This window comes from Thermobia domestica, chromosome 2 (assembly GCF_964235325.1).
Source record: "Thermobia domestica chromosome 2, izTheDome1.hap1.1, whole genome shotgun sequence".
NCBI classification, from domain to species: domain Eukaryota; kingdom Metazoa; phylum Arthropoda; class Insecta; order Zygentoma; family Lepismatidae; genus Thermobia; species Thermobia domestica.
This window is the reverse complement of record NC_137455.1, coordinates 71,293,842-71,438,020: the sequence shown is the minus strand read 5'-3', so window position 1 is coordinate 71,438,020 and position 144,179 is coordinate 71,293,842. Positions and strand designations below refer to the sequence as shown.

The window sequence follows — 144,179 nt, the reverse complement described above, 5'->3', positions numbered from 1 at the left end:
CAAAAGTCGTGGTACTAGGTCGAAAGCTCGAAAAGATACAAAATGGCGGACAATGTTTACGTGCCGTAAGTGGTTGCATAACCAGCAGGAAATGAGAGAGGCAATCGAAGTGTGGTGATGTACGTTGTAAATGGCTCCAGGAAGAATTCCGACAACTAATGCATACGTACAAGTGTGGCAGCACTTAGGTAAATCAAACGGTATTCAAGGCATTGATGAAGCATTATGTGCTAAGCAGTTAACATAACAAATATCCGCAAACTGGATTGCAATGGGAAAAGCATGACAACATTCGAGTATGTGGGAGGCGAATCTCAAACATTCCGCATGTTGAACGCGTAAGAGTTTTACAACAAACAAAAAATGATGGACATGTCGTGTTTGTCCATATCAACAAACAGAAATCGTCATGTTGGTAATGTGTACAGTATTAATCATAAGGTAAACAGTAAATACCCAGATGTGTAACCACAGAAGAGATTATGAAAAATTAACTTACCTCTATCGTTAAAGTAAATGTTTGGAAGTGTCGTCCATTCATGCGAATGCATGCTCGTACCCGTCTTTGCAAAGATCCACATACTCGTGATAACATGTCGGCATCCTGTTGAATATGTCCGCAACATTGTTCCACCCTTTCTCGAAGGTCTTCTAATGTTGCAACAAGGGTAGAATAAACTTGCGATTTCACATGGCCCCAGAGAAAGAAATCTAAAGGATTTAAGTCCGGGGAGCGCGGTGGCCCAGCAATAGGACCCGCACGTACACTTTCGTCCGAATCGGGCATGTAAATGTTCTATGACACGGTTAAAGAAATGTGCTGGCGCTCCATCATGCATAAACCACAGTCGCTGACGTCTATCGAGATGTATATCTTCGAGTAGACGCGGCAAATCGTGTTGGAGAAATCGCAAATATGAGATCCCAGTTAATGCATTAGGAAGAAAGAATGGTCCTTCGACCTGATCACCTAAGAGTCCTACCCACACATTTAAGGAAAACCTAAGCTGATGTCCTACCTCCACTATTGCATGTAGATTCTCAGGGGCCCATACATGAGAATTGTGAACATTTACAATGCCATCCCGGGTGAATTGTGCTTCATCAGTAAATAGGATGTCATGAGTAAAATGAAGATTGCCAGTAATTTGTCTGCGAAGCCACTGCCAAAACTGCATTCTCGCCTGAAAGACTGTGGGGGTCAGAGGTTGGACACGTTGCAGATTGTATGGGTACAACTGCTGTTCATGGAGAATGTGCCATACGAGAGCATTGGATACGCGTTCGGCAAGTCCCACACGTCTTGTGCTCGTTCCTGGGTTTTCGTCCACTGGCTGTATCACGCGTTCTTCTAATTCAGTGGTACGTACTGCCCTTGGCCTTCCCGGCCTGGAACAATGTGTAAAGCTCCCATGTTCTCGTAGCCGCTGATGTATTCTGATGAATGTTCTTCTTTCTGGTTGCTGTCTCGTAGGGAAAGTCTCGCGATATAACTTAGCGGCCTCTACCGCATTCCCGTTTGCTTTGCCGTACATAAAGTGCATGTCAGCATACTCAATATTACTGTACATTGTATCAATAGCAAGGTAAACAATAATTTAGCAACACACTAATAGCACTAATTAACACTGTACAAATAGTATCCCCGTGGCTTTGCAACACTACTGAAACTATTGCACTGTTCCCCGCAATACGGTGAAGTAAGTACATCCACAACACTGTAAAGGCACGCGCATTTGACACCTCATCAACACACAGAATTACTACATTCACTGTAGACGAACAAGACAAGTGAAGACAAGTGAAGACAAGTGAAGACAACGAATCTCTACACTATGAATCATTCTCCCAAGCGACTACTCCGGTACGACGAAATCATGTAGACCAGTAGCAGAACCCTTCAGGCAACATAATAAACAAACGTGGAAAGGCAAGCGTGTTTCCAATTCACGTCTGTAATCGAAACAATGTACTGTTCTTCCATTCCATATTTCCTGGCTTACCAGCTGATTGAGAAGAACTGCGTGCACAGTTTTTTTTTTTTTTTACGTATACGTACAGGGGATGAACCAAATAATGAGCAATCTACAGGCGCTCGATTGATTAAGTTATTGTTGCTTTAAACGAGCTTAGGAGCTTCGAAGGACGGAACCTACGATTTGGAAAATCTGGGATTAGAACCACTGCATTCAGTGGGCATTTCAGTGGATTTGAACCCGCAACATCATATACCCAAGGTGAGCTCAACGTTTGTTGCAACCCCGATTCAGTATTTCCAGCTGGCTTGCATGTTCTACCAGTGTTCCTTTCGACCGCTCAATTCATTTTCACGTATCGTTTGTTTTACCTTGGTATTGGTACAGTAAAGGACTACTCCGTACTTGTGGATTCGTCGTAGAATTGTGCTCTGAAGTAGTTCACAACATGCACCACCACCTTTCTTCGACTGTCCTGTCATTTCCTGCTGGTTATGCAACCACATACGGCACGTAAACATTGTCCGCCATTTTGTATCTTTTCGAGCTTTCGACCTGGTACCACGACTTATGAATTACTGGTGGATAGACTCGCCCTCGATGTTCATCTTGAGCCCCTTTCCTTGGACAATTTTCCGGGAATCTCTCCGCTTCTTTGGGGAATCCCTTGCGCGCATTGCAGAGTTCTCAACCATGCATTTCTGCATAGCGCAGGTCTGACTTCGATAGTCATTCATTGGACCGCCCTCTCTCCGATTTATACTTTTTGAGATATTCGTCTCTAAACTTGATTTTCCCACACTTTCGACAGCCGCTATCTCCGTTACGAAGCGTTTGCGGACACATGTTTACTAAGACTTTTATGTTAGTTTTGGCGTGTACTATCCACGGTTTAATTTATGACCATTACTTATTAAACACCCTATATATATATATATATATATATATATATATGTGTGTGTGTGTGTGTGTGTGTGTGTGTATGAAACCGCCGGCAGCGTGTGACCTTGGGCCTGCTACACTAGCACAGCACGTGGCAGTCACGAAATATTATTCATTGTGGAGTTACAGGTTGAAGAGTGCGGTCGTGTGCTGGACCCTCTTAACAACAATGGAAGCACGCAATATTGAGCAGCGCTACGCAACCTCCTTCTCTGTGAAACTTGGCGAGACTGTCGCAGTAACGTACCGGAAGCTTCAGCAGACTTTTGAAAATGAAGTGTTATCAATGACACAGGTGTATCGATGGCACAAAATGTTTGCGGAAGGGAGAACACAAATCGAATATGAACACCGCAATGGGCGACCCACAATAACACGAACGGAAGAGAAAATAGACAAGGTGAGGGAAAATTTGCGAGCGGATAGACGATTAACCGTGACAATGATTGCGAATGAAGTGAACATGACTCGAGAAACAGAGCGTCTAATATTAACTGAAAATTTGGGAATGCGAAAAGTGTGTGCGAAACTGGTTCCGAAAAATCTCACACAGTAATAAAAATATGACCGGAGGACTGTGGTGGCTGATTTGTTGGACCAAGTGGAATTTACTGAACAGAATTATTACTGGTAATAAAAGTTGGTGTTTTCAATATGACCCAGAAATGAAACGTTAAAGTGCGCAATGGTGTTCGAAAGATTCGCCACGACCAAAGAAAGCCCGCATGTCGAAGTACAAGGTGAAATGCATGCTTGTGTGCATGTTTGACTCCAAAGGAATTGTCCATAAAGAGTGCGTACCTTCAGGGCAGACAGTAAATCAACATTTCTACATAGAAATTCTCGAAAGACTTCGAAAATGCGTCCGTTGTGTTTGCCAGAGATTGCTGACAACTGGATCCTCCGTCACGATAATGCATCAGCCCATATTGCATTGTCTGTTCGGCAGGATTTGGCATCAAAATTCATTACAGTGCTACCACACCTTCCTTATTCACGCCCAGTGTGATATTTCTGTTTCCAAAGGTGAAACGACACCATTTTGAATCAGAAACAGACGTTCAAACAGCAGTAACACGGGCTTCGGCAGGCATCCCAAAAGATGACTTTCAGAAATGCTACCAATAATGGGAACACCGATGGAGTAAGTGTGTGCAGGCACAAGGGGAGTACTTTCAAGTTGATGACATTGTGGTTGGTTAGAAATGTAAGTAAAGTTATTTTTTCCAACAATTCTCATTACTTTGTTGTCAGCCCTCGTATGCAGTATATATATATATATATATATATATATATATATATATATATATATATATATATATATATATATATATATATATATGTATATGTATGTTTGTATGTATATCTATCACACAAATTGAAAGGGGTAAATTTATTCACAGAGAGAAAAAACGTATGTGACATACGTGAAAATGTAGGTTACATGCGTAAATCCTGTAGTTTCTGGACTTAACGTACACCTATAGGTAACATCCTGCAGAAAACGTGTAACTGAAAACATGTGTTTTATAATACTTTCCGTATAAACATTAATCAACGTACTTTCCTAACGAAAGAAAAAACTATATATATATATAGGCAGTCAGGATCTCATATACAGATGGGCGTATATAACATAGCTGACGTAAGTAACATACATATACGTATGTAATATACGTAAAACTGTTAGATGTCAGACATCCTGCAGTGGCATACCATCTATGCGGGAAAAAGGCAGTACGTATGTAGCATATGGATAACGTATGCTCGTATAGATTTCCGTAGTAAACTTATGAATTCCGTATATTTGTACAATATACCGCTGTCGGATAACGGATTTTTATCAGTACATTTTCTATGTTCAGAACGGGCCGTTTAATCCTTCTGTACAATAGAATAAATTCCGTGCTTTTTCGAAAATGAACTTCTATTTATATCGTAAACCTTCATCTTTAATTGTTTCTAGACACTTACACAAATGACACGTGTAACCCTTCGATTTGTGTTTGTAATTTGGCGTTAAATTCTGTTTTAACGCAGAATTATAAAATATGGATCTACAGCTTAACGTAGGACCCAAATTAAATGGGCTTCAATCAATTCCGAGTTTATTAAAACTGATAGGCTATTACGTATGAAGATATTAACTTGTTTCACTGCAATTGGTACGGAGGAATGACAATCTTTCTAAGAAAAGATTTTTTTTTTTTTAAAAAAAAACGTTATTTCAGGATATCTTAATTCGTGTAGTTTTTCTGTTTCCTCACAATGAGTCAAAAGCGAGGTAGCCAAGACAGTTCTGTTGCTTTTTCACCCACCACCTTCGAACATCGATGTGTCACCTAAGACGTACCTGGAAGATCAAAAATAGTCCCCATCAGCATCGCCGACCTCCTGCCAACGTTCTGGAAGGCCATCGCGGTAGGACAAGGTGAGCCGTAATGCGAAGATTATCAAGTCCATTTTGCACCTTTACAAGGAATTTGAACTGGCGTCCTCTAAGGTAATTGTTCAAGGAATGGAACAGGCGATAATCGAAAGGTGCAAAGTCCGGGGAGTATGGTGGATGCAATAATGTTTTTCACCCAAGGTGTAGAATGGCGTCCTGCGTCATAATAGCCAGGAGGGATTAGTATTGTCCTGTAACAGAAGGACCGCTTTGCGATTCAGAAGTGCTGGCTCCAGAATTTTGAGTTTTTCTTGAACACAGCTCAACTGCTGACAGTACATAGTTGCATTGATGCTCTGATCAGCAGGTAGCAGTTTCCGATGCACGATGCCGCGAGCAGTCCACCAAATATGCAGGAGGACTTTCTGGTGCAGTGCTGGTTTCGGCTGTTTTGTACCAGATCATGGGATGCTAACCAATGACGACGGTTCCACGGAGCTTCGTACAGGACCCACTTCTCAACACATGTCAACACCCCGTCCAGAAATGTCTCCTTCCTCAGACGAGACAGCAAAGAAACACAGGTGTTTGCTCGTGTTGCCTTCTGACCCGGAGTCAAATCATGTGGGATCCATTGATCCAACTTGTAGTGCTTCCCAAGTTGATGGAGGTGCTGCCGAATGGTTTCTCCACTCACACAGAGAATGAATTGTAGTTCCAGTTCCTCACTGTCTGGGCACTGTTCGCCTCAATTGTCGCCTGAAGGTTAGTCTTCCGGCACGTGGTGCGTCTTCGAGTATTTCGTCACCATCTTTAAACTTGTTAAACCACTGCTTCACTGTCAGCGTAGTCACAACACCCTCACCAAAGGCCTAACATATCGTCCGCCCCGCTGCAGCGGCACTTGACCCCAATTTGAACTCGTACATCATACACGCCCTTACGACGCCCTGTGGAGGTCGCATTTTTATTCTGTCCTTACGTAAATTCACGGTGTAACTTAACTGCCAGAACCAGGCAGTATGTTGGATATACCCACACCAACAACTGACCATCGCCTTATCTCCATTCGCATTCAACTCACGGCGTGAAGGCCAATTTAACACAGACCTCCACACAAAGCAACAGAACTTCCTTAGTTACCATTATACATTTCAACAGTGATGTATACTGGTTTCGCGGTTTGGTCTAACACTGATCTTGAAAATACATTAAAATAATAATAATAATAATACAGAAAATGTGCGTAACAATGGATAAATAGTAGTTGGAATATTTTTGTTGAACTTGAGTTTTCAGATCATTGTTTCTCGTCATAACTGAAGCTCCATCATACTTTTGCACAGTTCACTTGTACCTTTTAGCGATTATTTTATTTATTATTATTATTATTATTATTATTATTATTATTATTATTATTATTATTATTATTATTATTATTATTATTATTATTATTATTATTTTATCAACATGACTTCCTCAAGGGTTGCCTCTGTGCTTGACGTTCATGCAACCAATAGTTATTTCAACTGCCCCCGAGAGAAAACTTTCAATACACAGAGAGTGTTGCGAAAATACTGGTAATTAAGTTAGGCAGGATCGGAGGTATGCCCTGGGGAATACTTTGTAGCTTCGAGGGCCAGCCCTGGAAATTATCACTGCAGGCAACATTTTCACAGTATTGAAACAAATTAGTTTCAGTTATCTTTCTATCAGTTTGCAACACTGGAAAAAAATTTCGATTGTTATTTAATCTTAAATGTACAGTTTTACACTGGTACGTGTACAAACAAACCTTCTATGAGTATAATCTGTACTCTGTAACAAAAATACTCACCAAAATAAAAATCGATACTTTTCTTCCTAGTATTTAAATTTCCCGCATTACATCGGTCACTGGAGTAAATGGAAGTTGTGAGTAATGACAACTCATTCTTCAATCCATTCTCAAGTACCCCTAAAATGGTTTTATAAAGTAATATTTAGAATTTTTAATGCGCTGCTTGTGTCGGTCATTAACCTTATCATGACAAGAACAAATAGCCTCGCTGCTGATATCCCCACTAAATCATTTTCATTCTCAAAAATGGTTGCTGTTTTTATTCATATCACTTTCATTTAGTGTTTACCTCAGACCAAAAGCAAATATGAATACGTGCAAGTGATACGGTCCTTGTGAAGACACTAAGCAGCGGTTTCCACAGTGCTGCCACGTCGCAGTTCTTATAAGTAATGTGTATAAAACTGAAATGACTGTATTTCAGTATACATATTCATGTTTGCGAAATATTTAGATAATTTTTTACTCTTAAAAGAAGGTAATAAACTGTAAAGTTAATGAGTTACCTGTGCTATATTATGTTAGTTGTAGAATGTTCTAGGGCTATTGCTGGTAGCCTAGGTAACCTACAAACTACGTCAATCCGCTTTTGACAGTAAATTGAATCGTGTACCAAGCTCACCAAAGGCACTTGCTAAACTAGCAAGAAGTGATCAATTCCAACATAAAATAAATATATAACACTTATAAGTGGAGTTAGGAATTATTTGCTGGGAGGCAGACCTTTTGGTTGGTCTCAGACCTTTCATTTAAGGAATAAAGATGGTCATGCAGTCAGGAATAAAGATAATGAAGTTGTCAAAAAGTTGGGGGAGAGGGAAGCCCCATAGCTCCACCCATGATGACACTGTACGTGTATACTTCTTATTTCAATAAAAAAAAAGTACCTAGAATGTTGACAATAGTAACATCTTAATGTTAAATAAGTAATTGACGTCATCACTAAATTTATACACTGTACATACAAACCATGCAAATTTACCCTTGATAATTCTTACAGAAAATCCCCTAAGATGTACAAGATACCCACAATGACAGTAATACGGTTTTGAAATGCCTTGTATAAAATATGTTAAAAACAGACCTCTTTGGACTTACAAACGTGTCTGCATATACATAATTCTGCACATTAGTGTAGCGAACATCTTTCTTAGAATGTACATAGATGCAATTTGGTTTATATATCTTACATTATTTACATTTATGGCGTACAATAACTTTATGGACACCCTATATCTGTGAACTTAAAAGACAGAAATGGAGTATTGCTATTTGGTACATCAATTTTATTGCTTATGAAATCGACTTTAAATCTACACACCAAGAAACTCAAAGTTTTATATAAATGTTCACTGTATACGTATAGGGCCATTATTTTTTTTCTAAAATCTAAAAATAACTGCTTCTCCTGTGAGATTTATATTGACAAGGGTTTTTAAAATGTAGCCTAGTATCTTGCATTAGATGGGATCACGGGAAAAGGAATTCTTTCATAAAGCGATAACTTTCGTCTCATTGGCTATGAGATATATGGGGGGTCAGATAAGTCTGTTCATCTTTTGTGCTAACCTACCAGGTGCGTGGATCTTATATTGATAAAAGACTTGCTTTAATTTTTTTCCTTAAAAAAAAAAAAAAAAAAAAAGATTCGTGAAGGGAAATTCCCCTATCTATAAATTCTTGTCCAACTGAAAGTTTATATAATCACGCTTAAGTACGGTTCAGTTTACCTTTATACACTGAGAAAAAAGGGACTAGGATTTCCGTGTGGATACATCGTATTTATGCGGGTGCGCTCCTTAAGTAATGTAATTTCATGTATAAAAGTACAGCAGGTGGGAACACTATGCCAAGTCTGGAGTTCGGCGTCGAACTAGACTCTCTGTGATTGGATAATTTTATTCACATGATTGATTTCGTGTTAAAAACTATTACTCTCGTAAGGTAGGGAGTCACAGATTTAGAAAGAACCTAGATGGGACACTCGTAGGAAGGTAGTAACAACATTATATACGTAGGTTACCACCGTCGGAATGGGTATGGCGTTAATTCTAGATTTGAAATGGTGGTCCCACAATACGAAATTTTCGCTGGACGGTGGTGTAGATCGTACTACTGATGAAACAACATTACTTAATGTGGTGACGCGCGTAACCTGGTAAAAACAGCATTTACATGCCGACTGGAGTATGCATTTTTCTCCGTGTAGCTACGTTAAGCTGAACCTACACTTAAAAACTCACATTACATCAGGAGCTAAGCCTTTCACACCTATTCACATTAAACTATTTTAAACAAGCAACAAATAGTATATTCGCTTCATTTGAAGCAGAACTTGGATTCGATTCCTTGTGTCATTCATCCTGAATTACATTATCCGCACTTTTTCCTTCAGCGTGCATAGATCTCCGGATTCAACGGTAGAGAGAAAACTCAACTGAACGGAGTCCTCTCTGGATTACGTTTTTAGAATACTCACCTTCGTCATGGAAGGTTCAGGTTCAATTTAATGACCGAATTATCTTTTTTTAAAAGGGTGTTGAATCTCTTAAAACTGTGTGCTGCTCAATAATATTCAGTAATTATCAAAACACTTCCACACCACGTTTGTTTCTCCTGCACACCATGTCTGTTTTCTCTTCAGAAGTTTCAAATGAATATAGATACTAAAACGACACCTACAAATAAAATTGGAGCTTGCTTTACCACACTTATTTTTTCTATCCAAACTATCTATGAGGGTTATAATAACGATAAAATAGCCAAAGCAGGGCGTCATTTGGGGATCTAGGGGGAACAACTGGCCCCCTGCCCGCCCCGAGTTTGACATTTACATACATTTTTATTCATAAGGTAATAAAAAACGGGAAACTCTATTGACATCTAGGATTTTGCTCCTCCTCAAGTAAAATCTAAAATAACGATATTGAGTGAAGTTACAAAAACAATACATTCCCAGTTCTAGAGATTCTACTCGTATATTCACACTTGTTTGATCATATACCAGTTACTAAAAAATTACTTTATTATCACCTGGAGCATATTAACATTTATACAGGACAGAGCCGGATTAAGGGTGTACAAAGCCCTTGGGCCAATTCTTCAGCTTGCACAATGAAAACTCAGGAGAAGATATTGACTCATATCACAAGTGCGTCATAATTAATTATAATTAAGACAGTACACCTTACTGTAAGATCAATTAGAGAAGTGTGACTTTAAGGTTTTCTACCTCACCGAATGCATCAATTAAATCTGTCATGCCAATTTAATTTCATAAACTGCGCTCGATAGAAATTATTGGTAAACTGCATACACTGAACAATGACCTCAACAAACAAAACGATGACAATTATTAGTGTCATATTGAAATCATGAGAAAACGACAATCGACAAATGTGATCATGGCTATCACAATGGATTCTCATTGATTTAGTTGGAAAGACTTTTCTAAAATCGATTCTTAATTCGTATGATGATGATACAGCAAATAATTGCTAATTTAAGGAAAATACAATTATCTATAATCGTAATCTAGCTCAAAATCTAAGCAAAATCTAGTCATTCTCGCTGTTACTGGAGCCTTATAAACTCACAAGTTTCCGAATACCAAATAGAGATAGACTCTATTATTGATGTGACTAAAGAAGGCAAAAAACAGAAATGAGAATTAATTTTGCAAAACTTATCTCAGTTTATATAACAATTTTCTTCTATTGGATTTGTGTAGATCTAAATCTTGTTTTCATGATCCTGATAAATAAACAGATCCTATTCTTTATTCTAAGATTTTTTTCTTGTTTGAGGAGGAGTTCGTTATTTACTGTTTTTCACTCTTAAAATTATATACTTGCTTCAATTGTTTTGCTGTGAGAGCAGGCTTTCAAAACAATAGTTTTTTTTTCACCTATGTAATAATTTCTCCTTAAAATAATATCTTACTTCCTGCGAAGACAGACTTTGAAATTTAAAGTTCTACCTGTGTAATAATTTTATAATCCTCATTCAAAATTAAGACTTTTCTTTCTTGACAATTTATCACAATAAATAGCTATAGCATATGTTGAGAAGGCCGAAAAGCTTAAAACAATCACTCGCGGTGGCTCAGTGGTAAAGCTTTCATTTCTGGTGTGTGGGATACCTAGTTCAAACTTAGCTCGCGGCAAATGGGTTTTCTGGTGGACAACTACCCACAAACACTGTGTACGTAGGTTTTCTCAGGGCTATTCTCTTTCTTCGCACTTTATTAGTTCCATTATTTCATTTATCATCACCGTCTCCCTTGCCTTAGGTACATAATCAGGAACGCAAAAGTAGAACTTCGATTTCATGTCTTTTCCAACGAATTAAACCAAACCCTACTGGAATAATCCTAAGAAACGCTCTGCTCACATCTTAGCTCCTCTCACGGTTAGAGTTTCTAATGTTATCCTTCAAATTAGTATTCTAATCTAATTTCATCAAACCTATACACAGATTTGCGATAGGTATATGTAGAGAGCATTTTAAGAAAGTTTATGCTTATTTATGTATAAAAAATATAACGGTAACTATCAAAACAGCCAATTTTCTGATTAATCACCTCTATTTCATAAAATATTTAAAACAAATTTAATAAAATAATACGAATACAACTGCAGTATATAAGTATATCTTACATGTAAATATATATATATATATATATATATATATATATATATATATATATATATATATATATATATATATATATATATATATATAGTTAATTTATTTCTTCACTCGGATGATGATGCATATTAATTAAACGTATACATTTGATACAACCGACAGATAAATACCGTAACCGTCAACAGATATACACCGTAAAAAGTCATTACACTATCAATGATACGCCATAAATGAATAAAGGTAGGAATTCAATACTAAATCATTAAAGATTCAAATGATGTAACTGACAATCTCTTGCTGTTCTGTATGATTTACAAATACAGACAACATAAACCAAACAAGCAATATTACAACTAAGCTACATTATCTGTCAATATATAAATACGAAAAACTGGTCAAAATCTTTCACTTAACATGGAAAAAGCTACTATCTTCGAAGCAGATGTGAGTCATAATCGAACATTCAAAGTGGGTGGTCGAGTTTTAGCGCAATGAGTATAGTGCGTGCCCGGTCTCGTTACACCAGAATTTTCAGATATCGCTCTATCCGCCTGGTCATATGAGTGTAGTTCTTATTACCTGTCAAATTTTTTCCCTCTTATTTTCGTATCAATAATAATTGTATACTTCCTCAAGTAAGAACTAGAGCAAACATGGTGGAAGGGGCGTAGCCAGGAAGTATTTCCTGAGGTCCAAAAAGAAAGTACATATCTGTATTTATGTGGCCCTTAGCAAAGTTGAAATTCTTAACGAACTCGGAACCGCACGCAGCGAAGGTGTGAGTGTTAGCAACCAGTTTTTACATTCAGATAACGTTTTGGGAAGATTATTTAGTCTTTCATTTAGCATTGAAACGCAGTCAAAACTTAACATGAGATTCGAATAACATAATATCGTTTCTTAACAGTGGGAAGAATACTTACATCTTAATATGACTATTTTGGGGGAGTTGCCTGTGAACATAGTATTCTAGGTGATCATATTTGATTAGGATTATGTTGGAGTTAGGAAAACAACTTAATTGGATATATTTGTGAGTTTTGTCTTATTAGAATGCATACTCATTTTCTTTCTTTTTCAGTAAGAAAATGATAAGAAAATATCTGCATACCAAGTGTAGGATACAAATTCATAGAAGAAAAAGTGAAATGTAAGTAATCATCATAATTTTTATTTTAAAATTTACATGTATTATATGCACTTTTTGGTGTTAGCATCAGAACATAAGAGCTATTGAAGTTGCCTCTTAGATTGCTTTAGCTAGATGGTTTCTACTTGTCAGATTCTATTGAAAGAGCATAGGAAACGAAAAGTGGGAATTATTTCACGTAGGCAGTGGTGAATAACGACCAGTTTATCAAATGAAAACTGGCGTTTATGTCACATATGAATGTTGTATAGACTAATTAGCAAATGAACACAAGGTTATATTGACCCTAGGAAGATGTACGAGCCAATCCAAAAGAACTAATCTTAGGTATGGGAGTGAATGGTTGACATCGGTGGAAGAATCAGCATTTCTTTACCATGTTCGGAAGGAGGGACCTGTTTACTGAAGGAAATCTTTTTCATTGCATTTTGAGGGTTGTCAATAAAATTGTATTATGGTATGGCGTGGCTAAAATTTCGCCCCAAATTTTTGCGGTGGTTTTGCAAACACCTTGTACATCCACGACAAGTTCTCATCTACATACGTCTCTAAAAATTACTCAATGCAGTTGTTACACGAATTCTATCAAGACATTCCAAATTTTCCTCCTCTTACGATTTCTGTGAAATAACTATTTCTTTTAAAAAAAATTAGAAAGAACATAGACGATAAGAAGTGTCTCGCTCCCTTTCGTTTCAGACATTCTCTTAAACTCTTACAACCAACTATAACATAAGATTTTTATTCCTTCTTTTAAAGAGAATTCTCTGTTTTACTATGACCTATCTCGCCATGTATAGTCGTTGGTACGACCTCCTAACCTTAACACTTGGTTTAGTTCATTTCCTATATGTAACTATTACTCATCAGATCCTATAGCAATGTTCCCAAGCTCTCTTAGTCTTATACCTAGCATTAAACAATAATCTATATTTAACGCTGACCCAACTCGCTTGTACAGCTGATTAGTCTGACATTTGAATTGAACATTGGTGGTGAATATGCGTCATCCCCTCTGGTGTAATGTTGTGCAATATCCACTGGTTGTAGTTGGAACAAGTGTATGTATTTTTTTTTACTTTACTATATGTTATCTTTATGAGGGTGTGAGTGTTGGAAATATCAGTTACTGACAAGTAAACCTTACGTTTGGGTGAATCGAGTTGCTGACTGAGACACATATGAGAAAGTAGTACTAAATGTGATCAGTATTTCAGTGAAGTTGTAGGTGCGAAGCTCCAGGGGTTTAGGAGATACAGCTACCAGAACATCACATGGAAGTACAGAATAGTATTCATACACTTGGAGGTAAAAGCTCTGTAAGACCTCTTCTAACGACAAGAGGTGAATAACAAATATATGGGTACATATTAGGACTAGGGGGAAGTCATATAGTAAGGGTATACCTGACAGCGACCATCTTGAAATCCGCCATTTTGAATTAAGGTTAAGTTTTTAAAATAGGAATAGGGTCATGTGATACATGATTTAAGGCGCAAATTTAATCAGAAGAGCAATGGTCACGTTAATTTTGAGTTACGCACAATTGGTAAAAAGTTACAGGGAAATTAAATATTGTTGCATCATATGTATTAGTCCTTTACCCCACCTTGTAAATTTTGTTTTAATGATAATAATTAAATAAAAAGCAGGTGGATAAATATTAGGTGTATGGTAAGAGTTGCCTTGATGGCGGCCATGTTCAAATCCGCCATTTTGAAGCTGACAAAGTTTTTGAAGTTTTAAACAAAACGCATAACAGTGATACCTTATTAATAGCAAATTTTACCATAAATCCAACGGTATAACCATTTTTGCTTTATCATTAACCATCATTTGTTATCGCATAAACAAGTTGCTAATTTAAGGAAAAATGACCAAAGAGGAATTGAGTCATAATTGAACTTGGGTCTTTCTTCCAGAAAAGTCCTCAATTAGTACAATCAATATGTAGTTCAGAAAAGAGTGCACGACTTGCACAAATGCTCTGCTCACAGTGAGCACACCTGACAAAGGCAATGGAGTTACACATGACACATCTGTCGTTAACAATTCCGTCAAAGCAGTAGTCGTAAGGAGCGATCCATTTAATTTTGTGCTGGTTAATGATAAAGCAAAAATGGTTATACCGTTGGAGTTATGGTAAAATTTGCTATTAATAAGGTATCATTGTTATGCGTTTTGTTTAAAATTTTGTCTGCTTCAAAATGGCGGATTTGAACATGGCCGCCATCAAGGCAACTCTTACCATACACCTAATATTTATCCACCTGCTTTTTATTTAATTATTATCATTAAAACAAAATTTACAAGGTGGGGTAAAGGACTAATACATATGATGCAACAATATTTAATTTTCCTGTAACTTTTTACCAATTGTGCGTAATTCAAAATTAACGTGACCATTGCTCTTCTGATTAAATTTGCGCCTTAAATCATGTATCACATGACCCTATTCCTATTTTAAAAACTTAACCTTAATTCAAAATGGCGGATTTCAAGATGGCCGCCGTCAGGTATACCCTTACTATATGACTTCCCCCTAGTCCTAATATGTACCCATATATTTGTTATTCACCTTTTGTCGTTACAAGAGGTCTTACAGAGCTTTTACCTCCAAGTGTATGAATACTATTCTGTACTTCCATGTGATGTTCTGGTAGCTGTATCTCCTAAACCCCTGGAGCTTCGCACCTACAACTTCACTGAAATACTGACCACATTTAGTACTACTTTCTCATATGTGTCTCAGTCAGCAACTCGATTCACCCAAACGTAAGGTTTACTTGTGAGTTGACGCGTGCCTATCCTGTGACTTCTGAGATCATCCACAATCAGACCTCACTAAATGGCCAAAACTATTACTTCATCGGCAGCCAATCAAATAGTACCGAGTCATTCCAAAGTATTGCACCATCTGATGCAATACAACCACACCTTAATTCGATCCACATGAAATATCGAGGCTGACATCTCTCTGGGTTAATTCTGTTCCAGGCGACCATGTGCATGTAGTGCACATCTTAGAGCTCCCCACGCAGGAGGCTGGGCTCAGCAACCTTCGCAGAGTTAAGATACTTTATTTTATTTAGACGGAGAAGTGAAACTTATGTCTCTTGTGGGACCTGTGTATATAGTGATTTATTTGTTAATTCCTGGATTTCTCTCGCCTCGCCACGGATGAACTTATTGAATAGTCGACGGGCCAGTAACTGTGAAATATTTCGTGAATACTAGAGAATTGTATAGTGCATCTACCATGTCAATACATGATCAGTAGAGCCTTATTATTTTTCTTGGCAGTAAGTACTGTCTCACCTCTGGTCCACTCAGAGGACCGTTTTCCTCTGTCAACTGTCGTCCTACACTCTTTGAGCTAGTTTAAAAATTAAGTAATTTATTTCCGCACTGTTTCCTTGTGTGCGTCTATTAATCTTCACTATGTCGACTTTGATTTCTACCCGAATGCCACACCTACATCTAAATTATTTCATTTCTGAAAACCTGTAGATTGTAACCTTATTTTCGACTTAACAGTAGTTCTTGGACACTCCTGTTATTACGGTCTGTAAAAATTGAACTCTTTAATAAATCTTTCTGCAACACATTCGCTCCGTTGCTAATATCATCATTGCTCATACAGACCGCTTTTCAAATCCCAAATCTCACCTTGATTAATTCCTAGGTGACGCCTCTATCTTGTACTACACGCTGCGAACTTCTTCTGGCGTGCCGTCCCTGAGAGTCGCCTCTGCAAGCTGTCGAATGTTTTCAGAGTCCTGTTGATTTCCGGAAATCTTTCTTCATAGAGGGACATCTTATTGATAAGTTAACGCCATTATTCTGTCTCGACTTTTCGGCAGTTGACGTCTCCTCCGCATCCATCTAAGGTAAGAAACTAATCATCCTTTAGCCAATCCGCTTGGGCTACGAATTATCACAGCCGGTCTCCTTTCTTGAAGAACTGACTGCTAGTGTGTGAGTTAATTCCTTCTACGATAATAGTGTTGTGATTTGATCCGCAGTTTGTGTCGTGTGGTACCAGTGACGACTTCGGTAGGAAAGTACGTCTTAACGTGAACCATGTGTTTCATAATAGTGATTTCCACCTTACATAATCGCCATCTTACCCTTGGTTTTCTTTCAACCTTACTATTGCGTTCTAAACTTTTGTAAATTACTAAGGGGAGTCGATTCCTCAATTGGCCTATTACTTGATATGTAAATGAATTACATTTTAGGCCTTTTAACTTTAATGAAGTACATTGATAATGTTCTTTTGTAGCTTAATTACCGTACATTCTCATTTGCTAACCCTCTTATGGCGAAGGCGCACTCATACATTGTTGTTCCGTCCGCCCTTTTGATGTGACTACTGATAGCGGGATTTGTTTGAAATCCCCTCCTTTGTTTTGTTCGAAACCTGTATGGTGTCTCCTATTGCCGCCTGAGTGGCCTGCTTTAATTATATCAATTTATTGTGTTTAATTTACTTTGAATGTGTATGTGATAATATGGCGGGCAAGTAATTTCTAAGTGTTCTATTGTCGTCGTCTTGTACTATGACTTCCGCCCGGGTTCGATGCTTTATTGCACCACCCTCAAACTGATCGACTGAGCTATTGTCTAGGCATTAGCCTCTAACCTTGTAAGCATAAATCACACCGCTCCTTTGTTCAGATCCAATCTTATCGGTGTGACTCTTAGAGAATTCATCTAAATCATTTTTATTGTATTTAACACGTTTGAACTGCCTTGTGGACCTCGTAGTTAATTGTGAGATTGAGGAAGCGACCTTCAACGCAAGTGATTGAAGTAATGTTCTTAATATCAAATACTAAAATTCCTACCAGTGGCACTGCTCCAGGTCCATTCCCCTGAGGGCCTGACCAGCTCGGTACAGGTACTTCTAGCGGCCAGGCTTTGTTTCACCCCTCATAAATTTTCATTCTTTCTTGTTCAGGTAACTTGTGAAAGAACTTGTTTTTCATTGAATAGAATGATCTTGAGAATGATACTAGTATATTATTTGCATAAATTTCTTTTATTTAAAAATATTTGCGAATTTAAATATTCATGGGTAATGAACTGGTTAGAAAAAAGACTTGATTAATTTCACGTTCACTACCAGTGCGGGAGAGACATTCACAGTGCTAGATTACTATATTGTACAAAACATATATCGGATCTGCTAAAATGCGGGAGGAAATGAAACCTGAGTTTAACGTTCCAAGTTTATGACTTCGGCTAAGGAAGACGTATGATTTAAACAAGTTGGACCAATTGGTGGTATGAGAATGTAGGAAGAAACAATAGGTCTACTCGTGAGAAAACTAGGTAACGTATTGTTTGTGGTGTTTGGGCCAACTACTTCGTGGTTACGCCTTACAATACATGTTAAATGTACATGACAGTTTTTTATCTATGCATTGCATTGTTTTATCCTGTCAATGGATATTGCCTTTTAACTGTCCGCGAACTTTATCTTTGCGTGCAGAAAGAAAATTTTCACTTTCTTCCGTTTCACCAAATGTCGAATCCCTTATGCTTCACTATCACTACGTATTTCACGTTACGGGAACTGTTAGTATTGTTAGCGGCAACTGTACACGTTGTTTCCGAATAAAAGGTTAGGGATACCCAGGCAAAAACACTTGAAAGTAGTTTGACTACTCACACTACAATGTTTACATGCGTAAGAGATATGTGCAACTGACTTCTGTGTACTCACATGAATTGCAAACGATAAACAAACATGGCGGCTTTCATCTTGAATTGGTCTCACTTCCGCAAACTATCATGGGAAATATGGTTGACCAACAAACGGAAAACTTGAATGGAAAAAGCGGGCGCGTAGCAGGCGCCATTATTTCGGTCGGCTATCACCTCGCATATATTTTCGTGGTCTGGATGCCATCTCATGTCAGCAGGAATCAACAGTACTCGGGAGGTATGCGCAGTACATTTTCTGTGTACAATCTTACCGTTTTTACAGTGAACGCAAATTACCCCCACCATGAACACGCGACCGTCGAGACAATTTTCCCCAGGCGCGAATTGGAAAACGGGTGTGGGTGAGAGTTGCGCGCCAATGGAAAACAAACATGGCATCAACGTGTGGGGCTAATACCTTTCGTGTGTAGTGTACATGATTGTGAGCAGATATGCACTGTGATGCACAGAAGATGCACACTGCTTGGCAAAGAGCGGATGCGACTCTCCATCAACCTAAACGTGTCTTGTGTAACGTATATAGCAATGCATATAGATGCGCAACGAATGGCATGCAGGAGAGATGCGCACCGCTCACAAACAGCGGATGCGAGCCTTCATCACGCTAAACAGTTATTACCTGTTGTAACGTACACAACAATGCATATAGATGCGCAATAAGCAATGGTTCTTTATAATGCTCTAATAGCTTTTCTTTCAGTCTTTTAGGGGAATAAACGTTTGTATGTCCCACTATTTCACACATCTATACGTGAAGATCACTTGTAGTCATATTGTGCCACTCAGTATCACTTCCCACCCAATCACACAGAGCTTCAAAGGCACTAATCATTTCTGAATCTTTAGGACGACCTGGAGCTTATTTTCCTGCTTCGAGTTACTACATGTTGACCACGTTGACGGTGCCATTTTATGGGTCCCTATTTCAGTTTGTGGTTGTAGCTTTGCAAGGAATCTTTCATGAAAACTTTTGTGATACACAGTATCAACGATTATGAAATCTACACATTGATTGACTCTTCCTGCAACTTCGGTTCCCCATTTGTCTCTCCTTTCTGTACATTCTTCAAATATAACGAAAGGGGTTGGATTGAGCTTGGCGAAATTTTACACGATTTTGATTCCGAGGATCAACACAAGATTCACAATAAAAGAAGCGGTCAGTTTCCCAGTTGAATGGTTCACCTGAGCACAATTTTTTCAATTTCAATTATCTTCGTACCACACTATACAATGTTCACCAAGATGTATTCGGTTACTATACGTTTCAATATGTTATCCAGCATAATAGAAATTCTAAAATTAAATCACCTCTAGCGTTTAACGATTTATCTCTAAATTATTCATTCCATTTTGTCAGCGCGAGTGTAAATAATATTTTTCTGATTTCACAAAATTTTGAATCACCCTGTACATTTTTTTCCAAGATGGATTTTGATGGAATTTTAATATGTTATTTAGCGAAGTAATATAAATCGAATGGCGCTATTTCCAGCATTTTAGGATTTGTTTCGGGGTTTTGGGAGTATTGTTTTTTGCTCAGCGACTATGTAGTTACATTTGATAATATCAACAATTTTTGAACCACTCTGTAGAAGTTTCGCCATGGTGGATTTCGATAGGGATTTACTATATTATTTAGTACTATAAAATGAATCAAATGACCCCTTTTCCATCTTTCTATGATATGTCTATAGGCTGTGAAAATATTTTCATCCAGCGTCCGTGTAAAACAAATTTGTCATTATCTGACTTTTGAACCACCCTGTAGAAGTTTCCCCAGGGTGGATTTCGGTAGGGTTTAGTATGTTATTCAGCACATTACATAGCGTTCAATGACACCATTTCCAGCTTGGTAGGATTTTCTTCTAGGCTGGGCCTCTTTTTCTCGTTAAATGACTAGACTACTCAGCTCCTGTACACTTCTTTATATTTCGCAGCATGGTATCGGTTACAATCAGTCTGAATGCATTTGCACAAGTATCATTCATATTACGCGTAGGTGTGGTTTGGTATGGACTATATTATATTTTTGTAATCTTCCGCATGTCTTATTTACATCCACTACCGTCCGCACAACCTGATCCGGAGACACCTCATTACCACTAATTTGAGTAGAATTCACTTGTATCATTATCACTGGAATCAGAATCAGTATATTCGACATCTTCGTCAGCACTACTGGAAAGATCTAAAGAAGGACAAGGTCTGTAACATTTTCCTTTTCAGTCCAGCTGTCACTGCCATCATCACCAGAAACACTGTCGTCACTATCCTGCAACTGTGCTATAATCTCGGCTGCTATAAGTCGTTCTCTATAGACTTCATCATTAACAAACACTAAAAAACAACTTGCTTCAAAACAATCACAACAAATTAATGAACTTACCAATGTGATAGATTTTATCGTCTCATCCGAAATATTCAATTTTTAATTGTCATTATCCAACCACCTACACACTCTGTACATTATAACGACACCTAGTGTTGTAAAAAACTGTTTTTTTTTCTGTGTTTTTTTTCAATAAAAAACATGATTCTTTTTCATGTTTTTTTTTCCGGAAACTATTATTTATTGATTTAGGTTGCAGATTATTGAAATAATCAACAGAACTTGAGTCGAAGCCCTCGTAAATTACAAATCGTTTGTTTCTTTGTACCTAATTAACTAACTAACTCTATGGCTTATGGAACCCTGAGGTTCAATGCTACGTTCACAAAAGCTCCCCACTGACTTCTATCCTTAGCTAACTGCATCCAAATTCTACTTTGTATTCCTATCTCTGCGAGATCCATCTTAATATTGTCCTCCCATCTGCGCCTAGGTCTTCCTAATGGTCGTTTTCCGATTGGTCTTCCAGTCAAGACTTTGAAAGCGTTTCTACTTTCTTCCATTCTAGCTACGTGACCCGCCCACCTAAGCCTCTTACGAGGAAGGTCCATAAACCGTGAGAGTTGAATTTTGATGAAAATTTGTGACAAGATTCAGTTCGAGTTGCTAAATAACGTAGTAACAGTCACTCGATGCGCAAATGCTTCGTTGAGCTGCTACACTGACGCCATCTTGAAATCCATTAGGCAATGTCCAAGAATACCCTTTTGGTACAAAAATGAAAAAGCTTTTGATAGATCTGACTTCAGTATTGTAAACCAAGGTAGAGCATCTATATGTGGGAGTGCTTCCAGTGCATGATCGCCATTTTGAAAGGCGCCATATTGAATCGCGGTCACATATGATAAATGGCAAGGGGGTCATGTTGGGTATCAAATAGCACTGGAATTTACTCCTGAATCCATTTCCGTAATCAAAGTTTACATATCTGTTTTCACTTCAGAGTTAAGAGCTCTCTCGCTCACATGAACACATAAAAACTGTACAAGTAAAATTTGTGTTATGAAACACGGTCGTGCGAGCTCTTGCAGGGTTTTAACTAATGCAGTAGTAGTCACTTGATCTACAATAGCCACTATACCAATCAGAACTTGAGACTAGTGAGAGAAATCGTTAATTAAAGTGAAATGCCTGTAGTGAAAAATGGAGTAGCAGCACTGTAACAAATTATACCTATTTCAAACTGTGCTCTCTCTCTCTCTCTCTCTCTCTCTCTCTATATATATATATATATATATATATATATATATATATATATATATATATATATATATATATATATATATATATATATATATATATATATATATATATGTAGGAGTCTATGTGTGTTCCGATTATGCATAGGATTTAAACGCTATAATATAAGTTAAGTGCAACGGCACATATGACTACAAGAATATGTCTTGAAGTTATTAGAAAATTAATAAAATAAATATTAGAAAAATAATATAAACTGATGCGCATAAGCAAATATTAACCTACTATCCTTTTGCTCTTCAGTTGTGATAATGGAGATCCAAAACAAAGTGATTAGCACACAGTATCGTGGAGCAGTACAAACACTTAACAAATGCACTTTCGTCACAATCTTCATGACCATAGACACTGTTTTCTATTAGTCTCCAGAACAGACCTGGATTTAGGTTTGGTGGGGCCCTAATCTACTGAAGATAATGGGGCCCTTTATGCGTCCAGACGAACGTTGGACCCTATATACAGAAATGAAACCAGTGATATTTTACGAAGCAGACTAGCAGAAGGGGCCCCATTACTTACATCATAGTGGCCTACACAAACGAAGCACTATTGCTATATGTAGATATTACTTTATTTATTGTTTTTCTTATATTTTGAAAATGTACATTCAATTTTTTCCTTGAATTTTTTGGGCCCCCAAGAGTATGGGGCCATAAGCTATAGCTTGTTTAGCTTATACTAAATCCGGCACTGCTCCAGAACATTTGTAAATGAACCAACTACTGCTCCTGTGACGTACCCACATTTCTGCCATGCCTATGCAAGCATGTCCTTTAGGACTGTCGCACAAAATTGATGATACACAACATAATGCAGTTTCATTATGAAAATTCTGCCATATAACTTGTACACCGAACAAGTGAACACCTGCTACAATTAGTTATTTATCACAGTTTTGATATGAAAACTAGTCTTGCCCTTATTATAAGCAAGTGTTTTATCGTTAAAAGTGGAAAGTTGCAGATATTTAATTATTTAATATTGAAGGAAAAAGCAAGAAAGATGCTTCTTTTATGGATTGCAACTTGGTATTGAATCTTCTAATAATCTTTATTGTCATTTATTCTTAGCAGGTGTGTACGCATTCTCTTATCACTAACAGCAGAACAGATACAATAAAAGTGAATTCTAAGTTTCCAGGTGTATCTTCTTCTAAGAAAGGCTGTGAACTGATAATTTGAATCCCCTTAATTGTTCAATGCGTCAGCAATAAATTGATTGTATTTAGACAAACTGGCAAAAAATACATTAAAGTATTTTAACTTCGTAATATGCACGGTAAATTATAGGTTGTAAAGTATGAGTATTGGAAAAGAACGTAATATTCTGCAACAATGATGGTCTTTGCCTAAGGTTGGAGAAGAAAACTATAACTGACCACGTAAAATTGCCTCGTCCCACACTTATGCCTGCTACGCTAAAGGAGACGTGGACCTACTGATTATAGTGAAATCCGAACCATTTTGGTCGTTCAACTAATATTCACCAGTTTATATCATTTTTCTAATATATATCCGAACAATCCCTTTGGTATTCTCTGCTCGTAAGTACTATTAGGCATGTGTTTCATCGAGGAGCAGTCTATTCCATCGCACTTTGAAATAGGTATAACTTGTAGCATGCTGCTATTTCATTTTTCACTACAGGGATTTCAATTTAATTAACGATTTCTCTTACTAGACGCAAGATCTGATTAATATAGTGGCTATTGTACTGCATTAACTACTGCATTAGTTAAAAACCTGCAAGTGGTCGCACGACCGTGTTTCATAACACAACAAGTCTAACGCACACAGCTTTTATATGTTCCTGTGGGTAAGAGAGCTCTTAACTCTAAAGTGAAAACAGATATGTAAACGTTGGTTACGGAAATGGATTCAGGAGTAAATTCCAGTACTATTTGATACCCCACATGTCCCCCTTGCCATTTATCATATGTGACCGCGATTCAATATGGCGCCTTTGAAAATGGCGATCATGCGCTGGAAGCACTCCCACATATAAATGCTCTACCTTGGTTTACAATACTGAAGTCAGATCTATCAAAAGCTTTTTCATTTTTGTACCAAAAGGGTATTCTTGGACATTGCCTAATGGATTTCAAGATGGCGTCGGTGTAGCAGCTCAACGAAGCATTTGCGCATCGAGTGACTATTACTACGTTACTTAGCAACTCGAACTGAATCTTGTCACAAATTATCATCAAAATTCAACTCTCACGGTTTATGGACCTTCCTCGTTAGACTTGACGACCCTAACAATGTTGGGTAAACCGTATAAATTATGTAGTTCCTCGTTATGAAGTTTCCGCCATTCCCCATTCCCGTTCCTCTTGGGTCCGAATATTCGTCTCAGGATCTTGTTCTCAATTTGTTTGTACCTATTCATTTTATAGTACTAAATTCGATTCATTCTATAGTACTAAATAATATAGTAAAACCCTATCGAAATCCACCTTGGGGAAACTTCTACAGGGTGGTTCAAAAATTGTTGATATTATCAAATGTAACTACATAGTCGCTGAGCAAAAAACAATACTTCCAAAACCCAGAAACAAATCCTAAAATGCTGGAAATAGCGCCATTCGATTTATATTATTTCGCTAAATAACATATTAAAATTCCATCAAAATCCATTTTGGAAAAAAATGTACAGGGTGATTCAAAATTTTGTGAAATCAGAAAAATATTATTTACACTCGCGCTGACAAAATGGAATGAATAATTTAGAGATAAATCGTTAAACGCTAGAGGTGATTTAATTTTAGAATTTCTATTATGCTGGATAACATATTGAAACGTATAGTAACCAAATCCATTTTGGTGAACATTGTATAGTGTGGTACGAAAATAATTGAAATTGAAAAAAATGTGCTCAGAAGGTGAACCATTCAACTGGAAAACTGACCGCTTCTTTTGTTGTGAATCTTGTGTTGATCCTCGGAATCAAAATCGTGTAAAATTTCGCAAAGCTCAAACCAAACCCTTTCGTGATCATATATTTGAAGTATGTACAAAAAGGAGAGACAAATGGGGAACCGAAGTTGCAGGAAGAGTCAATCAATGTGTAGATTCCATAACCGTTGATACTGTGTATTACAAAAGTTGTCATGAAAGATTCCTTGAGAAGCTACAACCACAAACTGAAATATGTACCCATAAAGTGGCACCGTCAACATGGTCAACATGTACTAACTCGAAGCAGGAAAATAAACTTCCAGGTCGTCCTGAAGATTCAGAAATGATTAGTGCCTTTGAAGATCTGTGTGGTTGGGTGGAAAGTGATACTGAATGGCACAATATGACTGCAAGTGATCTTCACGTATAGATGTGTAAAATAGTGGGACATACAAACGTTTATTTCCCTAAAAAAAACTGAAAGAAAAGCTGTTAGAGCATTATAAAGAACATATTCTACTCAGACCCAGTCATGGAAAGCCAGACGTAGTATGCTTGCGAGATATGGCAACGTTTATCATAAATGAAATGTAGCATAAGAGAAAACAAGATAGCCATGAAGACGATACTACACTATAATAATCACGGCAGCAACAATCATTAACGCTGACATCCGGAAAGTGAAATTTGACCTATCCATGCACCCAACTAATGAAGATATTAGAAAAACGAAAAAGGAACTCAGTACGTACCCCAATCATTGCATACCTTTCTGAAGTGCTTCACATCATCAAAAGTGAAAGAAGAGTCGATTGGCCAAGCCATAGTGTACGCAAGCAGACCACGTTCTGTAATACCGCCAATAATGTTTGACTTGGGTGTGGAGGCCAATAATGTTTTGGGGTCAAAGTGGCTTATCAACGAATTGAATAAGCTGGGATTCTCTGTTCCTTATTCTGAAGTTGTGAAATACAAGCAGTGAGTGTTGGCATCTATTAGTGAGGAGAGCAGTGTGAATGAGTTCTTTCCTTCAGATTATGTGCAGTGATCAACAGATAACATAGACCACAATATCCAAACACTTGATGGGAAAAACACCTTTCATCGGATGGGTATAGTCGCAGCCTCAATTCCATCTGCCACTTGCTTCAGAAAACGTGAAACAGCAGTAAAAAGATTCTAAGGGCGCTTTCCAGTTCAAGAATTAAGTAAAACTTTGGGAATTCCAATAGAACAGTATTCAGCCTGTGAAGTGTCTTCACTGCAGTCCTTAAGCTAGTTCCAGTCGTTACTCTTAATTTGGCCAAAACGCTACCTGCATCAACAAATCTTGACATCATATGGCATACCAGCGGAATAATTCGCAGTCCTTCACACCAAAGGCCTAGTTGGTCTGGATACATGCAATATCTTTATGCAACAAAACGAGCTCCTAAAGCTGATATCCATCTTTCGCCCATAATTGATTTAGCACCTTCTAATGAGACCTGCATATACTCGACACTTGTTTATGTAGAAAAGCAAGCAGGTATGCTCAATATTGACACACCATGCATTACTTTCAACCAGCCTTTATGGCTGAAAGCATTCGAAATTATAAAGGAAAATAACATGAATATTGTATGTCGGCTGGGAGGATTTCATACACTAGTGAGCTTTATGGGAAGCATAGGTGCGGGTTTACAAGAAGCTTTTCAGTTCAATTATGGAGAAAACGCAGTGATCCACAAGCTGAGTGGGAAATCTTTCTCCCGAGCGTTGAGAGCACATTTTCTGACAGAAGGCACTCCGATGAACATACTGATTTGTAAGATATTGCCTCCATCACCTCAGATTCCTGATATCAGTGAACATACTGTGACTCAACAGGCAGCTCACAATTCTCAAAGCAACCTAACAGAAATATTTCAACGCGAACCAACTCCAACAGAGACAGTATTTCCCGAATCCATGCCTGTATCAATATCACCAAGAATATCCTTATCAGTCTCCCAGCTCACGGCTCTCTCCATCCACATCCACATCGGACCACTTACTGTGCCTAACAGATGAAGATGTGAACTATCTTTCTTCATTGTGTGCCTTGATCGGATCCAAGGAAGTCATCATTGAAGATGCATACCAAAGTCCGTCTTTAAAAAAAAGTAAATGAGGCATTGAATGTGCTTATGCATTATGTCGTATAAGTAAATGAGGACAGCTAAGCTCTGGATCTAGTATCTTGACTATGTTCAAATGATGAAAGTGCTCATCAGAGCTGAACGAACTAGTGACTGGAACCTCCGTGTTTATGCAATATCACGAATGCTAAATCTTTTCGCTGCCACTGGGCATAATAATTATGCTAAATGCTGTCGACTGTGCTTACAAACAATGAAGCAGTTACAGGAGGAACATCTATGGCTTCATAATTGGTTCACAGTCAATGGGTATCATGCAGTTCGCCGATCCGACCGGTTTTGGGGTGGTCTGTGGACAGATCTCATCATTGAACAATGCCTAATGAGGGTCATCAAAGGAAGAGGTGGGCTAACACTTGGGCGTGGTAAGAGAGTCAACACGATGTACATGGGTTCACAACATGCACAAGTGCGCAGCTGTGTATCATGCAATGACTAATATGACTGGCACATATCATGTGTCGTCCGAACAGCATGTAGAAATGGGTCACTCTCGTTTGCAAAGTGATCACAACGATATGGAAAAAGTAATAAGCTGGTTTGAAAGTCACGATCCCTTTAATGAGGACAATCAAGAATTAAGAAGCATCGCCTCCGGATTATCAGTAGGTAAGGAGTCATGTGTGAACTGTGATGACGCTGAATCAGCTGGGTTCATGATCTAGCAACAATTAGATAACGTTCCCTTGCCTCAAATGTCTTTCAAGAAGAAGAATCAGGTGCGCAAATTAGCACATACTCAAAATGAAGTGAAAGTTGATACGAAAATGATTAACTTCAACCCAACTGTTCTTTTTGGTAGTATAACCATTATAGAAAGAACGGAAAACATTGAGCATTACTTCTCCTACGAGGTATCGCCTTTTCCGACATCCTTGTTCAAAGATACTTTTATGAGGAAAGCAAATAAGGCAAGCTTGGCAATAACAATTACTAAAGACATACCTCCGCTGAACCTAATGCTTGGCAATGATAATGTTTACATTTTAGATGGAGCCTCCTTTCTGTACAAAATTGGACGGAAAACAAAATCAACATTCGTGGAAGTGATCCACCAGTACCAGTCTTACATACACCGTCAATATTCTGGAACTGTTTCGATTGTCTTTGATGGGTACATTAAGCCATCCACTAAAGACCATGAACATCTCCGACGAAAAAAATACAGCTGTCCTGATGTCATCATCGATGTTAAAAACTGCATCAATATGAAACAAGACATTTTCCTTTTTAATTCTAAGAATAAACATGCATTCATTGCCATTCTGTCCCACTACCTTAAAGAAGACGGACATGATATTTATCAGTGGGAAAGTGAGGATGATTATATTATAGTGCGTCGTGCTATCGCTTCTTCAGGTGCATGTTCTAGTGTTACGGTAGCTGCTGAGGATACAGACATTTTAGTGTTACTTGTCTACCATTACCAGCCCGGTATGTCTGATATATATTGCCAGAGAAAGCGAAACCCTGCTCAGTGTAACATTCATTCCCTTTTCAGTGTGCGCAATATTTGAGTCTTTAATTGAGGATGTATCAGCTCACTTGCTTACAATTCATACACTCAGTGGCTGTGATACAACATCCGCTCCATTTGGTATTAGAAAGTCTGGTACGATTCGAAAAATAACCCATTCCTAAGAAACAAGAGACTTATCCTCCAGATTCTCTCAAATGACATCAGCAAAGAGGAAGTGATCGAAACAGGATTGCGTCTTCTATCTGTAATGTATGGAGGGTCTACATCCAAAGCATTGAACATTCTGCGGTTTCTAATGTATTGGAGGATAGAAGCTTCATCATCAATAACTGTGACTCCGGAAAAACTCCCTCCAACCGAGAATGCTGCAAGTTTCCACATTCTCAGATCTTATCTGCAAATTATTCAGTGGAAAACACTCCAGTACGATGTACTCAGTCCAGAAAAATGGTGATGGCAGATGGACAACGATACTCTAAAGATTGTGCGATGCAAATGTAAACCGACATCAAAGAATCCATGCTCAACAATGGTATGTAGCTGCCGAAAACATGGCTTGATATGTGTTACATCCTGTGGAGACTGCAGCAATGGAAACTGTCATAATCGAGATTGTATCTTCAAAAACAGTGAATGTCCTAGAGACAGTAAGAACAGTGGTGATGAAATGGAAATATATGAGGTATCGTGATGTGTAGTGTGTTCAAAATGAAGAAACGGAGGAAAGCTAATTGGTGATATGACGATTTAAGTTTTTGGAATTCTTTCTTCGTTCAGAGCTCCTTCGTGGCTAAGCGGTTAGCGTACGCGCCTTTGGCGTGGGAGATCAGGGTTCGATTCCTGGCGGGAGCTCATGTGGTTCGGATTCCACGCTAATCAGTAGGTCCACGTGTCATATAGCCTCCCTGCTGAACGGGACGTTCAACTCAAAATCAACTCAACTCAACTCTTTCTTCGTTCCACCTGATTTTTCTAATATCAGTGACTTTTGAACCACCCTGTAAAGTTTCCCCAAGGTGGATTTCGGTGGGGTTTTACTATATTATTATTATAGAGAATCAAATGATTTCCACCTTTCTATAATGTGTGTGTAGGCTGTGAAAATATTTTCATCCAGCGTCCGTGTAAAACAAATTTGTCATTATCAGTGACTTTTGAATCACACTGTAGAAGTTTCCCCCAAGGTGGATTTCGGTGGGGTTTTAGTATGTTATTCAGCACATTACATAGAATCGAATGGCACAATTTCCAGCTTGGGAGGAATTTTTTGCTAGGTCAAAGTGTAAATTTCCCCACACTAGAGGTCCGCTGAGTTTTAGATTATTCTAACTGGTCAATTTCTCTCGATGGGCTTGATGCATTTATTTCTGCGGAGCAATGAGGAGAAATAGTATAAGTGTAAAGTGTCTCTGGTCTGAAACCTTGGGCTGCAGATTCTTTTGGAATGTCATGCCCAGAAAAAGCTTTGAAAAAAATAATGCGATTTATAAGGTTTGATCTCTAATGTACAAAACGCGAAAGACGTAAAACTGGCAGGTTTTGCTTGTTTTCTGATGTTTAGTATCGATTTATTGAAAATTCCCAAAGGTGTTACAATCCCGGTACTTATTGCACTATTGATGAGCATCTCTTTCCAATGAGATCTTGCTGTTCATTTATTCAGTTCATAGGTAGCAAGCCGGACAAATATGGCGTCAAGAGCTCCTTCGTGGCTAAACAGTTAGCGTACGGCCTTTGGCGTGGGAGAACCGGGTTCGACTCCCGGCGGAGCTCATATGGTTCGGATTCCACGTTAATCAGTAGGTCCTGTCTCAGCCTCGCTGCTGAAAGGGATGTTAACTTAAAATCAACTCAATTCAATTATGGCGTCAAATTTTGGAAGTATTGAATGCTTGTTGAACTGAATAGTTTTCTATACCTAGAAAAAAAAAATGAAAAGAGGCTAAGGCACATTTCTGCTCCTGAACATGTAGTTCTACATCTTGTGAAACCCCTCTTATACTCGGGATTGCATGTAATGTGTGACAACCTTTTTACGTCTTTAACGTCTTGCAAGGGAGCTAAAAACTAACGAAATAAGTTTGCTTGATACTTTCCGAAACAACAAGAGGGAAACTCCAGCTTCAGTACGTTTTCATAATAAAGATTTGCATACCACAGACGTACTCAAAATTGTGGACGATACCACACTCACTGCATATCAATGCCAAAAAAGATATTGAGCACCGTTTAAGACTGATGTACAGGTAACGAGTGGTCATGAAAAATAAATAAATTGAAAAGTCTTGTTTTACAACCAGCAGAAAGTTGGTGCAGACATTGTAGACCAGATGGCTTGTGAATATTCTGTCAAGGCTGTTAGCAGATGATGGTCGGTACAGCTCTTTTATAACCTACTTGATTTGGCTGCCATAAACTCACATGCCTTGTACAAGTGTGTAACCAATAGGATTAGTACACAGAACTTTCTTCTCAAGTTATCCAAGCAACTTTCTGAGAAAGTAAAACAAAAGCGTGCTTCTAAAGAAGATTTGCAAGCAGCATAAATGGCTTTTACCGAAAAAGGAAGAAGTTCCAGAACGGGAAATGTAGGGGAAATAAAACTCTCGATCAGTGTTTTCGATACAAGAAATTTGTCTGCAGATCATGCACTAATGTTGGTCAAAAGTACACAGTATGCCGCACATACCCTGAATAAAGAAGAGCACTGTGTTTTATGATGTTTGAGTTAAGCATTCTAAGTACAAGAATGTCTTTAATGATTTTGATTGGAAAAGTTTATTTTAGGAACAAAGTTGAATGTGTATGTTTTAAGGTTGTATTGTTCACATACGCATTAAAAATTAAATTTATACCTATATTAGAATTTAGATTTACTCATGAAACTTGTACTTGTTTCTTTGCTCACATCTTATATTTTTAAATAAATGTGTAATCTATTGGTATAATAAATATTCCTGAGCTTAGCTTCAGAAAGACTTCAACTGGGCATTTATATACATGTTGTTCAACCGCCTTGGATGTGGGAGACAAGGGTTTGATACCTGGTTGAAGGTCGTGTAGTTTCAAAGCATATTATTTTTTATATCCAGTCACATCAAGTTTTGATGGCCAAAGGAATGCTAAATTCCAACCTAAAAAACTCTAAAACATAAGGGTCAAAATGACCCCTTTGGTAGTTCCAGTGTTAACCTATTTTCCTAACTTCTGTAAATTGGTAGCAAGGTTCGGATTTATGCTGCACTCCAAGTTTGTTACAGCTAGTCAGAATATGATATTCGATTAGTTGTAGGATGTTTTCTATGACGTATAGGATGTTATATATATATCCAGGGTGTTTCAAAACAACACCGTCAACCTTTGGAAGATGATTCCTGACATCAAAATAAGACAAAAGTATAGACCTACTTCGGTGCACAAATGCTTCCTTTCGAAGTTACAGACTGCCGAAAACATGAAAAAATGAACTTTAAAGGTCCACAGCTCTAATACTATGGGACTTACCGCAATTGCGTCAAGATTTCAAATAGGAATTAATATGTGCACTATCCAAAAATATGATTCAGAATTCTGCGGTACTCACGCGACAATTTTTATGGAGGGAGTTTGGCTAAGAGCATATAATTTGAAGTACTCACCAACTACCTCTATAAAAATTGTTGCGAAAGTACCGCAGGATTCTGAAACATGGATATTTGGATAGGGCACATACTAGTTCCTAAGTGAACTCTTGGTATCAGGAATCACCTCTCAAACGTTGTTGGTGTTGTTCTGAAACACCCTGTATATATTTGCGAAATTTACATTATGAAAAATTAGTCTATGCATACAGAGTGGGTCTCAGAAATTCGACTACGCGATTCAAATAAATTCTGTATCTTACTATCAATTGTACAATGCGCGGCATAAAACCTGCAACATGAGCATATAAGTTTATTGTGAAATGACGAAGTCTTTTGTTCCAAAATAAGTGTGCACGGGAGGAGGCTGAGGTTTATGCTGGCGTGATTCGTTCCACTTAGACGTTATGTTCATTCCCTGTGCTGTTAGGCGTAGTTTCACAATAAACTTACATCCTCATGTTGCAGGTTTTTTGCCGCGGATTGTACAAGGGATTGGTGAATGGTACATTAACCCTGAAGCTCTATTTGTTATTTCAGATAAAAGCCACTTGCCTTAGCTGACGTCATTAGCCAAAATGTCACTGACATGCACCACAAATCATCGTTGCAACATGGGCAATTCCGTACCAGAATGTTCGTGAGACTGTGGGACTCGCGAGTGATTTTAACGTATACCGCTGATTGTGGGGAAATAAAGAAAATTACCACTAAAACAAGAAATATCTAGAAAGGGAAACTTCCTAGTAGGCGTCGCAGTAGTACTGATACAGCAACAGCAGAAAGGATTCTGGAAACCTTCGAAACAGGTTTACAGAAATCAGCCTGCCAAGATACACAAGTTAAAGTCGACTCAATTGAGTGTCTCTCATTATCTTGCTGTGACGAAGGAAATTTTTGGATCGCAAATTGCCAAATAGAGGGGTTGGAAGGACAGGGCTGACAAAATGGTCAACCCTTTCCAGGGGTGTAGCAAGCAGGTTTGTGTGTGGGGGGGCGTCGTTTTTGAGGGGGGCCAGCTACAATGTACAAAGCCAAAAAAAAAAAAAAAAAATGTGTTGCTGCTAGTGTTTTTGAGGCCTGAAAGAAAGGAAAATTTTGGTTTCCTTCTGGAAAACTAAAAACACTATTTTAGCTTCTTCTTCTTCTTCTTATTATTATTATTATTATCCATAAATTATATTCAAGGTAGTTTTTATTATGCTTAATCAAGAACTACTGCCCGGGACCAAACGCTATACTTTTGTGCATAACTATAAAGGTAACCAAGAAATTCTGTCCCTTTTCGTGGAGGTCTGTGTTCAATTGGACCTCACACTGTGTGTTGTATGCGGGTGGAGATAAGGCGAACGTCAGTTGTTGGTGTGGGTATATCCAACATACTACCTGGTTGTGGCAATTCAGACACACCGTGAACTTGCGTAAAGACAGAGAGAACATGGGACATCCATAGAGCGTCATAAGAGCATGTATGCTGAACGAGTTCAAATGGAGGTCAAACGCCGCTGTAGCGGGACAGAAAATTTGGCAGGCCTTTGGTGAGGGTGTCGTGACGACGTGGACAGTGCAGCGATGATTTAACAAGTTTAAGAACGATGAAGAAACACCCGAAAACAACACGTGCCAGAAGACCAACACATGTACAAAGAGGAACTGGGACTACAATTCAGTATGTGGTGAAACCATTCGGCAGCACATCCATCAACTTGGGAAGCACTACAAGTTGAGTCGATGGGTCTCCCATATTTTGACTCCGGGCCAGAAGGCAACGCGGCAGTCGCCTGTGTTTATTTACTGTTTCGGAGCCATTTCTGGAGAGGGCGTTGACATGTGATAAAAAGTGTGTCCTATACGAAGCTCCACGGCGCCGTCATCATTGGTTAGCATCCCATGAACCGATTTCAAAACAGCCGAAACCAGCACTGTACCAGAAGAAGGTCCTTCTGTGTGTTTGGTGCATCGTGCATTGGGAACTGCTAGCAGCTGGTCAGAGTATCAATGCAACTGTGTACTGTCAGCAGTTGAGCTGTGCTCAACAAAAACTCAAAACTCTGGAACCATAACTTCTGAATTGCAAATGGGTCCTCGTTTACGGGACAACGCCAAGTCCCACGTGGCTAGGATGACTCAGGACACCATTTTCCGCCTTGGATGAGAAACAATATTGCAACCACTATATTCCCCGGGTATTACACCGTCCGATTATCACCTGTTCCATTCTTTGGACAATCACCTTAGAGGACGCCAGTTCAAATCCCTAGTAAACGTCCAAAATGCACCTGATACTTTCTTCGTTTCACGGTCCACCAAGTTCTACCGCGATGGATTGCATGGCCTTCCAGAACGCTTTCAGAAGGTCGTCGACGCTGATGGGGACTATTTTTGATCTTCCAGTTTAAGTGACATATCGATGTTCGAAGGTGGTGGGTGAAAAAGCAACAAAACTTTTCTTGGTTACCTTTATATTTAAATTTAAGACCTTGTATAAAAAACCTATCTACACAAGATTGATTTTCTTTGAAATTTCACTTAATTTCTTTATGGTTTCCTGACAAAAATATTTGTTTATTATTCGTGACTTTAAAAAAAAAAAAAAATATTTTATTACACTGAGTAGAAATAAAAGAGAGCGAATGAAATCCAAATTGAATAAAAGCATTGTTTCTCACCAAATTTTCCATCCTCTATGTCTTTTAAAACACTTGTTAAAGCATATAAAATATACTGTACTTACAAATCAGTTTACTACCTTTGTTTTATGGCTGTATTTGTAGTGCATTGTTAAAACGTTTGTCTTCAAACTGTCAAATATAAATCGCAGTAAATTGTGTAATCTGCTGTCACAAAAAAGTATCCTATTTTTCGATCGGTATAAGGAAGAGATACTATACTATTTTTCGATCGGTATGGAAAAACAATATTTCTCCATACTATTTTACCATAAATTATTAATTATCAATAAACTTTGTTACTTTTAAATGAATGAAGCGAGATAATTTTACTATGATGTTTTAAAAGCTGGTCATTTGGGGGGGCCAGGAAACCATTTGGGGGGGCTGGCCCCGATGATCCCCCTTGGCTACACCCCTGACCCTTTCCCTGACTTCACAGCCTGTGATTAATGGTTGGGTGTTATTTGAAGGAAAAGGTTTATGCTTGGAATCCTTGACACATCGACATGCTAAAAATAATAATTCAGGAAGAACTTTGTAATATTCTGGTGCCCATGTATAAATAAATAACTAAAAAAGAATAAAAAAAAGTATTGTGTAACTTTCCAAAGCGTTATCAACTATGATGTGTTGCAAACTGCGAGCAGTTTGGGGGAACTGACTGAGGAGTTACTCGATCTTGTCATCTATCGTTAGAGACACTGTCTTTTCAACAGGATCATATCTGTACCCATTATTTTATAATATGATTAAATATACGCAATTAAACATGTAGCCTTATTTCTGACGAACCCTATATATATATAGGGTTAGTCAGAAATAAGGCTACATGTAACAACGATAATGTATATTTCTTATGTACTTTTAAGTATCATTTTTATTTACGGGTAAAAAGGAGCTATTTAAAAGGCGCAAGCTATCAAGACGAAGAAGAAGAAATTACATAAAGCAATATTTTAAATATTTTGTATTATATTGAGATTTTTCTTGTTGTCGTTGCTACGGCAACTTATTTATTTGGTGGCTATGGCAATGTAGAAAAATATAGAACGAAGAACCATATTGTTATAATTGGATGTATGTTATTTTAAGGTGACAAATAAGGTATATGTGAAAAAAAAATATATAATCTAAAAGTGCATAGCTGTGGTGCAATTCATTTATAATATCGTGGACTTTATAAGTACTCCAAGTATATTTGAATCAGGAAAGGTAACGAAGAAAAATTAACATTACAATGTTTCATATATCAAATACATCACTTAATAAGTTCGTAGGATGGCATATTGATGTTACCACTATTTACAAATCTATATGATGTTTAGGAAGTAATAACCTTCAAATGAAACGTGTAACAATTTCAAAACAATCTGACGTTTAGTTCAAAAGTTACAGAGGTTTTACAGTGACGCAACTTTCGTAATTTTTAAAACAATGGAAAAATCTGAATTTCGTGTGTTGATAAAGCATTGTGTTTTAACGGGAAAAATACCGTTCAAGCAAAGCATAGCTCGACAAGCGTTATTTGGTCTCTGCTCCATCGAGACAAATAGTACAGAAGTGATCTGCTGAATTTAAACGCGATAAGTCGATCGTAACAATGGCAAAATTGCACAAATTCCACTTTGAATTGCTTCCCCATCCAACATACTCTTCGGACCTGGGTCCCGGCGAGTACTACCTGTTTGCAGACTTAAAAAGAATGCTCCAGCGAATGAGATTTGACTCCAACAAAGAGTGATTGCCAAAACTTAAGCCTATTTTGAAGTCAAAGCTAAATCGTTTTACAAAAAAGGCATCGAAATATTGGAGAAGGGTTGGAATGTATGTATCACTCTTGAAGGAGACTATGTTGATGAATAAAGTCGAATTTTGCCCAAAAGTTGTTTTATTAGTCATCTTACGAACTTATTGAGTGATGTAATATATATATATTGATGCAATACAGGTATAAAAAATTTGATAAATCGTCACAATAGAAACATTCATATAACAAGATGTAATATTGACAATTTCTCTTTGAACACCTTTATGAATTCGGAGTTTTCCCATAACTGGTTTTACACCTTCTGTACACAATTTTTACATGTCTTAGCACAAATAACAAACTCCTAGTGCTTATTATCTTAATATGATTACCAATATGTTCCTTTTAGTATATTCCCATGTTATTACTTTCCGCAGTATCTTCATAATTTTCTAGTCAAGAAATATTTGAACAGGCATCTTTCCCCATGACAGTTTCAATCATCTGAATGCTTAAGTTCCAAAGAGTAGACGCCAATTCTTCATCATCAGCTTTTTTACTGGCTGGACACTGGCAACAGTTGTTGAAATACAGTCCTTCCGTTCCTTCCACTTCACGAGCTGCAGCACAATACACTACGGTACTCGCAGCCTGTTGCTGAAATATTTAAGATTTTTTATTAGTTATAGAGTAATGTATATTAATTATAGAAGTACCTATATAGTTCTTAATGAAAATCAAAGAGATGGGTATGTATATATAATGTTGTATTGTAGAATTTTGAACGATAGTTGTAAACCAGATGTTTATTATGTTAAGAAAATTCTAAGGGCATATATATATATATTATCAAACCTCACTTAACATGAACTTGAATCAATTTTGACCTCGCCCATTACTTATTTCTCAATTTAATGACCGCGGATCTAACATTTTTACGTTCATTTTTCAAGAATCGGTGTTACGTGTTTAAGAAAATATGTTATTTTTCGTAAAATTAGCTTGTTATTATTATTATTTTTATTTAAATACACAATATTTAAAAGGAGTACAGTATCCACGTAACCGGCTTTATTTGTTCATTATTCCAAACCAAAATCTATGTACTACCGGATATAAATAACAAAAATTGCGTTTCATTTAACTTTCATTTAACTACTTCGAATCTTAAGTATTGTTCACACATATAGTATATGTACCGGTATATATGAAGTAATAGAGTAAATCTATGGTAAACATTGAGTAGTTTCATTTCAATCCTGGTTTATAGCAAATGAAGTTAGGTTCACGCTTTACAACTTACTTAAGGTGCCACTCAAAACATTAGAATTTCCTAACATAATAAAGTGCTAGTTCACAACTATTGTCCAAAATTCAAAACATAGTAATGAACATAACCTCCCTAGGCTCTTGACATTCACACAGACAGCATTATAAGAACTTGAGAGTAAATAAATGTCATAATTTGCAATGTTTATATGCTCATTACTGTTTCTTTTCTTGGAAACAGAACGCAATCGAATGTACGAGGTGCATCCAGAAAGTAATTTTCCCACGCGTCTCATAACTAGGAAACCGTATGTTGCGCGAAGCGACTGCATGCACGTGAGAAAGTAAGGTCCTAGCATGGTCACCAGCGGAACTTCCCTAGTTCTCTCAGTAGCGTGATGGCAGTGGTTGAAGATGGACGTTTCTATTCCAGTTCCAGCCGCGTGTGAAGTGCGAGAAGTGATAAAGTTTTTGAATGCATAGTGTCGATTGAAATCCATAGTTAGCTGTGTTAGGTCTATGGGTCTAACGTAATGAGCAAAGATGGTGCGTTGATGCTCTAAAAATTTGCAGCAGGATGCCAAAATGTGCATGATAAGGAGCGCAGCAGGAGGCCAACTGTCATCACAGACGAATTATGGACCTTGTTCGGGAACGCACCACGCAGAATCGTCGCTTCACATTAACGAAACTCAGCGGTCAGTTCTCGCAGATTTCTTGCTCCTTATTGCACACCATTGTCACGGAGCGCCTGTAGTTCAAGAAGTTGTATGCCTGGTGGGTGACGAAGCAACTGATTCCAGAACACAAAGCAAGGTGCATGAGGTCAGCATTGACTTTTTTTTTTTTTTTTTTTTTTGCAACGATACAGCTTACAATGGATTTCAATTAGCGCTATGCCCTGTGCATTCAAAAATTTTATCACTGCTCGCACTTCATACGCGGCTGGAGCTGGAATAGGAACGTCCATCTTCAACCACTGCCATCACGCTACTGAGAGAACTAGAGAAGTTCCGTTGGTACATCCGCCATGCTAGGACTTTACTCTCTCACGTGCATGCAGTCGCTTTGCGCAACATACGGGTTTCCTAGTTATGAGACGCGTGGGGAAGTTACTTTCTGGATGTGCTTCGTATATATTTTTAAGGGACCTTTAACAACCCGTAAATTTGAAAAGTCACTCACACCAATATTGTCTATCAAAATAAATAAACAACTCTCACCTTTTTAGATTAAATTTACGAGTAATTGCTATACCATGGTAGAAATAAGACAAGGTAAGTCCATCACCGAACGCATTTGCGTCCTACTCGCGCAATGACGTCACCTTCGACACACGCTCGTGAAAGGAGTCGCACTGTCGTCTGCTTGCTTGGAATCTCAATGTGAAATTACTGTTTTCTCCTAACTTCAATATATCTATTTGCTATTTAAGACTTAGATGCCTATTATATTACTGGAATTTTATTCTGGCATGGGAATATATTTATTTATTTTTTAAATGCACATAAAAAGAAAAGTAGAGTAAATCAAGTATTTCAATATACTCTTATTACATCCAAAACAATCAAACTTTTATCTATATATACGGTATAGACATGTTTCCCCACAACCTTAAAAGTATTGTCCGTCGTGTTTTTTTTTTAATTTAATTTTATTTTTTATTAAATGGTGTCCCCAGTAGGCCTAATCCACTTGCATTTACCAGATTTTTTTTAATATACTGAACTCAATTCTCTCACTTCACCACTTTCTTCATTTTCTTGTAAAATATTCTTTTGCGGGAAGAGTTTTTCAGTTGCTTGTTTAGTTAATTTATTCTTATGCATGTTCTAAGTCGGATAAAACATGTTAAAACTGTCGGTTCACACTTATTATCAAATTCATTTTTCATGATACTTGTTAATTTTCTAATGATGCTCCATTTCTTTCCAGATAAATTCTCGTTTTTTTTTTTTTTTTTTTTTTTTTTGCGATATGCAAGAAAATATTTGTTAGCTACTTTGTGTCCAGACGTTTCCTTTGATAGAAATGTCAGTCCTCTTTTTGAGATTAATTTTGTCCAGTTGTATTGCAGCAGGTTCTTCGACAGGGAACTGTGAATATTTGATTTTAAATTTGAAACCTACCCGCCCAGCTATAAGTTCAAAACCATGGTCATGCTTATTTAATGAACATATTTGATCTTCATTTTCATATATTTGTAAAATATACATCAACAGTTGCACTGTTGTACATAATTCATCATACAGTACGGAGTTTTTCAAGTATATATCTTCAATTAATGTACATCTTACTGTTTCCTGCTGCGTAGAAGATTCTTCGATAGCTTTAACATTTTTACCGTGAGTAAATAAAGCAGCAGAATGCTTACTCATTATATATCCTCTTAGTCTGTACTTAAATCCTAGAGAATCCGGATGGTCGTTGCTTGAACCCATGCCTCTGACTTTTTTTTAAAAAAATGTGAATTTAAATATAAATTTTCATTCCAAAATACTCTCTTATAAACCACTGATGAATATTAGAAAATAAGCGCATATGGATTAAAGTTACGTGATTAACTTGGAGCTTCAAAAATAAATACCAAGAAACCGGTATGTAAAGTCTAGCTCATGCAGATTTTTTATTGAATAGCTGCCTTCGGTTAGCCGGGGACTTCGCCCCCAGACCCCTACATTTGCTTTTCTCACGACCTCTCACTTCTCATATCCCTAAGAACTCTAATCTTAAGGGATTTTTAGATATATTATAACAATTGAAGCGCTTAAGGTGAAAGTGTTATGTTACATTTTTCGAAACGTTAAATTTTGGCGGTTCACGCACGTGGAAAGTCATGCTACATAATAGATCATTTAGTGAGTCCTCGTCCCAGTGAAGAGATTTGAAAACGATGAGGGATGTATGTTAACGGATATAGTGTACATTTTCCCGAAATGTACAATTTGTTACAAACCATCTTTATCCTCTAACCGTTTCAATTGCAATTCGCAACTATTTTCTTCCCGTCTTTTTTCCTTTTAACGGTAATATCAAAATCGCTATAATGCATAATTAATTAAGATGTTTATACTCTTAAGGGATTTCGGGAAATGGTCATTTTATTTTACTAATTACAACCCCAACCCCTTTTTCTATTTTCTAAGGAAACATTAAAAAACGCAGAAACATGTCTTTAATTGTTTTAAATTTAATTATTTTAAATTAAAAACCTAAACACCAATTTTCATGCCAATAACGTTAAGGGATTTCATGATACGGCTGTCCAATTATAACCGCCCTGGTTTCTTTCCTTCTAGAGCAAATATCAAAAAACACTTACATGCATATCTAATAATTTTTAATGAGATGTCCAAATAGCGAATTTCCTGTCTTTAAGCTTAAGAGATTCCGAGATATGGACATCTTATTATATTAATTGTAATTCCCACCCCTTTCTCATTCTCACTTCTTTTACTTCTCGTCTAGGCAAAATATCACAAAACGCTAAAAAAAAAAAAAAAAAAAAAAAAAAAAAAAAAAAAAAAAAAAAAAAAGTTTTAAATGAGAAGTTCAAATACCAAACTTCATGTCTTTAACATTCAAAGATTCCAAGGTATAGAGATTTTAAGATAATAATTTCCACTCATCTTTCTCTCCTTCCCCTTTGGATCCCCCCCCCCCCAAAAAAAATTACCCTGTTAGGCGTTGATCAATCAGTCAGTCAGGACTTGATATTTTATATAGAGAGATACATAATTAGCAAATTAATGCCAAAAGCAGTATTTAAAGTGGTAGTAGCAAAGAACACATATGTTGGGTTATTGTATACAGTATATTCATTTATTTGGTAAAATTCTTACAATTGCTTAAATTCTCCTGCTTTGGAAATGAATGGAACTTGGCATTCTCTTCACCAACTTTTCTCTTGTGTTCAGTTTACAGCCATACACAGCGCATGAGGGTATTTTTAAAGCTTTTAGAGTCAATGTAACAAATACAGATGAGTTGTACAGTACAAAATACAATATTTATACATAGAGAATGTCATACACAACAGCGTATAACAAGTTAACCAAATGTTAAAATCAGAGAAAACGTAGAAAATCTTCAATAGAAATACAGCTATTAACCTGTCAACTGAGAGGGCGCGACAATAGTATCATCTTGTTCGGAGGGTCAGTGATTTGGTGTCGAAGGTGACGTCACGCGAACGGGCAGGCTGCGCGTGGGTTTACCTTATCTTATTTCTACCATGTGCTATACCTGTCTACATAATACACGTACATGTATGTGACTACAATCAAACTTTTGATGTACATGGTACGTGAGTGAAAAAGTATCTTCATTAAAGGCAAACTACAGTCTGCTGAGCACTTGATGCATCTCCACATAGCATATACATATACAGCGGAGTCTTCTTAATTCAAAGTCCAAGGAAACATGAAAAAAAGGATCACTAAATTTTCATTGAAATGAGTACCCTAAAGCGGAAAAAAAGTTCATACATTTTCCATAAACTTATTCTTCCAAGAGAACAACGGGCATTTCAGCTAGTATAAACCTATTTATTTATCAACATATAAATGCTGATTTATAAAGCCAAGATATTGAGTTGTAAGCTATCAACACAACGTATGGACTGAGTAGGAAATTTATTCTATATAACGAAATCTGTTTACACTAATGACTGAGCAAACTATAAATATAAAAGGTATACAATTTAGGAAGTTTTAAATAATGCATCTTACAAAAAGTTTGTAGTTGTGCCCAAGCCCATTAAAAATAAATAAATAAATAAATAATAAATCAATAAATAAAATTCGAGGAATAAAGAAGTGAAGGCTTAAAAGAATCCAATTCGAGATTTAAACGGATTTACACGTTTCATAAGCCCCACATACGAATAAGAAGTTTTAAAATGCTTATCTGCAACTTCGTTTCCTCGTATGTACAGAGTCCAAAAGGCCATACCAATTAAATATAAAAAACTCGAACACTTGAGTTTTTATGAGATTCTTCAGATCTTTTATTCCGAAATTTTACGCTATACTTAAAGAAAAGGGAAGAATCTCATAAAGAAAGAAAGAATACTTGTAAGAAAGTTAAAAATCGAGAATTTCGATTTTCTCAAAAACGGTTCTAACGACATTTTCCATGTTACAAATATCTTATTTTGTTAATAATCGTGCAGTATGAAATAAGTTATTTCTCTTGGAAACATTTACGAGAGGGAGAGCTTGGTAAAGGGAAGAGTTTATTCAGACTTCTCAAAATTACAGATAAGCATTATTCGTTTTCCTCAACAAATCCCCAAAAGGGAAAACGAATTTTCTGTAGACGATTTCCTCAAGGACAGTCCTTTCATGACATGGAGAAATACTTCAATATAACCACAAATTTATATGCAAGGTGCTGCCGTTAATTCATACAATGGTTTTAACTCAGGTTCTATTCAACAGTTTCTTGATATAAAATCATGTCAAATCGCATGTGCTAAATTTAGTTAAGGAATTTTGAACTTCACTACAAATGGTCTATTCAGATAGGAACTCAAATTATTTAAATGGAAACAGGTAACTTTTGATCCAGATTTAACATATAGGGAACAAAATATTTTAAACTTTTATTTTCAGAAATGACTTCTTTGCCCTGAAATAAAATTGCAAATGCAAAATAAACTTAATACAAAGGACATCACTTATTTACCCATTCTGAAGTTGAAAAACGGAATTTCTGTCAAGATATTAAATAGTATGGTAACTAAATACGAATACCGTAGATGCGGGCTACTTGGACCCAATTTTGCAATAAATTCGTTCTTTCGGCCTGTTTTCATCCACGAAAACTAGAAAGTTATTGTCATAACCCATATTAAGAGGAACCACAGACTTTATTGTACATATCGAGGACAGTTTTAGTTACATATATTGAAAACAAAGCACAGGCGATTATTGTAAAAAATGGGTCCTAGTAAGACTCGCGTTCGGGCTACTTGAACCCACCCCCATATTTTCCTACAGAAAACCATTGAAATCTGCTCTGAGACTAAGTAGGACGTAGGTGTTCCAAGAACAACACTTTTTATTTACTGTAAACCACAAAGAGAACATGTTAAGAGGTACTATCAAATATAATGACTGTAATAGCTGATTACGTTTTCTTCTACAGCTGCACAAGCCCTATCTATATTAGCAGCGAATCTAGTCGTTGACTGGAGGTGCAGTTTCTAAAATAACTTCACCCAATCTCGACTGGGAAGATTGTCTTAGAAAGCAATGACAGTTCTCCCATGCATGGCTAAATAGAACTTCACAATAAATCTGAAATCAAATTAATTAACGAGGAATCCGAAATCACAAACTTTATCAAAATGACTAGCGAAGACTAATTCTTCTTCTTCAGTGAACACTTTCAGATGGCTCGGATTCTGCCTTGACCTGTTCTTTAATCTTTTTTCTATGGTGGAACAACTTATCTTGAAGTGAGCTTCTGTTTCTTTTTGCGATATTTTCCTCGACTGAATTGCTGGTAATCATTCTTCAAGCTGTTATGAAAAATCAGCATATTTTCGACCTGCAGGCAATCTTTTATATTGATGTTCCATTTTGTACCGGTATCCTTAAGGAAACAATGAAAAGTTTTTACTTGTGTGACACGTGACAACATACCTTTATTTTTCATTGATAAAGATAACAAAAGATGTGGTGGGACAAAATATCCATGTTTTCCAGGTCATATGTACACACTTCATAAATAATTCAATTACGCACACATCTTATTGTATATGAGAAAGTTTACCATGTCGGTTTCATTAACCTATATGTAACTACTTATGTGTTTACTTAGCATTGGTTCCACTTCCTTGCAAATAGTGTCCATACATAAAAGTTTGGCGGTCAATAAATACACTGTTTTCGTCAACGACCTTTCTCACCAATGTTACTCAATCGTAGCCTACCACAAAACTAATTCCAATGTGTGTACGCCTGCATTTTGATCCCATCTAACGGATCTAACTCTGAACTCACTCATTATTGCATTGCATATGGGTCTTTAAACGAGTTTTTGGTATGGGTCCAAGTAGCCCCTTAAGGGTCCAAGTAGCCCGCAATTACGGTACTCTACTGAATAAGGAGATATTCAACTTCCGTAACAGATTAGAAATTGTAGTATGGTAACTTCTTAATTCACATTTGGAACGCACTTAAACCACACATTTTTTCTTTTTCTTTTTTTTTTTTTTTTTTTAAAGTTATATTAAGATCTTTCGCTAAACACTTCATTAAATAACGACGGAGAGAAGTAGCGAGAAAAGAAATATCAGAGAACAGAAAATTTTGAACCATACAGGTAGGGAATATGTTGGAATGCATGGTATGTGATGGTGTTATTAGGCTCAATGCAGATAAAGAGTTCAGTAGACACTCATAACACTAATGGGATGGAGGGTCGGTAGGAGTACAAGAATGTTAAGGGAGAATAAATTAAGATCGGTAGGAGTACAAGAATGCTAAGGGAGAATAAATTAAGAGAAAGAAAGATATACGCCGATTATTGGGAAAAAAGAACAGAATATTAAATACGGTGTGCTTCAAAAATGACTTGGTAAATTCATGTAAATTTATTTTGATTACTTACAGAGCTGGTTTTGATATCATTTTGTAGCAAAACAGATCAAGTTTTGACTCTTGCAGTGCATAGTACCGAATAGTACTGCCGCAAGCGCAAACGACAGTTGTAACAAAAATGGCATCCCCGTGTTGTCTGACGATGTCATGAGACAGGACAGGCCGCCCCATCAGCATTTGTGAACCAGTTGTTTTCGTGAATTTTGCGTTTCGCTCATTTCGAGCGGTGTGACTGAGCGCTCCGCTCAGTAACCTTCTGAACTTCACGTTAGCTGGCAACACTGGCAAGTCGAACATTCTTTGAAGAAAACGGGAAGAGAGGATCAGTTACAAGAAACTTATAATTTTACAAGATCCATGGAATAGTTATTATAAAAACAATATTCAGAAACAAGAATTATTCCCATGGATATACTGCATAATATTTTTTACGTGAAGAGAAAGGGTAAGAAGAGTATTAAATAAGCTAACAACATGCATGTAAGCACCCTGTCTGTAGCACGAGGCATATAACAAAGAAGTTTATGATGAAGACAAGATTTTAATAGTTATTACGACGTTCAGTATATCGATATTATTTGCCTGCATTGTGATCAGTTATATTAAGCGTACATTTGATTGAACATTCTGTGGAATTGCGTTACAGGCGAAGAGAAATCAGGCTCTACTGTTTATGAAGCACACGGTGCATAGAAAATAATATTTAACTAGGCGTTTGTTCAAGTCACGTGATTACTGTTAACAATCAGAAAAAAAAATAAATAATATAAAGAGCTCTTAAATCTAAAATCTTACTAGTCAACGAGATATAAAAAAACAGTATGCATCTCACAAAAGTTGTCTGTGTAAATTAATTCTTTCGTTTAATCACGTAAAATTGCACCTTGGAAATAAGTATAGTGCTAATTATATTGTCTTTCATATTGGCCAATTGATTAAGAGAAAAGTATCCAAATATCAAAGAAATAACTAGCTATTTCTCCGTTGAGTGATCACATTTCATTCACTTACTTTGAAATCATATAACTATAATACAATGATATTACCCGAATTTAAATATAAAGTTCTGTACAGCATTTAAGTATTATAAAACTTATTATCTTCATAATGTTACATAAGTGGATTGTGTTAGGTTAGGCTTCGTCAAGTGTAGTATCAATACAAAGAAAAATTAATGACGTAGAAGAGAATAGATGTGGATCAAAATTGAATTACATTAGTGTATGGCTGAAACTGTATTGTTCATAATGACATAATCGCACTTTACTTAAATTTAATAGGATTCGAATGTATGTTTCGAATATAACAATCAAAATCACGATCTGCATCCAAGAAAGAAGAAAGATTAAATAAAATAAAAATAAAAAACAATTCTTTCTGCATAAAACGATTCTTTCTAGACATATGAGATAATATAATTTGCTATTGTCGTATGGATTTTCATTTATTCTGAAAGGACTTATATAAGTATAGTAGAGAAACCTTATTGCGTGTATTAATATTTTTGTTGTATACAGTATTTTTGTATGTTTCATTGTTCTATATATCTTGTCTGTTTTGAGTACTTGTCAATCTCAGGTTTATGTTGAACAGTATCAATAATTAAAGTCAGTGACGTTATCAAATCATTATCGAAGCGACTGTTTCTGTCAAAATATCGTTCATTTGTAGTGAGCATTACCAGTCATGTATATGAATACAATTTTGTGGTAGAATGTGGTATTATAAAAACAAATGTTACAAATAAATACATATGGCTTTTAATAACAAGTTTATGCAAGTAAATTCTGAAAGTTCTGGGTCGAGGTTAATTACATCATCTCATTGAACAGTCTACGCTACGTCTGACAACGTCGTGGAGATTTATCATCGGTGTGGAGATTTATATTGAAGGCTTGAATGGTAAGTTGTCGATTACGACCCAAGAGTGTTCTAGCATTAATATTGGTGTTCTTATTCAATTTGAATTCACTGCTTCTTGATACACTTTGTTTTCGGAGCGTGCGCTCCTGCTACCGAGATTCCGGATAACAGGAGGTTATTAAAAATTTGTTCCACATTTTAACCACTAACAACCTGCACCGTTACCGTCGCAGTCATAGAGAAAAGTAGGCAAAGCTTTGTTAACAGTAATACAAAATCAACCCGGCATGCTTCTAACAAACTGGCGTTCAACGTGCAACTGTTTGTCGTGTGTTTAGAAAACGTTTGCTTCTGAAACAGTACAAAGCAAGAACTTATACGGAAGTGGAATAAGTCATGCCTGACATGCTGTCGGTTTGACAGGAAATTGACTTCAGATGGGATATCTACAAAATTATCAATTGAAGTTACACTGAACCTAAACTATAAGAAAGAAAGAAAAAAGGTCTATTTTACTACGGTATGAACCAAAATAATCTCTGTAAATAGCCTGAATAAATTTTATTATGAATTTACGAAGTTGTAAAGTCCTTTTCGTAGCATCCTGTACAAATTAATGAAGAAATTAACAAAATAATAAATTATTATGCACATAAAGAGAGAGAATGCAGAATAAAAAGTATAGAGGAAAAATAATACGACACAAAGAAATTAACAAAGACAAAACATTACGTGTGAAACAAAGGGTGTATGTGTATAGAGCTGAGTATAGACTCATTTATATTTACACGTTTTGTCAGCCTCTGGACTATATACGATGATACGTGAAGTTTAAAGTAAAATTCAAACCACTGTAGTGCGATTGACACTCTCCCACCGAGACTTACGTATGAAAATCATACGCACTCTGTCCATATAACCAGAGATAAGGGCGTGAGGTGGATATTATAGACAGTTAAGAGCAAGAGGAGTTTCGCGAACAGGATGGTAATGTAAGAACCTTCTCACCTCTTTTCGGGGAACATGGAAAGGTTCGAGAACAAACTTTTTAGGATACTTACCTGGAAGTTGTAGTTAAAATGTGTTATTGTAACGCATTATGTATTCTCGGACAAGCCAATGGGAACTTCAGCACTGCCGGATTATCGATGATTGATGGCGAATCGCAAGAAGGTTTAAGATTTTCGCGAACACAAAATGAGGTATTGCAAGTAAAAGAATCTTAAATACCAAATTGGTGGAGAGTATGTATCGCTTTAGTGATTAGGTGTTGGAAGGTCAAACTGATAATGAATATAGGACAAATTTTACATCTGGGTTTTTTGACACTTATTTGGTGGAGTCGTTTCAAGAGACTAGCTCTTGTGACAAGTATGTGAAGCCTGGGAGTCGAAAGTACCTTTTCAAGTGACGTGGTGCGAAAGCCAGATTACTGTCGGAAATGGATGTTGAGAAGGTATTCAGTAAGAAGTTTGGAGTAGAGGATTTTATACTGATTCTTTTTAATGAGTAGATTACTTGCAGATATAGTTAAGGGGGGAGAGGTGCGTGGGGGGAGGTGTCCTGTGATAATAAAGCAAAGCACTTCCTCTAGATTAACTAACCCATCCGAAGATAAGACTGGATACCCAGGATACGCCTTACATGCGAAGGACAATTCTTCTTACCACTGGATCACTGTTTGGAACTATCTACATCACACTGGCACCATATCTAGGGTACTCTTAGAAAATACGTAAGTGGCGAGGATAAGAAGGGCTATGAGAAACAAGATAGATTAGACCCTATACAAATACGAGAATATAAAAAAGGTGCCGTAAATAATCACCAAAGAAAAACAATGTGCTTACCTTTGCACCCTTGGTCCTGTTCTCTTTAATTTATTTTGATATTTCGAATTACGCGGGAGTCATGTTCGCAACTATTCTTTACCTTTTATAACTTTGAATTCCTCTATTCTCACCATGAACCGTTTTTGTGTATTCTGCAAAGAAAATTAGCCTAAAGAGTTCCAGTCCCAAACTCGTTTCACAGAACACTTGTTACACTTATAGTACAGCCGCTACGTCTCTGGCTCTGACAGTTCTGCACGTGGACAAAACAATGTTGCCAATTTGCCCTTTATACATTATTTTCTTTGGCTTCGGTTCTGAAGAACTAGCCATTGTCACCAAATTATAACAATACTTCTTAACAGCACACCCAAACACACAAAAAGAAGAGAAAAAAGTTGCAATAACCAAACACGATCGCAATGCAGTTTTCACTCAACTATGCACAAACAAAAGGAAGAATACGGAACGGCAACAACGTCTGGTTTCCATGCCAGCGCGGTGACAGCTCGGTCACTCATTGGGCCTTATGGGGGTGTGTCAATGTAGTATCAACCCTCGCTTTCTTTTTCGCATAGCTGCCAGAGCCAGAGATACAGCGGCCGTACTATAGTACTTTCATTCCGATTAGTGTCTTTACACTAGCAATTCGAAGAAAAAGTAGCTATTTTTGTAACGGTTTTGCTCACAAGATTATTTCATGATCTTTATTAAATTGATCACTTTTCATAGTTCTCGTGTACGCTTGTATGCTTTTACTTCCATATCCTTAATTGTAATTTAATATATCTACAGATAAAAGCATACATGTAAACCAGTGAACGTGATCAAATTAACAAACAAAGACCATGAAGTAACCTTGGGAGCAAAACCGTTACAAAAATAGTTTTTTTCCTTCCTTCGAATTGTTAGTGGAAAGACATTGCTTGGAGCGGAAGTGCTAAAAGTGTAACAAGTGTTCTGTGAAACTAGTTTGAACCGGGAACTCGCTGAGCTCATTTTCGTTACAGAACAGACAAAAACAGTTAATGATGAGAATGTAAGAATTCCAGCCTGCAAGACGTAAGAAATGGTTACGCACAGGACAACCGCGCTAGTCGAAATATCAATATAAGCTAAAAATAAGAGGACCAAAGGTTTAAAGATAAAAACATTGTTATATAGGAAGATGTACCTTATAGCTTGTATCAGTAATTGCATCAAACAAAAACTTCAAATATAAAGCTAAGTAGCACTAATGTAAGCATTTTTTATCAATTTTGAAAGAAAATAGAAGGACATCTATGAGATTTAGAATGGTAATTGGACAAACTGCCTCTCATATTTGAAGCAGAAGTATCATGGTTAACATGGAAAAGATAGGCAAAGAAAGCACCAATAAAATAAGATAGTATAATATATATAATTAAATTATAGACTACTGTTATGCTATTGCTCTGATTTGGATAAACGCTATGACGATAGATACTTGCAGCAAGAGAGAGAGAGAAAAAAAAGAACTTACAGAAACTTGACAAAGTGAAAGAAAAAACATAAGAGCTGAAATTTCTTAAATAGTCATTTGTGTAAGTATTTCTTATATTATCATTGTTATTACTTCCCAAAGGAATTAAAGTAAGTACTATTCTCCAGCTAAGTACTACTCTTAGTTCTTGGCTAGTTTCTTAGAATACTGTTTGTCCGCTAAGATTATGAAGTCTGAGCAGAGAACTTTAGGATTTTCAAAATGCCATTGCACTAAAAAAAATAAAATAAATAAATAAATAAATGAAGTTTCAGTCATTTCTTTCTTTCAGACTTACAAAATACAGTGACTTCCTTCCCTTACAGTAATTAAGTTCCACTTTAAATTACTGATTTTTCAATTCCAAAAGTGTGAAATGAGTATCTAAAGTATAAAAGTAAATATATTTTGTGAGCAGTGAAAATGATTAATAAAACAAATAAAATAAAAAGCTTCATACTCGCTGCAAAACTCCCACGAAACTAAATAGTATTTTCAAGGAATACGATCCTCATCTCCGCGATGACTTCTAAAGTTTGGAACAGGTAAAAACATCTGGGGAGAAGGTGGAAAGGATATAAAATGATTCGAAGTAAATACGTCAGAAAATACTGTGACACATGAACTATAGTAATTAACTATGAAGTTAATTATTGTACATTGTTTTTATTCCTCTTTCTTTCCATCTCTTACTTCATATTATCGCCAGTTGGAAGAAGAGGAGAATAAAAACAGTGAACAATGGTTAGCTTCATAGTTTATTACTATGGTTTATGTGCCACAGTACTTTCTGACGAATTTATTTCAAATCATTTTTTATCTTTTTCATCTTTCCACATGTTTTTACCATTTTCAAACTTCACTAAGCTGAAGATGGGAACCGTGTTCCTCGAAAGTCCGCTTAGTTCTTGGACTTTTTGCGGTGAGTATGAAATTTTTTTATTTGCTATATAGACAAGAAAGCACATTTTGCTACAACCACAAATTTTAAATGTGAAAAAGTTCATACTACTAGTTTCTACTTAATATTATACGTCCTGTCTTCTTAGAATATTTAGCTGAATTTCAATAACTGAAATGTCACTCAAGAGTTGATAAATATTTACATAGCGGTCAAGCATGAAATCTCAGAATAGTTTTGAATTATTACCAAAACATTACCCAATCACTATAACATGCAGCAATACGAACAACAGCACACCACATGTGCACGAAGTTTTAACCCTACGACTACCAGGTGGGTCCATTGGACCCATATGGATTCTTTTGTCAACTGTGCGTTTTCAGGTATTGATGTTCTCTGACTTTTTCCTGTTTCTAATCTTGTTTTAAATTACTTACGTGTTATTTTATTTTTGTAAGTCATGTGGTAGGTTTACTAATTTATAGCATTAAGTCTCAAGCGGGTCCATTGGACCCTGACCTTTATTGAGTGCAAACATTTTTGTCAAACTTCAGCTCCGATTGAAACTGTGCATTATAGATGGTAGCATTAGCATTTTAATGTTCTCCTAGCTATTGTGGTGAAGCTAGAAATAAATACGAGGGCTCGAAAGAAATACATGACAACATTGTTTTATCCCCGCGCAAGTAGTTTTTGCAACACATGTAGATGGTGTGTGTGGGGTAATACAACGCGGGTGGCGGCGCTAATGTAGGTTCTGTAGTGATAATAGTGGTGTGTGTTGAATGTAGGTTCTCAAATCACACCGCTCTAAAGGGGATGTTTTCCAACTTAGAACGACGTGCATTGATTAAGATCGAAGTGGCGCGTGGAAAAAACGCCAGGGAATGTCACTCTGGATTACGTGAAGCATGCGGTAATGATGTATTGTGGTATCGGACTGCGATACTTTGGCTTGCAACATTTCGTGCAGGACGTGATAGTGTGCAACAGGAACCAGGTAGAGGTCGACATGTCGGAAACATTCATTGCATTGATTCAATCTTTGCTGTATGTGGGCAGGAGGTGGACTGGCAAGGAATTCGCTAACGAGGTGGGAACATCCCACTACAGTATTGAATGTGATGCACAATATCCTCGGTTATATATATATATACAGTCTGTTACAAAATAACTGCACCACCCAAGAAAAATATATACATTTTGCGAATTGTTATATATATTATGAAAGATATTAATAGCAATGGTTTCAAATTATTTCTCATACATCGTTTGGTGTTTTATCTACTGCATATATAGAGACAAAAGATTGAAATACAATATATTACATAATACTATGCTACAAATTGCCATTATTACAAAAACTACGAATATATTTGTTTTCATTAACTTTGTATGAACGCATGTTAACATCTCATTAATGAACAAGAAATGGATGCGAATTTTTTTGAACAGTACTGTTAAGTGTATAAAAGCCATAACTGTGTATATACCTCATTCAGTACTATGTATGTTTTCCATGTGCAGCTATCAGTGCTGCGAACCTACTTGGTATGCTGTGTACGAGAGATTGGCACAAGGATTCGTCTAATTTATGGAACCAAACTTGCACCACAGCTTCAATAAGCTTCTTCCTCGTTTGAAAGCATTTTCCTGAAAGCTTGCGAGACATGATATGACATAAATTTTCAATAGGATTCATGTCTGGAGAGTTAGGTGGCCACCACAATTTTTGGATACGCATGTCTGCAAACCACTTCTTAACCACAGCAGCTCTGTGACACGGCGCATTATCATCTTGAAATATGAAGTAATCTAAGTTTTTCCATGAGAAATGATCCCTTGCTGTTGATAGAAGTTTAAGGTTTAAAATGCCCATGTAATACTGTGCGTTAATTGACCTGTTGCAAATTTCTAATCTCCCGACACCTTTCGACGTGAAACAGCCCCACACCATTACACTCTCATCAAGCTTCTCTGTCGGTAATATTCAGTCGCAATTAAGTTCTTCCCCACTTCTCATCCATAGTCGGACGCCACTATCGTTCTCAAGCACCCTAAACTCTTTCTCATCGGAGAAAATCACATGTTCCCATTCTTCCACACCCCACGCTTCGTACATGGTAAGGAAGTGTTTCCTGGTTCTTACGTGCTTTGTGTTAAATATCGGCTTCTTTCTAGGTGTTTTCCTCCGAACTCCTTATTCCTTAGCTGTCTAGCAACTGTCACGTAGCTTACACTAACACCTGTATCATCGGAGACAGTTTGAGCAATTTATCGTGAAGATGGTGCTCTGTTTGTCAGAGCTAGGACCTTTATTTTTCTGTCTATACGAGATTTGTTTTTCGCCTTCATCCACATTTTCTCTCAAAGAGGACTTATTATACATTGTTTGTTTTTCAATAACTCTACCAACCGTTGTATGATGCAGTTCAAGTTGTTTTGCAATTTGACGTTACGAAATATCATGATAGTTCAACGCCAGTATCTTCCCTTTTTACGGGGGGATGTGTCGTTCAGTATTTTACTCATTTTTTGTATGTGATCACACTAACTATTGAGGAACAATCACAAAGCACTAAGTATCATATACAGATCATAAACAATAACCCACAGGCACAAAAGGTCAAGTATGGAACAAATTTTCATTAACAACGATAAGCAAATCACCATTCAGTTGCTCATACATGAGGCAGCCATTTGCGGAGTGAATGCACTGCCATCTGTTGAGCAAAGATCACACAAAATCCACGAGTAGTAATAAACAAAAACACATCAAAATGCATTGGCTAACAAGCGTATGATACGTTAAGCCTCTTTAGAGATAAAATTAATTAACAATTTTCTAAGGGAAATTAAAACCTTGAAATTTTAGCAGGTGGTGCAGTTATTTTGTAACAGACTGTATATATATATATATATATATATATATATATATATATATATATATATAAATGCATCCCGGTAGGTACTGCACACCTTACAGGCGTTCAAAAATGGCACAGATACCCCCTCGCCTGTGACCATTTGGCACATTACAGACGGGAAAGTCGCGTGTTCCGGGACAGGATTATCGCACTTGACGAAATATGGGCGCGGTCTTATGAGCCAGAACTTAAGCGCCAATTCAATGAATGGTGCTACCCATCATCTCCCCGACCCAAGAGGGTGTGTCAGCATGAAAGTAAGTATAACCTGCGGGGAATGTGGTCAGCATGAAAGTAAGTGTAACCTGCGGGGAATGTGAAGATGATGCGCACCTGGGGTGAACTGGGGTGAGAAGTGGCATATAATGTACGTGGTGTCATATTATGGCATGCAGTCTCTCTGAACCAGACCATAAATGCAGTGCACTACCGCAGGCTCCTGGAACAACATCTTCGTCCTGCACTCAACTTCATAAGGGATCTACCCATTGTTTTGAATGACAACGCCCGTTGTCACAACGCAGTTCCTGTGAGGAACCTGTTTGCATAATGGGAATGGAAAGTTCTAAAGCACACTCGCTATTTACCGGACATAAGTGCATGTGACCTTCATTTGTTCCCTAAAATGATAGAGCCACTTCGAATTTGTAAAAACTCTTTGGGAAATTTTATATAATTTTATTTTTTGTTACATAGGAATACATTTCTGACATCTACATTTCTATATTATGTATCTTAGTATTTGTTACTTCATAAATAAAAAGATACTATATTTTTCTTAAAGAAAGGAAAACATTAAACGTAAGCGTATTTCAGTGATGTTTTAGTTAATAAAACGTAAGATGGTAGCAATTCACGGTTTAAATGCTCTTCTCTTGAAAAAGTGTACATTATTGGCTAGAAAAACACAAAATAGTCACCGTGGGTCCATTGGACCCGGTTGGTATTGAAAGATATAAAATTTTGTCTGTAGTTCCAGGGTTAAGCATTTAAGCTTTAAGCAAGTTTTGTGATAAGAGACAAGAAACATTACAGATTCATTAAAATAAACAAATATTTTCATGTTTATACAATGTAATATATATATATATATATATATATATATATATATATATATATATATATATATATATATATATTCAAACAGGAAATGAAAATACACAAGTATTATCAGCGACAATGAATTAACATGATTGATCACTATTATTAATTAAACAGAATCAATGCAGCAAGATAGAATGAAAGCTAAGTATAGTACAATATGAGAAGGAAGCTGGATAAGCAGCACAATATCAAAGCTCACTACTGACTAAACACGAAATATTCCATTTATTTTTAATGAATAATACAGTTCAAAAGTCTACCTTGTATAAGTTTTAATTGCGCGTGTTATTTTTATGGTTTATTGGAAACCTGTATCTGCTTATGATATATACAGGGTGTTTCAGTGAAAAAGCCGTGATTTTGAAGTGCAACACCGTATTTTATTGATTACCATAGTAAGAGAAATTTACATGGTACGATAAGTGAAAGACTAAAGTTTAATGTAACACTAAAATTTAATGTAACACACGTTCGAAGTGTCAACCCTGACGATGGGACACTTCCCTGAGCCTGATATACATTCTATCACAAACCTTACCAAGGGTGACGTGACTAACCGCTACAATATACTGCTCAATGTTTGCTCTTAAATCATTTAAAGATCGGGGTTTAAGCTTGAGTACCTTCTGCTTGAATTGACCCCATAAAAATATCACGACAACTAATGTCTGGGCTGCATGAAGGCCACTTTAAGCCTGTTCAAAAAAGCGACTAGAGATCACACGATTGCTGAGTTTTGTGTGAAGGAAATTAAGGACAGCTTCTGTTGTATGAGGTTTAGCTCCATCCTGCTGGAACCAATGCCGACGAAGTGGACACCTTTTATGACAAAGGCCTGGATATAAGTAATGCTCAAGCATTTCCAAATAATTTTCTGATGTGACATAGCCATCAAAGAACAAAAGGTGCAATTATGCCACGTTTTGATACAGGACATCAAACCAAAATCTTTTCCGGATGCAGAGTTGAGTTTACAATTTCATGCGGATTTTCTGTTGCCCAAAATTTTACATATTGTTTGTTTACTTCACCAGGCAGATAAAAGTAAGCTTCATCTGTACACCACAAGGTTTCAATAATGTCTGGGTCATCAGCAACTGATTTGCAAAATGCAGACGCCTTCTTTTTGCAATGTCTGTTAATTTTTGAAGCATTTGCATATTGTAGAGGAACACTGCAGTTCTTTTCGCAGAATACGCCAACATGATGTTTTGGATATTGCGTTTCCTACTGGCAAACGTCGCAGAGATTCTTTAGTCGCACAACTGATGCTCGCACTACTGCAATACGCTGTTCTGTACGCACAGTTGGTCTGGATTCCCCCTATGCGAAGTCCTGTAACATTACCAGTCTTCTTGAACTGATCAACATAACGCCATATGGGCTTGGTGGATGGTGCCCGTGCACAATTATTCTCCAATCGAAATTGTGGGAGCGTGATTCAATGAACGAAGTCACCAATGAGATCTTCTGCTGCAACGTAAGTCTACAGTCTGCCATTATTGTACTGGACTATGCAACTTAAAAAAGATTGTAAAACAAAATTTATACTTTTTTTGCTGTGTATTTACGTATATATATTACTATACTATTATTCAAATAAATTTTGTAGCCGCTAGAAATCACGGCTTTTTGGGTGAAACACCCTGTATGTTTGATTTTCTTGTGATTGTGAGTCTCAAGCGTCACCCTCAACGCTTTTAGCCTCAATTATGTAATGTGTTTATTCAATGATGATTTATATAAATAATGGAAAATTTTTTACACTAGGATTAGTAGGTGTAGTTGTTCCAACTTAATCGGTTTTAAATAAAAGCAGTCTTATGATGTATCATGCAATCAAATCAACCGTTTCAGTGATGCTGAGTTCAATCAAATGTTTCAATGTGCGCTCACACCTTTGTCGATGACTCTTCAAAAAAAGTTACTAAAACTAAAGACATATACAACTGTTCCTGTTGCCTGCCTTTCTGAGAGAAATAGTAATCATCTATATTCTCAAAACTGAAATGTACTAGAGTTCTTAAAAAAGGACGATGCACAGTTTATAGGCTCATCACTAGAGCTCAGATTTCTATGACCTGAAAACTTTGAAAATATGCGTGCATTTGCGTCCTTTTTCTAAAAAAAGAAAAAAGCGTCATCTTTTTTTTTCAATCAATACTACAATATGAATGAAAAAGTTAAACTCTATTTAGACCAAAGAATCTTCTCACCCTCCCCGCCCCCCAAAAAAGTGCTGAAATGACGCTCCTTCTAAACCCACTTAACTTCACACTATTAGAGCACTTAAATTGGGGCATCTTGAAACTTAGTAGTACCAGGATATATAGCAAAAATCCCTCGAACGTTTGTTAAACATCCCTCGGAAAATATTCATACGTTCAATGTGAAGCAACGAAAGACGGGTCTTTTTGTAAATCCAGGAAGGATTTCAGAAGGTGGTACGGAGGAAAATTCTCCCGTGGTCATATTTCCGATCATGCTTAATGCAAATTACAAGTATTTTCGAAGTACTACTTTCATCTTTCTCTCCCCTGGATGTAGATGAAAATATTTTCCACTAATATGCAACAAATAAACTGGATTTCAGGCACCTTTACAGGGAAGAAGAGGGAGAGAGAAACAGAGGCATCCCAACTCTTAAGTAGTGATTTCTCTTATCAAAGAGATGGCTGCTACGCCAGGTCTATCACTTTAAACTCCTCACATTGATTCCTTTAAATCCTGTTAGACAAGATCAATTTCTTTTTTAAAAAGCTCCAAATAACCTTGTTGCTGGGCAATAAGTGAAATTCGCCTAAAATATGATTTTGTATCACTTTGAGCCCCAAAACGACCTAAAACTAAAATATAGTTTAAATATGCATTTATATGACCAATGAAAGTCCTATTTTCGTGCTCACAAAAGTCAGACATGTGTTTATATTTCAGGATGTTAGAATAAAAATGATGTCATAAAAACCCGAGCCCTACTCATAACTCTTTCAAATTAATGTCCTTCCGGTGAGTAAAAGATGAAAAATTATGGTTACTAGAAAATTCATTACACGTTTAGTTTTTTTTTTTTTTTTTTTTTTTTTTTTTTAAAGTTCAGTTTTGAAAAGTGAGGTTCTTCCTTCTTCTCTTTGAGAAGTTCCACAGAAAAACAGGAACGGTTACATATGTCTCCAGTTTAGTAGCTTTTAGAAATTGAAAACAGGTGTCAGCGCAAACTCAAAGATTTTGATTGAAGCTCAGCTATTGCGTGATACAACGTAAGATTGTTTTTTTTTATTTAAAACCGATTAAGTTGGAACTGCTACACCTACCAATCGTAATGTAAAAAAAATCTCCTTTATATAAATCATTATAAATTGAATAAAAACATTACATATTTGTAGCTAAAGGTGTTCAAGGTGACGCTTGAGACTCACAAACACACGAAAATCAAACATATCATCAGCAGGCACAGGTTTTCAGTAAACCATAAAAATAATACGCACAATTAAAACCTTATTGCCCAGTTAAAATATACTTAAACCCATACCTTAGTTTTAAATTAGAATTTCAATCACTATAGTTCTTAGTACGTCATTTGCGTAAAAGAACTTGTATTTACGGCACAGAGTATTGGAAGAAATATGGAAAATAATATTTAGACCTATACATAATTCTATCCTATCTCCGATCTCCGCATTCGCAGAAATATAAGAATCGATAGAGAATTATCATTATGACAAATTAGAAAGATAACACTAATTCCAAAGTTGGTGATTTGAAGTTCGTAAAAGGATATAAATACAAATAGCACCTTTGTGTTAAATTGGAATTGCTGGAATTACGGCGATTTCTATATTAATACCATCAGGACGGTAAACTATAGGTTAGCTTATTATTCTTATTTGCTTAAATCGTCAATAAGGCAAATTCCTAGTGCATATTAAGCTAAAACTTTTGTTAAAAAGACAGTAAATATGATATATTTGTCTATGAGTGACTATGCATCTGAGGTGAATGATAATACATTAAAACTGATGTTCAAAGAGTGAAAAAAAAAAAAAAAAAAAGCACAACTGAATCACGATTTGAATACAAGTCTCTGGCTTATCATGCGTTAACTATTACGCTACCAAGTCCGCTCCCTGAACAGCCATACATTCTATCACTTTTAAACGGTGCTCAAACAACTCAGACAATGGACCGTACCACAACTGTTATGCTTAACCGACAACCCAGTGTCTACATTACACATTAGCTCTGATGGATGAATTATGTATTATATATGACACAAATCGAGGATAGTAACCGATTTATCATATATGGCGTCTAAAGTTCTCTATTATAATAACATAAGTAGCTGAACCTGCGCTGTTATGAGCATGAATCATCTTGTTATTTCTCACAACATATGTACATGTCTCTTAACAGACACAAGTGAAAGACATCTTGATATATATATAAATCGGCAAGAAAAGATTTTAAAGGAAAGATTTTTCGATTATTTTTTTCAATATCTCGCACCGTTTGAAAAACTTGAGCCTACATCCGGTTGGAGTTTCTAATTCATGTATGATCAGTGCTTTCTTTCTCCTTGTATGCAGTATATAATAAGCAAATACATTACACATGTAAATAATTATAATGTCAGTGATATATGGTGTTCATTGGGCAAAACACTCCAAACAATTAAGATTCATCGTAGAGTGGAGAAATGGTTATCCTTTCGATTTTCATTATCATTTGGCCATGAAACAAACGCCTGAGAGATATATACAACCCCTATATACACATATGTGGTGTCTTGGAATGTATAACTCATAGGATATGATGATTTACTTTTTTAAAATTTCGACACTTTCAGTGTACCCCTAAGAAAATGTCATAAAGAAATAACGGCCGTTTTTTTTTTAATTTTTTAAATATTCAATTAGACCTGAACAATTTACACAAAATTTGCAAGCGATCAGTGAAAACTGCATCTTTCTAGACCTATGGTTTCCGAGAACTCACTATCGAAAAAATTGGCCATAAGCATATAAACGTCCACAAACATAAAAACTTTCCTAGCATTTTAATACATAGATTATACACAAATTCATACTTACCAATGATTTTGTAAATGGACGGACAAGAGCAAACAGCAACCGGTACACCCACCAATTTCGACTAATATCAGTGCTGACCATATTTCCAGGATGTAAAGAAGTAACAGTGACTTCCTTTCTCATCCATCTTCTTCCCAGCTCTTTGGCAAACAGAATATTGCACAGTTTTGAGTTGTTATACGCCATCATAGCAGAATATTGGCTTGACAAGGGTGGTGATAGCTGACATTCACTTATGTTTTCTTTAGTTAAATTAGCAAACCTGTTAAAAAAAAAAAAAGTATTATGAACCATACTCTTATATTTATACTGAAACATTTATTAATAAAACTCATTCTAATATTCTCTTTAGGTGTTTATGCAGCTCTTTTAATAACGGTATAATCAAAATGAAATGAAATTTCTAGCTTTATGTCCCACCTTTCACCTTTGAGAATAAAGGAGACGATTGATTAATGGGAGTAAATGATGGTGAAATAAAATGGCGGAATAAAAACAAATGAAATGAATCTTACAGTTGAACGTCTTATGATTATGCCCGTTAGGTTAAGAGAGACGGAAGATTACGGCAAGTGAATGATGATGTACGAGTTGGTGGGATGAGATTGTGGGAGGAAACAAGAATACTCCGAGAAAACCTACGAACATGACTTGACTTACGTGGGTGATTCAGAAAGTAATGCCTCCAAGCCCACTACTCGGCCAATAGTACTGCAAACATTCTGAACTATTTATCATTAACGCACTGATATTTAAGTTGTAGAATGTCACTTGTTTCATCTTTCAAGGCTTATAGTGGTCTGGTCTCTTGTAAATAGTTGAAAAGTGACCAAAAGCACACGAAAAAGTGACCAAAATCTTATCATATCCCTTTTTTCCTTTGTCAATTTCACCATCACCTCTCTCTCTTTGTTGTTTTGTTTCATCTTTTCTTCTTTACTTCTTTTTCAGCTTTCTCCTTTCTTAGGTTTTCTAAGTATGCTTTGTCGTTACGGTAAGCAGACTTAGCAGATGTAAAAAGCTTCTGAGTAAGTGAAACCAGTTCTGGCCTATTTCCGAATTTCTTCATCCCAGACATTATATTTAACTTAGCATCGAGAGTTCTCAAAGCCATGAAATATTCAAATTCATCACCAGAACATACAAGAAGCATAACACAAAACGAACCACACAAACACACACACACACACACAACGTTGAGCGGAGCGTTAACTATTACGAGAGAAAACTAAAAGACTATTATGATAGAAGAAAGACTAGACACAGAAGGGTTCTCAACCCCATCTTGAGAGCTTAAGCATCCACCAACCATCCACTGTGCTTTAGAAAGAATAAAAGCTGAAGTAAGGATAAAGCTGACTGTTTCACATATGGCAGTAAGCACTGAAGCTTTCAGAAGAGTAATGAGTAACAAGTTTCTGCCTTTTTCCATTTACTTTTATAATATTTTTCTTAGAAAACTGCCACTGCAAAACAAATCACACGAAAAAGTCACTTTACCTCCCAAAAAAGTAACTATTAGTGACAAAATTTAAAAAAATGTAACTTTTAGTGACCAACTTTAAAAAAAGGTAACTTTTAGTTTAAAAAAAAGTTACTCGCTATGAGTCCTGATCTTTCTATCTCTTCTTGTTCCAAAGTAATGGCGCAATCCATGGCATCCAGTGGTGACGTTCGGTTGAAATAGCAGGCTGTTATTGAATTTCTGAATGCGGAAGTTTGTGCACCCAGGAACATTTATCGCCGGCGACGAGTCGTGGATACACCATTACGACCCGGAAACGAAGCGTTAAGCGATGGAGTACCGCCACAAGTCCTCTCTTCCGCTAAAAAGTTTCAAAGTTGTCCCATCTGTTGGCAAAGTGTTGTTGACATTCTGCCTCATCCTGCATATAGTCCGGATCTGGCGCCCTGCGAATTTGGCTCTTCCCCAAATTTAAGGATTACCTTAAGGGCCAACGTTACAGTTGTGACGTGGAGGTGGAAGCAGTAATTCCACAACGGTATCGCCAGCAGCCACCACAATTCTTCGCCAACGGCATGAAAAGCCTTGTTTCACGTTGTCGCAAGAGTGTTGCTTGCAATGGGGACTATGTTGAAAAATGATGCCACCATTTGTGACTGACACTGTCAAACACAAATAAAGGTATCTCTTTGGAGGCAATACTTTCTGAATCACTCTCGTACTTAGTCGAGGATTGAACCACATACTTTATGTATCAGAGGCAAGCGCTCTAATAGTGAGTCACCATGCCCCCTAAAATGATGAAATAAGAATATGGGAGGGAAACGGGAGAACACTGAGAAAACCCACATATACTTCATTAAATAAACAAACAAACAAAAAATTAAATTAAATTAAAAACCATGAAATCGATCTCGTAACTAGTTCATTTTTTGGTTAAAACTTGCTGAAAAAAAAAAAAAACTTGTATCATAACTTCTACAATCGAATTGTTAAAATTTCACCAGAAACTCGTGTGGCCGGAGATCGAACTAGGAATCTCTCATACCAGAGGTAAAGACTCTACCATTCAGCCACGAAATTGCATACAGTGATTACTAGGCTCCGGATTCTTAGGTTCGAACCTATTTTATTCCTGTACAGTGAATGCAAAAAATTCGTGTTTTCTTTACATTTCAAGTTCCTATAACTAGAACTATATTAGTTTTATAGGACCTAAAATGTCCTAATTGGGGTGTTAGGACCTAAAAAATCCTAAATTAGCTTTTAGAACCTACAACGTCCTAAATGATTCTTTATAGTTATTTTTAACTTGAAAAATACTTTCAAACACGTAGTCAACCAGTTTTCAACAATGCAATAACAAGGTTTCCTTCACTCAGCATGTTTCTTTGTAATTTGCGGCTGCGGGGCAGCAAGTTTATTTTTAGCACTACTACTACTACTACTACTACTACTACTACTACTACTATAGTACGACAGGCCATACATATGTTAAACTATATTTCAGCTATCTAAAAAAAAGTCCAAGGTATGAAGAGTTTTATTATTTTTATTACGCAGAAGACTGGTTAGCATAAAGCTTACTAAATTAAGGTTACCATTTAAGTATGAAATAGCTAACAAAGTGTTTAAAGTGTAGTAATATTCCGTTTTCAGTAATATAACGCTAAAAATCCTAAACGGTGTTTTTAAAAACCTATAAAATCCTAAAATGCAATTTTTAAAATCCTAATTTGAATTTTTTGGGACCTAAAAATCCGAAGCCTAGTGATTACTATAATTCTGAATAAAATATACGAATTTTTAGTACACACCTAAAGGCAAGCTTGCTGTATAGGAGTGTATACTCTCATTGATTTCATTCTTAAACTTATGCATGTTGTAAAATCCCACAGTACATTTACCAATCATAATTATATATTATTCTTGCATACTAGATTTCATATTGTACTAGCATCGATTACTCGCACAACTCCTTATCTCATGTGTTCGGTACCTGTGAAATATGCTAATTTTGTTTTTAGATTGGTTTTAGGATTTGAACGGCATTGGAAGTGTCACTGTTCACCTCAGCGACCCCGAAAACTATACATTAGACATTAATATCAGTCATTTTCGATGCTTTTATATATCCCCCTTCCCCATATTACGGGGTATGGTATCGGAAGTGTCACTGTTCATCTCAGTGTACTTCGAAAACTGTGAATACTGATATTGGTAATTTTCAATCATTTTTATACATATATCCCTCCCCCTCTCCCAAGATGCGGGGCTGAAACTGAATTTAAACAGCATCGAAAGTGTCACTGTTCTTCTCAGTGACCCGGAAAACTATAGATTCGACACTAATATCGGTCATTTTCGATCATTTTTAATATAGCTCCCTTCTCCTCCCCTAAGTTGCACCGTCAAAGTAATATTATAAAAAAATATTCTAAGTCCGAACCTCATCTATGTTGAAAGTTTGATCTAGATCGGTCGGGTGGTTGAGTTACTGAGTCACAAAGAAAGTTACTTTCATTTTAATTTTTTCTTAAATATATTCCCCCCTTCCCCCTCCCCTACGTTGCACGTCAAAGTGAAATGATGAAAACCATCCCAGGCCCGAACCTCATATATGTTAAAAGTTTGATCTAGATCCCTCGGATGGTTCAAGAGTTAAAATGTTTTATCTATTTTTGGATCAAAAGATCCAATATATTTCAGGCAAAAATTTTCTTGTAGGATTCATATCTCGAGAACTATATATAGTGTAGCCAAACCAAAATTATCATTTAACTCAGTATGATGTGCTTATTCCGTAAAAATAATACGAAAACTAGATTTAGGAGCCGTTCAAAAATTTTGTGACTCCTGATCCACAAAATTCAATATATATCATTGAATTTTCTTGTACGCCCCATATTTTGAGAACTACATACAGTGTAGCCAAACCAAAACTAACAATTTACTCAATATGATGTGCTTATTCCGTAAAAAGTATGACTCGATTTAGGGCCCGTTCAAAACTTTTGTGGCAACTGATCCAAAAAAAATCAATATATTTCATTGAATCAAACATTTTCTTGTACGCCTTATATGTTGAGAACTACATATAGTGTAGCCAAACCAAAACTATCAGTCAACTCAGTATAATGTGCATATTCCGTAAAAAATACGAAAACTCGATTTACGAGCCGTTCCAAACTTTTGTAGCCCCTGATCCAAAAACTAATTTTTGGCCAAGATCGCAATCTTTTCATGCATTTTTTGATCATTCGTAAAATTCTTGTTAATATATATATATATATATATATATATATATATATATATATATATATATATATATACATAAAACATAAATGCGTGGCCAAAAGTGACGAGGTGATTGCGGACATCCAAATAAGTAAAAATGTTTCTATAAACATGAGTCCGATGCTGCTTCGTTTCCGAGATACAGGGTGTTCAAATGTCGAGTCTTTCCAATGGCTCACTAAGAGAAAGTGAATGGAAATGTTCAATATTACAGGATAAATACAATTTAGTTGAATTATGCCTGTGCAAATACATTTACACTAATATAGAGAATGAAACTAATCAATATTTGAGATCATTGGGTTGTCAGTGTTACCAACCTGGTACAGTGTTGTTTTCAAATAGCACTAGAGGTCGACACTTTAGCATATGATTGTTGACATCAAAATATTCCTAAACATGGGGAATATTTTGCTTCGTTTTCGAAAGACAAGGTGTCTATGTGTGAAGTCAATTAACGGCTCACAATAGTAAACAACGGCTCAAAGATCACAACTATTGCATGTTTTCAAAGATAAGTACTTGGGAAAGGTATTCTATGGACGCCACAGTGTTCGTTTATACCACACATTAACTTCGGAAGACAGTGCCCTATGTTTAGGAACTTTTGATGTCAGCAATCATATGCTACAGTATAGACGTCTAGTGCTATTTGAAAACATAACACTTTGTACCAGGTTGGAAACACTGACAACCCAATGATCACAAATGTTGATTAGTTTCATTCTCTAGGTTTGTGTAAACATATCTGTACAGGCATAATTCCACTTGGTTGTATTATTTCTGTAATATTGACCATTATCATTCACTTTTCCATAGTGATAAATTGGAGGAACTCGACATTTGAACACCCTGTATCTCGGAAACGAAGCAGCATTGGACCCATGTTCGTAGGAACATTTTTACTTATTTGGATGTCCGCAATCACCTCGTCACTTTTGGCCATGCATTTATGTAACACCCAGGCCCGTGCTGGCCCACCGGGACACCGGGACGTGTCCCGGTGCGCCCTCCGAAATATCACAGTATAAATAAAGGTACAAGTTTTATAGTAATAAATTCTTACAGTTTTATTGGTAAAGAACCCGTGAAAGGTGTAGTGCGCCCTTTACATTAGGTGCCCTTCCGAGACCACATCAAAGATGAACGATTTTATTTACTCTTCTGTATAGCACAGTTCTGTACAATAAATACACACAGTTACTGTTGACGAAGAACCCGTGAAAGGTACAGTGCGCCCTTTACATAAGGCGCCCTACAAAACATTACATTATAGATAAGTGGTTTTAGTTATGCTGTATATCAGCTTTGTTTAATAAATTCAAATACTGATTGGTAGTACAGAACCTGTGAACAATACAAGGCGCCCTTTACATAAGATGCCCTGCGAAATATCACATTATTTTTTTAAAATTTTATTCTTCTGTATTTCAATTTTGTATTATAAATTTATACAGTTACTATTGGCAGAGAATAAGTAAAGAGTATAATCACTTACAAAAATATTATAAAGTTATATAGCTATAAAACGAAACAATGTGATACTTCAAGAATAGTTCGGATAGTCAAACGTACGATGCATTTATGTAATATTACACTGACACTACTCCCTAATTTACGATTTTTACGATTTTTTAGGATTTCGATTCGAAGTTAGCTATTTACGTTAATACTAAAACACATTTGGTGGTGATTTTGATATAGAAAGGCATCCATACTTTCTTTCAAAGTATATATATTCCCGTTTGTATGGGCGCCCTTTTAGTAGACTTGTCCACCGCCCTCACTAGTATCCCAGCACGGCCCTGGTAACACCCTGTATATATGTTACACCTTTTGCCAAAGTGAAATGACAAAAAATTTTCCAGGCCCAAATCTCATCTATGTTGAAAATTTGATCGAGATCGGTCGAGTGGTTCAAGAGAGTGAGTCAGCAACATAGTGACTTTCTATTTTATAATACAGATTTCAATGCACTGCCTTATATTGCGTTTTCCCGCAGTTAAACCGCGTTATATTTTCCGTACAGAGAGTCTGTCTTTCTCTTTTCACTTTGATAATTTAAACTTTATCATTGAGTGACAATGAAACATCCAACTTGGCCTTGGCCGTGATGTTCACTGTTAAAAAGCTGGGAATAAATTAGCTGGCTGAAGTGTAAAAATGTCAATTAATTGTATTGTAAGACCAATAAATAGGCCTAACTAAATTTTTTCCAAAAAATTTAGAAGTTTCCATTCTCCTCCACATTCTAACTTTTGCTTTGGAGTATTATACACAAATACATTCAGCATTCACAAAGCAAAAAGTAATGCTCATTGGACATTCTTATTTTTCACTAGCAGCCGAGGTACCGTCAATAATACCCTCTCAAAAGAAGTGAACTAAGTTACCCGTATACAGTATAGAGCAGAGAATAAGATGAAAGCGGTGAAAGTAGTAATATAATGAAAATAATTTTCTTTATCGTGCGTTATTCCAAAAATATTTCCATATTGTGTAGTTTCTAGTGAATGTTTCAAATACTGTTTTCCGTTTCCGAGTTGGATAAATTCCGTATTATGAAAATAATATACAGTAAAACACAGCTGGTTCCTTCCTCAGTGGCAAAGTGAAAGGGATTAAAACGGATAGGAGATAAAAGGTGTAAAACAAGGAATACATACCACTAAATAAATAAATGTAATGTAAAGAGTCGATCCTGAGATGAACGAGCAAAGCAAAGTAGAAAAAAGAGTGGACTGAATCAAAGAAAGCGCGGTGTCTATGTTAAGTCAATATTGCCAGATTCGAAGTAGGCATCAAAGGTAGGTACCCAAGTTCTATCAATGTTGCCAGTATCAAGATTCAATGCAGGTTTGTATTTATGAATGAAGAATGATTCTTTGATCCCCCGTTGTTTTTTTTTTTTGTTTTTTTTTTTTTTTTGTTTTTGCTGAACCTATAACCTTAACCTGTTTTATATTATGTGTATGTTGTTTTAAATGAAGCGCTAAGCCCGACATGCCCTCTTCTTGTGACTTTTTTGATTGTCTAACATGTTCTTTAATTCGAGTGTTGATACTGCGTTTCATATACTGTTGGCCTATACTGTTGGCCTATATATGAGGAGTCACATTCGCATTGAACGCGGTAAATGCCTGACTTATTTAGTGGATCAAAAAAGTAAGTTTTGAATCCGGTGAGGTGTTTTTGTAGACTTTTTGAAAAAAAAAAAAAAAAGCTTTAAGTTTTACGTCCCACGCTTATACCGGTTAGGCTAAAGGAGACGGTGATGATGAGATATGAATGAAATGGTGGAATGAAGAAAGTGGGAAGAAACAGGCGAACCCCGAGAAAACCCACGAGCACAGCGTTTGTCCACCACAAAGTCCACACGGCCCTAACTGGGATCGAACCAGGGACACCAAGCACCGGAGGTGAACGCTCTACCACTGAGCCATCGTGCCCCCACTGTAAACTTTTTGAGGGGATACTTGAAGCAGATATGTTATGCTTTGCAAGAATACGTTGAATTTTTGTCAATAATTGTGAAAAATAAGGAATTCCTATCCAAGGTTTTACTTCTTTGGAAGTGACTTTTCTGGGGGCTTGCAACGACCTACTTGTTTAACCACTTTTGTAAAATACACAACTTATAACCGTTTTCTTGTCTTATTTGGTACAAAAACTGTATTCCGTCATTAAGATCTTTCTGACGATCACAAATTAATAATACTCTGCGAAAAAATTCTTCCAAATATTGGCCTTGTACAATGGCGTATGAGCTGACTGTTGTTGTATGTAAGTAGTAATACTTTTGTTATGTGATCGGGCAACCAGTAAGTCTAAAAATGGAAGACAGTTATCAGATTTACGTTCAAGGGTGAACTTCAGCCTAGGATGCCGATTGTGGAATTGTTCAAATATTTGTACAAGTATATTTTCATCACGGCAGTAGTAAAATGTCATCAGCATAACGGTAATATCTAATATATTTAAATGTATTCTGCTATAAAATAGAAGTTTCAATCTGATTTAAAACAATATTCGACAATATTGGGGACAATGTATTACTCATGGCTAAGCCATCATTCTGAGAGAAGTAATGATTTTCAAATTGGAATACATTTGATTGTTAAAGAGACCTCACGTAATTGTAATAAAAAATTTGTTTCACAAGCAGATGCGCCATTTCGTAATAACCAGGATCGTGTACTATTGATAGTAAGTTCCAATTGTATGGACGGATACATATCAACAACGTCTATCGAAGCAAGTAAAATGGCATTGGCATTTACAAATGATGATTGTTGTTTAACGTCCAGACTGTTTTTCACAACATATTTGAAACCACTATTGTAACTATTAAGTTTTTTATATAACCATTTGGATAGTAAGTAGCTGGATGATTGAAACCTGATATGATCAGGAGAAGGGGAATGTCGGGCTTGTGCACCTTCGGAAGGCCAGATCGTTGCAAGCCCCCAAAACAGTCACTTCCAAAGAAGTAAAAACTTGGATAGGAATTCCTTATTTTTCACAATTATCGACAAAAATTCAACATAATCTTGCAAAGCATAACATATCTGCTTCAAGTATCCCCTCAAAAAGTCTACAAAAACACGTCGCTGGATTCAAATCTTACTTTGCTGATCCACTAAATAAGTCAGCCATTTACCGCGTTCAATGCGAATGTGACTCCTCATATATAGACCAAACGAAACGCAGTATCAACACTCGAATTAAGGAACATGTTAGACAACCAAAAAAGTCACAAGAGGGCATGTCGGGTTTAGCGCTTCATTAAAAATAACATACACATAATATAAAACAGATTAAGGTAATAGGTTCAGCAAAACCTAAAAAACAACGGGAGATCAACGGATCATTCTTTATTTATTCATAAATACAAACCTGCATTGAATCTTGATACTGGCAACATTGATAGAACTTGGGTACCTACCTTTGATGCCTACTTTGAATCTGGCAATATTGACTTAACATAGACAACACACTTTCTTTAATTCAGTCTACTCTTTTTTGTACTTCACTTTGTTCATTCATCTCAGGATCGACTCTTTACATTAAATTTGTTTATTTAGTGGTTTGTATTCCTTGTTTTACACCTTTTATTTCCTATCCGTTTTAATTCCTTTCACCTTGCCACTGAGGAAGGAACCAGCTGTGAGTTCGGAAACGTCTAAAAATTGCTTAGGCTTTGCAAGGGAGGATTCATTGGTAAGTAGCCAATTTTTTGTTAATTTAAATCATCCTCTCATGCGCTCATATAATTATAATTATACGAGGAGTTTATATACCAGGAGGTTTTCCTCCGTGCAGGTTATTTATTTATAATCAATATGTAAATGTTTACTAGTATTTCTTGTATGTTTGTGTAAAGTACATAAAAAAGATACATCTCACTTTTTTCTTTTATTACTACCGAAAAATACAAGCTACTTAAGTTAATAACAGTTATCCTTCTTCACTACTTTAAATATCTTGGTGTTAATTTATTTTCTAAAATTAACAAATTTAAATTTACAAAACATAGCATACACTAATTTTATAGTTACGAATTTGTCTGATGGAAATCTTGGAGGATCCTTAGTCACGAAGGTTAGCTATGAAAAAGCACACAAGAGGGAGACAGATTCAATACCCCATCAATCCAGCGATCAATGTATGTATTATTTCAAACTTATAATATAACAATAATAATAAAAATATACTCTTACCTATGCGACTCTGAAGCCACAACAACTACTCTTGGAGCTAATGAATTCACTAGAACAGGTTCCAGCAGCAGAGTTAAGTAAAAATGACTCAAATGATTTACTTGGAAAGTGGTTTCGTAGCCATCTGGAGTTTGTGTATAGGGCACTCCGAACACCCCTGCGTTTAAAATTAACATATCCAACACTCTGAAACAATTAATGAAATAACTTGTTAAGGCACAAAAATAAATAGATAAACAAATAAAAATCAAAACTGAACAAGGTGGTAACTTGTATTTACAACGATATGGTATATTTGTAACGCTTCCATTTTTCTTGTAATCTTAATTATTGCGGGCAAAAGGTATTGCTTAAAAGTGCACAGACTGTGATGATGAAGATATATATATATATATATATATATATATATATATATATTGTAATAAAATATATGGAGAAATAAGTATCGAACGAAGAAAATATCCGAAATAAGAACTTATTATTTTGGAGAGGGAAATTCATCTGTGATACAGCTCACAGGGAGGCAACTTTGAAAGCTTAAATGGGCACTCCATTTTTTATTGCTGATTCGGATTCTACGGGAGAAAATAAGTATATTTTATTCAAAACATTTTTTCGATTCGTAATAGATGGTGCTGTAATCAAAGAACACTACTTTTACTTAAGTTCCTTCAATTGGGAGCTCCATGTTTTATTCCAGAATAAATCTGTGATAAATAGTGCCATCTTTTGTCTTAAACGTTTTTTCGACTCGTGGAACATGGCGCGAGAGGTGGCCTTGCATTCGGGTGAATTCAAATAATTGAAATGTGACAGCACAATTAAGAACAGTCTACGGTTATAAACGTAGTTGGCCACCAAGCATTTTATCGATTGCATCTCTCCGTAGTCATGAAACTATGTCAAACTAGTTCAAAAACAACATGAATGCAGTTCAAATAAATAAAGCAACTCAACGACTGTAGTAAAATATATATCCAATTGAATATGGTGTCGGTGGTATACGACCCGATGGCAGAACTTTCTTTGTTTCTGCGATGAGCTTTTGTAAGTTAAAAATTTTCTGCGGGAATTCCAAAACAAAAAATCAAGATGATACTATCACGTTTTTATTACAGCGTTACATGAAGGATGTAAACAGTGGCATCCCTAGCTCGAGTTACAACCTGTGAAGTCACATTTTTTGAAATAGTTTTGCTAAAAGAAGCAGATTTAAAATATTTATGATATGATACGCCGTATTTTGTAATGAGAGCAGGTTTAAGACTTTTTTTTTTTAAATTATCCTGATGGAGGTTCATTTAGGATGATGTATGTAAGCTAATCTGTTGTCCAATATCATCACTAAGTCTATCCTTAGCTGCTTGCCTTTTCTCCATCACATTAGTAACCACTGAACCCCAGCTTTCACATATGGCCTTAGACAATACTATACTCAAACAAACTCTTTACGCGACGTAAAAAGCAGTTCAAACTATATTTATGCAAGTCATCCGTACATTTAAGACATGTATGCATAGCAGGCATATTTTTATACTTTTCTGTCTGATATTTGTTTTTCCTCTTGGCAATTTTTCTGCACATGCGCGGCAAATTTTCTGCGATAGCTATTGGGGTATACAAAATATGAAATAAATAAACTTCATAAGTAATACAAATGAATCGAATGAAGCGACTTTCTCAATTAAAGATATGAGCATCTAGTATAAAAAGTATCGGATAGCCTCTACTGTGTCGTAGGCGTGGATTATTGAGAGAAGCAGCTGGTAAAATGTCAAGTACATAACTACGATTACCATGGCACGCTACCCCTAATCCGGACGCGAAAAAATATATTCCCATTTAAGCTTTTAAAGTTATCCCCACCCTACCCTTCGGGGGCGGGGACAGGTGAAGTTTCTTCTCCAAAATATTAACATTTTATTTCGGACATTCTTTTCATCCAATGTTTATTTCTCGGATGACCTTTAAAAACTCGCATTCAAGATGCAAAATACTTTTTGCACGTCTTATCTGAAAGAATCTTGTTTCATAAAACTTTGGACATCTCACGCTGACATTTAAAAGCATGCATAAATTTGGCTCAAAGAATGATTAGAAAGGAAGTGAAAGTTTGGTTAAACTTATGTACTAGAAATATTGTTTGCAAACTGCTACATCTTTTTTAAATGTCAGAATAATTGAAGGACTTGCTTGAAGAAGAGCTAATCCCACTTCTCTATGAAAAATAAGTTTTGTGGTTGAAGTGTAAGCTAGAGTCATCTAGTGTTTACTCATTGAACTAAATGCACTGTGAGATATGCCCAATACCTTGCAATAGGCATCATAACAAATGATGGCGAATGAACTGTTCAGCTTCTTGGTGAAAGAAGGGATAATCCCTCAATGCCTCTTAGCTCACCGTAGAGGAATATAAGCATATTTTGATTGGCCCTGTGGACGCCAGCTTGTCGTTTAGCTCTAATGAGATGTTTGTGCTTTAAGTGGTTGCTAGTAAACAATTATGACGGACGTAAATGGTGTGTCTATGAGTAATATGGAACGTAACGGTGTTGTGAATGAAGTCGAAAAAACGAAAGAGAAATAGTACGGAATGGAAAGATAAGATAAGAAAGACTGGGGACTGAAGAACAAGAATATGTAAACAGAGAATGCAAAGTTGTGAAAAAGAAGGCGAGAGTGGAAAATAAACAGTGCTGTGCAACAACATGATGCAAAAAATAAAATATTAACAAATAGTGAGAAAGATTCCATTTTTCATGAATACTATAAGTTGGGTGATTATAATAATCAAACAGCATTTCTGTTTGGACTGATAAAGAAACAGCCATGCAAGCGAATGTACAGAGAAGATGCAGTACAAGAGGATATTTCCAGGCGTACTCGGTATATGTAATATTATGTAAAACACCCTGCTGAAGGTTGCGACATTAGGTTATGTAAGTCTGGATTTCTTAATATATTCAGTATTTCAACCAATGGGTAAGGCGAGCTGCACAAGGTTCGAGCAATACGCAGTGTTCTCCCAGAATGGATAGTAAGGGAAGGCATACCAATAGATTACCAGCAATATCTAATGAGGTTATTGACAGTGTCAGAAAGCATATCACATCTTTTCCCAGATATAGGTCACACTACAGTCTACGAGATAATCCCAACAAAATGTATATCAGGTCAGTGAATAATGTTGAACAAATGTACAGGTGTAAAATGTGCGAGCAAAATAATATTACACCGATAGAGAGTTCGATGTATCGGTTTATTTTCAACACATATTTTAACATTGCATTTAAACTACTGAGGTCCGACATGTGCAAGCAGTGTGATGAGTTTTGTGAGCTTGTGACATGAGTTATCATTAAAATACAAGGTTCATTTGTTACAAGCACAGAAGGCTCGTAACTCTTTCCAACGCTAGAAAAAACAATCACAATGACGACACGGATACACTTATTATTGCAATGGATTTAGAACAAGCCCTTCCTACACCGCATTTAACCACAGAAACTGTATTCTATCTACGTCAGTTATGGACGTATAACTTTGGAATTTATTTTTTCGACAATGAAACTGCAACAGCAATGAATATGTGTGTGGCCAGAATGTACAGCAACAAGGGAAGCAGAAGCAATTGAAAGCTGTCTATATCGAGTACTTAATAAAACAATAACAAAAGGGAATAACAAGCACGAAAAACTGTTAGTATTTACTGATTCGTGTACTGGACAAAACAAAAATTTTGTAATTATGAATCTTTTCGTCTACATGGTCCAGCTTCAGTGGATTGAAGAAATTAAGCATCGCTTCACGGTTCCAGGTCATACTTTTCTTCCCCGTGATGCTGGTTTTGGTGTGCTAGAAAAACTAAAAAGAAAAACTTAGTATGTGTTCACACCACACAACTGGATGGTCCTTATCCAACAAACTTGTACGACCAAGCCATTTGAGGTACTGGAAATGGGAAGGAATGATTTTGTATCTTTCAAATCTCTAACTGAAAAGCTGGTCAAACACCAGAAAACCATGCATGGAGGAAAAGTTGACTTTCGAAAAGCAAGTGCTCTTAGGTTTACTGGAGGACACAAATTGGACATCAAATATATATATACGGAGACCTTGCTGACTAAGACACTGTCACTTTTAGCGGGGAAAGGGACGAGAACCTGTACTTCGAGACCTTCTTTTCCCAATTAAGTATCCCGATGGAAGAGGAATAAAACACAAGAAACTTCAAGACCTTCTTTCCCTTTTGAAGTTCATTCCAGCTAATCATCATAGCTTCTACCAAAATTTGCAGACAGATAATATTGAGTGCACGTAGACTGCTTCCTGGACATTCCATTCTGAGGGTATGATGTATTAGTTCAGTTCCTGTTGTCCATATTTATTATACATATGCAGGTATATCTGCAATAGTGTTCTGTATCTATTCCTATCCTCTTACGGTACTTCGATTCTTTTCTACATATAAAATACTTTAACTGCATTTTTCTCCAAATTACAAAGTTGTGGGATAGGCCCTTCTTTCAATGACCCCTTTAATTTTAAAATAAGAATAAACATTGTTTTAGCTTATGAGACGCATAATCATTAACAGAAAATTACAAATGTATAACTATTGATGGAGAATGATTAAATATGTACTTACAAATGTATAACAATTAATAAATCTTGCCTTATAAACATGAAGTAGAAAATACACTTTAATGTCTGTAAATGTGCCTCATATCTAAGGATCATGTCAGATGAAATTAGTCCGACTTTGCACTGAATATTCACCCAGTGCATGCACTGATGTGCATCTTTGTCAGCAATTTTCGTAAACTCGTAATTACTTCCGAAATAAACATCTTTGCGAATTAAAATACATTACAACGAAAACACAAAAGCTAAAATATCAGTAAGTGCATTCTAAAATAATTTCATTTCTGTTATAAGTTACCTTCACTTAATGACGAAAAGGAAACTCCAATAATATCGAAACTAGTAGGAATGAAAAAGGACAAACACTGGAATTATACTTGTATCGAATATAAGTTCACTATTGATCTAACTGCATTTTGTGAATGGTTTATCAATATGATGTTCCACTGCACAAGCAAAAACCAAAAGATAATACGCACAGCCGTAGAACGTAAGTTTGTTATACATCGTTAGTGAAAATCATAGATAAGTTTGAAATTACCATGAAGTTTTAAGTTTGAGTTTTAAAAAACAAGCAATCAATAATATATCTAAAAAGGTCTTAAATTTTTCATTTTAAATGCTTTTAAAACCTGAGGCTTCGCAAATTTAAACCCCCTGCTCTTAGCAGAATTCCTGACATTTCCCGCTTTCTCAAATTTCCTGACATTTACCGGTTTTCCAGGTTTGTCGCCACCTTGTTTACTCACAGGTATTACTGACTCTTTATGTCATACAATATAAATAGTAATCAAAATGTAGAAGCACAAACTTAAAATAAATTATGTTTCGCTGTGAGAAAACTTCGCACATATAAATATGAAATACTGAAGGAATGATATGATTTTTGATTTAATGAAAAATGTCATTTTGAAAGCCAAAGTATTGGTACAATATGACATAACAATATGTTCATGTAGTAGAGTGAAAAACGACTTGCTGATGACTTGTAGCTTTTAGGAACCAATTGAAATAGAGGGCGAAAATTGATCTCTTTCAAGGGTACGCTGCCAATTTCCCCATGTGATCGAACTTCTGGACGTAAACTTTTCTGACAATAATACAGAAAACTTATGTGGCCCTCGTAGTAGCATAGTCGCTAATACTCTCGACTTCGGTGCGAGCCATCCCGGATTCGATTCCCCGTGACACTCCTTTTTTTTTTTTTTTTTTACAGGCCAGCCTCCTTATTCACATCAGGATGGTATCTAACATAATGATCCCAGACAGCTTCCTTCTTTCCCCATACCTTTCTTCTCTTATTCTCCGGTAGTGCGATCGCCAAGGGGCGCCATCCCCCATACATAACAAGTTAACACGATCATAGGTGACTGGAGCTCAGAAATCTAATCCTACGATATAAACGAGTTTTGACGGAATAGTTTTACTTTCACACTCTTTTTTCTATGTTGTTGTTATTGTTGTCTTGTTTTTTCTTTCTTTTGTTAGCATGTCCCTGTGTAAAATGACAAAGTTATGCTGTATCTGGGAATTTGTTTAATAAATAAATAAATAACTTTGCTGATCTCACGAGCAGCAGTATTCCATTGTGCTAGAGCGTTGGCTTATTTATACCTCTGCATATGATAAATTAACATGCTAAATATAGAATTCTCCAAGAAAGCTAGAGCCCGTCTCTGATAAAACACTCATATAAAAACATAATTTTTGATGTTAACTTCAGAACATGAAATGCAATCTGTGTAGTATTACGAGGGCTGCTATATATATTTCTGGCCTAATAATGAAAATACGAATATTTATCAACGAAAATGGTTTTATTGTTTTTCAAAATATTCTCCATCAAGATTTATACACTTTTGCATGCGCTCAAACCAATTTTCGAAGCACTTTTTCCACTCCGATTGAGACACCTCCAAAACATGGTTTTTGAATGCTTCAACAGCATTTTCTGGCGACGAAAATCGTTGACCACGCATTTTTTTCTTGATGTGTGGGAATAAAAAGAAGTCATTGGGTGCCAAGTCAGGGCTGTACGGCGGATGACCCATCACTTCGACGTTTTGGCCGGTCAAAAATGCGCTGGTTTGAGCCGATGTGTGAGAGCTCGCATTGTCATGGTGCACAATGATTCGTCTTCTCTTGTTCATTTTTCGAATTTCTCCGAAGACTTCAGGCAAACAAATGGTGGTGTACCACTCAGAATTGACCGTCCTACGTTGCTCAAGCGGAACAGTCGCCACATGACCAGTTATGCCGAAGAAACAGGCGACCATTTGCTTCGAAGTGCTTCTTCCACGAACAACTTTCGTTGGATTTGGCTCGTCTTGGAAGACCCACACGGTCGATTGCTGTTTTGTTTCGGGCTCATACGCATAGATCCATGATTCGTCACCTGTGACGATCTTATAAACGTCTTTTGAAGCACCGCGATCGTATTTTTTCAGCATTTCTTTACACCAATCCACACGAGCTTTCTTTTGAGCGATTGTCAAATTGTGCGGGATCCAACGAGAACAAACCTTTTTTACGGCCAGGTGTTCATGCAATATCGAATGTATGCTGGTGGAAGAAATGCCTAGGCATGCCTCTATCTCACGGTAAGTCACATGACGGTCTTGCATTATCAGTTCACGTACGGCATCGATGTTTTCTGGCACAACGGCTGTTTTTGGACGACCTTCACGGAATTCGTCTTTGAGCGAGCGTCGGCCACGATTGAATTCGTTGTACCAGTTTTTCACAGTGCTATAGGATGGTGCTTCGTCGCCATACAAAGATTTAAGTTCATCGATGCACTCTTGTCGTGATAATCCACGTCGAAAGTTGTGAAAAATGATCGCACGAAAATGTTCACGAGTTAATTCCATTTTTTTGCCAAGTTGATTTCTTCAAGTACCTGTAAAAGAAAAAAAAATTGTCGTAAGTCAAAAAGTTCTGAGTACATTTATGCTACAAAATGTCAAACTTTCCAATGGAAATGTCAGATTGCACCTGGCAACACTTAGTGTTGCCTAGGCCAGAAATATATATAGCAACCCTCGTACAAACTGTCAGTTCTAGCAAATCAACGTAGCTCAACAATCCCATCGATTAAAAAAAGAAGAAGAAAAATAACTTACTTGTATTTTAACTTAAAGTTAGTTGCGAAATTCTTTGTGCTCTGAAGACTTTCGAGATTTAGCTCCATGCTCTCGCAACAGGCATTCGGTCGATCTTTCTTGATTTGCTCAATAGCTTCATCTGCTTTTTGTGTATTTCGACAAGCGAATATTACAGTGCATCCATGGAAGATTAATGACTTTGCAGTTTCATAACCTAAGAGTTTTAATTAGTATACAAAATATTCATAAATATATGAAATTTGCTAAATGAAAGAAACATATGAAATCAGTTTATATACAACGCATCAAAATAGTTTGCCACTCAACCGACATATATTGTTTCTTATGATTTTGCTTTACAATATTGTATGTATAACACCGAGATTATTACGAACGAAACCTAAAATTAAAATGCCATCTGAACACTATTATTTTTATCTGATGTATGGTACTCTCAGCTGCTATTACTTCTACAAATTAAATAGCTATTTCCCGGAACTAAGTTACTCTTTTATTTAATGGTCCAGGTACATGCAAACAACACTTCAAATTACTTCATAAATACTAACTTTTATCTTCATGCTACGAAATATTATTCTTTGCTTTTCTTTGCAATTCTTATAGCATGCAGGGGGCCGCGGTGGCTCAGTGGTAGAGCGTTCACCTCTGGTGCTTGGGGTCCCGGGTTCGATCCTAGCTCCCCGCCAAGTGAACTTTGTGGTGGACAAACATCGTGTGCGTGGGTTTCCTCGGGGCTCTCCCGTTTCCTCCTACTTTCTTCATTCCACCATTTCATTCATCATCACCGTTTCCTTTAGCCTAACCGGCTAACCGTGGGACGTAAAACTCAGTGATTTCATTTCATTTTTTTCTTATAGCATGCACACTTGTATACTATAGCATGCACATGCATGCACATGCAACGTCACAAACTACTGTCCTCTCACACTTTTCACAGACTATTTACTATACTATAACATTCTTTACAGACTATTCACTATTACTTAAGCATGTTTGACCTTGTGAACATAAACTAAAAGCAAGCACTCTACGAGGAAGAGGAACCCTTGAATTATTTTGGGTTTAAGTCTTATTTTCAATATAAGGCCCACATGAAACATGTACCTACACTTCAAGATCCCAATCATATTTGCTTCGCTTGCAAGAAAATAGGCTCTCCCGCACTAAATATACAATGCAGACTGTACTATACTGTATATACTGTATTACATGCTAAATTTTATTTAAAAGCTGAACTAAAAATATTTTAAAATGTAAACACAAAGTACCTACACCGTAATTAACCCATTCAGATCGCTTTTTCAACAATAGTCTTGTTTTGATTTTGTCGATTATGTGGTGGTAATGGTGACATTTCTCTAGGCAACCACTCGAGATTTTTCTCCGGAATAAACCACAATTTATTACCTTTGGGACCCAATTTATTACAAACATATGGTCCATCCATTTAGATATTGAAGGTTACGAACACTAAGCAAGTAATAATAATGGGATGAACATACGAAATAGTATGTCGCTATAAACTTTATTTTTAAGGATGCTGTTAAAATACTTTGGTGTCTCCGTCAGTGTACCAGAAAAAACATATGTTTATCTATGCATAACGTTTACAATACACCCTTGACGATACACCAAGACGACTGTCGCTCTGCTTTTGATCCGCAGCCCAGCCTTTTCTGTTTACGAAGTAAAGTATATCCGTGTATAGGTACACAATTCTAGAAATTTCTTCAAGACTACTAACAGTCCAAAGTACAAGTTCCTGGGATTTTTTTTTCCTGAAGGGAAAATTTTCATTCTTTTCTTCATTTCACATATCACTGTAATTGAATAATAGTTTTCTAATTTGGGAATTTAGCAAAAGTTAAAGTGAAATCCTAATACGTATACTCATCTTACTGAAAAAAAAAAAAAAAAAAAAAAAAATCTTCCGGCTAAACATAGAACTTCTACATGATAAAAGAAAATATGCCAAACAATTTGAATTGCAATAAGTCTGTACCTATTGCCCGTAGCAACCTACAATTGCTACTTGGTCGTTGAGAGTACAAGGGCGAGAAGTGTAAAAGATAAGTAGTATGGTCGTATGGAACAAAAAGTATCCTATTGGTTCATATTTAATTAAGTCTTTAGGTTTGCATCTGTACTAAATATGAGAAAATAAGTTAGTGACAATCAGACGTTTAACTGGAAGCGCGATCTATATAGTTCCTTGATATGTTAAAAATCCAGATAAACTATAGTCATCAATAAACGTTTCAAAACTAGAACAGTTCGTTAAGAGAGTGAAAAAAATAGTCAGATCATATGTCACTCTGTCAGCCATTGGTTTAGTGATAGTTGTTCACCTCTGGTGTTCGGGGTTCCTGGTTCAATCCCAGCTCGCGCCAAGAGAACTTTGTAGTGAACAAACACCGTGTGCGTGGGTTTTCACCGGGGTTCTCCCGTTTCCTCCCACTTTATTCATTCTACTATTTCATTCACTTCTCATCATCACCGTCTCTTTTAGCCTAGCCAGCATAACTGTGGAACGTAAAATTGAAAGTTCTCATTTCATTCCGTTTCTGTCAGCCATAATGAATATTGTCCTTGAATGTTGTAAACAAATCAAGAACATGTCCATCTCAAAGTAGGAATTCATTATCAAGAGAGAGAGAGAAAAGCGAACATTAGAAAGAGGAAGTTACGCCTAAAGAAAACAAATGCATTTAAAAAAAATAATAATAATAATAAGCTATATCCCTTCATATGAATTTCGAATATCATATGGTAAATTATTGTACTTCATCCAAGAACCCTATCTCTCCAGATATTGTTATGGGCTACTAAGATTACTATTATGGACAATCCCCCTTTATTCACGTGACTAGGTCTTCGTTCTGAAAGGGATAAACAAGTTTTAACCTTTGTCGCTACAACTTCAAATATACTGTAAATGTGATCAGAGATATTTTCGAAAAGCTCCAAGCAAATTTGACTCTTGTGGATTCGGTTATAAGCATTGTTGGCAGATTTATCAGTTCTACGTCTTCCCAGTTATGGAAAATCGTTGCACGAAGGAGAAAAGAAACAAAGAAAATACCGGAATATCGCGCTTACTGTTTCGTTACAAATATTGAAAGACCTAACACCTCACCGATGCTTTCTCCTCTCGAATCTCTCTTTGATGTTTTACTGTTCTAATAGTTAAGACATCCTCTTCCTTCCTTTCTTCTAGATACGGCTTTGATTCAGACATTTGGCTCTTGTTTAATTCATACGTTATTTAATGTTCCATTTACCTTTCCTTCTATTAGTAACCTTTTTTCTAGTAATATTTTTATATTGATTATTGTTTGTAAAAAGCAGAGAGACTGAAGTTTATATAGTAACGTGGTTTTACAGAGGTCTACTAAAATCCCAAAATGAAATTTCGTGACCATTTCTTTACCCAATCGTAAAATTTCCTAACATTTTCAAGAGCGAATTTGGGTGCGAATTAGGCCGAAATTTCATCCATGCGATAGAAACGTACTTTGCGTGCGATTTGGTAGCGTCTAAAACCGGCCATAGACATTTTTGATGGTGAATTTTGACGTTTTATCGAATAAAATTTTCCAATCTGTACTTACATTTGTACAGTTAAAAAAAAAATCGTGACCCAAAAGCTAAATTTTGTAACTTTCTCGTGACTTTCATGACCGTTTTCTAATTTCCTGACTTTTTCGTGACATTTGAGACTTTCGTGACCGATAGACACCCTGTTTTAGTGCTCTTTCTCTCAGATGGAGAGGGCCTATACGGAACGGGAGAGTTAAAAGAGTTTAGAATAGTAGAGAAGAGATTTGGAGGACAGAGGATTTTTACCATTCATCACATGGGAAAAATAGGTTTATGCAAAATACGAGCCTAATACCAAGCTATTCTCGAGACTTATTCCTTCTTCATCTGGCCTAACTATTTTCATATGTTCATATCTGTTCATATGTTCATATTTATGTGTTATGTTCATATGTTTGTATGTGATGTATTTCATATGTTTATATGTTTCTGTGTTCATATGTTTTACTGTGTTCATATGTTCATATGTTTTCATATGTTTCATATGTTGTTTCATATGTTTCATATGTTATGTTCATGTGTTTCATATATTTTCATATATTTTCATATGTTTTTAAATTATTCGATATTTCCATATTACCGTCGTTGAAAAAAATATCCTAAGGGGAGAAGTTAATTTAAATCTACAAAAATATAATTGTAAAATATTTCGCACAGGAACTCTATAACAGTACCGGAGACGAGATATAATAATGAAGAGAAAACAGAAATCTTCCAATTTCAGAACCCCTATTTAGAAAAAGGAGCGGAACGTTGACGACTCAAGGGGACGAGTAATATTAATAATTTGAATGTTTTCTTTCTTTCTTTTAAGCTTATATGCTTCAAATATTTTGATATGAGAAACTGTTGTAATATATTGTCATATTTCAAAGAATTCTTCTTTTTCCTCCTTTTTCTCAAGAATTTGAAATCTAAATCCAAAAAGGGAAGGGGGTTCAAGAACTTTCGAGTAAATATTTTTCAATCGATGAAATAGCCAGTTCGCCTTCTTTATGCTCCTTGATGACTTCAGAAAGCGGCCACACATATTATAATAATAATAAAAAATAAATAAATAAAATAATAATTAAGAAGACCAGGTTTAATTTCTTGCGGGACGGAAAGATAAACAGAGGGGCAGAGTTCTTTTTGAATACTATGCAAATTTCTTTTCTCGAGAGGGAAAGCTAATAAAATTACAATTTACCTTAGGTTAAGGACGGCGGTTAGACAACTTCGTGAGGGGGAAGAGTGTAATATCCTCCCTCCCCCCAAAAAAAAGGAAGAAAAAGAGGGGAAATCGCTGTCTTCATTCTGGGAGAAGAGATTATTAAATTAATAGCCTATACAGTCAAACAAGTCTATGAACAAAAGAACATTTTCCCCCTCCCCTTATTTTACCCTAAATTCAATTTTCTTGTACATCATGTATATGAAGTTTAAAATTCGGAGAGGATACATGGAACGTTATGACCTCTAGGCAGTGTTCATAAATCGACACAAACGAATTTCTTTTCTCCTATCATCGCTCGAAAGTAATAAAAAAAGTTTGACCACTCGGATAATTGTTCAGTACTAACGTTTATCAGCACGTTCATGGAATAAACTCGACTTACTATATACAGTTCGTAAAGCATGCGTCACCTAAGTAGTTTCTCAGCACTTATGATTTACAGGGTGTCTACTGGAATACCAGAAAGTAAATTCATGACTTTTTCATGACTTTTCATGACCTTTTTGTTCAAATTTTCATGACCACGGCGATAAAAATTTACCATTAGTAATAATAAACCCCTACCATCAGTGGTGCATCGGAACTATGCGGGTTGCTAGTCTTAAATATCACTTATTGTGAATCTTAAAGAAAGAATCTAAAATTCTGTCGCCTTGTGCTCGAGCACAGAATAGCACTTACCTAAATACGGGCCTGCTCTTACCAGTTAATCACTCTATACTGTATTTGAAGTTTTAATTCTGAGTATAATTATCCATCTAGCAGAAATTTGTCTAAAATTAAGCACTCAGAGAACTGCCCAAAGACAAAACAAATTATAAAAGAAATTCGTTTTAAAGAAATAGATCATCAAATTTAAAATCTGCAAACTTAAACGAATAATATTATTTGCATAAGTCTAAAGGCCCAAAACTACACAATTTACATTTCTTAGAAGTAAAGAAATAGCAGATCACAAAGTTGGACAGTAAAAAGTTGTTACTATATTACAGAGACTAGAAGATGAAATGGGGAGCAGCTAGGAAGACAGTAAAGTACCAGTTAGCCAGCACTAACTGGTGGGGGAAATTCTCACAATTACTGACCTGATACAACTGTTTCAGTACATGCAGTATGAGGTATAAAAGTATGAAGTATAAAAATATACTCTGAGATTTCAGATTTTCATGACCAGTTGGGTAAATAAAGGACTTTTTCATGACTTTCATGACCACTAAGCAAAATATATGACTTTTTCATGACTTTCATGACTTTCATGACCAGTAGACACCCTGATTTATCATATCAGTCTCTTGCAAACGCAGCATCGTAAGATATTTTATTTTCCATAGACTGTGAAGTAATGTCAGTCATAGGGTTAATTAGAAATTCGCATAAAAATGTCTGCATCATTCATAAAAAGTTCAAAGTATGAGTGGTCAAGAAGCTCCCCGTGATTATTGTAGATACAATTTTAAGTATCTACCGAAAAATATGTGCTTCAGTGTATACATAAAGAAAACGTAATATCTTTTCTAATAAAAAAAAAAAAAAAATGAAAAATAGAGCCAAGTTCTCGTACTTCGTTTATCACTTTGTTCGGCAAGGAAAAGGACGGAGATCAGAAAGGATGCTAAGTTCTATTGAAATTGAGACATCCGAATATGAAATTCGCAAACTTGCTAACAACTTGGCAGGCAAAGCCTCTCGAGGTGATACTATATAGAATTTGCTTTCAGCACTAAAGTTGCAAAATTTCATTTTCCAATTTTCAGATTTCAATAAAACTTCACATCATTTCAGATTTCTAGAACTGAAACCTTCTGTGTTAAGTATTGTGAAACAATGCCACGTATTACTGAGATAGGGCATGATCTGGTGCAGGTTACTAACGCAGCCAATTTTCATTGTAATATCTTCAAGGGATGTGAAACAATGGATGTCTGAAAAAAGGCTAAGTTGCTTCGTGTAAACACACACACACACACCATGCTCCAGATCTGAATGAGGGATAACTTGGCTTGGTGCACTGCCGTGCGTCTAGATTCCGTTCTCTGTATTGTTCCCTGCTGCGAGAGGTCCTTAATTCGATTCTGGATTATGTCTGTTTTCGGTGGACAATAACGTGTCCGGGGGTTTTCTCGGAATTCTACAGTTATACATTCTTATTCCATCAATCTTTCCACAATTATCAACTTGCAAGATGAAAAAATAAAAAAAAAAAAAAGATATAAAATATTTGTTTTACGTCCTACGGTGATGCTGGCTAGACTAAAGGAGACAGTGATGATGAGAAATAAATGAAATAGTGGAATGAAGAAAGTGAGAGGAAATGGAAGAACCCCGAGAAAACCTCCACCACAAAGCTCACTTTGGCGCAAGCTGAGAGACCGAACTAGGGACCCCACGCACCAGAGGTGAACGCTCTACCACTGAGTCACCGTGGTCCCCAATTATCCACTTATCTTTTTCAATATATCTGCTTTAGGCTAAACGGTGAACTTAATTTTATTTAATTTCTTCTCTGCACTAAAGTAAAATGCATCAAAATCATCTTCGAAACTATGGAAATAAGAAATTGTTTTATGGACTTTGGATACTTTTCTTTCATGCCTGAAGGACTTATTTATGTGTGAGCAACTTGTGGGATCACTTAGAACATTTAGTTCTTCATTGTTTGTAAAATTAATAATCGATACACTGGGTTTCAACAATGAATTAACACGCGTCTCATTTCCATAACACGTATAACACTGGATTACATTTTTACTACCTAACAGAAAACTGCAATAGGAATAACTAACAGTTCCGTTTCGAACACAATAGCTGAAACAAGAAAGCAAGAAAGAAAAAAAAAAAAAAAGAAAAAGAAAAAGAAAGAAAGAAAAACTTACCTATTCCTGTATTTGCACCCGTTATTAGGGCAATTTTTCCACTAAGGTCCCTGCCATGCAGAACCTGAAGCGCTGTACTTGATGCATCAAATCGCTGACGGATATCATTTGGGTATTCCTTTTCTTCTATGGCAAAGGCTAAACGTGGATCCGTATATGTTGTTTTCTGATTAACATGGTCTACGAAAAATACCGTTCCATCTTCACTAACATTCTTTTCCCAACCATATGGAAGCTCTGCAATTTAGCACAAAACAAAACGTAAGAAGTGATAAAAGGAATTGTTAGGAAGAAATACACAAATGCATTCGAAAAACAAATGTCATCTACTAGTACAACAGTATGTAATATCGACTCAGACTTACAAGTAGTTGCTAGAAAAGGTCCCAATAAACAACTAGACATGTCAACAAGCGTTTCTCCTTATTCTCGAAACTCACACGGGTGGTTCCCAACTTTGAAGGGGAGGAGGGCGTTAAAGCGAGCAAGGGGCGCAAGATACAACCAGAATAAATTACATTTAAATAAATTACAAATATTACGAATGTTGTAACGGAAAAGCGTTAAATATTGTACAAACACACAATAATTATTTGTATGAAATTGTGGGATTAAAAAAAGTTGTTATAATTCATAAAAATCAAAACCTTAAAAGAACAATTATTAAAAGTAGTCGTTTATCTTCAACATTATTTTCTATGTGGGTGATTCAGAAACTAATGCCTCCAAGCTCACTACTTGGCCAATAGTACTGTAAACATTCTGAACTGTTTATCATTAATACACTGATGTTTAAGTTATAAAATATCACTTGTTTCACCTTCCTATTTCTTCTCGTTTCAGAGTAGTGGAGTAATCTATGGCATCCAGTGATGAAACAGCGGGCTGTCATTGAATTTCTGATGTGCGGAAGGTTGTGCGTCCGGGAACATTGATCGCCGGCGACGAGTCGTGGATACGCCATTACGACCCGGAAGCGAAGTGTCAGTTGATGAAGTACCGCCACACGTTCTCTCCTCCGTAAAAATCAAAGTTGTATTGTTAACATTCTTCCTCATCCTGCATATAGTCCGGATCTTGCGCTCTGCGAATCTGGCTCTTCCCCAAACTTAAGGGTCAACGCTACAGTTGTGACGCAGAGGTGGAAGCAGCAATTCGGCAACGGTGCCGCCACGAGCCACCACAATTATTCGCCGACGGCATCAAAAACCTTGTTTTGTGTTGGTGCAAGTGTGTTGCCCGTAATGGGACTATGCTGAAAAATGATGCCACCATTTGTAGCTGACATTGCAAATTTTCCACTGAGACCTGTATCGGTGCTATCTGTCAAACACAAATAAAGGTATCATGTTGGTGGCATTATTTTCTGAATCACTCTTGTATATTTCATCAGGGGATGGGCAAAAAGGAATTCTGTTGCAATCTTAATGCTGTTAGATAGTTGAGTATTAAGATATCTAAACTACCAAAAATTCATTTTTAATATTTCACCCAATCAAGTTCTAAGTTAGTTTGTCAACACGGACTCAGTCACGTATTTGATCAACTGATCACTGAGGGAATTAAAGCAGAATAATCCAGTTAAGTTAGGCTAAAAAAAAAAAAAAAAAAAAAAAAAAAAAACTCAGGAAAGGTGACTGTAAAATTTATTGTATGTACAAAGGTCCAAATCGGATAACTCAAGTTTTGACTGGAATACAGGGAGTAATAACAATCAAGAACCACAAGTTCTTCAGAGATCACTATGATTGCTAACAAGTGTAACGGCACAGTAATAAGAGGATCTCTTCCTCATCATCACATGCAAGTTACATTTTCTTATTAATGCATGTCAAATTCTGTCACTGATAGAATCCAGTGTTTAGTAGTTTAGACTCTAACGTTTTGGCTATGTCAAGCTCTCTGGTTGTAAACGCAAACAATTGAATATTAACTGACTACCCAAAATTTTGTACTCAAAAACAAATAAATAGCTTTATATTTTATAATGGGGAATAATAAGAAGTAACGTCTTTAATTTAATTTTCTCTGAGAAACCAGACAGGTGGGAATACTTATACCTTTTTCATTATTTATGTAAAGGGACAAAAGTGGAAAACTATTAATTTAAAGAATATATTCAGAACAAAGCTGGTAAAACAAATAATACTGTACTACAATGATAAGTAGAAGTTTTGACAGAAAAAATATAAATTGATAGGAATTATTATTACTTAAGATCTGAGAATTTATGCTGCATTTGAAATCGAAAAAAAATGTCAGATCAACGAGCGGTAAGGAGGAAGGAGTGTGAAGTATGCAAGTTTCACAAAGGGGAGCTCTAGGTAAACAAGGTTAGGAATCAGTGATATAAAATGTTCCTGGTGAAATCATGAACGGCATTTAGGTTGTGTGCAGATCATGAGAGTGACTTCTGTATGTGAACATGCCCTGAAATTCATCGACGCAGAAATCAGTCCAAAATATTGTCAGAACTGTCCGCTAGAGCCATTGAAATCATTAACAGCACTGAGTTCGCCTTCACAGTCTGTGGCCATTAATTTATGAGTCACTTTTACTTTAATGGAATGAGACTGAGCTCCTTACGAACTGCTTATTGGCAGCTGCAATGCCGACGCTTTTCTGTGGGTCAATTTTTGCACAGACTTGTTAGGACTACGTTACATAGCAGTTGATTTGTCTTGAGGTCTTTCTTTATAGATTAATGAAAGGCCACTCTTTTCATAGTCCTTTAATGATCCACTCTTCGTAAATTTCTCGATTAGAACCCATATACTATGTCGACTACGAACCAATGTACTTCGATATCACCAGAAAAGTGGTTTTCATTGACTGTGTATACTCACCATGCTCATGAAAGACGTACTAAACGAAAAATGTCCGCTGTTCTACAGTTAACCTATTTCTCAGCGCATACGAAAAGACACGATCTCAACAAACATACAAACTAGCTAAATAACTCTATGGCCTACGGAACCCGAAGGCTCAATGCAGCGTTCACAGAAGCTCTCCATTGACTTCTATCCTTAGCCAACTGGATCCAGTCTCTACTTTCTATTCATATTTCTGCGAGATCCATCTTAATATTGTCCTCCCGTCTGCGCCCAGGTCGTTTTCCAATTGGACTTTGAACGAGTTCCTACTTTCTTCCATTCTGCTCACCTGAGTCTCCTAGATTTGATGACCCTAGCAATATTTGGTATACGGTATAAAGTATGTAGTTCCTCGTTATGAAGTTTCTGCCATTCCCCATTCCCGCTCCTCTTGGGTCCGAATATTCATCTCAGGATCTTGTTCTCAAATACTTTCAGTCTACGCTCTTCCCTCAGAGTAAGCGAAAATATTTCGCAACCATACAGAACAACAGGCATAATTATCGTTTTATATATTTTAAGTTTCAAATTCCTCGACAGAATTCATGACGACAAAAGATTTTGAACTAGTAATAACACAAATTTTCTGATTTTAGTTGACATTTAATTTCTTCATGGATATAGCTTTGGTCTGTCAATATTGATCCTAGATATTTAAACGTATCCCCATTATCGAAAGTATTATTTAATATTTTAACGCATCCATAATTTGCAGTATTACGATCCTGACGAACTTCCATGTATTTAGTTTTCTCTGGATTTACTTCTAACCCCATGTCCCTGCAAGTGTTTAATAAGACCTCCGCATTTCTTTCTATTGTTCTCCTATCATCCCCTATTAAATTTACATAATCAGCGAGATTATATGAGACGCGGACCTACTGATGAACGTGGAATCCGAACCACATGAGCTCCCGCCGGGAATAGAACCCGGGTCTCCCGCGCCAAAGGCGCGTATGCTAACTGCTTAGCCACGGATGAGCTCACATTTCCTTTCGAGTATTTGTCGAATGGAAAACATCTGGTCGATAGTTGATCGATTTCGTCTAAATCCGCACTAATAATCTAAATCCGATAATTATTACAATCTGCTTTGTCGCCTTTCTTGTGAATTGGAACAATGATTGATTACTTCCATTCTGTGGCAATTCCTCCTGATTCAGAGAGTTAGTGTATCTTGTTCCTCAATTCTTTTACTACAGTAGGGGTCGCGGTGGCTCAGTGGTAGAGAGTTCACCTCTGGTGCCTGGGGTTCTTGGTTCGATCCAAGCTCGCGCAAAGTGAACTTGGAAGTGGACAAACACGGTGTATGTGGGTTTTCTCCAGGTTCTACTGTTTCCTCCTACTTTCTTGATTCCACCATTTCATTCATTTCTCATCATCACCGTCTCCTTTAGCCTAGCCGGCATAACTGTGGGACGTAAAATTTAAAGATTTCATTTCATTTTTCTTTCCCTACAGCTAAAATAACTAAGCCGGAATTTCGTCTACACCCGAAGACTTATGTTCTTTAATTTTTTTTTATAGCGATTTCTACTTCTATTCAATTAGGCTGTGGAATATAAGGTTCTGCTGTGTGAATTTCCCTTTTTTCACGAAGATTAGTTTTTAGCTGTGTGTTAAGCAAATTGTCAAAGAAATCTTTCCATGTATTTAAGATGGTATCTATATCAGTGAGAACTGTTCCGTCGGCTTTCTTTAATATATATAAACGCGAGGTTGATATAGCATGAATATACAATGAACAACACAAAACTAGGCACACCTCGTCTCAAGGTAATCAATCTAACTGGCTCGCGTAGCAAACTGTACACAACGCACCGTTATCAACCTTGTAGAAAAAATAATTCTCTGCTCAGGCAACAAAATCGTTCAACATATGAAGGGTAAGGGGAAAAAACAAGGAATGTCACAAAACTGCATTTTCGAGAAAACGGCGTTTTAATATTGAAAACCGCGTACAAAGAATAGGGTTATAAAATCTTTTGCCACTTTTTACATGAACACTTCTACATCTATCCATGCATGGCATAGACAGTCAAATAGTGCCAAGAGTCACCAACAATTAGGACAAAGCACCCGAAAAAGCACATACATGGACATTCCTTGTTTTTTCCCCGTACCCTTCATATAAAACTGTTTATATAGGTGTATAGTAGGTATACTTTTCAAACGGACTGTAATATAAAATCATTAACTCTTCTTTACTGTAAGGAGTTGCTGCTGGCCATTTGAGCCTGGTGGACCACCTGTCAGGAAGGTTTTCTTGGGGTTATCCCTATCCTGTCTCCATTTTCATTACTCAATTAGTTAACACATTTACTTATTTGCAATGTGTTAGAATTCATTCTAATGTGTTCCTTTCATATTCGTACCGATTCCATTCATTACCTTATTTGCTTTACCTTCATCTCCTTGGTCCTGTATCCTTGAAAATAACGAGAGAGTAAGCCGTTGATAAAACTGGGAACATATTTATTTCAACAGAACTGTGTTTTGTCTTATCTTCTTGAAATTGCATCCTCTGTTAATGGAAAGAAAGCCTCTTATTTTGTCTTGGTTCTTTAAAAAATAAAAATAAACAAAAGTAACTTTCTAGGGCAGTGGTTTCCAACCGGTGTTTCGCGAAATTTTGGAATCTGAAAATCATGAACCATTTAGTAATAAGTCAAAATCGACTTTGAGTTAGATTGTACCAGTCAACGCCTTCAGTGGCAGCAACAATATTCAATACTACATACTGTAACTGTTATTGTTTTACATTATTATAATGTATATTATTACTAGCAGAATGCCCGTGCTTCGCATGGGGAGGATACGTTTAATTTTGAACACAAAGGGCACCAAAACTGTCACCAATCAACTTGAAGCTCCCCGAAACTATGAATTCGACACCAAGATTGGTCATTTTAAATTATTTTTACATGTCACCGTCCCTTAGAGTACTAACTGGGACTAAATTTGGATTTAAACGGCATTGGAAGTGTCATTACTTGTCTCATCCACCCGAAACCTATGGACTCGACACTAATATCGGTCATTTTCCATCATTTATATATATATCTTCTCCTCCCCCAATTTACAGGGCTGAATTTGGTTTAAACCGGTTCGGAAGTGTCACTTTTCATCTCAGTCCTGAAAACTGTGGATTCAGCACTAATATCAATCATTTTTGATCAGTTCTAAATATCTCTCACTTCCCTGAGTTACACCGTCAAAGTGAAATGATAAAAATCATCCCAGGCTCGAACCTGATCTACGTTGAAAATTTGATAGAGATCGATCGGGTGGTTCAAGTCACAAACACAGTCACTTTCATTTTTATATATATTAATAATAATAATAAAAAAAAAAATCAAACAATTGTGTCGTGATTTCATGGGTGTTCAGTACAGTGTGTCGCAACCCAAAAAGAAAGAAAAAAAAAGTTGGAAGCTTATGTTCTAGGGAAAAGGATAGGTTCAATAATCGCTTGGGTTATTATTATTATTATTCCTGGGCAATGATTTTAACAAAGGAGCTGCGATCTTCTCAGGTCCATATTACGGAAAAAAATCATTAAGTAGGTTAGAAACTGCAACACAAAACATGAAATAGCAGTGAGTATTTTCAAATTATCTAAACAGGTAGAAACACCATCTTCTTACTGAGGCTTTGAATATCAGTTTCGGGCACTGAGGGCCAAAGTTCTTCCTGCCAAGAAAGACTGTAAGGAAATGTTGCCCTTGCATGGGAAGAAGTGTCTGTTGCGGTAAGAAGCACATAAATGGATCGCGAAATTCACTGTAAGACATGTGAACTGTAGGCGGAACAACAACCCGGGCGCACAAAAGAGACTGAAACAGATGTAACATTGCAGAGGTGGAGGAGGGTTAGTGAGACCAGACGTGTATCGATTGACTGCATTGCATCTGAAGTTGAGTATTCACACGTGTTAGCCTACAGCATGGTGTGCAAGCATTTGATGTCCGAAAAGTGTGCACAGTGGGTATCCCAGACATTTGACTGAAGAACACAAAATCATTCAAATGAATCTGTCATTGGAACATCTCTCCAAGGAACAGAAGATATGCTTAAAGGACAGACTCAGATCATGAAACATGGGTGCATCATAACGGCCTAAAACGAGGGAAGGAAACACCCTCTTCACGGAAAGCGAAAAAATTCAAGGTTATGTGCTCGGCTGGGAAAGTTATTTACTGTGTTCTCGGACTGGCAGAGCGATCTGTTTGTTTATTTGTAAAGGCAAGGAGTGTCTGTGACTCTTGCATCATACCGTGATGTTTAGATAAATAAACTGTTTAACACTGCTGAACGGAGGGAAATTGTTCCACCAAGAAAATGCCAAGTCGTAAGCGGCTCAAGCAACCCAGGAGCGTCTTGTGGAATTCGGGTTGTAATTTCTTCAACGGCCACCGTACAGTTCAGACTTAGCGTCAATTGCTTTTCGCCTTTTTGGTTCCTGAAAGCCCACCTTAGCGACAAATGTTTCGCGAATGGTGCAGAAGTGAAATGAGAGCTTCGTGTTTCACAATCATACAGTATAGACATAACTATCGTTTCATATATTTTAAGCTTTAAATTCTTCGACAGAATCCGTGTAGACAAAGTGTTTGGAGTGTATAATAAGATGGATTATTAAAAGTTATTCTAAGACTAACAACAAAGTAATAATAATAATAATAAACCAAACAGTGAAACTAACCGCCTGAAACCACCTTCTTCTTTCCTGTTCGAGGATGAGTCCATTGGGTTGTTTTCGTTGAGTGGCTAAAAATAAACAAAAGAAAATACTAATTAATTTCAGAATTAAGTTCAATAGCCATACAATTAAATTTATTATTAACCTTCTTCTATTTTTAAGGAAACAAAATCCAACTGGTCAGAAACTTCAAGTTTCCTTTATCAACGATGAGGCTTAAAATATTCAGCATAAAGATCTTCACATGCTGAAAACTTCCACTTCAGTGATATCTTCAATTAAATAAATAAATAAATAAAAGTTTTTAACCTTGTTACGTCTTCAGATAGCTGTTTTTTTTTTTTTGGGGGGGGGGGAGGAGGGTTATCATATACAGCGGACTCTTTTTAATTCAAACTTGGATAATTCGAATTATTGGATATTTCGAACTAAAGTCTATTCCCCTTGAAAACTGTATTAAAAACAATGGTAAAAAATCGTGGATTAATCGAACTTTTGAATCTCCTGTTTGGATAATTCGAAGTATTTACAATGGAAAATGTCAGTGTTCGACAGATTACAAACAGAACAATGCAATTCCAACTGGTTTTTGTTTATCCGTTATCTTATCCAGAAGCGACCGTGGGAAAGAGAAAGCATTATTTGTTGATACCACCTCCGCTGGATCCCCTCTCGCTCTAGAGAATCTAGTAGAAGGTGGTTGGTATGCATCTCTCCTCCTTCTCAATAACCTGGAAGTATCTGTCCCTTCAATAGAAGTGTGAATGACCTTGAACCCTGTCCTCCACTAGCAAATGACTTGTGCGAGACATTTGTGCAATTCCAATTAACTGAACTAAAAGCAGTGACAAAAATGTAAACAGATTCGTTTATGATCTATTGGCGTGCATTATGCACAATGCCGGATCGCGGAGAGTATTCTAATTCCTTACGAAAATGTGGTTGTTTAATAGGTAAGGTGCTTTTAAAGGTAGGGTGCACTGCATGTTAGTTTTCCATATACAGTACAGTTATTTTGTTTCCTTAATTTTACTTTAAAATGAGAGTTTTTGGTTAATTCGAATTTTGGATAATTCGATTTTTTTCCCTGTCCCCTTGGACTTCGAATTAAAGAGACTCCACTGTATATATATACACATTTTTTATGAAGTAAGCTTAGTGTAAGTGCACTGAACTAAAAGATTATACCTATTACAATGTACTCTTTTGCAGGAAAATGGAAGTATTTTTGTCTTAGTTCTTCACTTATTCTTTGGTATCCCACCTAAAGCAGTACGGAATCCAAACCAGTACAACGTTGCCACATCCTGTATCGATACACATCTATGATTATTAATTTTAGTAGAGCTAGAATTCCTCGAAACTTCCACAGAAAATTCGGTAGTATAAACAAAGAATTTTGAGATAATGGTACCCACTTCCTCTCCTCCCAGAGACATCCTTCTTATCCTCTCGAAATTCCGTCAGGTGTTCTTTTAATCTCGTATTGATATTCCTTCTAGTTATATCTATATAGGTATCTAAGTAGGAACAAGATGTTTCATATATTCCGTTTAAAGAATTTTTGTCTACAAAATTGGTTTTATATTGACTTAGACCTTTCCAAATTTATTGGTAGTTTTAAGCTGTCTTTTAAATTATGTTTAAAGCTATTTTCCAGAAACTATACGATTCGTTTGGGAAGAACGGAAAATAAACTCATTTGTCTTTTTGTTTGTATCATTTTTACTATTCTTTCTCTTTTCCCATCTTATCACGATATTTAAGATCTGTTTTTACCAACCTACTATAGTGTGTCTATTATAATCATTAACCAGTCCCACTTTAATAATGAGCTCAATTTCTTCATTTAGAACCGCCGGCAAGATAATCAATCTATATGCTCTAATAAATATGTTTATTCGGATGTTCGCCTTAACCATCCATGAATGTCTAGATTTCTTACGTATCTAGGACGTATTGGTAGTAGGTTTTCCATAGATTTTAGATTGAAATTTATTAATCTATGAAAAAATTAAATCCAAAAAATCAATAATGTTATTTTCATCTCTTTCTTACAACGGTACGTTGTATATTTTTGTACATTGTTATCATTTGTAAATTTTGGGCGTAAAGTATTTTTATATATGTACTAAACTAAGTTATTTGAAGAAGAAAAGGAAGTTAGTCAGATATAATATCGATATAAAGAAGATACTTATATGTTGTCATAGGTTTTTAAATAATGAGATTGTGAATAAGAGGTTGTCAGGACAACCAGATATAAATAAATAAAATAATTGCAACGTAGCTTCGCTTTCTTTAATGGCTCAATAACATAATTTTTGAAAGAACCGTTTTATATGGTGCCGAAACCCGGGAAGGAAGGAAAAGTTAAACCGTGAAACACCGGGAACAGGAAAAGGAGTAGTTGTTTCGTTCGTTTTGAAATAAAGTAGAAGCGAACAACATTGAGCCAATTATTAATTGTACCATTTTGAGAAGTGGCCGAATTGAAAATGAAAAATGAAATCTTTAGTTTTACGTCCCACGGTTATGCCGGTTAGGCTAAAGGAGACGGTGATAATGAGAAATGAGTGAAATGGTGGAATGAAGAAAGTGGGAGGAAACGGGAGAACCCCGAGAAAACCCACGAGCACGGTGTTTGTCCACCACAAAGTCCACATGGCGCGAGCTGGGATCGAACCAGGGACCCCAAGCACCGGAGGTGAACGCTCTACCACTGAGCCACCGCGCCCCCGAAGTGGCCGAACTATCTATAGAAACGTTATGAATGCTCCAGATAGTGGCACTGAAGTAACAAATTCTTCAGACAACATGATGGACTTATTAAGACAAATATCGCAACAAATCAAGGATCAAGCTCAACATTTTGATGCGAAGCTTGAACAAATGCAACAACGCAATGATGAAAAACTAGAGCAATTGCAGCAACGCAATGATGAAAAGCTAGAGCAACTGCAGCAACGCAATGATGGTAAGTGGGATCGAATACAGGAACAATTAAATCAGATGAACCAACAAATTGCTACCAAATTCGGACTTTATGATGAAGAAAGGGATAGTACAGAAATTCACCGACTCTCAAGGTTCTGTAGATCTTGTAGGAATTGAAGTTACAGTTCATGAACATATAAAGCTGAGTGTAATGGATCAAAACAACGAGAATGCAGAGAACGATGGTTGTTCCCAAGAGAATCGGCATGACCCCAGAATTTGTCTTCCATCCCGTGGTAGTGCACAGACCAACAATAACTTACAGTGCTTTGATTCTGTTCCTGTTTTGCAAATCCTTGAAGCGAATGGAAGCAAAGAACTTACCTCCGATAATATTGCGAGGCTAAAATGGGTTGATAGAAAAGGAAGCAAATCAGATGAAAATTATCCGCCTGGCAGCGAGGAGGTTATTTCCAAGAAGCAGGACAGTGACACAGCAGATGACCAAAGGAAGATTCCATCGAACCGAAACCGTGGTAGGACAAAGTGCCGTGAATATTGTGGCAGAAATAGGTACAGCCTTATTAGAAGACATAACATTTCGTCACCAGTCAAAAGGATGAGAACTGAATCGAATTTTACCGGTAAGATAACCAAACCTAACCCTACCAGCAACAGTAATAGTAATCGTGTAACCAAACCTAATCCTAGCAACAACGGTAATAGTAATTGTACTATATTTAAGAAGCTTGTAATCACTAGATCTAGTTTTATTCGAATTGAATTTCATAGAAATTTCTCAGATGGCAAAAATTCTTAAAATAGGAAACAAAGAACTGTAGATGTAAATAACGCGACAGACTGTATTCCGGTTTATGACTTTCAATGCAACCTAAAGAAATGCATTCGTCATGTAACTTAAGCTAATGTAGGGGCGTCCGAAAGGATATATCAAATTGATTCTTAATATGGCCACATATGTCTTAATGTTATGTTTTTTTTTTTTTTTTTAATTTTTAATATTTGTATTTCATACCGTTCATGCGTTTTCCTATGATGCCAAAATGCAATATCAATCACATTATTCATGTTATGATGTTAATAAGACGTTAATTATTATGTTATGTTCTGACCATTATCATATTTCAATTTTAATCTATATTTTGTTTAACTATATCTTATATCCGATCATTCTACGTGCAATGAACAACTATATGAATATCATTTACATCTTTTTCAAAACCTTCTTCATGATGCCTAAGTAAATAATTATTAACTTGTAACAAGCAGTTAATGGACCCGAAAAAGGACTTAAAATCAAACAACTTGCAAATCAAATTTCGAATGTGCCTTATCGTCGTTGAAATGTATAAATAAATGAAGATGATGATAAAGTTTAAAATAAATATGATAATAAATATTATAATAATATTGTTATAGAATTAAATATGATATATATGTATAATTATATGAATTGTAATTTTCAAGTATACGAGGTGCATTCGAAAACTCAAATGATTAATATGTAAAAGTAAACGATCCAGAGTTCTTTTTCTTTTTATTCATTTACTTAATAAAAAGAAAAGTCCGTCGGGCGCCATAATATACAACCGTACGTTGTATATTTTTGTACATTGTTATCACTTGTAAATTTTGGGCGTAAAGTATTTTTATATATGTACTAAACTAAGTTATTTGAAGAAGAAAAGGAAGTTAGTGAGATATAATATCGATATAAAGAAGATACTTATATGTTGTCATAGGTTTTTAAATAATGAGATTGTGAATAAGAGGTTGTCAGGACAACCAGATATAAATAAATGAAATAATTGTAACGTAGCTTCGCTTTATTTAATGGCTCAATAACATAATTTTTGAAAGAACCGTTTTATTCTAACATAAACTTAATTTTAGAATTTATAATTTCTAGTTGCTTACCCAAGTATTGTAATTGCTCTTCTGTTTTGTTAACGATCAGCGTGTCATTAAAACGAAAATATTTAATGTACTTAAAAATTGAATAACAGAATTTTGGTTATGCATTTACTGAATTTGTGGTATAAAAATAATAATAATAATAATAATTTATTATATTACAAATTTCTTGGTTACACTGTTTTTTTTTTTTTTTTTTTTTTTTGTGTCCAAGTTTCGAGTAATTCTGACTAATACTAAAATTTATAATTAGGAAAATCATTAACATTCGTGTTGACGAACTGAAAAGTTTTCGTTTATGGGCAGAGTAACTTTTTGTGTGCCTTTATGTATTGTTTTAAAACATAACAAACGAGCGAATAAATTATTTAGAAAAATGGTGATGAAACAGCAAGAGCATAGTTTAAAATATTAAGGGACTATGTATTAAAAAAAATATGCCTCGCCTCTCCTGCGAAGAAGCTGAAAAGAGAAAGCTACGAAAGAAAGTACTAAGTAGGGGAAAACCAAAGAGACAAGAGGTGGAGTCCATAACAATTGGTCACAGCAGGGGAAGGTGGAGGCTGGAAAAGTAAAAAAGCGCACCTACATTAAGCTTAATTAACAAAAAAAGGGAATGTATACACAGGTTAGCCTCCCAAAATATGTGAGATATCTTACGACGTTACTGGGTTAAAAACACGATATTTTGTATATAAATCGAAGCTATGAATTTAAGTAGAAGCTTTTAGATGTGCAGATCTTTCTGCTGAATATGTTTTAAGACTCTAAGGGTAGTTGATAATGGAAACTCGATAAGGTTTCCGAAATATATTAATTTTATTAGTAATATATACAGGATGTTAATGAACTATACCGACAAAATGTAAGAGGTGATTCCTCACATCAAAATAAGAGCAAAAGTCCCTATGGACCTATTGCAAAAAGTGCATAGTGTCAGAGCTACGGCTATCCAAAATCGCGAAAAAGCTAAGTTTCAATAGGCCCTATTTCAAATTCCAGAAACTGTGGATTATGGTTCTCATCAGCGTAAAGAAAGCCATGCAAACAAATCTAAAAGTGCATATTTTATCAATTGTCAATAGGTGTAGAGTGTGTTACCTACAGGGTGTAATTCTCATATACGTTTTCAATAGAGTTTTCAGGTATACCCTGATTTCAAGACGGGTCCAAAGTAGGCAGGAAGTATCCTTGACAACAATGGACATCCAATGCTTTGGAGGGAAGGCGGAAGTGTTAGAAACAGGCAGCTGCATGTTTCTTTGTGTTCGGAATAACGTGTGATGATATATATTTCTTCACGGAATATTTCACGTTTTCTTCACTTATAAGCGGGAAAGAAACCATCGCACCATGCGTTTTCCCGAGTACGAGAAACCGTGCTGCTGACAATCCACAGTCTCTCGAAGTGGAGGGGGCGCGGTGGCTCAGTGGTAGAGCGTTCACCTCCGGTGCTTAGGGTCCTTTGTTCGATCCCACTTCGCGCCGTGTGGACATTGTGATGGACAAACACCGTTCTCGTGGGTTTTCTCGGAGTTCTCCTGTTTCCTCCCACTTTCTTCATTCCACCATTTCATTCATCTCTCATCATCTCCGTCTCCTTTAGCCTAACCGGCATAACCATGGGGCCGGTTTCAGTTTTCTCTCGAATTGGAAATAGGGCCTGTCGAAATTTGGCATTTTCGCGAATTTGGACAGCCCTAGCTCTGAAACTATGCACTTTTCGCCATAGGTCCATATGAACTTTTTCTCTTATTTTGATGTGAGGAATCACCCCTAAAAGTTTGTCGGTATAGTTCATTAAAACCCTGTATATATATTCTATTCACTCTACTATCTATACAGTTACCTAATGAAGTTAAACTTATTACCAAATACTCAATAAAAGAAATCCCCTAACACAGTTTGATAACATATATTATTAATTAACATGTATAAAGCATAATACAGTTTAGATGGTGATTTATTACCACACAGTTTCGACTTACTTGTGTATAATTGAAACTTACATTGTTGTTTAACCCTTTTGAAATCAGTGATCCACAATATAGCCCCAGAAAGGTGTTATTCAGCTGGTTTTTACACGTATTCAATTACATTATTAGTGCAAGTTACGCAGTCCTTCTCTCACTAAGGTCATGGAGTGCAAGTTATGCGATCCTTTTCTCTCTAAGGTTAAGAGTTATCAAATACATATGAAAACATATCCTTTCTCTTCCCCTTTTTCACCCCTCCCAGACAGCAATATTTTAGTTCGAAAATCTTCTTTAGGTTCATAGCTACTAACCGTTCATCAATGAAACTTGTCAAAAATAGAGTCTAGATCACATTTTTTGGGGGGAAGGGGGAGGGCTAAATTTGGTAAAGGCACCTGATTCTGGAGCCCCACTAGTGGCTACTAGATTGCAAAACATATTTTTCCAGAAAATGTTTTGAACTTTCCCGGTGCTTCCCGAATTTATGGTCGTGAGGCACGTGTGTAGTATCATTCTAAACACAATGACGTACGAACCATGAATCGAAAGGTAATGAGAGCACGGGCAGATTAGAGATTATTATCTGTTTACTTTTTCACCAATTCCGCACTGCATTCTTGATTTAATATTTTCCTTCTGTTTAATCTTCATACTTATTCTCCGCAATTTCAATAATCTGGAAAAACGTCTCGAGGCAAGGGCATACGTTATTATTTAAAATACCTTCACTTTCAAAGAGATTAATAGATCTTCATTTTCTTAAAAACTTCCGAAAAATATCTGAATTTTGCATCTGACAGCAGTATTACTCCAAAGCCTGATTCATTCCAAAAGTAATGATGTACACTCATGTCGAAAATTATTGTCGCATGTCTATAAATATGTTGTTGCAGGAATATAATTGGATAACGAATTCGCCGGTATTTCCTATAATGTTAGTATGTGTATAATCAACAAAGACATGTATGTGGCAAAATTCATGTCAAAAGAGCAGTAAATAAGAACAATAAAACGAAAATAACTTTCTTGTCCATTTAGCAAAATTTTGTTTACTGATTCTAATTTTCGTATTTATAATTCTTTTCCTATGAAATTTACCACAAATATTCATTTCCCGACTATACACATAGTATCAATATTAAAAGTACCCTACAAAATCATTATTATATTATTTTCTTACAAGAAGACAGTTATAGATATGCGACAATCATTTGGGACATGAGTGTACCTTAGGTAGCCTCGAATCTAGAGGTAATTAGGATAGGAATACCAACTGCCTAAGCGAAATCTAAAATTTCCTGTGATTTTAAAAGGATGGAGCATACATACATACATTGAATGCACTAGAAAGACACACATCCATAAAATCTCGAAACGGCTTATGGAAGAGAAGTAAATATATTTACTACTACTACTAAGCAAGCAAGGGTAAGTATTAAGAGAGAATGGTTCATTTAGTGCTCTCTTCCATTACTATCTTCTTTTCTGTTCCTCTCCCGCACTTTGACAACACGCTGCTCAAGGCTTGAAAGATAAGCATCTCTTGTGCCTCCAATGTGTTTGTATTTTAAACAACTACTTAAGTACCTTTATTTTGTAATATAATAAAAATTTATATTTACCTTTTAAGCACGTTTGATTATCCTATTATCCAATATTTCAATCTCTGATAGTCCTGAAGTCTTCGTCTAGACTGACTGTTTCTCAGAAGAAAACTCGAACTGCTTCTTGCGATTTTTCTCAGACAGAAGAACCGCAAGATTTCTAGGAATTTGTAGAATTTAAGACCTGCCTTAATGAATAAAATGACAAGCACGAAAACACTATTATTTGGTCTTGAAAAAGTGACAATAATGTTTTCGTACGTATTTAATATTTAACTCATCGAATCAGTTCTTAAATTCTATAAATTCCATAAAAGTTACGACTCTTCACTTTAAGAACATTCAGGCACGTGAACACAAGCAGCAGTAAAGCAGTATGTGTTTTCTTCTGAGAAATCATTAGCCCAGAGATACCATTAGAGGTTAAAATATTGAATACTAAAATAATCAAACGCATTATATATATATATTCTACTATTATATTACGAATGTGTACAATCAAAATGAAAAGTTTAAACTTTATTTTGATTTTCAAATGTTCACATTGGTATTCCATTCCTTTAACCACATTGTTGCCCTATCATTCACTAAAAAGTACAAAGGTCAGTTTGTCTCATAGTCTATGGTTCTGCGAGTCCCAAATACCCACTAATATGCCGCGGTACCGCAAATACGTGATTACAAATACATATGAAGTCAAAATGACATTACTTCTTTACTGATCCTCGAAAATTAAAAATAGTATCTAGGTATCATAGATATTCATTCAATCTTTTATACGTTTCGAACAATGAAGACAGGAGGTTCCTACGGCTACAAGATGAGAGGCTTCTACCGACTTCGAAATTTACGTATCTTAGATTGTACCTAAATCAGGATGGTGGATTACATACAGAAATCCAACACAAAATACAATTTAGCTGGATTAACTGTAGGATGAGTGGGGTGCTGTGTGACACGAAAGTCAGTTGCCAGTTAAAAGGCCCTGTGTATATATAAAACGGTAATAAGTAACATATATAAAAAATAATAAATATAAAATTGATTCTCAACGGTGTCATGGGTAAAGTGTAATAGTATACCACAATAATGGAACGGGTAGTATAGTGGAATTATAGTCATAGTGAATTGCCTGTCACATGGAGACCATTACCCAAATGATCCATGACATTTCATTCAGATGTGACAGATAGTAGAATAGAAGAGATTGAATAAAAATAAGAAAAATGCATAATGTAATTAATTAATATTCAGAATAAAAGAAACAATTACACATAGCTGTAAGTCAAATGCACAAATATATTACGGTACTAAAGAAAGAAGTATACAATAACTACAAAAGCATGTAAATTGCTAATAGATAATTTTGACTTGTTATACTATATCATTCATTAGTTATAATTTCTTTTTGAGTTTATATTTAATGTCCTGACGACAGCTACTCAGACTTCATGACGAAGCTCTGAACGGAACGAAGTGAGTCCGAAATGGTGGAAGCCGAATGAATGATCGATTCCGAAAGAATGATTCTTGGTTTATAAAATCTATCTTTTTATACTCGTAAATGTCCTTGTTTGTCACAACTAGTTGGCACTATATTTTTGAATCTTAAAATGTTCAAATTATAGCTTTCTGATACATATTATTGTTATGTATACAAATATAAAGGTTATTTTCGTTTTTCTGTTCAGTTTTGGAAAATCCGCGTATTTGTCCACCAGAACATCAGATATTTTGTTTTTAAATTTTCTTGCCAACAATAGATCAGATCACAGATGCACATATCGAGGTCAGCTAGGTGTTATGTTATAGCTTGTTGTGGGAAAGTTTATTTTTCAGTTCACACAACCTTGGCCTCATGTTATTCTTATTTTTGAATGCTTTGACTATTCTCTCACCTTCCGCGTACGAAATATTCACAATGAAAAATATTATTTTAATTGGCCATTCTGTTTCATGTTAATAAAAAACTTTATGCACTAAGTGATAATTCACATATTATATTATATAAGGATAGTCTTTATATACAGTAGTGAAACCTGAGCCCAGGAAAACACGATGGAAGTAGTGGAGACGAAGATGTTAAGATGGTGTGACGAGAAAGGGTAAAGTAAGGAACGATTTTATAAGAAGTACTGTTAAGGTGGGGTCCTTGATTAAATAGTTTTGAGAACGGAGGCAGAGATGGCTTGGACATGTAGAATGAAGAAATGACAACAATTTGAGAAAGATAACTGGAAAGCTAGAAGTACAGGTAAAAGAAATGGTGAAGATTTAAGCGGATATGGACGAACAAAACTCAACATGAGCTGTGGAACAGAGGATGGAGAATAAGGGACACTCAGAAAACTGAAATGAAATCTTTAAGTTTTAAGTTCCACGTTATGCCGGCTAGGCTAAAGGAGACGGTGATGATGAGAAATAAATCAAATGGTAGAATGAAGAAAGTGGGAGGAACGGGAGAACACCGAGGAAATTCACGCACACGGTGTTTGTCCACCACAAAGCTCACTTGGCGCGAGCTCGGATCGAACCAAGGACCCCATGCACCAGAGCTGAACGCTTTACCACTAAGCTACCGCGAACCAGGGGACACTCAGGATAGAGGAGAGTGGAGGTAAGTATTTAAAGACGCGTACACTGATCCCATACAGGCATGGAAAAAGGCAGAGAGAAAGTAAGAAGTTTATTGCCTCCAACACTAGTAAACATGGTTTACAGAATTTCGAAATTGTAATATTCCATGGGAGCATGACGAACAGTGGTAGAGCGCTCTCCTTTGGTACGAGGGGTCGTTCGTTTATCGCATATCATGTCTGTGGTGGACAATATTGTATTCACGGGTTTTCTCGGGAATTTTTCATAATTTCATTCCGTCAATTCTCTCAATCATTCACCTTAATTATTCATCTGTCTCCTTTAGGCTAAAGAAAATAATAGTAACACATAGATTTAACTTTTTTCTGTAATTTTCCATCCTGAAAAATAGCCTTTTGTGCGTTATTTATTTTCCTTTTCACCCGATACTTCGCTTATGTTTATTCCGGAAACTTTCTCAAGGATGGAATTTCTTAAGAAACAACCTTAAATATGTTCCTGCGTTACATTGTTATTTTATTCTCCTTTACACCAATAAGAATTTAGCTTGTTATCCTTAAACTTGTGAATGTTAAGATAATTAGCGAGAAAATCTTGGAACCACTACACACAATCACATCCCAATACCGCCATAAAGAAGAATAAAAGTGCAATGTAATGCACAAATCACTAACTGGACATTCAAAACTTGTTTCTTCGAAAATTCATCCGTGGGAAAGGGCTTCGGAAGTAAATGAAAGTAAAATACGAAAAGGAAAATATATAACGCTCATAATGTTACTCTTTATGTATTAATAATATAATAAGCGAGTAAAACCATGAAATATACCTAATTATATCATAAATACTGTCACAAAGGTTGGAGTGGCGCTGTACGCAACCGGAGTGGCAGTGCTGCCATCTGTATATAAAGCAGAAGATGCAGGTAGTGTGTGTTTGATGTTCATGACATACGTTGATATTGTACTGAGTTCTGATGGAGTGAGGCGATTACGAAAATCGTGTAGCAGTAATTGCACTACATAAGGTCGGGAAGACAGCAGGTGAGATTTTCAACCTCCTGAAACCCCTACAAATTAGCAAGAGATTCGTGTATCGCGCCATACAGCGACACACCGAGACTGGAACGGCAGCTGACCGCGCAAGGAGTGGCAGACCACGAACGGTACGAACCCCGCAGGTCCAGAAAGCAGTCGCAGCAAGAATTCGAAGAAATCCTGTTCGAACACAAAGTGTGATGGCTGCTGAGATTAACATAAGAAATTCCATGCCTCGTGTGTTCAGGAGTGACCTACATCTACGGGCGTATAAGAGGCGGACTGGTCACTTTCTGACCCAAACATTAATGTCACAGAGAGTCCTTAAATCGAATAGACTGTTGCGGCGTTACGCCAACAATTTGCACAGAAATATTCTGTTCACTGATGAAAAGGTGTTCACAACTGAGCAGGCCTACAACGCCCAAAATGACAGTGTGTATGCTACGTCATCTACTGCAGCTGCTGGGGCAGCTCCAAGGGTTCAGAGGGCACATTATCCTGCCTCAGTGATGGTTTGGTGGGGAGTGAGCTACTCAGACACAACCCAGCTGCACTTTTGCGAACAAGGTGTTAAAACATCTGCCAAGGTGTACCAGGACACAGTGCTAACACCTATAGTGAAACCACTGTCTGCTACCATGTTCCCTGGAGAAAGATGGACCTTCGAGCAGGATTCCGCTCCAGGCCACAACCCAGGACTGGCTGGCATGGAACGTCCCCGACTTCATTTCTACCGCTGATTGGCCTTCTAGCAGCCCGGACCTTAACCCGTTGGACTACAAACTTTGGGCAGTCCTTCAGTCAAAGGTCTGCCATAAACGGCATCCATCTGTCGACAGTCTGAAACAATCCTTGATCCGAGCAGTGAACAATTTTCCCATGGACGTGGTGCGTAATGCCATTGACCAGTGGCCGGACAGACTTCGTGCTTGCATCAAGGCCAAGGGGGGACATTTCGAAAAATGATTAGTGCGTCATGTGTACAACATATCAATGTAAAACATGATCAAAATAATTATCTTGGTGTTAATACTCTCTGTGTTATTCAAACTTGTGACAGTATTTATGATATAACTACGTACCAGGAGGCATTCCGGAAAATTTCAGAATGAGAAGCTTTATTCCGTAATCGAAATTAAAAATCCAGTCATTCCGGAACTTAGGAATTATAAACATTCTGAACTCGGAAACTGAAACTGTAATTCCGAACATTCCTAAATATATCCTCTTCGCTAAAACGCTTCATCAGATAGGAGGAAGAAAAGATAAAAAGCTATCATGTATCCAGGTAAGCACCATGTAGAAATACAAGTGGCAGTTAAACTCTGTGGTTATAGTAAATGGTCCAATGCGCATTAGTTAGTGGTCAAGGTCTTGATCTGGTAAATGATTTCAAGAGCGGAAGTAGATGAAACTTAGTGAAAAAGCATTGAATTGATGAAATCATGAATGAATAGATCATGAAAAGTGTAAAGAAATAAATGAAAGGTTTTATGGTTCACTCTTCTAGTGTGTGAGATTATGTTTCCATTATTTTCTGGTAATTCATGCATTGTATCAGGCTTTCCCAGTTAATGTAGCAAAATTTATAATTTAAAAATAAATGTTATACTATGCACAAAGCCTAGAAGTCTGGGTTTATACGAAAAATTCTATTTTTGTTATTGGGCCTTAACAAGATGTTAATCAATTCTGAAAAACACGTTGCAAGAATGCTCAATTATAATTTTACACAAACATGTCATAATGCCGCGGGCGTTCAGTCATTGGAAAACTACTGTCGGTTTACTATCTTACCACCAGGGTTGGCAAAAACCATGGTTTTTATTGAAAAAACCAGAAAACCGGTTTTATTTTTTGGTTTAAACCAGGTTTTTTTTGTTTAAATAATTTGCTCTATGTATTTATATCACATATGGACAGAAATAAGCTTGTTTCACCTTGGTGTTAGTATGCAACAAACGGGTTATCCTGGAAGGGGTCACATAAGCTTAAAGCGGAATCCAAACCGCTTTTCGGCTTACATCCAAGAGAAATTGTCCTCCATTTGAACTCGAAACCGGGACTAATTGGCCAAAAATGCGATACGTCTGCCGACTCACTCACTAAGGACTCCTGATAAAAATACGTTGACTGATCTTTACATATTTGTTAATATAATCGTCAAGAGTCATTAGGACAGAAGGACAAAAAGATAAACAATTGCACAAGTGGAACCATTATACAGAATTACATATGGACAATTTCAAAGTACTACAGAGTACAGAAGTACTAATTTAGTCCAAGTCAGTTCACTACGACTTTTATTAGTCCAAGTTAAAGAAATATAACGACTTACTTTGCATATCAGTAGGAAAAGTGAATAAAGATACGAATTATTTGAGTCCACTTTGGCTCTGACCCATTTATACATAAATAGTTACCAAAGATTCTTGTTATTTCAATAATTGCCTCTCGTGGAGTTTGTATGACCCCCCTCCCCAAAAAAGTACGGCATAAGATCCTCATCAGACGTACACTCACACGTCTGATGCGGATCTTGGCTAGAAGATCGAAACGTCACGTGTAAATGTGTTTTTATATTAAATAAGTGCAATCTTGTTCAGCAGTTGTTTATTTTTCTAATATGGCCGTGCAAGCGTCACCGAGTGAAGGCGGTTTAGAGGCCCGCAGGGCACGTTGCTCTCTGTCCTCGTTAGTGTCGGTCCCCCATTACTAAACACTTACCATAGCGTCATTCAAGCAAACCAACCAAAAATGGTCAGCCATTGGTAGTACCGGTATATGAATTTCCATAGTAATATGTACAATGGTGTGTTCTCATTGTAATAAATACCGGTATTTTTAAATATTTTAGTCGGGTATTCAAAAACAGCAACACACAAACGGAATTATTTTTAAAGTACAAGGCTTCCCAAATTAATTATCGCACACCAAACTCTACCTTACCAACAGCACAAATGTAATTAGTATACATCATTAGAAAATAGGACATTAATCGATCTGACGGTTCTACCAAATTTTGACACATTTCTTACATTTTCAGGGCAGATTACAGCTTCGTTATTCCTTTTAGCAGAGTATGCACTAAATAAGGAGCTCCATTGCTACATTCAGATTAACTTCAGAACGGCTCAGTATAAATACAGTGTGGATGTATACCATAAAAACTACAGTTCATAAACACGAATCAACATGCGCTTGGTGGACACTAAAAAGTACGAATGTTATCTGAGTCAGTGCAGGAGCGCAACACGAGAGCCCAGGCGATGGCGGGGTGGTGCGTTCGTAGGAAGCAGGCGCGTGAGCGATGGCGGTTATACGCATAAACAAGGATAGTGGAAGTGCACACTAATACATACATAACTTTCACTATCACTCAAAATCCATTTCAATATGCTGTGTAATGGGATTAAGTTCCAAAGTTGGGCGTCCGTTTCCATGAAAATTTTTGGCATTTATTCCAAAGTTGGGCGTCCACTTTCGCCACGTTTTTTCGCTGATATCTCGTTTCCACTAATTTAATTTTCCATTTAGTAGAACCGTCTGCTCGAGTGAACCCGAAAATAAGACTGTATTATAATGAATTATACAGCATACGCACACTGCGAGTACAGTTCATACTGTTTACTTACTTCGCGTAGTACACTCTTCCGTCTACTGTCGCTCTTTCTTCCCAACCTGGAGGCAATTCGTCCTCACTGTCGGAATCGGGCATAACTGCGGCCATTGTAGTTTTCCAAGACTATGTGCTGCTTACGTTGGTCAGTGCAATTGATATTGAATTCCACACTCCTACAGGCGCATTAAAAAGTACTGAACAATGAACTTGAATGGAATTACTTTGACAAACACCCGTACTCTTAAATGAAGTTTATGAAATACTAACCAGATTGAGCGTGTAAACTAACTTTCAGTTCAAGGTTAGAGGGAAAAGGAAGCTATAGTTCATGGCTGCAAGATACATGATTATATAACAAAAACTCAATCAAGTATCCAAGGCTAGCTACTTTTTTCTCCACCTCAGGTGATCGTAATTAAAGGTGAGAAAATTACTCCTTCTCGCCTGTGATCCTAAATTGATCTTCCGTGCAGGTTTTGAAGTTCTCCTTCACTTCTGTAAAGATAATGGAAAAGAAATATATTTTCTTTTCCTTCTTTATGTTTATTTTCTGTTTAAGAAAGACTTTGTTTTGATCAATTTGTATGTTAAGTCCAGTTATATAATCTCTATTTATACCATAAGTTGTTTGTTTTCTGTTGTAAGTTTATTCATATTTCTTGAAGACATTGGAAGTATGGAAATGACTGACTTTAACAGCTGAAGGATGCTAATATATGATGCTAAAAATTCCAAAGCAAATCCTCCTCATACTTTTTGTACTCAATTACATAACAAAACACCGTCAAGCTCCGTGCACGCCGTAGTGTTGCCAACGCTCAACGAGAAAAATTGGCTAAAATCAACAGCTAAAAATGGCCAGAAGTGGCTGGATAAAAGCAAACTTTTTTTGCGGGTTCATAGAAAACTAACTAAATTCGCCCTATAGTAACAAAATTAAAGCAGAACTTCCCTAGCAGAAATACATGTCATCATCATCATTATCATCATTTTTAGGTTGAGCCGAAGCTTCTTTTGTACCGGGCTGCTTTTATCTCAGCTGAAATTTCGTATAGAAAAAAAAAAAAAAAAACTTCCATACAGCACAACATAAATCTCACTCTTAAAATTGAAGAAAGCAATTTTGTTTTCAATCTGTTCCTGAATATTTTTTACTATATTTACCTGGTTGAATACACGCTTCTGTTCTGCATTCGAATGCGGAAGAATTGTTATGAAGACAAGCCAACGTAAGTAGTTCGGAAAATAGATAATCAGTACATAGTTCTCCAGCATCTACGAAAGTCAGTAAAAGACTTTCACTGGTTTCAAATCCTCTCTGACACTATAAACAGACATTTACTGAAGGATGTCCATATTATCAGGAAATCTATTCTGAATTTCTTTACCTTTTTTTTTTCCCCCAAAAAAACTTACATGTCTTCCCCGAAATTTTTTCTCAACGTCTAGTGGTGACTTACAGGTTTGAGCTTGAGCTCATACTCAAATGTGTAACCAAGATATAGGAAGGAATCAATCTATCTTTTAGGGGAATTTAGGACATAATGGTAGGAAATAAAGGCAGGAGGACAAAATGGCAGCGGACGAAATGGCAGGAGGACGAAATGGCAGCGGACAAAATGGCAGGAGGACGAAATGGCAGCGGATGAAATGGCAGAAGGACAGAATGGCAGGAAGTTAATTTGGCAAAATTTATAACTCCTAGGGCGCGTATTTTTAGGTTTTACCTATTGTGTTTGTTAGCAGGTAACGGTTCTCGGTTTATTCATTTCTACCTCAAATGTCCAAAGCATATAAACTTAGCTAAATTGAACCAAGAGCGTAAAAGAGGGTAAATATAAGTTATCCATGTCTTAACTTTTTTCTTAAATTTATTTCTTTTTAACCATCTTCCAACTGGTATCTTGGTTTTATAATAATTCTAAGTAGTACAACTTTTATTTAAGACGAAATAATTTTCCTTTGGATTCCCTCTGAATTTCTCTCAGGGTCTAGCTATCATGAGACAAAGAATTCAATCTACTAACTACTTTCACACACAATATAATTTTGAAACTTGGGAGCCTAGTGGTATCTTTGTGTCTGTAGTATGTAATAATGCTGATACGTTATTCTCTTGAACATCTTACTGGTGTTTGTCGCTTGACTTCAGGAGACTGAGTTTAGCCTGCAAGTACAAGTTGCCTATAGTTAAAACATATCAGATGTACGATCTTGTTTAATAAAACCTGTCCCTCCCCCTCCTCTATCTGAAAAGTCCAATATTGTTATTCACATATGAAATTCAAAGACAAAGGCAATCGTCTTTATCCAGTCATATTTTTATTTCAAGTGTAAGTATTAAAATGTGCTACGCATGGTTGCAAGAGGGTTTTTTTTTTGTTAATACTGAACTTACGTACCTAATATTGGAACTAATTTTCTTCATGAATTGATGTAAGAAGCGGCCGAGTGATTTTCGACCAATTATTTCATCACTGGTATCTATGAGCATTGAGATAACAAGAGTGGAAGACAAACTTCGTTCTTCTCAAATTTGATGCTTTGAAAAACTTATGAAAGTAGTTTCGTTATCCAAATACATATTCAATCAAATCAGTTTCAGAAGTAGCGTTAATCTTATAATAACGTAATGGCTGTAAGAGTTACCCTGAAAATGTATTTTCTATGTTTTCTTTTTTTTCGTAATTCAGAGGTTTTTTCCTGAATTTCACTGGAGTTATGAGAGACCTTAAATTATCAGGCATTCCAATTTAATCGCTTCCCTTTCATCCCCAATGCGATATTGGGTATATTTACAGCTTAGTGCAGCTTAAAGGAATCATGATCGTGCATATTTGATTTCTAACTTGCTTGCTTATAGCGTTGCCCTCGAGACGAGATGAGAATTCAGGTTTTGTCGTCTCGTGTCGTAAATGTTTGTAAAAGTCTCGTCTCTTTTTGTAAATTTCTGTACAAAATGTGTTCTGATTTCCGTCTTAGTTTCATGTAGAATTTATCAGAATTCTTCCAGGTTACGACGAGTCCACGAAAGATTGATATAACGACACTTAAATCATATTTATTAATGAAGTAAATTGTGTAATGACTTGCGCATCTTTAAACGTTGATAAATGCTCTTTCTTGTGTTCATACTATTACCTTATCAAATTGCATATGACATATATACAATTAATCATATGACATATATACAATTAATCGGGTCTAGGAAAATTCGGTGTAGGAAAATTCGGTGTACAGAAAATACGGTGTGGGGAAATTCAGGTGTAAGGTAGATTCGGTGTAATACATATTGAATATTATCACTTACGATAATTTACGACACTTCATATTGTGAAAACGAAAACCATAAAATATAACGAATAAAATGTTATTACCTATTTTAAGAAAAGCAAATTTACTATTATTTTGCCTTGAGTCCAATATCTGTTTCATGTCTTTTTCGGGGTATTACTATGAACTACTTTTCATCACACAATGAATCTGATATTTTTGACAGAAATAAAACAATTACAACGATAAGTTCAGAGAATAGTTATAGGAACAACTAAAAGCACCACTTTGCCTCACGTTCTGCCCCAGACAGAAACATAATATGGTTGTTAGAGAATAAATTGCAGGAAAGAGGATCGCTTCTGAGGAAGACAGGGAAGGATCGGACCTCGCTGGCGGATGTTGTGGAAGATGTCATTTACCGACTCTAAGTCACCCAAGAAATCTCTATTCAACATGTGATTTATGTGTGTTACCACTAACACTTAATTTGTATTCTTCAATTTCGTTTCAAATATCCAATATCTCATTCGAACTGTAACTTACAATGGCGAATATTTGCTGTTTTTCTTGCGACCTGCTCTATATTACCCCGGACGAATTTAAACCAGTAAACATAGTCCCATAAATCTCCCATCCTTCCTTGATGATTTGCAGTAAACCGCATGAAAATCGGACTTCAGTTAGAAATTCTAGAGCCAAATGAAATCCGTGAGTTTTGAAAGAATCACTCTGCATATACATACGTAAGATGGAAAAATATATTGATCAAAAAAGTCTTAGTGGAAAGGGCAATATAAAGCAGGATGGTTTTATCAGATAATAGTTGTACAAATAGTTGACTTCTCCTCCAATCAGACACTTTAGTTTGTTTGCCTTAAGTTAAAGTAAACAAGTACTGCAACCCTATTGACTCCTTATTGACTTCTCCTCCAATCAGCCGTAGATACTTTAGTTGAGGCATTTATTTTTACACCTTTGAGTAACATAAACAAACAATGTCATTTTTGAAGAATTTAGATTTAAATATTTATTTATAAAATAGACATAAAATCGTCAGAACATTTTTGAAAAATCTACAATTTTCAACTTTACCCATCCAGTAACCTACATTTTTTTAGAAGTAGAAAATTCTAGGAAGCATCCTCCAAAACAGCATAAGAACTTAAGTTTTAAATTAAATGTCGATTGGTAGCGATGGTCGCTTCGCTAAATCACACGAACGGACTTCGAAAAACAAATTTCTCGTCATGTAAGGGCCATAAAATGTTAAAATCCGTCGAAATCTAGAACTCAAATAATTTCAGGAACACAATTCAATACAAAGCAATATAAAGTAGACAGTAAACAGTAAAAATGATAGTAGACAGTAAAAGTACTTCTACACAAAATTTGAACTTAAAACTAATACACTCAATTATCCTCAAAGTTGAGTTTTTAATAAATCCTACGGTCTACTTCAGTTTGAACTTAAAACTAATACGTTCATTTATCCTCAAAGTTAAATTTTTAATAAATCCTACGGCCTACTACAACGAATCTTTCTTTACACCTAGCATTCCCCACACCGAGTTTTACGTACACCGAATTTTCCTACACCGAAATTTCCTACACAGAATTTTCCTGCTCCCCAATTAATTATATCCTATATTTTGAAAACGGGAGATCCTATGTCTACCAAAAGTTCTAGTGTTTCTTGTGAGTACTCTACAATTTGTTTCCTCCGATGATTTTTGCCCCGAGCTTCCCTTGAATTTGTCCCTATGCATATTTTATAGACTTAAAAATACTAGAGACAATCACCAGAAAATAATGAGTACACATCCTACATATCCTCTCGTCAAAAACTTCGGAACGAGTCAAATCGACCAATTTTAATTCGTTTTCTTTGCCACAGAAAGTATCTGATCCTTGGTACAATACTGAGGTTAGTTTATTCGCAAGTTAATATGGATGATGTATGAATTTTCCTTTTTTTTCTTTTTTTTGCTTGTTACTTTAAATGTTTTGCAAATAACTTCAATAACTTTTGAAACTGTTTGTCTTCACTTGAGTATATACAGATCACAGTATGAAATAAAGATAAAAGCTGCTTCCTTCTAATAATACCCGAAAAGATCTTAAATAATATATATAAGAAAGAAAACGACTAAAACTAATTTCTTTCATTAAGACACTGCTGGTATGAATAGAAAGCTTGCAATAGTAAGGTGTTTGTAGATGACTGCCAATTAGAATTGAAATATTATTAGCAGTTTGAATTTTGGAGCATAATGAATAAATCGAAAATTTATGTTGAAATCTTCATTTATCAAGCAAGAAACAAAATAGTTTAAAACCCGACAATTCAAATTAACTTCCTGCCATTCTGTCCTCTGCCATTTCGTCCGCCTGCCATTTCGTCCTCTGCCATTTTGTCCTCCTGCCATTATTTCCTGCCATTATGTCCCCTGCCATTTTGTCCTCCTGCCATTCTGTCCGTTCCCCCTTTTAGGGTTTTAAGGAGTCAATATTCTAGCGGTGAGGTTTAGAATGCTATCACTTAGAGAATGTATCAAACATCAGAAAATTGCCAAATGAGACACATAACATATCAAAAAGTGGCTAAACTCAAAAAATGGCTAGAAATTTCTTAAAACAAAAAGCAGACAGATAGAAAAGTTACTGGTGGCTCTTTCAATGGCCACATCTAGTAACAAAAGGGTTATATTGGCAACCCTAGCACGAAGATGGATAATAACCAAAACAAACACTATTGCCAGCTTCTATTGGCAAAATGTCGCTTAATTCAGCGTCGAAAATCGCCAAAATGTCCGCTGAAACTGGTATTTGCCTAATTAAAGTCCATTTTCTTCATCCAAACAACAAAAACTTAACTGGTATACATAAATATTATTAATTAAAACAGAAACCACTTAAAATAACTTCTGTATTCGTAAAGAAATATGAGCTCATTCCGTGTTAGCATTTGGAAAATTCAGCGTACAACGCCCGAAAAAGGTAAAAAGTTATTATATAGGCTATGTCATGCCAATTATCGCAAACTAAACAGCAAATTTTACATTCACTGGACGCAAACTGTTACAAAAAGTGCCCGACTGTCTGCTTTATATTTCTTCACCTTTGGAGTTTACCCATGTTAATTTAAAAAGATGGCGCTTTTAAGGTGGAATAAAAAACACACAAACGTCACACTTTAGTCACTTGAATTTGTTAATTACACAACACTATGTAGGGGAGAGGGGGTACATTTGAACATCTGTTTTCGGATATTCGTTGTTGCTTCCAAACACTCAGTAAATTTCCTTATAGAACTGCAGCACATGCTACATATAATATACATTGCCATAAAGTGGAGCAGATTGTTCGAACTTGTCATTCTATGCAAATGTGTAGGAAGTATCGTTCAAATTTACTCCCTCGGGGGTAGATTGGAACAAGCATGGACAGGGCCGTATTTAGGGGGACTTCCGGGCTTAAGCCCCCCGAAATCTTACTTACTATAGTTAAGTATATGAAATGCCTTGCAGAATTTTTTTACATTTTCAGGCAAAGCCTCTCCCCCTGAAACAAAATGGTAAATAGGCCACTGAGCATGGGGTAGATTTGAACTAACGTGGGGCAGTTTTGAACAAACCATTATTTTACTACAATAACCTTAATTTTCAGGCTGAATTCGTTTACGAACAACAAAGCTAATGAAACAATGGTTTAACCTCTTCAGTCCTGGCTTTTAGAAAGCGCAATAAGAATTTTTCATTACACTTTTCTTTTTAAGGTCTATGGGGTGCTGAATATAACAAGAATATAAATTTTTGCGTTTGCTGACGTCGTAGGGGTAGCTGATGTTCCTCGTACTGGGACCTTCGTTCTCAAGTAGTATTAAAACCTGCTTATGCTATACCATATGTTTAATTTGTTATGGTTGGATTTAACACGATAAATACATGCTGTTGAATGAAAGAAAAGGATTTAGGATTTAGATTTCTGGGCTTTCAGCATCTATGGCCATGTTAGTCCGTCTCGTTTGAAGGATGACAGTAGTAGTCCCCGACGTATATCTCGCCGAGTCAGCAAAAACTTTTGTGACGTCATAGGTCAAAGGTCAATGACCTAGGACCACCCCCTCTAAATTTTGGCAGGGGTACCTTGGCCCACCCCCTAAATTTTGGCAGGGGTACATAGGACCACCCCGCTTAAATTTTGGAAATTGTCAAATCTAAAAATTTGGTATGGTAGCCTAGGACCATAGTATGTACCTCTATCAGTATTGGGTGTCTATGTCGTTCCCTTTCATGGGTAAAAAATTGCCAAAAATTCAAATTTCGGGGGTTTTTGACCTAATTTATCCCCTTTGATGAGGTGTTATTACCCTATATAGTTATATGGGCGTATATAGGGGTCCATTACCTTTCATAAGACATGTGAATATTAATGCACCCCTTTAAAAATTTGGGAGGGGTACCTTGGCCCACCCCTTCATTTTTAGAAATTGCCCAATTTAAACATTTGGTATTATAGTATAGGACGCTAATATGGATCACTATAAATTTGGGTGGTCCACCTCGTTCCCTTTTAGGGGTACAAAATTGCCAAAATATAAACGTAAGCAATACGTTGTACCACGTGTTTGGTTTTCGACCTAATTTATCTCCTTGGATGAGGTCCTATTACCTTATATGATTATATGGTCATGTATAGGGGTTCATTCCTTTCATAAGACATAGGTACATTAATGCACCCCTTGAAAATTTTGGCAGGGGTACATAGGACCCCCCCACCCCCCTTAAATTTTGGAAATTGCCAAATCTAAAAATTTGGTATGGTAGCCTAGGACCTTAGTATGTACCTCTATCAGTATTGGGTGTCTATGTCGTTCCCTTTCATGGGTAAAAAATTGCCAAAAATTCAAATTTCGGGGGTTTTTGACCTAATTTATCCCCTTGGATGAGGTGTTATTACCCTATATAGTTATATGGGCGTATACAGGGGTCCATTACCTTTCATAAGATATGGGTATATTAATGCACCTCTTGAAAATTTTGGGAGGGGTACCTTGGCCCACCCCTTAAATTTTGGAAATTGACCAATTTAAACATTGGGTATTATAGCACAGGACCCTAATATGTATCGTGATAAATTTGGGCGGTCCACCTCATTCCCTTCTAGGGGTACAAAATTGCCAAAATATAAACGTAAGCAATACGTTATACCACGTGTTTGGTTTTTGGTCGATTTTATCCCCTTTGATGAGGTGTTATTATCCTATATAGTTATATGGTCATGTATAGGGGTCTATTACCTTTCATAAGATATGGGTATATTTGTGCACTCCTTTAAAAATTTGGGAGGGGTACTTTGGCCCACCCCTTAAATTTTGGAAATTGACCAATTTAAACATTGGGTATTATAGCACAGGACCCTAATATGTATCTTGATAAATTTGGGCGGTCCACCTCATTCCCTTCTAGGGGTACAAAATTGCCAAAATATAAACGTAAGCAATACGTTATACCACGTGTTTGGTTTTTGGTCGATTTTATTCCCTTTGATGATGTGTTATTATCCTATATAGTTATATGGTCATGTATAGGGGTCTATTACCTTTCATAAGATATGGGTATATTCGTGCACTCCTTTAAAAATTTGGGAGGGGTACTTTGGCCCACCCCTTAAACTTTGGAAATTGCCCAATTTAAACATTTGGTATTATAGTACCGGATCCTAACATGTATTATGATAAATTTGGATGGTCCACCTCGTTTCCTTCTAGGGGTACAAAATTGTCAAAATATAAACGTAAGCAATACGTTGTACCACGTGTTTGGTCTTTTGGCGCAATTTATCCTCTTGGATGAGGTTCTATTACCTTATATGGTTATATGGTTATGTATAGGGGTCTATTCCCTATCATAAGACATAGGTACATTTGTGCACTCCTTTAAAAATTTGGGAGGGGTACTTTGGCCCACCCCTTAAATTTTAGAAATTGCTCATTTTATATATTTGGTATTATAGTACTGGACCCTAACATGTATTATGATAAATTTGGGTGGTCCACCTCGTTCCCTTTTAGGAGTACAAATTGCCAAAATATAAACGTAAGCAATACGTTGTACCACGTGTTTGGTTTTACCTAAGTTATCCCCTTGGATGAGGTTCTATTACCTTATATGGTTATATGGTTATGTATAGGGGTCTATTCCCTATCATAAGACATAGGTACATTTGTGCACTCCTTTAAAAATTTGGGAGGGGTACTTTGGCCCACCCCTTTAATTTTGGAAATTGCCCCTTTTTACATGTTTGGTATTATAGTATAGAACCCTAATATATATTACTATAAATTTGGGTGGTTTACCACGTTTCCTTTGATGGGTACGAAATTGCCAAATTTTAGTACAACCACGTGTTTGGTTTTGGCTCATTTTATTCCCTTGGATGAGGTCCTATTACCTTATATGGTTATATGATCATGTATAGGGGTCCATTCCATATCCCCTTAAATTTTGGAAATTTTCCAATTTAAGCATTCGGTATCATAGTACATGACCTCAACATGTATCATGATAAATTTGGGTGGTCCATCTTGTTCCCTTTCATGGGTAAAAATTACTAAAATATAAACATAAGCAATATGTTGTACCATGCGTTTGGTTTTTGGCCCAATTTCTTCCCTTTGATGGGGTTCTATTACCTTATATGGTTATATGGTCATGTATATGGGTTCATTTCCTATCATAAGACATGGGTACATTGACGCACCCCTTGAAAAATTTGGGAGGGGTATCTTGGCTCATCCACTCGGTTTTAGAAATTGTTTTAATATAAGCATTTGGTATCATAGTACAGGACTTCAATATGTACCACTATAAATTTGGATGGTCCACATCGTTCCCTTTCATGGGTAAAGAACTACCAAAAATCGAATTTCGGAGGTTATTGACACCTATTTAGCACGTTATATGGTTTATTACCTTTATATGTTTATGTTCCCTTTTAAATTTGGGAATTATCAAATAACAAAATTCGGTAAACGTTTTCTAGGACCCATTGGTGTTCCTCTTATGGCCAAATATTCAAAATTTAAATGTTATTGACCGGCTTTATTATTGAATAAGTACAGGATTTATTACTTTTTCATAAGACACAGGTGTATTTGTGTACCAATCTTTAATTTTGGGAGGGGTACATTTCTTATTGTCATATCAATAATTGGTAATTGTTCTTTGGGTAAATCATTATGATCACGTGATCAGTTATTGACCTATGATGGAATTAGGAGTCCAGGACATTGGTACATTGAAACTTTGTAGGATAATTTGAGAATGCGTCATTGGTATTGATTATTACAGCCAAATATAAACGTAAGCAATACGATGTACCACGTGATTGACCTTGATGAGGTAGTGTACAGGGATACATAGCTAACCTTATTGAATCTTATGACTCATAGTCTTAAGGGAATACATGCTACAACACTGGCAAAGTTATTGTTGATGCAATTTGATTGGTTGATCACTATCTTTCGTGCAATCTGATTGGCTGATCACTATCTTTCGTGCAATCTGATTGGTTGCTGATTTTCAAATCTTTGCTGCATTCAGTTTTTAAGTTTTGTTTAACATTTAAAAATCTTGGTTTCGTTCAACATTTTGGACTCTCTGATAAATATGATCAAAACCGTTTATTTGTTAATCGAATAGTTAAAAACCGGATAAAGTTTGACGGTTAACCGTGAAACGTAAAATTTTTTTAGTTTGAAATTTTTTGTTTTAATTTTTTTGTTTCAGAATTTTGTTTGAAATTTGTTTCAAAATTTTTTGTTTGAAAATTTTTTTGTTTGAAATTTTTTGTTGCAAAATTTTGTTTGAAATTTTTTTGTTTAAAATTTTTTGTTCGAAATTTTTGTTTTGAAATTTTTCGTTTCAGAATTTTGTTTGAAAATTTTTTTTGTAAATTTTTTGTTTAAAATTTTTTTGTTTGAAATTTTTTTCGTTTCAAATTTTTGTTTAAAATTTTTGTTTGAAATTTTTCGTTTCCAAATTTTGTTTGAAATTTTTTGTTTCAAAATTTTGTTTGAAATTTTTTTTGTTTCAAAATTTTGTTTGAATTTCTTTCGTTTGAAATTTTTTTGTTTGAATGTTTTTCGTTTCAAAATTTTGTTTCAAAGATTTTTGTTTGAAATTTTTTGTTTCAAAGTTTGGTTTGACATTTTTAAAGTTTGTGCACTCATTAGTAAAGAACCGGAACTGTTTAGAACTAAAACCTCTGGCAACATTGTGGTGCAATAGTACACGTTAGAACATGGTGCAATAGTACACGTCAGAACATGATAATGAAACGTCATCAGTTTTGCATCATCGTTCGAGTTAGTATTCATGATAACATCATCATGGCTACTTGTCTGCAGTTTCTAAACACGCGTGATGTGATGAAATCATTTACCAAGATTACTGATTTACAACAGAATGTACCTTATAGAATCTTAGCTAGCCAAATGATCCCTACAGAGTTTGGATTAAGAATCGTAGTGAATCTTGAAAATGATAAGAATATAATTTTACCAGCAAGATATTTACCCATGGAAGCATCAAAACAAGAAGAACTGCTGCGTTTCTTAAATACTGGATCTGTATCTTTATGCTATAAAAGACTCTTGGGTCGAAGTCATCAGTTTGAATTTAGTACACAGCCAGATTCGTCAGCAATTGTGATGAAATCATGAATCAGCACATCAGACATAGTTGTATGAATGTGGTTGGTCAGCATGACGTCAGCAACTGTGATGAAACCATGAATTCAAACGTCAGCACATGACGTCAGCCGTAGTTCTATAAATCAACCAATACCGTGAAATCATTTGAGCAAGTGCTTTTCAGGAGGAAAGATGTGTACTTCTAACGATAAAGAGTTCATCTTCGCAAGCTATTATCCAATAAATATATTTCAAACAAAACATGTGATGATTGGTATCAGTGCTAGAACATTTGAACCATGATTCGATTGGGCAAAGCAGAACAATTTGGTGTACAACTGACCTGTGAAGAATGGCACGAATCGACCAAATGAACGATTATTTTCATGATGAGCTAAATGTGACCATAGTCAAATCATTAGGCTCAAATCATGAAGTTGTGATGCGTACAGTCCTCGAAGAGAAGATGGTGCTGTTACGTAAAAAGAGTACATTCCATGTCCCTCGCAACATGGTGTATCTAACACAAACAGAATGGAACAAATTCATCAGCGTATTTCAGTGTGCGAAACATGCAGTGGAAGTGTGCAACAAAACAAGTATATTCCTGAAAAAGTACTATTTTGAAAAATGTGTTATGCATATTGTACAACATGTATCTAGATATTGTGATGGTTGTCAACATCGTTCGTGGGTGCATACCTGTATTGATAAACAGTTTATTTGTGATCAAATGAACATTGAGTTTCCACCAATTGATATTGCAATAGACCTTAAAAGACTTCAATTGGAATTAAAATTATACGCTAAAGACAAACTAGTGCAAGAAGTTCAAAATACATTGTATCGACAATATCCAGAACCACTATCTGCTATGGATGTATGTGGAGTGTAATAAAATGATCCATTTCAATGAATTGTGTTTTTTTCATTTCAAGTACAACCCCATATTCTGACGTGTACTATTGCATCATGTTCTAACGTGTACTATTGCACCACAATGTTGCCAGAGGTTTTAGTTCTAAACAGTTCCGGTTCTTTACTAATGAGTGCACAAACTTTAAAAATGTCAAACCAAACTTTGAAACAAAAAATTTCAAACAAAAATCTTTGAAACAAAATTTTGAAACGAAAAACATTCAAACAAAAAAATTTCAAACGAAAGAAATTCAAACAAAATTTTGAAACAAAAAAAAATTTCAAACAAAATTTTGAAACAAAAAATTTCAAACAAAATTTGGAAACGAAAAATTTCAAACAAAAATTTTAAACAAAAATTTGAAACGAAAAAAATTTCAAACAAAAAAATTTTAAACAAAAAATTTACAAAAAAAATTTTCAAACAAAATTCTGAAACGAAAAATTTCAAAACAAAAATTTCGAAAAAATTTTAAACAAAAAAATTTCAAACAAAATTTTGCAACAAAAAATTTCAAACAAAAAAATTTTCAAACAAAAAATTTTGAAACAAATTTCAAACAAAATTCTGAAACAAAAAATTAAAACAAAAAATTTCAAACTAAAAAAAATTTACGTTTCACGGTTAACCGTCAAAGTTTATCCGGTTTTTAACTATTCGATTAACAAATAAACGGTTTTGATCATATTTATCAGTGAGTCCAAAATGTTGAACGAAACCAAGATTTTTAAATGTTAAACAAAACTTAAAAACTGAATGCAGCAAAGATTTGAAAATCAGCAACCAATCAGATTGCACGAAAGATAGTGATCAGCCAATCAGATTGCACGAAAGATAGTGATCAACCAATCAAATTGCATCAACAATAACTTTGCCAGTGTTGTAGCATGTATTCCCTTAAGACTATGAGTCATAAGATTCAATAAGGTTAGCTATGTATCCCTGTACACTACCTCATCAAGGTCAATCACGTGGTACATCGTATTGCTTACGTTTATATTTGGCTGTAATAATCAATACCAATGACGCATTCTCAAATTATCCTACAAAGTTTCAATGTACCAATGTCCTGGACTCCTAATCCCATCATAGGTCAATAACTGATCACGTGATCATAATGATTTACCCAAAGAACAATTACCAATTATTGATATGACAATAAGAAATGTACCCCTCCCAAAATTAAAGATTGGTACACAAATACACCTGTGTCTTATGAAAAAGTAATAAATCCTGTACTTATTCAATAATAAAGCCGGTCAATAACATTTAAATTTTGAATATTTGGCCATAAGAGGAACACCAATGGGTCCTAGAAAACGTTTACCGAATTTTGTTATTTGATAATTCCCAAATTTAAAAGGGAACATAAACATATAAAGGTAATAAACCATATAACGTGCTAAATAGGTGTCAATAACCTCCGAAATTCGATTTTTGGTAGTTCTTTACCCATGAAAGGGAACGATGTGGACCATCCAAATTTATAGTGGTACATATTGAAGTCCTGTACTATGATACCAAATGCTTATATTAAAACAATTTCTAAAACCGAGTGGATGAGCCAAGATACCCCTCCCAAATTTTTCAAGGGGTGCGTCAATGTACCCATGTCTTATGATAGGAAATGAACCCATATACATGACCATATAACCATATAAGGTAATAGAACCCCATCAAAGGGAAGAAATTGGGCCAAAAACCAAACGCATGGTACAACATATTGCTTATGTTTATATTTTAGTAATTTTTACCCATGAAAGGGAACAAGATGGACCACCCAAATTTATCATGATACATGTTGAGGTCATGTACTATGATACCGAATGCTTAAATTGGAAAATTTCCAAAATTTAAGGGGATATGGAATGGACCCCTATACATGATCATATAACCATATAAGGTAATAGGACCTCATCCAAGGGGATAAATTGAGCCAAAACCAAACACGTGGTTGTACTAAAATTTGGCAATTTCGTACCCATCAAAGGAAACGTGGTAAACCACCCAAATTTATAGTAATATATATTAGGGTTCTATACTATAATACCAAACATGTAAAAAGGGGCAATTTCCAAAATTAAAGGGGTGGGCCAAAGTACCCCTCCCAAATTTTTAAAGGAGTGCACAAATGTACCTATGTCTTATGATAGGGAATAGACCCCTATACATAACCATATAACCATATAAGGTAATAGAACCTCATCCAAGGGGATAACTTAGGTAAAACCAAACACGTGGTACAACGTATTGCTTACGTTTATATTTTGGCAATTTGTACTCCTAAAAGGGAACGAGGTGGACCACCCAAATTTATCATAATACATGTTAGGGTCCAGTACTATAATACCAAATATATAAAATGAGCAATTTCTAAAATTTAAGGGGTGGGCCAAAGTACCCCTCCCAAATTTTTAAAGGAGTGCACAAATGTACCTATGTCTTATGATAGGGAATAGACCCCTATACATAACCATATAACCATATAAGGTAATAGAACCTCATCCAAGAGGATAAATTGCGCCAAAAGACCAAACACGTGGTACAACGTATTGCTTACGTTTATATTTTGACAATTTTGTACCCCTAGAAGGAAACGAGGTGGACCATCCAAATTTATCATAATACATGTTAGGATCCGGTACTATAATACCAAATGTTTAAATTGGGCAATTTCCAAAATTTAAGGGGTGGGCCAAAGTACCCCTCCCAAATTTTTAAAGGAGTGCACGAATATACCCATATCTTATGAAAGGTAATAGACCCCTATACATGACCATATAACTATATAGGATAATAACACATCATCAAAGGGAATAAAATCGACCAAAAACCAAACACGTGGTATAACGTATTGCTTACGTTTATATTTTGGCAATTTTGTACCCCTAGAAGGGAATGAGGTGGACCGCCCAAATTTATCAAGATACATATTAGGGTCCTGTGCTATAATACCCAATGTTTAAATTGGTCAATTTCCAAAATTTAAGGGGTGGGCCAAAGTACCCCTCCCAAATTTTTAAAGGAGTGCACAAATATACCCATATCTTATGAAAGGTAATGGACCCCTATACATGACCATATAACTATATAGGATAATAACACCTCATCAAAGGGGATAAAATCGACCAAAAACCAAACACGTGGTATAACGTATTGCTTACGTTTATATTTTGGCAATTTTGTACCCCTAGAAGGGAATGAGGTGGACCGCCCAAATTTATCACGATACATATTAGGGTCCTGTGCTATAATACCCAATGTTTAAATTGGTCAATTTCCAAAATTTAAGGGGTGGGCCAAGGTACCCCTCCCAAAATTTTCAAGAGGTGCATTAATATACCCATATCTTATGAAAGGTAATGGACCCCTGTATACGCCCATATAACTATATAGGGTAATAACACCTCATCCAAGGGGATAAATTAGGTCAAAAACCCCCGAAATTTGAATTTTTGGCAATTTTTTACCCATGAAAGGGAACGACATAGACACCCAATACTGATAGAGGTACATACTAAGGTCCTAGGCTACCATACCAAATTTTTAGATTTGGCAATTTCCAAAATTTAAGGGGGGTGGGGGGGTCCTATGTACCCCTGCCAAAATTTTCAAGGGGTGCATTAATGTACCTATGTCTTATGAAAGGAATGGACCCCTATACATGACCATATAATCATATAAGGTAATAGGACCTCATCCAAGGAGATAAATTAGGTCGAAAACCAAACACGTGGTACAACGTATTGCTTACGTTTATATTTTGGCAATTTTGTACCCCTAAAAGGGAACGAGGTGGACCACCCAAATTTATAGTGATCCATATTAGCGTCCTATACTATAATACCAAATGTTTAAATTGGGCAATTTCTAAAAATGAAGGGGTGGGCCAAGGTACCCCTCCCAAATTTTTAAAGGGGTGCATTAATATTCACATGTCTTATGAAAGGTAATGGACCCCTATATACGCCCATATAACTATATAGGGTAATAACACCTCATCAAAGGGGATAAATTAGGTCAAAAACCCCCGAAATTTGAATTTTTGGCAATTTTTTACCCATGAAAGGGAACGACATAGACACCCAATACTGATAGAGGTACATACTATGGTCCTAGGCTACCATACCAAATTTTTAGATTTGACAATTTCCAAAATTTAAGCGGGGTGGTCCTATGTACCCCTGCCAAAATTTAGGGGGTGGGCCAAGGTACCCCTGCCAAAATTTAGAGGGGGTGGTCCTAGGTCATTGACCCCGGGCCAAGGTCATTGACCTTTGACCTATGACGTCACAAAAGTTTTTGCTGACTCGGCGAGATATACGTCGGGGACTACTACTATGACGTCCCTCGATGAGCACGCTATCCGGGGAAAAGGAAGGGGGAAAGATTGGGGAAGAAAGGAAGCAGCTTGCAACCTAGGTACTATTCCGGCATTTGCCTGGTGTGAATGAGGAAAAAACCCATGCGAATACAAGTTGGTTTTGTTTATTGCAAAAAACTGTTATTGCAGTAAAATAAAAATACATCGGTTGTTCTCAAACTATGGTTATATATTATTTGGAGCTCAGAACATATAGCGTTGATTTAAAGTGAATACTGTAAAAATATTTTCTAAGTCTGCCACTAGAAATTATACACAACCCAGAAATCGAATAGATGAATTAAGAAATAAATTCTACGATTTAATCTAGTGCAACATTTTTAAGTGCCGCCATTATAAAAAAAATCTAAATTGAAATATAGCACAATGTTAACCCAATGATCAATTTGTGGGTACCTTTCCTCCCTGTCCCAAATTTAATTTCACACAAGTATTATATATGAATCAGGCAAAATGAATTAACACTTACATAGGTATACATAGCATCAAAACAATAATAATTTAGTGCTGGGTGTGTACTCAACTTGACTTCAGCAGTAATGTAGATATTCAATAATGCGGGTAGCAGAGACCTAAGTGTGCAAAGTTTAAATAATTAAATGTTACGCGTACAATAAAATTTTTTTTATTAATATGTAAAGTTTGGAGGCCAGTACCCTCTATGCCCAGCCATACCACCGCCCAAATGAAAAAACATCTGTATATATATGCGATAATAAAATATTTATGCCATATATGCTATTAATTTGTTTTTGTATAACTTAATACCTTTTATTAACATTTTTATTTTACATCATTAAATGGGTGATACTTTCCTAAGAAATTGTATTATAGACACGCGTGTAGCCGAAATACTACTACGCAATTCAAAAAATATAAAATTGCTACTACTTCTAGAAGTAATAGGCACATCTCTCTCTAAAAAAAGTATTGCCTTTAAAATATTGAAAACAATAGAAAAAAAGTTTGGTTATTTACCTTCCGCTCCATCGAAGCCATCTTGACAGCTTCCATAGAAACAAAACAAAATACGTGCAAAAACAATCAACAAATGTGCCTCGATGTGACAAAGTTTACAACTAGAGAATTCAGTAATGCGATTTTCGCGCACAAATCGTGGTCCTGAGGAACGAAGAGGTTAAGGCACAAGAATTAACCAATCGTACACGGCAAGGAAATAATGATAATAGTAATAAGAGCTAAAACTTATATTCTGTACTTTATACGTTCGACAAAGAAAAAAATCAATGTGATATGTGGACAACATATCTATACACATAGATGTGCTCTGAAGAAAATTTTTAAAAAATATCATCGTAGACTATCAATGAAAATATGATTATGATTCACTCTTTAATTTTGCTCATCATACCTGAACAGGCTTAATGAAAAATATATTGCTACTAGCAACTTGTTCAAATTACATTTTTTTTCACTACTAACCTGGTACTGGACACGAAATTTATCCTACTCTAAAATTCTGAAAATTAATATGAAATGTTAGAATTTTTAAAGTATGCTTCGCCCTCCAGAAGTTGTGGGATTAGGAAGTCTACACACGATATCAGCCCTTGCCACTGAATATTTGTCTTCCTTTTCTGAGAGGGGGGCGCGGTGGCTCAGTGGTAGAGCGTTCACCTCTGGTGCTTGGGGTCCCGGGTTCGATCCCAGCCCCCGCCAAGTGAACTTTGTGGTGGACAAACACCGTGCTCGTGGGTTTTCTCGGGGTTCTCCCGTTTCCTCCCACTTTCTTCATTCCACCATTTCACTCATCTCTCATCATCACCGTCTCCTTTAGCCTAACCGGCATAACCGTGGGATGTAAAACATAAGATTTCATTTCATTTCCTTTTTCCTTTTCTGAGAATACTATCATTTTGCTGGTACACTCATGTCCAAAATTATTGTCGCATATCTATAAATATGTGGTTGTAGGAATATAATTTGATAACGAATTCTCCCGGTATTTCTTATAATGTTAGTTGAGTTGATTTTAACGTCCCGTTCAGCAGCGAGGCTATATAAGACTTGGACTTACTGATTAACGTGGAATCCGAACCACATGAGCTCCCCTTATAATGTTAGTATATGTATAATCGGCAAAGAGACGGATGTGGAAAATTTCATGTCAATCAAGCAGTAAATAAGAATAAAACGAAAATGAAACTTTCTTGTCCATTTAGCAACATTTTATTTTATTCACTCTAATTTCCGTGTTTATAATTCTTTTTTTAAAAATGAAATTTACCACAAATATGCATTTCAAGATTATACGCATAGTATAAGTATTAAAAGTATCCGTCAAAATCATTATCAAATTATATTCCTACAAGAAGACAGTTATAGATATGCGACAATGATTTTGGACGTGACTGCACCTTTACGTTACAGAAAAGTAGAAATATAATAAAGATAGAGGAATGTTCAAATGTGCCCCCTAATTTTTGTTCAAAACTGCCCCAACTGTAATATTATCCATAAGTAGAAGCTTTGCTTTGTATATACTTAAACACAAACAAACTATTTGCTGAGCAAAACAATATATTCACATAAAAAACTACATGCGTGTTACAGTTTCGCCAACTAACATTTTGGCTTCATCAGACACTATCTGATAGTGTCTGATGAAGCCAAAATGTTAGTTGGCGAAACTGTAACACGCATGTAGTTTTTTATGTGAATATATTGTTTTGCTCAGCAAATAGTTTGTTTGTGCCCCAACTGCCATGACAAAGCAAAACTTGTTAATACACAGACAGCACGAACTGCTGTGAAAGACAAACGACAAATTAAATAAGTAAACCAATGTACTTTCATCTGCAATGAATGGCAGATAATATCAAAACTTCAGAGAAATTTCAACTTTGCACTCCACAAATGTAATAACAAAGTACTGCTGTTCATCAACAGTTACAGTAAAATGGCAGATAACAGAGTTGACAGTCATGTAATGGAGTGTTGCCAAGCTAAAAATTTTGAAACCACCAGATATACTATTATTCCTGATCTTTTATCTTATATGTTCTAAAGTACCTCCCGTTCAAATGTACTACCCTCTCCACTACTAGACAGTACAGAGTGCAATTAGGATTCGTAATGCTTTAATTCAGTGATGGGTAAATTATGGCTTACGTGCGAGATAGGCCCCCTGAATGTTTTATTTGGTCCACGATATGATGCTAAATCTTACGAATGAAAAGGAAAATGTGGTTCCTTTGAAAGAGTTGTATTAGAAACAGACCAATACATGAAAATTTTACATCACTTCAGAGAATCACTGCACCAAAGTAGGAACAAGATTAAAAAAAAATAACAGGACAGAGTTATAAGAATTGTCAAATGTGCTATTCTTAGTTTCTTTAATATATTGGCCCACTTAAGATTTTTTCCTTTTTTCTTTGGCCCTCTTTGAAGAAAGTTCAACCATCACTGTCTTATTCTGTTCATAAAACCAACGTGCAAAAATCACCTGCAATCAATTTTATCCTCGCCCAGTCACAAACTGTCAAGTGTCAGTTGACATGACGTACCAATACCATTGCCAAAGACAGTGGCGTAGGGAAGGGGGGGGCCCGGAGGGGCCGGGCCCCCCCCAAAGAGGTCCGACAATGTACTTTGGTACTTTGATGTTTGTAATTTTTTATATATATCTATGTTTATATATTTTTTGTTTGTAATTTTTCTATATGTACCTATAACAGCACTTGGGCCCCCCCCAAACACACATCCTGGCTACGCTACTGGCCAAAGATTATGTTGTCAGTTGTAACAAACCATAAGGAAAGTCCCGAGATGGCGACATCATGAATCTTTTGACAATCACTCAATAAATGATATCACTCAAAAAAGCAAAGCACAGGACAAATTCGCTAGTTTTGTCGCCAAAACATTTTAAAAGTCGTTTCGAAAATTTTGTAGCTGCCTGTCAAAATCCGCTGGATTCAACAACTTGTCACTGAAATTGGCAATACTACAACCCAAAAACTTTTCTCACTTGCTTTTCAGAATAGAGCAAATATACTTAAAAGAAATTGGAAAGGAAAATAAACTAATTAAGGATTAGTTCAGCAGAGTAATGCTCCCGGAAGTAGGAACGAAAAACACAGTTTTGATTTGTTGCGTTATCCATTTCTTGCCACATTGTATGCAAATAGCAGAAACCAAACGCTTGCTGCTGTCGGTCTTCGTGGCAGAGTGGCCTTGCACTGTGTGCTACTAACGAATATCGCTCTCGGCGTGAGTTGAAACGCGGCCCAAGGAAAGTTTTTTTCTTTACGTTTTTATAACACTGTTTAAATTAAAATAAGATGAAAATAATAAAAAAAAAAAAACTTATTTACTTACTTTTGTGCAGATAAGTAGTAGTAGGAGTAGGAACGGGTTAGAAGTCCCGCAGAGCTCTTTTGTTCCCCCTGTACTCCATGATATAAATTTTGACTAAAAACAGCTGGCTATAGGATAGCGCGAAAAGCAGCTGGCTAGAGTAGCGCGCGGAAAACGTACTTCCGGGAGCATTACTCTCCCGAACGGGTCGTACTAATTATGGGGTCTCATACCGTATTAGCTTATGCAAAATTTTCGGAACTCAACCAAACACAGAACATGGAAAAAAAGCAATTATGACTGCTAACCTATTATTGCATAGGAAAAAAGGCAATTTTTGTTGCATTGATGCAAACCAGAATAAAGACCATTTATGGGGAAGGGAGAATGAGTCCCGGCTAAAGACCGATTAAATATCGCCTCTTCGCAAATTTCGGTTGCAGCGCAACGCGTTACGCATTACAATTTTTAATCTTCTAGTTTGCGAATTTACTTTGCGTGGAAAGTTAATCACATCGCAAATACCGATGTTGGTCAGATCGCAAATAAATGTTTGTGATTCTGTGTAAATGCAATATAATAATTTTGACAGCGCAGGATTTGTCAAAGTTTTGCATCAAATGTTGTAACAAACTTATCTGTCATAGTCAATTGGTCAAATAAGTTGGCTATAACCTTTACATGCACTATAAATTAATAAATACTAAACTTAATTTACAAGTGTAGGGCTACTAATATAGGACGGATAAAGTAAGTGAGTGCATGTGAGGTATGATTGTGTTGGATACTACTTTCCGCCGGCGGAGTATTTCTGCACAGTGTACAAATGCTGTATTTATATTTGGAAGCGTAGCGTTACTAGTGTGAAACAATTACAAGTACTACTGGAACTGGTTTCTTTGAAAAAACCCATGTGCTTAAACTATTCTCTCTTACACTTATACCCACAGTGGCTAACGTGGCCTGCTCCCTTCGAAACTGTCCTCGCGCCTATGGAAGGGTGTACCAGCTTATCCTTGCCCTGATTTAATTAGATAGCATTCCTGCTTTCTAGTGGCTACCGAGCAGAAATTTGTTTTTTCAACTTGCAGCTTTTATGCCATACACCTTGACGTTGTATATATATATATATATATATATATATATACGCAAATCTTAAAAGAATTTATTTTTCCAATATTTACTTCTTGGTGTTCCCTTTAATTTCATCTATGGTAAGTGAGATAATATCGTATCCTTTGAAGTACAATAAAAAGTAATTAGAGAAAGAATTATAATTTTTCAACAATTATTTCAAGTAGTGTGCCTAAACTTGACCTGAAATGTAAATAACTCGTTTATATCATATTAACCGGAATTTACATGGTCAAAGTTTTGCATGAAATGTTGTAACAAACTTATCTTTCATAGTCAATTGTTCAAATAAGTTGTCTATAACCTTTACATGCACTATAAACGATTAAATACTTAACTTAATTTTGTTTAAATAATTATCAATGTTATCAAATATGCCAATTAAGGTCTGAAGAAGCTAACGTTACGTTATGGAAACTGTTACAAATTTATTTAATTTTAATAAACAAGTAAATACTCTGGTCATAAAATTATTAACTATTTAATAATTCCAGTGTCAATATGGAAAGAGTTAATTTTGTTCCTAATCTGTTTACATTTCTTTATTCAATTATGTTTGTCGTAGGCGTACTGTGCGACGCGGAACTCGCTTGAGGAAATCATTTAAAAGTAAACTGTTTAAATAGTAAACCTTAACATAAATTAGCAATTGGAAATATGAACCATAAATGTGAAATGTGATCGCTCACCAACCTGTCTTTGGCCTTACCAGCCTAACTACTTCAGGCTCAATTTTTCCAAGTTTTTTTTTTTGTGCTTGTATTTATTGTAATATTCTTTAAATTTACAAAACAGGATGCTGCTTGTAGGCAACAATAAACATTTCAATTGCTTCCCGTGTCCACATTTAGCGACACCACACAGCGATTTTCGTTTGTTTTCTTTGATGCAATGTTGAATAGGAACAGAACATAGAAAATGAAAATTCAATCTTGAACTTCGCTTATGATCATAACAATTACAGTGTGTATCAGCTTTTTTTTAAAAAACTATTTTTTACTATTTAACAATTACAGAGTAATAGTCGACATGGCTAATGGCCACGGCAATTCAATTATAAAACCACCACAAATGATCTATAATCTATATTGTTGTTATAGAACAAGAACTAGAATTGAACATCTTTTATTATTGAACAGTTGTATCAAATGTAACCCATCCAAAAGCTGCATAAACTTGGTATCGTACACGTTCAAATTCCACTTTGCTGAGACATTTGATACAATATTTGATGATGTATACCAGGCTTCTGGGTCAATATTAGTATGTATGAAGTTCCGACGCATGCCACTAGAGTTTTTGCCTCGTGTTCTAGGGCGCCCATACGGTTGTGGTTTCCAAGGGGGGCAAGTATAAGCGATATTTCAAATGTAGTTTCAAATTTTGCTGTAACTATTCTAAAAATTCAATTGAGTTTTCGATATTCCGAAGTACAATTTCTTCTAGGAGGCAAGCGCCCCACCTTTCCCCCCTAATGGGCGCCCTTGCTCGTGTTGATTGTAGAAAATTTCAATATTTACTAAAAGAAAGAAAAGTAAATAGCATACTTGCATAGTTCTTTAACCCTTAAAAGGAAATATCTTTTCTACATACGCCAAAGGAAAGATGGGTGAATTTTTACCAATGACTTATAAATGTTACAATATTACCTTATATTTTGAAGTATTTGATTGAGAATTTATGAAACAATTGAGAATATATTTCACGTAATAGAATCAAGAAAAATGGTGAAAAATTAAATACAGAAAACTAAAAGATTTTTGTACCTAGGTATGATACTTATATTTCTAAGGTATTAAATTTTACAGCTGTATAAAAGTTGAGAAAAAAGTAGTTTGTAAAAAAATGCTAATGCTTGTCAACAGAGAACTTTATTTACTGTTCACCTCAGTGATGCCAATTCCTTCAGAGTCGTTTTCCCTTCACAAGCTTTAGAATTTCCCTTTTCCGGACAAAATTTCCCTTCATCCAAACAGTTCAAGTACTTAGCAAACGTATTTTTAATCGTTTTCGCTTCCACCCCCTCTCCCAATCTTATAACCACATACAAGCAGATACCTGACAGCCTTCCTTTGAGCTTACGCAGAATTTGACTTGATTTGTTGTTTAGGTATCTAAGGCGTCGCGATAGAGGAAGGGAAAGGATATGGAAAGGTGTAGGCCAGGACCTATGTTAAAGGTGCAATCTGTCCATTTGCCTAGTGTGGCTGAGGAAAAACCCTATAAATACCTCGGTCAGGACAGACAACCTAAATAAATCAAAAAATATAAAATAAATATTATGTAAATTTAATTTTTATCCTAGACATTATTATAGATTTTAATATTAATGTAACCTAAGGTACAAAGAAAATATTAAGTATATATTTGATATGTACTTACTTCAGAACAGCTCTTCCATATTTACTGAAACAAATACGGACAGTTACAAAGAAAACTATCTGCTACTGTCTTTGGCTGTACACGAGGAATGTTCGTAAACACAATACAAAGTTTAGAGATGCGGAATTCTTAAGAATTAATAATTCTGTGCGCACAGTCACAAGAAAATTTGTAAACTTACACAAACACACATACACTAATGACCCAGTATTCGCCCATATATACATATTTACATTCACGACACGCAGAATTTCTTCTCTTACATCGATTAATCCTCTTCACAATCAATTTTCTGGTTGGGAAAAACATCTTCTGATTGGGAAAACCAAACTGTTACAATAGTTGGAGTGATAATTTAATTGAGAAATATTTCATCTTATTGCATTGCATTTAATTCAACAATGGGAAGATTAATTTTGATAAAAGATTTTAAATCATCATTATCATCATAGGTATTCTGCCTTTATTGGCAGGTCACTTGCCGCAGCTGAGAAGCTTCCATGCTCCACGGTGCTTCGCTAACCTTTTCGTCTTCGCGTATGATCTTTCTCTTTTAATATCATCCATTAATTGTAGTCTCCTTCGCCCCTCCCTCTCTTTCCCGCCACCATACCCTCTAAGACGTTCCTCATGATACAATCATGATGATCAGTGATTTTAAATATGCATTGTTGTAATGTTTCGAATTTAACTGAATATGTTGATCGATGTGCAATGTTGATAAATATTAACGAATGCAAAGCAAGATAACCTGTGAGAATATATGTGAAATATGTGCAGCGGATTATGTTTGGAACAAATAGGATGTTGAATTTATACTGAATTTTAACGAGAATAATCAGATACGTAAATATATTCAATCTGTAAATGATTGAAGAGAGGTTCAAATTTCCCTGCAATATTGAAAGATCACAAGCAATTTCCCTTTTTCCCTTTTCTCCAAAATTTACTCAAAATTTCCCTGCGCCAAGGGAAATTTCCCTTCAATTGGCATCACTGGTTCACCTTGAAGCTGGTGAGAAAACACCTAGACCTACAAGTCTTGGTGCATATTCTCGGTGTTCTACACAAATAACTTACTGGAAAAAGTCACGGGAAAGGAAACATAGGTGAAAATTCACCCAACAATTACGTTTGCAGAGTAAACAAAAAGCAGTATAAACAGGTTCGCACCACGATTATAAAAGCTACTACCAAGGAAGAAACATAACATGGAGAACAAAGGTCAACGTAGTGCTGCCAGTCTGCAGCAAGAGAAATAACTTTCATCTGAGTGAATTTTCACCCATTTTTCCATTTAGTGGGTAATCCACTACCCTTCAATTTTACATCATTTCATATAAAAGTCCAATGCAACTGCTTAGTTAATAATAGGGGTATATGGCCAGAACCAAGCTAACCTAACCTAACCCAACCTCACTTAATAACTCACTAGTTAGAGTATTAAATGAAGAAAATCCTTTAAGAGTTAGCAGGAAGTAAAAGAGAGACTTGCGTACATATTCGGAAACTATTTCAATAATATATTTAATTTATTATCATTTATTAGGTACTATGTTTCATACAAGTAAATACATGATTTCGCAGCCTAGTATTGTCTGCCCATTGCTACTATCGATAATATGAAAATAAAATAACACAATATCAGTTCTCTGGTGGATTCTCGTTTTGCGATCAGTTAAAACAATATTCCTGTCATCATAGAGAAACACAGATTTATTTTTCCATACACTGTACGAAAAATACAAAGAGTAAACACAATAAAACGAAACAAGATAAAAGATTTGGTGTAAAGTGCTTTGCCTCTCTCGAACAAATTATTCAATGAATCGTTGTTATTGCAAGCAACGTCTCCGTGGTCTAATGGATAACAACGTGGACTGGAGATCGTGGATTCTAATATCGATTCCCGCAGAAGCTTTTAGTTTTATTTCCTTTACGACAATTGAAGATAATTTTTTAAAAATTATCCAGTCATATGAGAAAAGTAAATTGTGTAGGAATACATTTTCACTTTGCCATGCACATTAAAGCTAAGAAATATTTTCATTTCTTGCAGTAAAAATCGTAAAAAAAATGAGTTAGTAAATAGCGTTTATCGGTACTTTTAGAAAAAATAGCAGTGTGTTGTCGTCTGCAACGCTCTACATTATAGATCTTACTCAGAAGTCCAGTTTCCGACGAAACTAATCTTTTTTTTTTTTTAAAATATTTTCAGAGCAAAAAACGGAGGAAGGAATAACTAAATTGATAATAATTATTGATAAGAATAGAAGAGATCATGTCAGATGCTTCTTACGTTTATATATGAACGTAATATTATAACATTTATGGATTTACAAACATAACTATCATTTTATGACATGAAATGGAGTAGAAATCTCTTTAAGTAGCAATAATGAATTTTGTTTCTCTCCTATTCTAGATAAAAAGACGAAATAGCGTCTTAAAGAAAATAGTTATTCTGACTACGACAATAGGGGTTGGAAGTTCGATCACTATTTGTGATTTGTGTTATTTCTTTAATGCTAAATGAACTATGTCTAAAGCGTTAAAGTTAATATTAATTTAAGTAAATAAAGTTAAGAATAATTTACGATATTATGTTCAACTTTTGACAATTAGGGTTTTGGTTTCCAGGATTAAATTCACCATTTGATGATCTTTCATTCCCTTGGATACGTATAAAGTTGTCAGACGTAATTTGGGAAGGTTTTCGACCACATGTATTCTCTTTACTCTGTTCTATTAAAGGCCATAGGCCAGCACTGTCTTTCGTGTTAAAGATCTTGGTTATGATTAGTGTATGAAGGCCGTGAATTCGATTCTAGGTGAGAGATTGTATGGCTTGGAATTATCCTAAATTCTTGTGGTATTTAGGATGTATGTTCTACTTAGAGATTGCGCTGAACTCTGCAATTTGGAGTTCGCTGACACTTTATTCAAATATAAAGAAGATATGTGCGTACCTTAATGCACTCCTCTTAAAATTTTGTTAAGAGGACACTGTCAGAGCTAAATGATTTATCAAAGTTTATTGTCATCTTCCTGGTCCTGGTATCAGCCAGTATGATTTGAATTTTAGATTTATGTCTTAAATAACCTTGACCTAGATTTATATCTCAAATATATTTTTTTTAATATAGCTAACACAAATTGGATTACTTTCAAGAACAAATTAAATCTACCCCAAATAAATGAAGATGAAAACTTGACGGAAATAATCAACGAAATTGAACAAGCAACAAAAAAGCTTTAAAAGAGTCAAGAAAGAAAGAGTATATGAAGACTTTTGGACACCTAAACTACAAAGATTAAAAAGACTTGCAACGTCAGCCCGGAAAAGTTATCAAGCAACTTATAACCCAATACTAAAGTAAAGAAGATTAGAAAAATATAGAAACGGAAAGAATAAATACAAGGAAGCAATATTAGAGGCTAAGAAATGAAGTTGGGATCTTTACCTAAAGAAAAATATTGAAATAGATCCATGGGGTGTACCATACAAACTCATAACACAAAAATAAATCCATTAGTATTAAATGCAATAAAGAAATTAGATGGACCATACACCTCAAACAGAGAAGAAACTAAAAGTTTTAGCGAACAATTTTTTTCTCAGAGATGAAAACAATAACGACACAGAAAGAAACATAGTACTAAGAAACAAAATGGATGAACAACACACAAGAACACGAAGTATACAAGAAGACTAAAGATTTATGGGTCCCCTACCTAACAAAGCTTTTCAACCTACTAATAAAGAAACAAGGAATTCCAGAACCGTGGAAAGCATCAAAATTAATTATTCTCTCAAAAGGACCAGAAAGGGATCCATCCGAAGTAAACTCATATAGACCCATATGCTTATTAAAAATATATCAAAAATTTTTGAGAGAGTTATATTAAACAGAATCCAAAAATACAGAATCGTAACTGAAGACAAACTGTAATTTGGATTCAGAGTAGGAAAATCAACAGAAGATGCCATAAATACTCTTCTAGATGATATCAAAGAAAAGATATACGAAAAGAAATATGTATTAACGCTCTTCATTGACATAGAATGAGCATTTGATAATTTATGGTTTCCATCCTTGATTGAAAATGTAAAAAAACTGGAAATGCCAGAATACTTACTGAATCTGTTAAGAAACTATCTAGAAAACAGAAAAATAATAATACCCAATGGAGAGGCGACATAGTAATTAAAACAGAGAAAGGATGCCCGCAATGATCAATATTAGGACCCCTACTATAGGACATAGAATTACAAATATGCTTGGAAAAAATAAACAAAAACAAGAAGTCGATAAAATAATGGCATTCGCCGATGACGTCGTAATAACAACATCAGGAAACAGCCGAAGGGAATTAGAAGAAAAAGTTAAAAAGAATAATAGAAACCCTTGAAGAATGGAGTATGGAGAGTAAATTAAGGATATCATCAAAGAAAACCAAATATCTAATTTTCGGCACAAAACTACAAAGAAATCCGACCATAAAATTAAATGGAGTAGGAGTAGAACGAGTGCAAAGCATAAAATACCTTGGCATAATGCTAGACGATGGACTAAAATTTGATGAACATTTGAAATATATAGTAAAACGGGGAAACAGTGTAGCGAATAAATTGACCACTATTGCAAGAAACAGATACAGGCTACCATTAAAAATACTAAGATTATACCAAGAAACTATTTTTTCAGCTACCATGGCGTACGCATCCAGCGTTTGGATTGATAGATTATTAAGAAACAAGACCTACAAAAACCAAATCAATAGACCACAAAGAAACCTATTAATCAGAATATCTGGAGCTTTTAACACTACTTCGTATAGCGCACTTTGTATAATCCTTGGTATCCAACCAATGAACTATGTGTTATTGCAAAGGGCAACTAATTACTGATTAAGAAAAGGAAAATCAGAGAAATTTTTACTAAAAATAAATAATTTAAATCCAACATATGATTTGGTTCATTACCTATCAGGCCATGGACCATACGAACAATACCTCCACAGAGTCAAGTTAAAACCCAGCCCAATGTGTGAATGCGGAGAAGAAGGAACTCCTGAGCATTATGTCATGTGGTGTCCATTATTGGAAGAAATTTTAGAACTAAGTACTCAAATAAGAGAAAAACCGCTGAAAGAAATAATAGGAGTAGTGGAAGACTGCAAAATATTGGAAAATTTGACAAATGAATACTCCGAACTAAGACGAAAAACTTACAGAAGAAGAATAGAAGGATGAGTGCAAGTGGAAAAATGTGTGAAGTCCTCGGACCGAAGAAAAGACTCCTGGAACCCAAGCACTGGATTATCTTGCTTTCGCCGAGGACCAAATTGCATGCTGCACCTCCAGCCTCTCGGTTTGGAAAGGAACTTCGGTGCAAGAGTGAATGTTGCGTGAGTGCACGAGTAGAAGTGAAGCGAGGATAGTTTCTCAGAAAGAAAACATAGAGCAACTCTCGCCAATAGGACGGCCCATCCCGGACGTGCCGGCCGAAGGATAAAACGGACCAGGGCCTGCACTATGTGCTCTGAGTGGGCCCTGGACCTCAAGCCAGCACAAATGGATGAAAACTGGCCATGATACGCAACTGAAAACACTAAAGCATCAAAGCAAAAGTAACAGGAAATGCTTATATAGAAGCATAAGCAAATTAAAACTTTGAAAACGTGAAAATTTAGATAAAAGTAAGTGTAGTGTGTGTGTTTTTTAGTGTAAGTATTAGTTGGTGATAGTTAGTGATTTCATCAGAAGCAGTCAGTGTCAATGTCTGTAGTGAGTGTAGTGTAGTGTTGATGTGTAGTGTTGTGTAGTGTAGTGTAGTGTTGAAAAGAGGAAAAATATACAGATGAAAAGCCAGTGTAAACAGTGCAAATGTGAAATAGAACACACAGGAGAGAAATGCAGGCAGAAACCAGAGAAACCAAACATACAGAGTGAAAACCTGAAGAAAAGAAGAAAGAAGAAGATGACCAAAAGGTAAACACAAAACATATGACATACAAAACAACACACAGCAACAAACCCAAACTCAATAAAACAAAAAACACAAAATCTCACAAGAGTAGAAATGAGAGTAGAGTTAAGCAAATATTAAGTTTAGTTATTTTAGTTTCTTTTTTGTTCGTTTTTTATCTTTTATTTTTTTATCCAATCCCTTGTTTTAGTTTCACGTCCGTTTTCCCTTCCCTTTCCTTCTTCAAAATTATGAAATAAATAAACCCAAAAGAGAAATCATTCGCAATGATGATACTTCGCCGGTTTTAAATGCTCAAGGAACCGACTGACAGTAACGCGGCTGAGCGAATGAAAAAAGAAATGAAAGATCATCAAATGGTGAATTTAATCCTGGAAACCAAGACTCTGATTGTCAAAAGTTGAACTTGACCTTTGACCACTAAAATTTTAAAGATTCGTTCATATACCCCTATACTTATCTATATAATGTAATCAAACTTGATTAGAAAGGTCAAAAACCTTCCGAATTTATATTTTATGACAAAATATCCTTATAGTTTTGCAATTTTATACGCATGATTTCGAACAAGATGGATCACGAAGTAATACTATGATCTTATATTATCATACCACGATAATTTTCAAAATTAATGATGAGCTTCTGTGGAGAACTCATGCCTTGACCCCTATACTGATTCATAACGTAATGAAATATTATCAGAGGGGTCAGAAACCTCCAAAATTTATATCTTTTGGTAATTTTATATACATAAAAGTTAACGAAATGAGTAGCATCCAAGGACCCTATACTGATTCATAACGTAATAACCAATCATGAAAGAGGTCAAAAATCTGTTTTTATCAATTTCATTCCCATGACAAGGAACGAGATAGACCATCATAGCTCCTAATTAAAAAAAAAAAACGATTTCATGACGTCATAAAAGAGGGCGAGGGATTAATTTTGAGTTACCCGCAAGGATATGACCTAAGACCATGTGACCTCATGACGTCATATCACGTGACCTGGGGTCGTTGAGCGGTGCCTGGTCTCTATCAGTCAATCAGAATAGTCAAAGTTTTGCTGACTCGACTATCTATAAGCCACCAAGTACTACTTTACATAATTTTGAAAAATACATAACAAATTCTTGAGAAAATGAACGTAAAGCGTTAAAAAATCTTGAGCGTTTTCTTTTAGGTATCAAAGAAAAACAATTTTAGTATTTTTCAAATTCCTTTAGTATTAGCTAAATAGATGTTTATGGGTTCTAAAGGTTTTTCATATGTATACTCGGAGTGAAAAGTGAAAAACAGTTTGATTTCGATTCACAAATCAATATAGCGCGTACTTTCAATTGTTGTTAATATGATTAACCATTTTGAGAAAATATTTGACGCGAAAACATAAATGAATGAGTGAACCTATACAGCTTCAGAATAGTGAACTAACTAGAAGTCACTGAGTCCTGCTAATAAAGACATCTAAAGGTTTGTTTGTACTATTCGCTCTCTCGGTATTTCGGTATTTGAACTCTTAATTAAAAATTTTGGTGGAGATCTTTTATGACCAACAGAGAGAAACTCCTGTTAAAATTGACTGAGTTCAGACAAGATTAAAATAACTGATCAGAATAAGAGTTGACATGAATTCCACTGATGCCCTATTTAGGTTAGTACTGATCACGAGAGAATACTGAATTAGGTAAAGTTCAAGAAAAAAAATGAACTTTTATTTAGCAGGGAAATTGTTAACTTTGACACGAAAACCTTTGGTGGCAAACGTATGATATCTGCAATATTTCGTTAATATTGATCGAAATCAAATTATAGATATCATTAAATAACACAAAAAATAATAAAGAGCTTTAAATATTCTCTTCCTCTGAGAGAAAATTGGTCAACAAAGGCCAAATTTGGTTAAGTTATAGACCAAAACTGGCTTGAATATTTGTTTATTCGGAAAATTTTACTGATAATATAAAACTTATACGATGAAAATATTTTATGATTTAGTTGGTTGGCTGTCAAATTTGAGAATGTCAAGCCAACGTGTTAAAATTTTCAAGGTCAAAACCCGAAGCTAATGCAACTTTTATTGTTCTTGACTTGTTTTCAGAGTAAACTAATATTTCATTGGAGGCTTGGTTGACATTAGTGAGGTCAGAAGCCGAAACCGATGTGAAATGTTATTCCTCAGGTATACATCTTACGCAATTTAGTTCGAAATTGAGATTGAAGTAATTGGTTGGCAACCTAAATTTAGTTTAGCTTTTTCGAGGCCAAATTTGGTCAAGATAAAGTTTCGAAATTAATATTTAGATTATTTTTCAGGACCACATGATGAATTTTAGCCAATATCGGCATAAAGGACATTCTGTAACGTACAAACGATTAAGACAAATTAAACAGTAGATCAAATCTAAAGAAGACCTAAATTTAAAAAGTTAATTGTGACTATCCTTCGAAATCCTGTAAGGCTCAGAGAAGGATTATTCAACAAATGTCAAAATTAACTGAGGTTAGATACAAATAACAACTTGAAATCTTATTTGCTAGAATTCAGTCTGTACTCAGATTTCCTACCAACTTTGGCTGGAAATACCCACGGTCTAAAGCTCGTATATGAATTTGGATTCTTAGCAGCAACGTGGCTAATTATAGGTAGGGTTACTGGTTGGTGGCTGTAAAAATGAAGTTAAAAAATATGTTGATTCAACGAAGTTTAAATTGTATGTTGATCAACCAATAATTTACGTCATTTATCCAACAGCTTTGACCTTACAGTTTTAATCTCAATTTTACTACGGGGTGAAATGCTCGAAGAAGGCTGCACA

At 36.0% G+C, this 144,179-nt stretch overlaps 1 protein-coding gene and 1 pseudogene across 2 annotated transcripts; one reads left to right on the top strand and one right to left on the bottom strand.

The window, feature by feature from the left end:
- Positions 1 to 3,087: 3,087 nt before the first annotated feature.
- LOC145679073 (protein GVQW3 pseudogene) lies at positions 3,088 to 3,474 on the top strand (annotated as a pseudogene).
- Positions 3,475 to 36,357: 32,883 nt separating this feature from the next.
- On the bottom strand, positions 36,358 to 111,463 carry Wwox (WW domain-containing oxidoreductase). 2 transcript variants are annotated; one of them, XM_081741790.1, is made up of 7 exons: positions 111,420 to 111,463; positions 94,547 to 94,611; positions 86,969 to 87,205; positions 79,277 to 79,472; positions 71,511 to 71,696; positions 61,029 to 61,290; positions 36,358 to 37,585 (listed from the first exon to the last, which is right to left on the bottom strand). In XM_081741790.1, exons 1-7 carry the CDS (start codon positions 111,446 to 111,448, stop codon positions 37,385 to 37,387), a joined length of 1,176 nt encoding a protein of 391 aa, XP_081597916.1. In that variant the 5' UTR covers positions 111,449 to 111,463; the 3' UTR covers positions 36,358 to 37,384. The 2 variants fall into 2 exon arrangements, with proteins under 2 accessions (XP_081597916.1, XP_081597913.1); XM_081741787.1 differs by lacking the exon at positions 111,420 to 111,463 and adding an exon at positions 110,269 to 111,033.
- Between the last annotated feature and the right edge of the window lie 32,716 nt (positions 111,464 to 144,179).

Excerpts from the sequence above, each read along its gene's own strand:
- Wwox (XM_081741787.1), bottom strand. The coding sequence starts at position 110,363 with ATGGCCGCAGTTATGCCCGATTCCGACAGTGAGGACGAATTGCCTCCA. Across the intron at positions 71,697-79,276 it reads AACTTTAAGTTAAAATACAA|AGTGTTGGATATGTTAATTT; the intron begins GTAAGTTATTTT and ends TAATTGTTTCAG. Across the intron at positions 61,291-71,510 it reads GTGGCTTCAGAGTCGCATAG|GTTTGCTAATTTAACTAAAG; the intron begins GTAAGAGTATAT and ends TTTTTTTAACAG.